Source organism: Ailuropoda melanoleuca, chromosome 1 (genome assembly GCF_002007445.2).
Source record: "Ailuropoda melanoleuca isolate Jingjing chromosome 1, ASM200744v2, whole genome shotgun sequence".
Classification (NCBI taxonomy): Eukaryota; Metazoa; Chordata; class Mammalia; order Carnivora; family Ursidae; genus Ailuropoda; species Ailuropoda melanoleuca.
In genome coordinates this window covers 96347562-96491740 of record NC_048218.1, presented here as the reverse complement: position 1 = coordinate 96491740, position 144179 = coordinate 96347562, and the positions used below count along the sequence as shown (strand labels likewise).

The 144179-nt window shown below is 33.4% G+C and overlaps 1 protein-coding gene across 1 annotated transcript; it reads right to left on the bottom strand.

The window, feature by feature from the left end:
• Nucleotides 1-34718: 34718 nt before the first annotated feature.
• SI (sucrase-isomaltase) lies at nt 34719-126785 on the bottom strand. Its single transcript, XM_011224093.3, has 48 exons — nt 126669-126785; nt 123600-123717; nt 122289-122425; nt 118433-118550; nt 118036-118145; nt 116751-116902; nt 115543-115714; nt 113786-113885; nt 112535-112647; nt 109832-109957; nt 108320-108451; nt 108113-108232; nt 106307-106420; nt 101744-101828; nt 100543-100660; nt 98993-99164; nt 95534-95650; nt 93446-93600; nt 92520-92604; nt 91693-91749; nt 90472-90596; nt 88795-88883; nt 86110-86159; nt 85207-85377; nt 82989-83144; nt 81352-81558; nt 78564-78718; nt 76922-77090; nt 75524-75620; nt 75315-75427; nt 75105-75230; nt 73483-73611; nt 72413-72523; nt 70722-70784; nt 66893-67009; nt 59218-59305; nt 58157-58295; nt 52943-53076; nt 51791-51825; nt 51589-51705; nt 48304-48452; nt 45784-45868; nt 45647-45703; nt 44910-45034; nt 42093-42181; nt 38416-38465; nt 37999-38166; nt 34719-35089 (listed from the first exon to the last, which is right to left on the bottom strand). Exons 2-48 carry the CDS (start codon nt 123715-123717, stop codon nt 35021-35023), a joined length of 5484 nt encoding a protein of 1827 aa, XP_011222395.1. The 5' UTR covers nt 126669-126785; the 3' UTR covers nt 34719-35020.
• Between the last annotated feature and the right edge of the window lie 17394 nt (nt 126786-144179).

Sequence of the window (144179 nt, the reverse complement as noted above, 5' to 3'; positions counted from 1 at the left end):
TAATGCATGTAAGTGTTGGCATGGTACATGGAATGTAATAAATAATTAACGAATTCAATATCATAATACATCACATATACAACAGGAAATTGGAAGCTTTCTGCAACTTACTATAAATTCTGAACTAAGGTGGCTATATCTATTATCCTTAGTTATATAGGTAAATAATAATCAATTAAACTGCTAGTAATTAATCTCTGCAAAGCACATTTTTTTAGGGGAAATACATTCAGAGCCAGATTCTTATGTGTATACAACCTGGGATATGTTCATGCATTTACAGACCATAATGTAATGAGCAGTAAGACCCTTATCAAGGTAATGACCTTTATCAAATACAGCAAAATGATTTTACAGGAAAGGAATTTATATAAATATGCACTGGTATGACATCCAAGTTGAAATGAGGATAAATCACAAAGTTAAAAAAATTATTTTTAGCACTTTGAACGTCTTCTATAAAGAGGAATAAAATATATCAGGCTTGAGTGGTTATCATTTTAAACATCTGGTGTTTCCTTTACAGTCTTCTTATATTCTATGTTTCATTTGAAATTCATTAGCTGTGTGTTGGGGGGGGTATGGTAGGGAAATATGTGCATAAGTATATCAAATTTTGGTGTTCTGTCCCTTACTACACTCTTTGTTTTCAAAACAGTTAAAAACAATGGACATGTTATATTGAATTATTTCAAACTAAGTAATGAGAAATAACGCTTGACCTCTTACAATAATAGCAGTGATTGTGTAATTTCATTAGAGACACACATCTTGACGTCTGCATGGCTGAACTTCTGCCTCTAGTAACTTGCCTGGCAAAATATGCTCCATAACTCATTTCTGAGGGTTTGTTTTTTTTTATTGTTGCTGTTGTTGTTCCTTTAAGTGTATTTGACCACACAGACTGTTTTGAATTAGCTTATGTCGTGGACATTTTCTATAAATCAAATAAGCTAAACTTTAGCTCTCCAGTTTTCATGAAAACTTACTTGAATCATGTATGCTTAAAAGGAAATATAAAACGAAGACTGGACTTGAAAATTCCATGAGCAGAAAAGAAACATTCAAGGCACGTAAGCCAAACTAAAGGAGCACATTTCATGAACATAAGCAAAACTTAATTTATATTAGCTATTGTAAATGTCTGATAATCATAAGAGAACTCTAATTTAACCTTTCTAAAAATGGTATGAGATAATAACTTTTAATCAATATTCTGCTGTCTGGAAACCCCCTGTGATAACCAGTTATTGCAAAAGTTAAGTAATTTCTCCCTTCCGGTTTATAAACCATCCTGTAATGTCATGCCCCTGAGCTTCATATAAGTCTTTGAATTTGAAAGCTCCCATTTCATGATATCTTATCCCTCTTGACACTCCTACTAAATACTATTTATTGATTTAGTGGTTATAATTTTGCAATTTCTGGATTTTTGACATGTGATAAGATGAATCATGAAAAATAATGTTTTTGGGAGATTCATTGAAACTAGTAATCTTTTTATTTTTTTCAACCCTATCTGAGAATATTATATTAAGTCAAAGTGAAAGTGCCATTTGCTAAACCTTGGTTAAGGGTTCTGACTACTTTGTTAGCCTGAATAACTCTGATGAATGAGTAACAAGTCCTTTTCAAAGTCAGATGTTTCTGATTATTTGCAGTTCAGGGAGAAAAAAAAAGAAAGAAAAAAGAAAAGAGGAAATAACTGTTTCTGGTTAATATACTTTTTAAAGAATTCTTCTGCTGGTACACAATTATGTGCTTAAATTTGTTCAGACAAGTTTAAAGAACTGAGTGACCTATCTTGTGCCAAACCCTTGTGGTTACTTTATTTGTGTGAACAAGGGTTATCAATTTGAACAATACTCAAAAGAGAAAAAAGAGTGGACTTGATAGTGAATTCCATCTCATTGATAGTGAATTCCACCTCATTATATCAGTAATTTATGTTCACTCACAGATACAAGAATGGGGAAAGAAAATTTTGATGCTGAAACTCACGATATTTTGATCAACAAAGAACTTCCAGGCATAAAAATAGATTAAATTCTCATGGCAAAGGTGGGGGGGATATAGGGTATAAATACAAGTTTAGAAGAAAATGGAGTAGAATTTCCAACCTGTTCATGTGATTGTGGTTTTTTTTTTTTTTTTTTTTTGGATGGATGATGTAGTATGACGAATCATTATGGAAAAAATATTTTTATAGATATATTTTATTTTGTAGGTATAATATCATTTTCATTATGTGGAAACTATTAAATCTACAACTATTCAAATTTTGATACAAATTTTTCATTTTAACTTAAAAGAGTTGGAAAAAATAAATACACAGTTTTTCACGTTCTTTATTAGAGGAAGCTTGGAAGACAGCTCTTGTCTATTCAGTAACTCCATTTCAATGGAAGGGCTTCATCAGGTTTTTTGAAGAACAATTATTTTCATTTGTTTGGTAGGAAATGTGATGGAGAAATTAAATTTTGTTTGTTCTCCCAAAGTTTTCTTTTCCTTTTTTTTTTTTTTAAGATTTTATTTATTTATTTGACAGAGAGAGAGGACAGCCAGCGAGAGAGGGAACACAAGCAGGGGGAGAGGGAGAGGAAGAAGCAGGCTCCTAGCGGAGGAGCCTGATGTGTTTGGTTTGGTTGAATAAATAATACTTTCAAAAAAATCTCTCTCAGAGCTAGACAGAGAACATGGATACTTTGATAATCACAGTTCAATCACTGGCAATGCCTGTGTTCTTTTAGCTTTTCACATTTATTACGTGGTCCCAATCCCCACATTTTCTGTTCACAATATTGATTCAGAAGTGTGATTAGATCCTAAAGGGTCTTTTGCATTAAGTAATTAATCAATTGACTCACTTAACACGAAAAGTGTCTTCACCATGAGCCCAGCACTGAATGGTGACAGAGGATTTCTGGTCTTAAGATACATTTATTACTTAATATTAGGAAATTTCCTTTGTTTTTCAAAAACCAATGCAAAATCTCGCATTTATACAGGGCCTATTTTCTAAAACACAATTTTGACTGTTTGAGTCAAACATATTTAAGAGCTCTCTGTAATTTCTTGGACCAAGCACAAAGTTCATAGTTCAATGCACAAGACCATTAATGCTCTAACTGTGTGGTTTCGCCTTCAGCTGCTCCCCTACATGCCCTCTTCACTCCAGTGTTTGGCCTATCTGGCTCCTATTGGATACTACCTATAACTTCATTTCACTTAACAATTTCCACAGAAATTTCTTATGAATGAGAGAAAGTCAGAGGGATTCTTTTCAGGAAATGAGGAGATTTTAATGCCTATGTTTATTAGTACCACTTATTACTGGATTATTTCTTTTCTTTATGCCTCTGTCATTGTCCACCAATTCACTCATGTGCTTTTTTTTTTTTTCTCTTTCTTTCTGTTTCTATTTTTTATTTAGAATGTATCTTCCTTTCCCAGCAAGAACAATGAGGATGTACAAGAGTAAAGAAGCTTATAAAATCAGGTATGGAACACTGGAGCACTCTAGGGAGTACACGTTCCTCCTGAATTCAGCATGGAATTGGGGCAAAATTATCTTCAGATGAGAGTCCAGGTTGAAATCATGAGAATCCACAAGGGTCTATGTCATCAATTCTCTGGGTTTAGTTGTCAGACTGCTCAAAGGGGGTTAGATCCTACAAAGATAACTCAAGAATATGTCACAGGTCAATCTTCACTTTTGAATTAGCTCTGGGAGTTCTACCACTGATGTATTGTCCTTGACATGGTCAGGCTATGTCCTGGCCTGCTAGTGGCTCTTTGTTCTTAACTCTTTTCACAAGATGGCTGGCTGCCTAAAGTGACTTTTCTTATACCAAGAAAGCTATGTCTGTCTTTCTCTTTCGGGGGACCCCTAACTCTTTCTGCTTACATCACCTTTAATGGGTCGTGTTTTAGTTCCATTTATGTTCATTCCAGTCATGAGCTTTCCTTATGACAGATTTCTTTTTTTTAACTTCCACCCTAGATTCCATCACAAAATAATCTCCATATGTGGCTTCTAAAATACCCTTATGATTCCATCTTCCCAGCTTCCTTTCTCAGCTTTAAAGTAATATGTGAAATTATTTGACACAAGTCATGCAGTGAGTTAGTGGAAGGGGCCTAAATCCATGACTCAGATTCCTGATTCATTTTATCTAACCTTTTAAGCAACACTTAAGTACTTAAAGGTTTTTTTTTGTTGTTGTTGTTCCACCTTTTCTCAGAGCATTATACTGGGTATCCTCCCCAGACATTGTCTGTTCCCTATCATTAAACGCAGTAGATAATGACTACTATCCCGAAAAGCTATGTTTTACTGTTTTTAAAGAGAATTCCTTTGTGGTTTTGTTTGATTTTGACTTCTGTGACCTTCTTCTTTTTATCACAAATGTGTTAGCTGTCATAGGTCATTTTATACCCCTTTTCACCAAATGTATTGCTGTCTTTCTAATTTCTTTCTAAGGTCAAGGACATTTCTGAATGCCCTCAACAGTAATGAACAGACTGTATAAATTACTGAAATAAAACTGCATATAAATAAATCCTTTCAACCCCAGAATTTGGCAGTATTAAAAAGACATAGAAGCTGATTTTAAGCTATGTGTATTATATGTCTCAATATTTTTCATATTATGTTTATAATGAGTAAAGTGTGTGGCCGCTTCCTAATTTTTCAATGTATAAATACCAAAATGTACAGACATAAGCAGATATTCCACAATCAATATGAAGTGGAGGGTCAAGGAACTTAGGATCATTTGAATTTATCCTGCATCCTTTGGCCTCAATTCATAGGCAAACTTAGAGCAACATGAGTCATGCAAAATATAGTTTAATGGCTACTTTTTGGTATAGAAAGAAAAAAATTATGAAAATTTTGTGCAGTTTATGAAGTATTTTATTATTTCTGATGTTAGCATTTTCTTTTATTAATCTAAAACTGCTTGAATTTAAAGTTTACCCTCATTCTTTTCCATCTTCTTGAAACAATACCCTTCCACGATCATGATATGTGCTCTCCGCTCTATCAAAGTCAGTTTCTAGACACCCCCTAACAGTACACTATAGTGAATTTATGGTACTTTTCCATTAAGCATCTTTTCCATTTGAGAACTTCTTTTTTCTCTTTGAGCTATCAATCTCGTAAGCCTACTGTTCCCAAGAACTGGGCTGTCCACTTGGCAACGAGCAGCTAATCAGCAATTTCTGTGCACCTGATCATACTGATTGGTTCAGGAAGTCAACTCACTGGAGTAAATCAATCAATCCTGTGCTCGTGCCATTAACAAAACAAAACAAAACAACCACCACCACAACAAAAACAACTGCTGGTGCCTTAAAAAAAAATGTGTACTCTCTTTTTCCTGAGATTATTAACCATAAGGATAATAAATACCTTGGAGATATTGGTGACTTCTAAACTGTCATGCATAGAAAGCTTGACTGAAATAAAGTTAAGAAAAAAAGGAAACTCCTGTGTTCTCAAGAGGTACTGGGAGAAGTATTCAGTATTGCTGCCCTATCGGCTACTTTGTGTAATAGCCAGTTATGTTCTGACCCATGTTATGGCACGAAAAATGCATAAAATCCCAGATGTCTTTGGGAAATTATAGGGTGGGGGTATATGAAATATGTCCTGGAAAACAGAGTCTCACAGATCAGCTGCAGAAAGTATAAAGAGTTAGTCTGAGTACTCTTCAACTGTTTATAATCTGCAGTGATTTATTTTTATGTTACAAGATATTTCTTTAAAAAAAAGTAACAATGGTTCAAAATGCATCTTCACTGAAAAATCCTATTCCATGCTTTTGCAGAATCTAACTTTGTGAAACATTCAGTGGAATCATGAAAAAACCAAAACTTATTTGAAAAGCTTAGTCTTATAAAAAATATTTACTGAAGAAAACCACTCTGAGTGGGGGCAAAAAGTAGTCTGTATGGAAATATTTGAGCTAAAATATTTATACATTTCAATACAAAATAATAGAATTAGGTGTATGCGCCACTCAGCAGAATTGGACCTGAGTTTACAAGTTTCTGGGAACCTGTAGGAGAGTATTTTAATTAAAAATGCTATTTTCTACAGAAAAGAGTCAATGAAAAGTATGAACAATTTCAAGTTCAGAAAATAAAATGTAACATTAAAAAAGATATGGTCAAGGGGCACCTGGGTGACTCAGCTGGTTAAAGTGTCCAACTCTTCATTTTGCCTGAGGTCATAATCTCAGGGTCCTAGGATGGAGCCCCGCGTAGGGGCTCTGAGCTCAGCGGGGAGTCTGCTTGAGATTCTCTCTCCCTCTCCCTCAGCCCCCCCCCCAATAAATAAATAAATCTTTAAAGAAAGGAAAAGATTGTAGGAAATGTTATGAAAAATTAGAATGAGGCTTTGATGGTTAGATTTATGTGTGAACTTGGCTAGGCTATGGTGTCCAGTTGTTTGGTCAAATACTTCAAGTGGCATCTAGTGTGGATGTCACTGTGAAGGTATATTATAGCTGTGACTAACATTTTTAATTAGTTGATGCTATGGAAGGGAGATCACCCTTGATAATGCAGATGGAACTCATCCAATAATTCAAATACTGGATTGAGACTTGAGAGTTAAAATAGGTTTACTGGAGAAGACATTCTTTCTGCCTCCAGACTGTAATATAGAAATCCTATCCTAATTTCCAGTCTGGTGGCCTGCCCTATAGATTATCAAGAAAACTTCAAGAAGTGGTTGCATTTACAATTTGGCCTAAGAGAACCTTATAGACATTTCCTATTGCTCAGTATAAATTGAAAGGAACAGAAAAATTCCCATATCCTCAAGCATAGAAAGCTATAGCAGAAACTGGCCAGAGCTCAATAGGTCAAAGGAGAGGAATAATGGATACTGAAGAAAAGATTGTCCTCAGTGAAGACCAAGGGAAAGTAAATGGCCAGGCTGATGGCTCAAAGGATAGATGGCATCTATTATCAGACTGAGCTACCTTCATACTATGAAAGACCCCAAAACTTAGATGTAACATTGGAAAGCTTAGAAACTGAACTTGCTTAGATAATTGTTCTCAACTGATAGCCAAAGTTATTACTTAAAACAAATTAAACTGATTTAGAGATAAAACATTTTTATGTTTACATGCATTTGTAGAAACAATTGGTATAAAAACTATAGGTTGTATTCAACATCCACTCATGATAAAAATTCTCCGAAAACTAGTTATTGGGGGTGGAACATCTTCATCTTCATAAAAAACACTTGAAAGAAAGAAAGAAAAAAAACCCTGAAAGGAATGTCATATCTAATGGTGAGAAAATAGATACTTTCTTACTAAGATCAGGAAGAAGGTATAGAGATGTCTTCTCTCACCACTACTTAATATCATATTGTAAGTCCCAGCTAACGCAATACGGGAAAAAAAAGGAAAACAAAGTATATAGACTGGGAAGGAAGAAATAAAATTTTCTTTGTTAGTAGATGACATAATGCCTATGTAGAAAATCCCAAAGAATCAACAAAAAGTCTACTGGAATTAGTAAGTTCCGCTAACCATTTAGACTTTAAATGAAGGCAATTAATGATCTGCTAAATACTTTTAAGTAAAGGATTATAGTATCCAAATGCTATGCTTAAGACCTATATTATGAAATTATACGTAAGTACCCCTGTATATTTCTCACTAATGCTTCATATGTAAATTGGAGCTGAATCATCTTAGTCTTATGACACAATTATATTTTTTAGCTCTTGGATGATACTTAAGAAAATCTTCCACTTGTTCTTTCACTTTTTACCTAATAAAGAGGGGGGAAAAGCCCAAGGAAAATAAAAGAAGAACTATGGAAAGAAACAAGTTTTGTTATTCTGACTGTACCATCATGCCTCAGTTCTCTTCCTTTTAGTACTAACATCCTAATTTCTGTTCTTCAACTGTCCACTGCCACCCAGATTCCTGCAGCCAAAGGTACATGATCCTGTTTCTGCTTTTCACTGGCATAACAAATGTTATACAAAAAAAGTGGTGTGCAAAACTATGGGAAACTATCTTATATATTATGAAATACATAAATGTGATATGATTCATAAAATGCATATTTCTGATCTTCTTTCCAGAAACTTAAAATGCATTAATTCTTGCCTACCAGGAAATTAAAAAAAAAAAAAAAAGTGGAATGAATGGATGCAGATTACGCCACTGAGATGAATTTCTGGTACATTCTAAGTAGTTATTGGGGATAATGTGAGATTCCTTGAGTGGAAAGTGAGACTCTTGTCACTGGTACAGCTAGGCGTTTGCATAATATAAACATTCAGATACTGTGCTTTGCGCCATCACTTCTACGAAAAGAAGGAATATTTCACCATTCCAAGCTTTAGTACAATGCTGAACATAGTAGGCTCTTAAAACATTTTTTGATAACTGGGCGAGGAGCCTACTTAAAATTAATTTTTTTTTTTTTATATTAAAAAGGGACGGCCCCGGAAGAATGGCACACATAGTATTTCTTCCGGGTAATGAGTCTTGGCTGCCTCACCCAGCCAGGTATCGAGGGAGAGCTGTCCCCCAAAATTATAGAATTAACTTTTTCACTGGGGAGAAGAAAACTACTTGAATCCTCCCCTCCAATTTATATATTTAAAGTCCTGTGACATATATGTTCTTCTTCAATTTTCACTCTTTATGAAAATTATTCACATACATCAAGCTCAATCACCATTTCCCCCCAAATTTGGTAATTCTTTACAAAGAAAATAATCTCAAATTACCATTTTTTGATCCTCTTTGAGTTTTAATATCTGCCTTTCTATACGTGCTAGCCCTTTAGCCACTTGCTTCCCCAACCATGGTGTCATAACATCTGTTCAGCCGCGAATCCGCGTTCGTGCTATTATTACTGGCTACTCTTTTTGAATTAAAATTTTGAATTTTATAGATATATCACCTAATAACTTCCTTAATATGGCTAAATATTCTTCATATTCCTTTACAATGCTGTTTATTAGATAGCTACATATTTTTACCACAAAAATAAGGGAAAAAATGTGTCACGATCTACCTCTAAACTCTTAGATACCCTTTTCCAGGTATTTTAAGCAGATAATACACTTATTTATACTCACCTTACTTTTCTTTGTGTTAATTTACACGGGCATTTCTACTGCTTTATCATTCTAATTAAAATAAGAGGATTTAGGAAAGGGGCTCAGGGAGTGCAAGAGAAGGAGGGCGGCACCCACTGCAGGGCAACAGTGCTTGGTGCAGAGTGGATGCTCAGTTGACTGGCCATGGCCGCCAGAGAGAGAGAGAGAGAGGGAGAGAGAGAGAGACAGAGAGAGAGGGTGGGGGGAGAGGGAGACAGAGAGAGAGAGAGGGCAGGGGGGAGAGGGAGAAAGAAAGAAAGAAAAGAAAAGAAAAGAAAGAAAGGAAAGAAAGAAAGAAAGAAAGAAAGAAAGAAAGAAAGAAAGAAAGAAAGAAAAATAAATTTTATAGGCTACTCAGATATTATCTAATTGCTAAGAAACATTCTCAATTCAATGACGAATTTTTTAAACAGGTATAAAAATTAGGGTTTTTTTTTTTTTGCTGTTGAGTTGAATTTGTAGACAATACTGATAAAAGAGGAATTATTAGGTAAAAAAGCCTCACCAATTTGTTTGCTTCTTTTAAGGAAAAAGCATATTTCCTTTCCACATCTGTACATGACTTATTTTTATAATTTTTAAATAAGTGATTCTGCTTTAACTCTCATTTTTAAAAAATTTAACATTTTGTATATTTTCTAAGGAATAATCAGATATTGTGTTACTAACTATTAATCAGATTATTCCCTACCCTGTTAACCATTATTTTTTTCTTTTCAAATTTTTATTTAAATTCTTAGTTAACATATATGGTAAAATTGGTTTCAGGTGTAGAATTTAACAATTCATCACTTACATATAACACCCATGCTCATCACAAGTGCCCTCCTTAATCCCCATCACCCATCCCTCCCCCACTCTTCCCCTCCAGCAACCCTCAGGTGTTCTCTATAGTTAAAGAGTGTCTTATGGTTTGCTTCCCTCTCTCTTTTTTTCCTTCCCATATATTCATCTGTTTTGTTTCTTAAATTCTGCATATGAGTGAGATCATATGGTATTTGTCTTTCTCTGACTTATTTCACTTAGCATAATACACTCTAGCTCCATCCAAGTAGTTGCAAGTGGTAAGAGTTCATTCTTTTTGATGGCTGAGTATAGTTTGTACATACTATATAGTTTATAGGTCTTTCCATAGTTTGGCTGTTGTAGATAATGCTGCTATGAACATCGGGGTACAGGCACCCCTTCAAGTCTGTATTTTTGTATTCTTTGTCCTGTTAACTATTATGGTTGGACACATACACTCTTGTTACTGCAACCCAAAGCACCTGAAATGGCCTATGCCTACCTTTTCCACATCTTTCTTATTCTCTGCTCCTCACTCATAGCTCACCAGACACTCTGGTCTTTCTCCTTCTTAAACACCACACGCTGGTTCTTTCCTCAGGGCTTCCACATGCTGTTCCAGGTTGCCCTCAGGTTGTTGCATGTTGTCCCTATCATTTATTTCTCAGTACAAATGTCACATTCTTCTGGTGCTTCCTCCTATAAGTCAGATCTACGTTCTGAAGCAGAGATGGGAAATAGCACAGCATTTGCCATGTTCTGCATCTCTTCAGTGCTCATTTATTCTTTTTATTTATTTTTTATATTTTTTACTTTTTTTTAAAGTTTATTTGTTTATTTGAGAGAGAGAGAGAGATAGAGAAGAGAGCATGAGTGAGAGAGCACAAGCAGGGGAAGAAAAAGGAGAGGGAGAAGCAGGCTTCCCGCTGAGCAGGTAGCCCTGACGCAGGACTCAATCCCAGGACCCTGGGATCATGACCTGAGCTGAAGGCAGGTGCTTAACTGGCTGAGCCACCAAGGCGCCCCTCATCTATTCTTTTTAGACAAGGGTTAGAGAACAAAACATTTTTGTAGCAAGATTCCTAGGACCAGCAGCTTGACATTTCAGGAAAAAATAGGATGTTTTACAGCATGGAAAGGATCAAAACAATGGGCACAACTTAAATTTTGCTTAAGAGAGGAATGATTAAAAAATACACAGTCACTATCAAAATGTTAATGACAATGAAAATAATCATTATATTGTAAATTTTTAAAAAACAGAACACAATACGATGTTTCTAGTGACTGTGTGCAAGATGTAAAGAAAAAAAAGGATCACCTACCTAGAGTGTGATTAAAATAAAAGTAATATTAAGAGTTCTATGGTTATGTCTGTATGAAAGACATATGCCTTACTTTTTATTGCTCTTTGCTCAGTTTTTATTGTCATAAGTATGTGACACATTTAACCTAAAAATGTTTAGACCCTTAAAACATACTTAAGCTCAAATAGTTTATATATTTTTGTCAATCTATCTAAAAAATGTGCAGGTATATGTATGCTTACTTAAATTAAATATTTTATTTTCATTCCAGAATTTATTTGAATAAATGAGTTTTAATTGTACACATAATATTTGTGAGTTTTTCTCATCTAAGCTCTGAATATCTTTAGATATTACTATCTTTTTTTTTTTTTAAGATTTTATTTATTTATTTGACAGAGAGAAAGACAGCCAGCGAGAGAGGGTACGCAAGCAGGGGGAGTGGGAGAGGAAGAAGCAGGCTCATAGCGGAAGAGCCCGATGTGGGGCTCGATCCCAGAACGCCAGGATCACGCCCTAAGCCGAAGGCAGACGCTTAACGACTGCGCCACCCAGGCGCCCCCATTACTGTGTTTTTTAACATGGACATTACTTAAAATGTATTTGCTTCAGGGGCGCCTGGGTGGCGCAGTCGATTCAGCAGTGGACTTTCGGTTTCAGCTTAGGTCATGATCTCAGGGTCGTGAGATGGAGACCTGCGTCAGGCTCCATGCTCAGCGCAGACTTTGCTCCAGATTTCCTCCCTCCCTCTCTCTTTGCCCCTCCCCCTGCTCCCTTATGCCTGCTGTCTGTCTCTCTCTTTCTCTAATAAATAAATAAATAAATAAATAAATAAATAAAACATTTAAAAAATTTATTTGCTCCATATTCTCATGATGAATTTTTAGAAATGGTATTGTTAATTTAGCACTTGTAGGAGTTTTATGGCCCTTACAAACAGGTTCAGTTGGACATTTCTCTTTACCACATGGCTTTGCGCTCTTTCCAACTTCAGTTTCTACCCCGATTTGACTTGTCCTCATGATGATTGACGTCTTCGGCATCTTTTCGTTATCACAACACTGTATTGAGTGAGAACTCCCTCTTGCCTGGAAAATTCTAAAAGTGTCATTTTTTTATTTGAAATGTTGTATATGGTGCCCCTACATTATCCTTAATGTCCTTTTTAAAACATACTATAAATTATATTTTACCAACATGCATAGAGTTTTTTTGTAAAAATGTCTTCCTAGCTGGTATTTTAATGTCCTCAATTTTATTCCCCCATCTCAATTTTATGCTACCAAATTCATTTGTAAATTGACATTACAATGTATTAATTATTTTTATATTGCTCTCCAACGACTATCCTAAATCTCCTGTTTTTCTGCTTTAAATCTTTCTTTCTTTTCAAATAAATCAATAACTAAAATGGGAGCAGTCTATATTTAGTTCTTTCTTGTGTGCATTTTTATAATCTTTTTTCTTTTGCTAAAATTATGAGAATTTACCATCATATGTTAATTGATTCATTCATTTGGCGTTTATTGAGTCCCCATATGACATTTAATGTGAGTTCTGAACTCATTTTAGTCTGTGTTCGCTATTTGTTTGTACTTCAGTTTTTATACATTCTATTCTAAACCTCAAATTTTCTTTGAATTTTTTCTTCATTTTCTTCCAGAATACTCAGTTTTAGTGCTCCTCTTCAGCAAATAATTATCTGACTCTACGTCCATCTTCCTGTTTTCTTCTGTATTCAGTATACATAAACAATAATCAATATACCTAAGAGTATCGTATTTCTTGTTCTTTCACTCTATTTGTAAATATTTATAAGTATTGATATTTTAGGACCATCACCAACAAGATGGATATTTTTCTGGAAATAACTGTTTTAGATTTGTAGAAAGTGAAGAAGAATAGAATTTGAAAATGTTTATAGATGAATTTGTGAATTATCATCTCAAGTAAATTAAAAATCTGTCTCCTTGGTAAGTGTATGCAATGATACTGTTCCTTATTATCAGAATTTAGACTGCACTGTGTCTATTCAACATATTTCTTTCTCAGAGGGCTTTGGGCCATTAGCATTATATGATTTAGGTTTTGAGGAATTAGGGATATGAAGATGAATAAAGCCAAATCCTCAGTATTTATAACCATTTCTATACTCTTTGTTAGTTTAATCTTCTAGTTCCAATGTAGAAATAAAGCAGTCTTGTACACTTTCACAGACATTCCACATAGAGGTCTGCAAGGTAGACCTTCAACATAGTTCATCTCTAAGTAATTTCAGTAGCATCTAAGCTCACATACAAGTGTACACACACACACTTTCTGAATATAAAACAATACACAGGGGCCCCTGGGTGCCTCAGTCATTAAGCATCTGCCTTTGGCTCAGGGCGTGATCCCAGGGTCCTGGGATTGAGCCCCACATCGGGCTCCCTGCTCTGCTGGGAGCCTGCTTCTCCCTCTCCCACTCCCCCCTGCTTGTGTTCCTTCTCTTGCTGACTGTTTCTCTCTCTCTGTCAAATAAATAAATAAAATCTAAAAAAAAAAATACACAATTTTGCATGGCTGTGAAACAGAATAGTTGGAATTGATTGGTCCTAAAAAATGTTATTACATTACAGAAAATTAAATTAGACTAAATAGTTGAACTAAATTAAAACCCATGTATATTCTATTTTCAAGAACAATGCAGACATATTTGTCAACTCACATTTTCTCCCCAAAATCCAAAAGAATGTTTCAGCTTGCTATGAGTACCTAAATCTATATGATTCAATATTAAGAAATATTTTACCAAGTAGGGGCACCTGGGTGGCTCAGTCAGTTAAGAGTTTGCCTTTGGCTCAAGTCATGATCCCAGGGTCCTGGGATCAGGCCCAGAGTCAGGGCCTGCTTCTCCCTCTCCCTCTGCCCTTCGCTTTCTTAATGTGTTCTCTAAGAGGTAACTGCTTTGGAGATGTGCTCCTTACAAGTAAGATAGAGGGAGAGGGAGAGAGAAAAGAAATAACTTGGTTAAAACATCCTGGAATCAAACACATGCCATTGGTATAAGATAACATATTCATTCTTCTCTGAAATCCTAAAGTTTAAAAAGTGTTTAATTATATAAAATCCATTTTTTCTCTTGTTGTATAAAGAAGCAATACTGAGGAACATAACATCTGCCCACTGCATATGATTCTTCATAGATACCCAATTGTAATAGATTCCCATAACAATATTCAAAGAAACAGAATAAAATCACTGTTTTTATATCCCAGAGAATCATTTGAGTAACAGATGGAAAGCACCATCTAGTATTCGATGGCAGTGAAAAAAATAAACGTTAATTCAAAGTCTTCTAATAGTTTGCCGTGTTACTCTGGAATGAGAAGTCTTAGCTTTCTTTTTATAAAATTGGAAAATAGTAATATTTTTACTAAAATATGCTTATGATTAGATTAGAAAATGACACTCTGAATCATGATGTAATTGTATCTTATAGGAAATCATAATTGTAAGGCTGATCAAATTTGGCTATGAAAATAATTTGTGTAATCTAGGAAATAAAAATAGGAATTTCAGAAAATGGTTTACCTTGCCACCACAAAATTGATATGGTACAACCCAAATCTAGGGAGAAAAAGTAAATTTTAAGAAGGGGTCTATACTAATATTGTACTAATTATATTATTTGGAACAATAATTCCACTATATGTTAAAAGATATTATGGAAAATAGATTTGATGGGCATAAATTTGAAAATTGCTGTGAAAACTAATTTAAATAGGTTTTAACATTTCAGGATTTCATAGTAAATTTCATATGCTAATAAAAATTTTAATTTCCATAAAAAATTTATGCATAGAATCCTTCCATTTTTTTCCAGAATCATCTCCTAAAACAAGTATTGTCATTAATCATCATTTATCAATTCTATAGCTATATTAGGTTAGACAATTAATCCTGTATTTTAGAATCAAAAATTGAAAAACAATTGCATTTTACTACAGAATGAAAAATGAGAAAAAGACACATTAGGCCTTAACTATTTTAAGAAATAGACCTAATAATATATTTAATTTAACTCTGTATAAGATTTTATTGCACATGAGAAATAATATATGCAATGATTATAAGTTATTCTTTTGGTAAAACCTTATCGTAAACATGACAGATACTGAAATAACACCCCCCATGAGATAACCATTTTGATTTTCAATCATTTTTGAATATGAATGAGCAATCTAATTATTACTCAGTGTTTGCTAACTGGTGGTACTCAATACTATCGAAATTTTATAAGCCTATCTGACCTATATCTACTTCTAGCAAGCATTTGTTATGTTGCACAAAATCAAACCTCATGGGAGCAAATATTGCTAACATAATAACCAGTGGAAAGAAATAGTCTAAGCAAACAAACCAACAAGAAGAAAATGGAGTCTGTCTCTGGAAATTTCAGTTATTTTCCCTTTTTTTTTTTCATTAGAATTTCTTTAAATTTTCCTCTCTTTTTTTATTGGGTAAATGAGCACGACAGTGCAAATGGTATATTTATATTGAAATAAATTAACTACACAATGTAAAAGATGTTAACAATCTGGGATTGGCTATAAAATAGCTCTAGTTTGAGGTTAAGATAGTTACTCAAATTTTAGCAGTTCTCCTATTCCTTAACTAAATTAAATATAAAATTTCTACTTTCCCTAAAGAGATGTCTTGAATTCTTCCTGGCTTATTACAAATCTGATAAGGATGACCGGAGTGCTTTGGTCTATAAACTATTCATTTGGGGTTTGAAGATGCTGAGACTCAAAGAGGTACTGATGCTGCTAGGACTAGACTGCATTTTTAGTTCTCAATTCACTTTTATTTTTTTTCACACCGTACCATTTCATTATTGAAGTTGGATAAAATGTTTTGTTTTCTTGTTTCCTACACCTCTCTGACTACTTTTTCTCATTTCAACTTGAGATTGCTTACTCTCTTTGACTTCAGGAGATCACTGCCTCTGTTTTTTAATATCACTCAGACTAATCCTAAATGATCTTCAAAAGTTTCTTTTCCTTTTCCAAATATTAAATGTTCATCTTTTCCAGAGTTCTATCTTTATCCTATTGTTTTCCTTATGTTACAAGCCCTGCAATGCTTATTTCATTTACACACATGATTTTAACCAGGGTACTGGATAAGATACTGACTTTCGAGCCAGAAAAAGGTGAGTTTAATATTTAACTTGACTTCCTATAGCTGAAGGACTTTGGGCAAGATGCTTGATCACTTTCTACCTGATTCTCTCCTTCCTTTCACATCCAAAAAAAAAAAAAAATTGCTAATTTTAGCAAATGCCTGTTGACTTATCTGCCCAGCAACTCCTCCTCTATATTCTGGAATTTCTCCCTATTTTCTTAGTTCATCATCTCAATATTTCAGTTGATGGTACTACCATCTTCCCAGTTATCAAGCCACACAAGAAAATCACATAAGCATTTGCTGAGCCAGCTCTTCTCCACTGCTGCTGTTCCTTTTGATGCTCAGCTCCTGGCAATTGAACATCTGTGTGCTGCAATTCTTTACATCACTGAAATTCTCATTTCTGCAAAGTAAAATGTAGAGCAACTATGTCAAAATGGTTTATAAAAATTCAAAACATCCACATATTATTAATCTCAGAGCTAGCAGACTTTATTCTCAAGCACAATAATACATTTATCTGATGGTTCCTATTCCTAAAATTTAAATGCACATTTTTGAGATCTCTAGTAAGAAGAAAGTTGGCTACTTTGCTTAGGGTGATTCAGAGAAATCATTATGTGTAGCCACAACTGAATGCTGCCTTGAACTATCCAAGAGCCAGAACCTGCCCAGCGGTCTTGCAAACTCAGAAGAAAGATTTTGATCAAGTCACCAAGAGTGAATTTATTTTTCTCAAGCAGTCTGAAAAGTCAGAGTTATAGCTTCCTTTAAATAATTCAAAGCAATTTCTTGAAATCAAGCCAGAATTGCAAATATAAATATCCGTAATGAAATGCCATAAAAACTTTCATTTGCATTCTTGGTTCAGACAATTCATGAATGACTGGAAATTCTATGGCATGGTAATTTGCAACTTTGCAGTAGAACAAATTCAATCATACACATGCTGGAAATCTTATATGTGGAAAGGAAGCATTTATCTGGGAATTGAGCTTAGCTTACGACACAGCATCAAAAATTCAGTGCAGTTTCCCTCTTCCACACGTGTGTCTGCTCCCTCATTGATCTTAATGTGAGGCTGAAAGTTATTACCTAAAGATTTTATTGACAGCTTGTATGTATAAAATTTGGAAATTTGAATCCCGGGAATGGACCTACAAATGTTTGGTTCTTAATAAAGATAAGAATTTTAAAAACCCCTCTCTGAAATTACCACACACACACACACACACACACACACGCACGCACGTTGTGCTAGGAAAACTGTAATCTTATGGTCATTTCAAGGTAAAATCAAAGTTTATGAGAAAGAGTTTTTTTTCTTTTCATAGAATAAAAGAATACAATCTTAGCTTTTCTAATACCTTCCTAATGACAATCTAAACAGAATCGTTTAAAATGACAATTTCAAATAAAATTGTGGTGTGGTAACTCCTATAATTATAAGACTATACATTTTCCTAAGATAGTACAAATTATAAAATGTGTAAGAAGAACAGAAAGAAAGATATAAAAGCTATTGGAGTTTTTATATGTGACAACACTGAAAATTAAATATTCTATAAAAAACAGTTTTGGGGTCTCTCTGTACATATAAATGTTTTGATTTCTAAAATGGCAGTCATCAAATGTAAACAACAGTCATTTTGTGGTGGTGTGATTTGGATAAGAAAATTTTTCTCTCTAAATTTCTGCTTTGCTTATTTTTAAAAATGGCAATGCAGTGTATTTACTTAAATAACAGACAATTAAAATAACAAAAATCCTTTCTAATTTCTTTATATATTATAGAGGCATTCTAAAGATGATTTGCTTTATTGTATGTTGTTATCATGCACTAAATAAAAAAGCCCAGGTTTCAAGTCAGTTGAGTTCAATACACAATAGTTTTTTATTGAAATGGGGGTAGGGAGAAAAATGTTCTTCATTAATTATTTCTTTTAAAGTCCCTTCTCGAGATAAAGCTAGGCTTAAAATGTAATCACATGCCCTGTTTTACATATCATATATTTCTATTCAGCTTTCATTTACTGATGGACAAAACAAATTAATTTGTCTAATCAGAAGATATGTATTCAATTTAAATGTATTACTTGTGATAATAATTATTGATAACATTGGCTTCAATATATTGATCACTTAATACGCTAGCCATGTGTTATCTCGTAGGTGAATGGGTCTACATCTTTTAGCTGATGAAGAGAAAGGCTAGAGGATTAAATAAGTTAGCAAATGTCCAGAGCTAGTGATACAATAATCAGAATTTAAATCCACATCCACATCCACTCTATATTAATATTTTCTTCTGAAATTAAAACAAGAACGGCTAAGCTACATTTAGCTCTTTCTATGTATCAGATTTCCTTGAAATTATTTCTAAGGATCATTTTCTTTAATCTATGCTAATCCACAAAGTAGGGATTGTTATTATCCCCTCTCTACAGGTGAAAATAATTACATTATTTGCGCAGAGCCATACAGCTAATATTCCAAATAATGTCTATCGATATTCAATTCTGCGCCTGCCTTTGTAAACTCTCACCATAGAGGCATTAGGCCTGTAAACATTTCCCAGACTTTCTTACCAAAGAATTCCTGTTAGAAGAGCTTGTATTTGATACAGAATACAGGAGAGATGTCATTATTCCATGGTGACAGCTATGGGCTGATGCATGGACGTCTTCAGAAAGTACATGCAGATTCTGCCTGCAGAGATTAGACATCTTCCTGAGTCAAAGTTACAGACTTAACTCCATATATATACACTATTAGCATTTCTACTCTAAAATAATCTATATAGATTTGAAAGTTCTGTATATGAAAATAACAGTTCTGAGTGTCATTTGATGTTATACCTTAAATATCAGTGTATTCAGAACTACTCAGATAATCCAGTTTTTAACTGGATTACTATCTGATTTTTGTTATCTTATGTTTGGGCAAATATAGCAAGTTTTTACAAAAAGTAATGCATTTGCTGTGGTAGTTCTCATGACGGTAGCTGTCTGTGGCAGTGTTTTGTGGGGATTTCACTACTATAAATATAGAATGTAGCATGTAGTTTCCAAAGTTTTCGTTTCATAACATAATTCCTAGCAAGGAAAATTTTGTTCCTGTTAAAGAAAAGTCTATTTTAAAAGCTAACAATATTCGAAGAGATAAAACACATTTCTGAATCCCATTTTAAACCAATTTACACCTATTAGGATGTGTTGCAGGAAGCATCCATATTTTCACTGTGTCAAATGCAAATATTTCCTGTATTTTGATGTTTCAGGGATGAGAATGCGCCTCCGGTCAGCTAAATTTTACTTCATACATGACTAATTAAATGCAGAAACCCATCAGTGCCAAGGTAAATAATACTGTTTTCTGTTTCCTTATAAGATATATAATTTAAAACGATGGAAACAGGGAAATGGAGTGTGCCAGGAATGCCCATGTAAAATAACAACTCTATTAGAGGAAACAATTTATTTTCCTGATTCATGCAAGTACATATGAGGGCATCAAATCAGAATGTTTACTAGCCAAACAGCTGAGATTCTAATCCCTGTCCCATCGCTTTCTTGCTGCCTGACCTTATCAGTCAGCTTCCTCATTTTAAATAGAAGTAAAAGTATAAACTTTGAGTGTTGTCTGGGGAGTTAAATAAGATCAGCTGATTCCTCCAAAACCATTTATTGAGTGCCTACTCGCTGGCAGGCAACCTTCTAGGAGTGAGGGGTAAGGCAATGAGCAAGCAAGAAAGCCCTGCTCTCTAAGAGCTCTCATTCTGGGGTGAAGGAGGCCAGGTAATACATGGATACATAAATAAGATGTAGAGTGTGTCTTATGGCAATAAGTGCTGAAGCTGAACTGTGGAAGAGGGATCCAGATCCAGAGTTCAGGGTGTGGTACAAACGCACTGAGAGGCTGGTGCTTGGCAAAGACCTGAAGGATATGAGGAAGCCAGGTGTACTATTACCTGGAGAACAAGAAATGTCCAAAGAGAAGAATATGTTCAAATGTCTCAAGTGGAAAGAAGCATGGAATTTCTAGGAACACAAAGAAGGTGAGTATAATTGGAGCAGGGAGAGTGAAGGAGAGCTTGACACAAGGTAAGTATGGAGAACTAAATGATACCAAATCAGAAAGACTCCTGGGCTCATGTTAAGGTTTTATTACTACCCTAAGAGTAAAGGGAAGGTAATGATAGGTAAGCATGGTGGAAATATAACTGAATTTGTGTTTTTATTAAAAATCACTTTGACTTCTGCCAAGAGAATAGAGGAATTGAGGAAACCGAAGAAGGTGGCGTGGTTAGCGGTTGGAGTGTTCCAGGTGAGCATGGACAATGGCTTGTACTGTGATGGTAGCAAGAGAGATGAAGAGCAGGAGACATAGTCAAGAATGATTTATGGGGCGCCTGGATGGCTCAGATGGTTAAGCATCTGCCTTTGGCTTGTGGTCTCAGGGTCCTGGGATCGAGCCCCACATCGGGTTCCCTGCTCTCCCTCTACTGTTCCCCCTGCTTGTGCTCGCTCACCCTCTCTGTCAAATAAATAAATAAAATCTTAGAAAAAAAAAAAGAATGATTTAGGACCTAGAATTAGGATTTGGCGACACATTAGAACTGAGATATAAAGGAGAAGCCCTGTCAAAGATGGCCCCCAAATTTGGCATGAGTGACTGGCTGAGTGCTGGGGTCATATTCTGAAAGGAAGAGTTCATGAAGAGCTAGTTCGACAGGATGGAGTTGGGGAAGTGTGCAAGATTATGCGTTTAGTTTTGAAAAGTTTGCATTTGATATGTAGGAGGTGTCCAAGGAGTTGCTGAAGAGGAAAGGGTTGAACACATAGGTGTGAAGCCACTGGTGGGATCTGGCCTGGAGTTGAAGGTTGATAACGTTTGAGATAATAAACGCCCAGAGAAGTGGTATCATCAGGGATCAACCAGGGTTCAACTGGGGACAACAAAATGTGATGAGGGAATATTGAAGAGAAGTTGGAGATCTGGGCATCTGATGACTGTGAAGTTGGAATGTGTTAAGACTCAGAGAAGGGTTTGGAGGTGAAGCAAAGATCTGTGACAGGGAAAAGAATACAGTGAGGCTGTATGTGGATGTGGAATGTTTCTAAGGTTAATTTACAATTTTCGCTATGTGATATCACATGTTGATTTTAGAGACAATTTTACTCTCATATTCTCAGGATTTGCCTTACTATAACTTTATATACTGATAATAAGTTTCACATTTTTAACTGAATACATCAGAGGGAATTTAAGGATAAAAATAGGTAAATGCTATTTAATCTTTTTACATTTCTAGAAAATTATTTTTCCAAATAACTATCATCTATTATGATTGTGACTTTTTGCATATTATATCATATTTAAGCATTTCTAGTATGACTATCACCCAGGCACATATTTTTTTTCAAACTTACTAATAGGGAATTAAATACCTGTTGATAGTAATCAAAAAGATCACAGTGATAATGGGACTAAAGTAGTTATATGTGTGTTCTTTTTCAGTTAACTGATTTTATCGCAGTCTCATTTCTAAAGTAAAGTGTTAGTCACTAATACTGTTAATATTCATATCAAGAGTAAACCGATATGCATTCCCATAATAAACAGAAAGCTACATCAAAGACCCTTAGAATATTTACTAAAATGACGTTAAAGAACATGAATAACATATGTCATAGGAGGAAAAGCTTAACCAGGCATTTGGCAGGAACATAAATCAGGAATAAAATGTGGAAGCCTGAGTGACTAAGGGAATAATTACTTGATTGAAAGGTAGATAATTTCAGGTCCTACATGATATGTCAAGTGTAAAAAGGAACAAACCTATATCCAGCTATTTAGAGAATTTTCAGAATTATTGAAATACCTAAGAATATGAGAAGGAGCTATAAAACAAACACGAGGCAGAAGGAAAATCACTTTATTCAAGAACACATTTCAAATAATTTTTCAAAGTTTAATTAAGGACTTGGAGTAGAAAGTACAATTTCATTAAAAAAAATAAAAGGAGGGGCGCCTGGGTGGCACAGCGGTTAAGCGTCTGCCTTCAGCTCAGGGCGTGATCCCGGCGTTATGGGATCGAGCCCCACATCAGGCTCCTCTGCTGTGAGCCTGCTTCTTCCTCTCCCACTCCCCCTGCTTGTGTTCCCTCTCTCTCTGGCTGTCTCTATCTCTGTCAAATAAATAAATAAAATCTTTAAAAAAAAATAATAAAAAATAAAAGGAGAAAAATATTTAAATTTTGAGAGAAAACTAAAGATGTATTTTGGAGGATATATAAATTAAGGGAAAATGTATCAATAAGTAACTACAAACCATAGTATTCAGTGACCATAAGATACTACATGTGCTCTCAAGGGATTACAAAAGGATTTATTTATTGATTAGCTCATCACATCATTCAATCTCTGAAACCTAAGAGTTGTATATTGAAACACAGTCAAATAAGATAATCTATTATAATTATTATAAGAATTAGTAACACTAATTTTAAAACATGCATCCATAAAAGACTGAAATGACCCGAATACAAAAGCACCCACCTCAATCCCCTCTGCAATTTGTCACCTGCTCAAAAGGTGACTGAACACTTCCTACCTAGCTGAACCAAAAGGACTCCAAGGCCCAGTCTTCAGTGCAGTATGCGTCTGCTCTCACATGTTTGATGTAAGTAAACACGTTAACTTCACATAGACTAAGTTAAACATATTTTGTCCCACAGACAGTATGATACCGATTCGTTGGTCCCTCCCTTATTCTTGGATTTCTTCTCACCTAGCATAACTTTCTGAAATCTATGCCAACAAACAAATAAACAAAAACCATTGTCTCTTTTTTTACTTATTAAAAATCCCACCTATTTTTTCCTGATCTACCAACCACTATTTCTACTTATGTCACATGGAAACTAGCCATTTGAGTGACCTATTAATCTGAGGAAAATACATTAGATATGACTTAATTTCCTATTGTGTATGAAGGAGGAAACAGAAATGGGCACGATATTTACGTAGCGCAGACTTAATTGCACATCATTTCCTCTTCTACTTTGTGTGTCATTCTCATGTTTTTAACCTCAAATTACTTAGGGAGATTACTGACAATTAGAATACAAATTAATTTACTAATAGTGGAATCTTGCCTAATATATATATATAACGCTTTATATAATTTCTCCTAAATATAAATCCCAGGAAAATTAATGCTAAGAAGGCAATGAAGATTTTCAGTGCCAGCAGTGAGGCAAACAACAGGAAGGAGAAGCTGGAAGAACGAATATAAAACTCACAGTTCTGGTAGCTTACCAATTTGCCACTACTCCATGGAAAGAGTGTATTCCTTCACCTCCTTAAATCTGGTCTGTGACTGTTTTTACTAATTGTATCCTTCCTGCCTTTTGGAGATCTGAACTTCCACATAAGAAATCCAAGCAATTCAATTTTAAATCATCCTTGAGAATGACCAATGAGGCACCACATGTAAGTGAAGGTGTCATCTTGGATTTCTGGGCAATTCGAGCCTTCAAATAACTCATGTTCCAATCTCTATCTGGTGCGCCACATGACACACCCAGTGCAGCCTCATAAAACCATGAAATATACCAGAATTGGTTTCTTTTCAATCACAAGATGTTGGAGTGATTTTTCACATAGCAACAGATGAACAAACCAACGGAGAACACCATTTTTTTCTTTGGGACTGAAATCAAGAAATGTAGAGAGAAGTTGGAACATAGAAGTCATGAGAAAGCAGAGGAAAATGAGAATTGATAAGCTTAACCAAGGCTATCCAATGTACTGGTGTAGAGTGTATCTAAAGTCAGGTGAACTTTATCTCCAGTAGTTACTAGATATATGACCTTGGGCAAGTTATTTAACTTTCTGTTCCTTACTTTCCTCGTTTATAAAATGAGGATGATGATATTATGTACCTATTAAATATTAATGGAGAAAAATTAAGATTTATAAAGTATCTCATACAAAGTAAATGTTTTAACTATGAATATAACCTATGATGATACCTCTAGTATTATTGATAATATCAATGCTAAAACAGGAATTCTGACTTCATAGCAACCGTCCTTAATTTACTATGCCAAGTTTGTCCTTGGATTGCAGAAAATCTTCCAGAATAGGCTAACAATATTGACTTTAATTGTATTGGTTAAAAAATATGGAAAAACTTTCAAGCATGCTGAGAAGGAAACAGGAATTATGAAAGTGAAGTTTGGGAGCGATTTTTCTGAGGTGGTGTTCAGGGTAGATTATAGGATGGAGAGACTGAAGGCAGACAGGCAACAAAAGAAGCATTTTAATGATAACAAGTTTGAGGTGATGAGGATCTTCATTGGGTGATAGCTCTTGCAAAAAGAGAGGGGACAAGATTGTCAAATACTGTGGTGCAAAAGGTGAGGTGGAAGCGATTGTAGAAAAAAATGGCATTAAGGTTTTCAAATATCTGAGTACAGATCTGTGACCCATTCAGTGAAAGAAAGTTAAGAAGGGGACTTTTGAGGGGAAATGTGGGGATGTATGTGCTCTATGTTCTGTAAACATCTTTCTGATACTCATTTTATGTTATGTGTTCAAATTTTAATTGCATGAGTTTGCGAAGAGCAAAGTACCTACCAGTCTGACCACTTGTGTAACTTAAAAGGTGGTGGAGGTGGGAAAAGGGTATATAAACGAATGTGCTTCTATATATATAAAATATCCACAATGGTTTATTAAAAAGCTAATACATTGCTTGGAGGGGAAATGAGTAGTTAGTGCCGGTTATTTGAGAGAGTAGTTTCACAAGTTATGTGCTTTTTTGATTTTCAAGCCATATTACTATATAAAAATGCATTAAAAATATGCCCCAAAGGCAGATTGAAATTTGAGTTTGGGACTGAGCCAAAAAATGTGTGGGAGATACAGACATGATTGTTGATCTCATTGGGAGGATACTAAACCCAAAAGAACGAATAAAATCATCAAGAGAGAGAATCTTGAAAAAGTCCAGCAGAAGACTATTAACTGAAAACACCAACCTATTTGGAGTAATTAATTTATAAAAAGAAGCTCTGTCAGGATTTTGCTGCATGTTTTATTTTATGTATATCCGTATTCCATGGTTATGGCTATAAAATAATCCTTGTCCTAGGTATAATAGTTCTGATTACGTAGAATTATGGATCAAGCCTTTTTCACATAAGACAGAGATTTCTCTAAGAAATGAAATGGGGGGGGGTCGCCTGGGTGGCTCAGTCAGTTGGGTGTCTGACTTGATTTCGGCTGAGGTCATGATCTTGGGGTTGTGAGATGGAGACCCCTGTGGGACTTCATGCTCAGCATGCAGTCTGCTGGAGAGTCTCCCTTTCACTTTGGCTATCCCACAGCTCACACTCTCTCTCTAAATTAAGTAACTAATTAATTAGCTCTTTTAAAAAAGAAAATATAGGAACTAAATCAAAACCATCAAACATGTTTCTAATTATCTCATCTGTGAAGTCTTTCCATTTGCGAAGTGAACTATTGACATGTGTATATAAAAATACAAATAAAAAGCTAAGTGTAGAACTAAAATAATTTCCACAAAATTAAGTCACCCTTGGAACTAAAACCTGACCAAGCAAAAGAACATTACCAGCACCCAGAAACCACATTTATGCCCCTTGGGTCACAAGTCCCACAAAGGTTACGACCACCATGGCTTCACCTACTACCAGTTGATTGGTTTTGCCTGCTTTTTGATCTTTATATTTAGATTCGTATTGTATATTTACTTTTGTATATGGATTCTTTAAATTTTACAGTAAAATTTACCCTTTTAATACACAGTTTGCAACTTCTCAGTAATACATACCTCAGTGTAACTGTCACCAAAACACGGGTGTAGAACAATTTCACTCCCCCAAAGTAAGTCTCTGTGTCTCTTGATAGTAAACGCCTTCCCCCACCTCATGTCCTTGAAAACTCTGGTCTGTCCTTTGTCTCTATTTTGCTTTAGCAGAATTTCAAATAAATGAATTTTAAATAATATGAATTATTTGAGTCCCTATACTTAGTATAATGCATTAGAGTTTCTTCCATGATTTTACATGTCTTAGCTGTTTATTTCTTTTTGCTGGTATGCATAATTTATTTATGCATCCTATAGTTGAGGTATATTTGGGTGTTTTCCAGACTCGCCATTATGAATAAAGTCACTGTAACATTTCCATATAGGCTTTTTTTTTTTTTTTGTGGACAAAAGTCTTAATTTAACTTGGATAAATATATGAGTCAGATTGCTGGGTCACATGATAGGTGAATACTTAACTTTTAAAGAACTCCAAGCTGCTTTCCAAAGCATCTATACCATTTTGCTTTCTCAAACAGCAATGTTTAGGAGTTGTGGGTACTCTTCATTCTTGTCTGCATTTGATGTCGTCAACTTTAAATTTTGTCTCTCTAATAAGTGTGTCATGGTATTTCATTGCAGCTTTAATTGCATTTCCTTAATGACTAATGATGTTGAGCATCTTTACAAGTGCTTATCTGCCACCCATATATATCCTTTGTTGAAACATTGCGGAAGTCTTTTACCCATTCTTTCTTTTCTTTTATTTATTTATTTACTTATTTTTGAGAAAGAGAGTGAGTGGTGGGGGGAAGGAGAGTTGCCGAGGGAGAGGGAGAGAGAGAATCTCAAGCAGTCTCCAAGCCCAGTGTGGAGCTAGACGTGGGGCTCAGTCTCATGACCCTGAGATCATGACCTGAGCCAAAATCAAGAGTTGGACGCTTAACTGACTGAGCCACCCCGGCACCCGACTTTTGTCCATTGTTTAATCAGCATGTTTATTTTTATCGTGTCTTATGTGTCCTTTATATATATTTGGATAAAAGTCTATATCAGAAACATAATTTCTAAATGTTTTCTCTCGGTCAGTAGTTTGTTGTTGCATTCTCTGTACAGTATCTTTAGCAGGCCAGAAGCTTTTATATCTTCATAAAAACAAATTTGTCAATTTTTTTCTGTGATATATTGTGCTTTTGATATCATATCAACAAATATTAGGCTAATGAAAGGTGATAAAGTTTTCTCCTGTGTTTTCTTATAGACAATTAATAGGTTTTAGTTTTTATACATCGGTCTATAAACTACTCTGAGTTAATTTTTAAATATGATCCAAAGCATACATTTTTCGTATGGTTGGCAATTGTTCCCAAACCATTTGTTAAGAAGATTGTCATTTTTTAATGAACTGTACTTTTACCTAAATAAAAAATCAATTGCCTCTCTTATTAGTGGGACTATTTATTTGCACTCCCCTGTATTAAAACTTTATACACTTTCATGCATATGTGTGGATATACCCACCTAAGTCACTTAGACTTTCTCCAAAGATGTACAAATGGTCAATAAGCACATGAAAAGATGCTCAGCACCCTTTATCATTTTGGATACAAAACCACCGTAAGGTACTACTGCACAACCCCCAAGATGCTGTAATCAAAAAGACCGTATCAAGCGTTGGTGAGGATAGGAAGAAATTGAAACCCTCATACACCGCTGGTAGGAGTTTAAAGTGGTGCAACCACTTCGGAAAAGTTTTGAAGTTTCTCACTGCTAAACCTGGAGGTACCATATGACTTAGCAACTGTATTCCTAGGTGTATATCTAAGAGTATGAAAACATATGTCTTGCACACAAATCTGTATGTCTTATTACAGTAGCATTACTCATGATAGCCAACAAGTGGAACTAATTCAAATGTCTGTCAATTGAAGGATGGATAAACAAATGTAGTATATACAAAAAATGGGATATTATTCATTAATACAAAGAGGTAAATTGCTGATATATGTTACAACATAAATGAACCTTGACAACATTATACTAAGTGAAACAATCTAGTCACAAAAGATTATGTACTGTATGATTCTATTTATATAAAAGGTTCAGAATGAACTAATCTATATACAGCAAGTAGATTAGTGGTTGACAGGGTCAGGAAGGGTAGAATGAGTGTGGATGCTAATGTCTATGGAGAATTTGGGGGGATGATGAAAACAACCTAAAATTAGATGCTGATGATGGTTGCCCGATTCTGTGAATATATAGTAAAAACTACTGACTTGTACATTTTTAATAATGAATTTTATGGTTTATGAATGATATCTCAATAAAGCTGTTATAAAATGTATTAACATTTGCAGATGATACACACGGAAGATCAATAGATTTCAAATTAACTTACTATTAATATTCTTTCAATCTCCAATGTTTATCCTGTAAGAAATATGCAAATTTAATCTGAGAAAATAAGAGATTCATTATGGATTGTTCTTTATTCTCTCCACTAGGCATAAGCAAATAGTGGTTATTCAAGGGCAGAATAGCTTGCTTGCTGGTATATATATATTTTTCCATCTGTTTCAGGTCCTAGAAGTCCCTCAGCTTTTGCTGATAGATGAGTCTCCTTTGTGTCTTTGCCTCCTTACCAATATGGTTCCTTCCATTGGCTCTGGTACTGATGATGTCTCTGCCTAGAAGTCTGGGGTCGAGTCTCCTTTCAGTTGTGCCACTGGGCAACATGGGACAGTTTTACTTCCCAGGAACTTAAAGAATCTCGGGAGTGCAAACCGGATATTTGCTTTGCAAGTTGGGCCATGCTTCCTCCCCAATTTCCCAATGGGTAGGTTGTCAGGAATCCGTCATTCTTTTTTCCTTACTTCACGGTATAAAATATCCTTTTCTTCACTCTAGGTTTTTATGATACTGTAGTTGGAAAAAGAGCACAAGATTGCTCTTTTTTGTTTTTGTTTTTTAAACCTTTGTCTTTTCTATGGGCAATTTTCTGGATCTAGAAAAAAGTAAGACATCATATACAATCTTCTGTATCTTATCCTCTTCTTTTCTGATTCTGGCCATAGGAAAAAGCCTTAATAGATGATTTATCTTCTCTACCATTCAATTATTAAGAGCTTAATAAAATTTGTTTCTTTTTGTTTGTTTGTTTTTTTGCTCTTGTTCAACACATTTATTGACACCCACTACTGTGTGCTGAATTAGACAGTGGAAGATGGGAGGCAATCCCTGTTCTTTGGCCTCAAAAGCCCATAATCTTTTTTTTTTAAGACTTTATTTATTTATTTGACAGAGATAGAGACAGCCAGCGAGAGAGGAAACACAGGCAGGGGGAGTGGGAGAGGAAGAAGCAGGCTCCCAGCGGAGGAGCCTGATGTGGGACTCGATCCCAGAACGCCGGGATCACGCCCTGAGCCGAAGGCAGACGCTTAACCGCTGTGCCACCCAGGCGCCCCTCAAAAGCCCATAATCTATTTGGAAGATATAAATAGCCAATTTCAATGTCAAATTAATGTAATACAGGAAGTGCTATGGGAACATGGAGGAAGAGAGAACTAATTTTGCTTCAAGGAGTTAGAAAATCATGCCCATTAATTTGACAGTGAAGCTTAACTCTACTGTAACAGGAATTTGTTAAGACAATAAGGCAGAAAGAAGCAGCACTCTAGGTAGTGAGGGAGAGAGAAACATGACGAGTGTGAGAGATTAAATTAAAATTAAACCTCTTTATCAAAAATAAGGTATTTCTTTCTGAAATATTGTCATGTACTTTAGTAGAACTTTATATTTTTTTTAAACTTTCAGTTGGAACCTTGCACATAACAGTAAGAGTTTGGATTTTTATTTCAGGGGAGTCACTGAAGGAGGGTGATCAAGAAAATAAAATGATATTTGTAGTTTAGATTTTTACTGTATTGTGGGTAATTGGGAAAAATTGAAGAGAGATAAGTAGAAGCAAGAAGATATATTTAGGGAACTCTAAAACAAATGTTTCCAGATTAGAAACAATGGGGACCTGAACAAGAATAAAGGGGAGATAATAGACTGGAGAGGGATTTGAAATATAAAATATAAGGCTTTTTAACATATTGGTCATTTTATTTCAGATTACTACAAAGTAAGTCTCCTTCATGTAATCACTGAATTAATCTTCTTTGCCCCTTTAATCAAATTTGCAACATTGATTTTTGTGAATCACTAGGGAAGATAGTTAATGTCATATATTTTCTACTTTATAACTCGTATGTTTTGAAACACAGCCATTAGTCACTACTTATGAACAATGAAGACAGCCAAGGTTATGCAGCAGATACTACCCACTACATGTCACACCATTAAATGTTGGAAGCCTAATTTAAACTCATTTGTTTAAAAATAAAAAATAAAAAACTCATCTGTTTGACTCTCAATTTTATGTTCATTGGGTAGCCAAATACATAAATCACATAAACTGTAGCTAATCTGGATGAAATGAGGATGGGGTAGAAGGTTCAGCCTGCTAAAATCTTTCTCTGTTTACCTGGAGAAGGCTTTACAGAAATGTTAGGGCTCTGTTGGGGGCTGCATTTCTAAATCATTAGTTGATACTTCTCTGTATTTTGTATGTTATCTCACGGGCAAGAACATAAAGCAAGTAAAGTTATTTTAAGTAGATAAAGAATCATAATTTGAACGTATTATACATTCAGAATACTGAATTTTAATTTTTAATTGCAGAATACTCATTTTGAACATTTTCTTTCAGTGTTGATAATATATTCTGGCTTTCTAAGGAATGAGGAACTGATTGTCAGTATATGTTAAGTTTCTATCTCCACCTGAAACTTGGTTTGAAATGCCAACATGATGTCTTATACAACTTTAAGTGTAATTAGTGCTGAGTAAATCCTTGTTAATTGATTACTGTAGTGCTTATATAAGCTTTTTGGGTACGGACATACTTGCCTTTTGTGTGGTTTTTAAATCCTTAGTGGATTCTTATTTCTATCAGTTTGATAGTGTTCTGTTTGGCACATGGCTAAGTTTAGGAGTGTAGCAGGCAGCATTTCAGATGACTCCTATATGCATCACCTTCTGGAATTCACACCTTTCTGTAATGTCCTACCCTTGAGTGTGGACAGGGCATGTCAATTATTCTAATCAATGGACTATGGCAAGTTGATGAAACATAATTTCCGTGGTTATGGTATGTCACACAAGACTCCACCTTACTAGCACACTTGCTCCAGAGATTCTCCTTGTTGCACTAAGTTAAGTGGCAATGTAAAGGGAGCATGCATGCTAAGGAACTGTGAGTGGCCATTGGGAAGGGAGGGTAATATCTACGGGCTGAGGGCAGTCTGTAGCTGGCCACCACCAAGAAAGCAGGTTCTCAGTCCTACTCATGCAAGAAAATGAATTTTGCCAACAACCTAAGTGAGCTTGGAAGTAAATTCTTTCTCAGCCTAGTTTCAGGATGAGAACACAACCCAGCCAACCTCTTGATTTCAGCCTTGTGAGACCTGAGCAGAGAAACCAACTAAGCCAGTACCCACCTCCTGACTCTTGGAAACTATGAAGTTATAAAATTGAATTCTTTTAAACTGCTAGATTTGTGATAATTTGTTACAAAGCAATAGAAAACTAATGTGGGAAAAGTTGTTTTGATATCCTGAAGTTCCTCAGAGTAAATCCGTTCTTCCTTGCCCAGACAAGAGGAAGTTAGTGTCTGTGGAGGGTATCATAAGGTGAAACAGCAGTGGTCCAGAACAGAGGCATAGATGGCCTCAGGTTGTTTAGGAGAGACAAGAATAGGCATCTCATTTTTATGTGAACAGCTATAAGTAACTTATCATTCCCTCTTAAAATGTATACCGGGAAGCCTTCACACTCTCATATATGAAATAGGACATTGAGAACTAAATACAATTGCTGGAGTATTAGTTACATTACACAAGTTAGCTTTGTATTTATAGCTAACATATTTTGGCTGGTTTCATCATGGGACCAAAATTTCTTCTTACAAAGTGACTTAGGATCCTTAAAGAATATTGTCACTAAGAACTCCACTAGGACAGACATTATCTCCACTTCTTTGCTATCACAGTCAAAAGTGATGCCTTTTATATCACTGTATTTGTTTTCTCTAGGAGGTGGAAGGTATGGAATAGGACTACAACTGCAATTGATCAAAAAAAAAAAAAAAGCAAATCACTCATATTAGTCCAGAGAAACAGATGTTGCGTATTTTTGTGATTTTTAGAGTGTTTTTATTGTTTCCTGTCCTCAGAAATGATTATGGAGTAGTCTTGTTTTTGTCTTGTTCCACTGTGGCTGCGTGTCTGTGAAAATGTTTGTTTTCAGTAGGAAAACATCATGGCTTAATTCTTAGAGCCAAACCAACTCCAAGCTGACAGTAGTCAATGATTAATTTCTTTTTCCTTTTCAACAACAAGCAGCAAATATGCTTGTACGCACCCTTGCACACCTCTGAGAACGTATCTCAAGGTTTGAACTCTGAGTCGAAGGGGATACCCAAACTTAATTTTATTGAATACTACATGATTGCCGTTCAAAAATGGCTATGCTCATTTATAATCCCATCTTTGGTGACTGGTTTCCTTGCCAGCACCTGACTTTATAATTTATAATCTGTTTGTAAATTCTCCTCAATTTCTATAATATTTCTTAGCAGTAAACTTCATTGACTCTTATTGTTGTTATTATTATTGCCATTATCATTATTATTGTTTTCCCTGGTCCTTGTATGAATTGTCTTAAATATTCCATAATAACAGTATTCTAACATTTTTCTTTTTTTTTTTTTAACCTTTAGACCCTCCTCTCCCATTTCTCTTATTTCCCCAGTTCTCCCCCACCCCTGGCAACCATCAATCTGCTCACTATGTCCATGAACTTTTTTGTGTGTTTGTTTTTAAGGTCCACATATAAGAAATTATATGGTATTTGTCTTTCTCTGTATGATTTATTTTATTTAGCATAATGTCCTCAAGGTCCAACCATGTTGCCACAAATGGCAATAAGATTTCATTCTTTTTTATGGTTGAATAATATTCTGTTTATGTGTATATATCACAATTTCTTTATCCATTCATCCATCAATTTACACTTAAATTGTTTCCATATCCTGGCTATAGTGGATAGTGCTGCAATAAACATGGAGTGTATATATATTTTTGAGTTAATATTTTTGTTTTCTTCAGATAAATACCCATAGAACTGCTGTATCTTATAATAGCTTTATTTTTATTTTTTTGAAGAATCTCGATACTCTTTTCCATAGTGACTACATCAATTTACAACCCCACCAGTAGAGCACACGTGTTCTCTTTTCTCCGCATCCTCAACATTGTTATTTCTTGTCTTTTTTTTTATAATGACCATCATTATCTTTACTATTGTTTCACCAGCCCTTGTATTCTAAGTTATGAGTTCTTTTAAGGATTCCATTATAACAATATTTTAATTTTTAATTAGAAAAAAATTATATCGAGTTACAGGTATTACTTAAGTAAATTCAAAGAAAACTAAGTGTTAAAAATACCAATGAATACTATTTTAGACCATGATTTAGAGTCTTCCAACCTACGTCAATGTGCTAGAATGTTTTATTTAACCAAGTAAATAGAATAAACTTTAATATTTTTTCCCTGTATAGAAAGTAAAGCTAGGGGCGCCTGGGTGGCACAGCGGTTAAGCATCTGCCTTCGGCTCAGGGCATGATCCCGGCGTTATGGGATCGAGCCACATCAGGCTCCTCTGCTATGAGCCTGCTTCTTCCTCTCCCACTCCCCCTGCTTGTGTTCCCTCTCTTGCTGGCTGTCTCTATCTCTGTCAAATAAATAAATAAAAATCTTTAAAAAAAAAAAAAAAAGAAAGTAAAGCTAAAAAAGAAATTTGGATTTCTGCTGTGGACTGAATGCTTGAGTCCCTCCAAAATTCTTTGGCTGGACCCCTAATCTCCAGTATGATAACTTGGGAGGTAATTAGGTAATGAGAGTGAACTCCCACGAACCAGGATTAGTGCCTGTAAGAAGAGACAACAGGGAGCTTGTCTTCTCTTTCTGCCCTTCACCATGTGATGATAGAAGGAGAAGGTGGCCATCTGCAGAACCAAGAAGAGGGTCCTTACGAGACACCAAATCTGCTGGCACCTTGTTCAGACTTCCAAGCCTCCAGAACAATGAGACATAAATGTTTATTGCCTAAGCCACTCAGTCTATGACAATTTGTTACAGCAACCTAAACTAGGACAATTTCTTTTTGGAAAATAAAGAGAAATGTGTACTTTCTATACTTATATACATTATATTTTCTGTTTTTTAATTAAATGTACATACTAAGAATTAATTAAATCTGATGACAACTATTTTTACATGACTTAAATTTACTAAACATGGAAGAAAATATGTATACAATTGCACAAAAAATCATTTAAAAAATCTCCTGTTTTTATTATGTCTTAGTTATACACATATATACTTAGTAACTAGTTTACAGTTTTGGCTGATACTTAGCAAGGTAACTAGAACTATTTAAATCCTGATAAATATTTTTAAAAATTAGATCCAGAACACATTAATATAATAAAATTAGTATTAGTATTATTGTACACTGTGGAATAACTTTAGATAGATGTTATGAAATTAATATTTTATACAATATAAGAAACCAAGAAAAAGGGAAAACTATGAGTACAGTGAAACTTAAATCCAGGTGTTAATTTCCCTTTGACAACTGGAATTGATGGTGATCTTCATGACCAGCTGATTTGTATTGGTTCATCGAGAGTAACATTATTCACTGTCAGATCAATATTTAATATCTAAAAAGAAAGTAAAATGGTAATTATGGTTTAATCAGAACAGTATTGTTTTTTGTTTTTTTAACAAAGCCTATTTCCATACAAAGCCTATTTTCTCTATGTAACAGAATAGCTTTTTTCCCTCTTTTTTTGAAGAATTTTTATTCTAGAGCGTTCACAACTAGTTCAGTAATAATCTCACCCAACCTACTCATTATGCAGGTAAAAATAAATCCCAGAGGTGGAATGGTTGTTAAAAGACTGTGAAAAACTAAAACTATTAACCAATTATCTTGATTTCTATTATTTTATTCTTTTTCCATATTCCTAAACATGGAATTATTTATAATTGCATTACATAAATCTCTATGCTTCCTGCCCTTAAGTATTAGGGCATATTTACACACAAAAATTAGACTGGAAATATGTTTTCTTTTGTATCAATCCCAAAATGCTTTAGGATGCTGAATTTATTGCTAAAAATTTCAATTTTGTTGTGTTACTTTCTTTCACTGGACAGAATGTCAATCAGACCAGGTAGGGACTAGCTGTGGAGGTGACTGAACAGCTCTAACCAATCATCTGCATATGTCTATGACATGGTGATTTCATCAGACCTCACCACTGCTTGTTCTCCAACACACGCACATGACTTTCTGGGCCTTGGCTCAGAAAATTGAGATTCAATTATCAAATATGCAAGAGAAGAGGAAGAGAATCAACATTCCTTTACTGCTTACTGAAAACCAGGCACTCTCTGAGGGGCCTTATAAAATATATTCCTCACTAAAGCACAACATTCTAGGATTTATTTCCCACACTGTACAGTAGAACAGTTTAAAAGGTAAAAGCGAAATAATATTTAAAAATATATATTAGCCGGATTTGAAACCGACCCACCTTACACCAAAACCTAACCTAGTTACTTTATATCAAAAGTGAAAAGGAACAAGCACATCAGATAGCTTTTAATACCTGTACAAGAGGCAACAAAACATAACTGTTGCTAGGAAAATGTTTTTAAAATTGTACTGATAGAGGGGTGCCTGGGTGGCTCAGTCAGTTAAGCATCTGGCCTGAGCTCAGGTCATGATCTTGGGGTCCTGGGATTGAGCCCCGCACTGGGCTCCCTGCTCAGTGGGGAGTCTTCTTGTCCCTCTCCCTCTGCCCCTCCCCCTGTTCATGCTCTCTCTCTCTCTCTCAAATAAGTAAATACAATCTTAAAAAAAATTAAATTGTATTAATAGAGTAATTAAATTATGCTTTGCATATAATTCCCACACTGATGGAGAAGGGCAAGAAAATAAAGGAAGAAATTGACCACTCTACTTTTGGCATACATCTGCAAAGGCTGGAAACTCTAGGAGCTCATAAATACTTGTTTTACTAAATGAATTTAGAGGGAACTGCTCAATGGTTAGCAGTTAAATATAATATCTTCTTTTGGAATCAACGAGGTAATAAAATACTATAAAAATTTCTTCTTAATACTTGATATTCTTTGTGGATGTGTTTGGAAGCAGTGGAATGAACTTTCGTTATAAATGATGTGTTTTCATACCAAGTATCTGGTCAAGATGAGCTTAAAGTACTACTTGATATTTAAAATATCTTATTTGACGCTGTTCATCTGGCTGTATTTAGTTTATTTTTATAGTAAAAATTAGGAACTTTATTTTTACCAATGTAGTACTAAATAAAAAGCAAGAAAATATATATGGCAAATTATCCTTTTTAATATGATTGAACACTGGGCAGTTCAAAAACACTGATTGCTCATTGTGATCAATAACTATTGACTATCTATTCCTGGAGAATTAATTTTCCCTTTGAAGGACTCAGTTTCTTGGTCTGCCATATGAGACCACTGGCCTAAATCAGTGATTCCCTTACCTTGTAATTTTATAAACCAGTGAAATTTAAAAAAAAAAAAAGAAAAGTGGGGGTGAGGCACTGAGTTATCAACTTTTATTTTACCAAGGAAGGACATTAAGTATGCAAAACTCTAACTTCCCAACCTTGATATAACTTAAAGAAATAAAAGAATTTTGGTGTCATAATAGTAATTAAGACATAGTTCTATATTAAAGGGGAAATAACACTTGCCTACAAAACAGCAGTAACAATAGGACAGTATTAAGTTTCAGGTGGATGGAATGACCTTTCAGGAGCTGTTCACCTCTCACATTCAGCTATAAACACTAATAGGTACATACACACACAATTTTAGCAGTAGAGACATAGCCTTGTACTTGGATCGTTTATAATAGTTAGCTGTTGACTAGAATATACGTTCTTTGAAATCCAACTTTTCAGAACATGGATTCCAGGATTTAGAATTGGAAGGAGCTGAAGAGATGGTTCACTTGCATAGTCTTATTGAATTTGACAGAAAAAGAAGACTTAAAATTATTTGTTCAAAATAAAAAACTAATTACTGGTAGCAATGGAACTTTAACATAAAAATCCCAATACCTTGTTTAATGTATGAATCATGTCCTTATACATTCGTATGTCATATTATTCATCAGTGCCAATAGACAATTCTGTTAATTTTGAGAGGATTTCCAAATAGATTTTATCCAAGATGTATTAAATATATAAATGTAGACATTTTATATTTGAAAAAAATTAAAATTTGAGGGACTTTACCATATAGGGATAACGATGACTTAGAGGCTTCACATACATTTAATCTTGCTTTGATTATGTCAAGAAAAGTGTAACACAGATGCCACTAGGTTGATTTGTATAACAGGTTACTAAGGATGATAATATGGAGATCAATTCGGAAGTTTAAGGAAAATGAATAAACCACAGAGGTCATAGGCGACCTATAATTACGTTTCGTTAGGGTTAGGAAATAGAAGACATCCATATAGGTGTTCTGAAAAGCTCGGTTAAATTTCCTTTCTTCCTATGTTACTTACCTCCTTGTCCGGTTCTTCAGTAAACTGAACTACCTCTGTATTTCCATTATATATGAGAGTAACCCGATTAACAGAATTCTTTCCTTTCCCCCATATGTTGATGCTTCCAAGCCTCATTTCATTTTTGTTTGTGTAATCACTTCTCAGTATAGTGCTTGTCAAGGTATTCTGTAAAGACAAAGAAAAAGAAGTAACTTAAACCCTTCACTTTCAAAAACAATTAAATCTTTTAAAGCATACATCTGCTAACCAAAATGGATTTCATAGTATAGCAAATTATTTATCATATATTTGAAACGAGGTATGTTATACAATAAATGTAAAATATGAAAATATAAAATAAATATAAAATATGGAACAAAACTTCAAATATTATTTAACACAATTGCAAACAAATGATCTGACATGAATACATACGTTGTTTAAGTTAAATTGTGCCAAGAAATATAAGCCTTTTTCATAGGTGTCTGTAGAGAGAAAAAAAGGTAATATATTTATATTTCCAAAGAAGAAAAATAGTAAAAACTAGGATATTTTGCTTCTCTTTCCTACTATAAAGGGTATCAAAGACCATCAATGCATATCTAATTTTTTTCTAAGTTTATTTAACTTGTTCAAACACAGTCGAAGGAGCACTGTAATATGAAGGATGAGTCACCAGAGAGGGCCCTAGAAGCGCAGGGCAGGTTGGTGTGTGCGTATTTACATGTAGGAGGGTAACGGTGAAGAGTGACAGGTCTAAAACTATCTTAACACAGCTCTGGCAGGGTGAAAGAAATATAAGAATAAACAGAATTGGGTGGTGATAGCGGTGGACACTTACTGGCCATTTCAATGACTGACAATGTAATAATATTTATAAAGCAAAATGAACATGATGGAAAATTATTCTAGTGTCCCTTGAGAAGAATACTCATTCAAATAATCTAGGGATTATTATAGGTCTATTGAAATCAAACTGATAAAACACAGGGTTTATATCCATTTCTTTAATTATAATCTTACCATATTTAAAACCAATTTTTAAAATAATTTTTTTCAATTTTTAAAATAATTTGACAGCTAAAATTGAAGTGCTTACTATCTGTCAACTTTTAAGTACTTTATCACACTGCCCTAAGAGGTATGTTCTTTTATTGTTCTGATGGTTGAAGAGGAATGTGCACTTCAGAGAAGTTAAATAAATGCCTGAAAGTGAATCAACAAATTGTTAACAATATCTGGAATCAAGTCTAGCTTTCCCTGACCTCTAAGACTGTGTTTATATGTAAAACCAAACAAGCATGGGTAAGGCAAAAAGGCAAAAGTAGTTTAAACGCATGATTGAAATAAGTGTTAAAGTAACACGGAAAAAGCAACAAATTTTAATTTCCTTTACGAACTTGTACATGCCAGCATTTTATTAAATAATTCTTTGAAAAACTGCTTAATCTGCAACTAATTTTACCTATATGAAAATTAAATTACATTCTGCCTAAAACTTTTTTTCTCTACGTACTAATGTGTGCATGGCTTATCTGATATGTGTTTATAAGGCAAAAATTTTAGTCTAATTTTTCAATATACAATTATAGCTTCGGTTTTTAAGAGCAATTTTTTAAAGTATGGAACTATGAGATAAAAGAACACAAAAGTGATAGCTATTAGGAGGATATGGGCAGTTTTGTGGTTTTAATAAATAAGCAAAAATAACACGTATGATCTCAGTTAAAGGTACACATATATCTATTGCATTAAGATAACACAAAATAAGATTTTACTAATCTACAAGTTTATTTGCTAGAATGGTCAAACTTTACTTAATATAGACAAATTTTGAGATAAGTTTACGACAGTCTCCCTTTATTTGGGAGGGGATACACTCTAAAATCCCCTACTGGATACTGAAACTACAGACAGTACCAAGCCCTGTATATACTAAGCTTTTTCCTATAATACTTACCTCTGATATAGTTTAATTTATAGATTAGGCACAGTAAGAGATTCACAGTAACTAATAATAAAATAACACAATTATAACAATATACTGTAGTAACAGTTATGTGAATGTGGTCCCTCGTTCTCAAAATATGTTATTGTGCTATATTCATTCTTGTTGTGATGATGAGAGATGATAAAATGCCTATGTGATGAGATGAAGGGAGGTGAATGACTTGGGCACTGTGACGTAGTGTCAGACTACCACTGACCTCCTGACACTATCAGAAGGAGGATAATCTGTTATCTGGGAGTAACAGATAATAGCCTTCCACAGGTAACTGAAACTGCAGAAAGCAAAACCATGGATAAGGGGGAACTGCTGTATTTTATCTGTGATCTTCTTTGAGAGAAAATAATATGTCAGCAAATAATATTTTATAAAATGTGAATGTACTTAAAGGAGGAAATAATTCTGTGCCTATCAACTAGGTTGATGGGCTTGCTGAGAGAGAAGACTTTTTTGGAGATTCTGACCAGCTGAACCAGACTGTCCATAAGCATTTGTTGTATACTGTTGTTATTGTTCACTCAAGACATTTCAAGAAATTATCTGAAATCTTCATACTTAATTACAACAAATATACTGAGTTTGTGAAATATAATCACAAACCCCAAATATAATTGGCCAGAATAATTTTGTATACTTACATGGAGAGATCATAAATAAATATGTGAAGTGTGTTGTTACTTTCCAGTGATTAAAAAATAAAATCTGCCATGAAACTTTAATAGGATAAAGGTCATACCAAGTTCTTTTATCTGTATCTTAGTTTGACAGGGAGAACTGGAGAAAAATTTCTAAGAGAAGTGTTGTCTCCCCTTGCTGTTCAAATGAATTAACTCAATTTATTGGATAGGTAATTCAAAGGTTCCAAGACAAGGATGCAAATTATGCATAACTCAACTTTACAACCCTGGGAAACTAGGCCATTCAAAGTGCAGCCTGCCAGGCCCAGGTGAGAAAGGCTGCAAATTTTGTGTAACCCTAGTTAATATGTTAACGAAGGTCAGGACTCTAAAAACAGGATTTTAACTGATAGTGGTTGATTCTTTACTTTAAATCACAAAATACTAGGAAAAGGTTTTTTGTTTTTAAGAGTCTTGCTTTTTACTATATGATTCTTGTATCAACCTTCTGATCTACTTTATTTACTAATAAACAGATTCCCATTTCTTAGAGTTGTAACATATTAACTATGATTTACCTAAAAAGATGAAAAATACATGTCTTGGCTAGTAATGAAAGATCTCTCTTCTGCAGATAATTTATTTAAATTGCACTGAACTGCCCCATGAGAACATCAGCTCCACCCAGATGTTAATTTTTATGACTAATGCTTGTGTTAAGAGAAGTTCAGAGCGCCCATCTAGTAGAGTGGCATCGTTAATGACAGTCAGTAAACATAATCCACAGCTAGTGTTTACTCAACAGCATAATAATCACCTGAAGGTGATACCTCGGCTTCTCCCCAAATTAGTGGAAATTAAGTGGTCCTCAGAATCTGCATCCTTAATAAACTACCACAAGTGATTCTGATGGCAACGGTCAGCAAAGCACATACTGCTGGGAGCCTAGCAGTTCTGTCTGGTTTTAAGAAATAGTCATAGAGTAAACATAGATCTAAGTTTAAATCCTTAGACTTTTCATGTAAAAAAATATTGAATTTAAAAAACAAATAGGCCAAAGTTGAGTTTTGTCTCTAGGCTATCTCATGTTTTAGATGCACCCTTTATGCATCGTCAGTCATGTGCATAGGGAACGTGGCATTTCAGCTCAGCTGACCTCACACTCACTGAATGTCTCTCATGTGAATGGCACGGGCTACTTCCTGGGAGTAGCAGATGATCAATATATATTCTCTGTCTACACACATCTCTTAGTTATTCAGACATATACCATAGGGACTAACTACATTTGGGGTAAGAGGAAAGTCTTTGATGTTCAGAACACTATGTTTTTAAGTTGATTTAGCTAATTATTACGCTTCTTTGGCTTTGGATAGTGTTACTAGCCTTTCATTCAGCTTCCAAGGTACAAACGTAGATCACATAAAAGCAATGTGAGGTAATACGCATGCCATCAATCACATTTACCTGCTAAATGGAACACTCACCTATGCTCTCTCCATCGTCCCAAAACAGAGATCCCTGTGCCATCTGATTAGTATCTGCAGCAACAATGAGCTTCATGTAATTTTTTCGACTAAAAAAAAAGAAATATAATTTTACCTACGTTTATAGAATAGCATATGTTTAGTTATGATACAGCACCCATATAAATATCCAAAGGGAAAAAAATGAGAATATCAAGTAAGGAGAATACAAAATGTTTTAGACAAAGAAAATTAAAGGCCTTCCCTTAATAATGAGTTATTGGGAATGATATAAACCATAAAATCCTTCATATTTAATAGAAAATATCATGCATGTCTTTGATCTCAAGAGATCACCTATTTAACAGATCAAAAGGGGGCTTATTTTTAATGGTTAAAACCATATTAAGTTTATTGACATGTTTATTATTCTCTCTGCTAATCCTGTCACTGACCATTAAACATAAAACTATATTAATAGCATTTTTTATCTATTATAATTTAAGCCTTTCTCACCTTTCCCTACATAAATCACTGAGTCATCACTGGAAATTATTAATAAGAATGTGAAGAGTACCCTGCAAGTTGTAATTTCTATTCTTGAAATGGGCAATACCTCCCAAGCTTGTGCCTACCTAGACCCATCTGTGAACTAAATATCTGCGTCCTTGCTCACTGTAGAAGTGATTTGGTTTGACAGCCTCATATTGCTAAGGAAGGATTTCTCAGACAAATTATGCTTAGATATAATTGCCTTTTCCAATCACAAATGTTGAAAATCGTACTGCCATGGAAGTTCCCTAAAATATCCAGAACATCTAGAGTTCAAATCTCTACAGCAACTTGGTATTTTCCATGTAAAGATGTTATCATGTCTCAGCATGAATACATACATATATTTATATGTATGTATGTACTGCAGTTCATAGTTACTAGGGTAAAAGATAAATATTACCAACATTAAAAATCTGGTTTAAATCACAATTTTATTAAAAATTACCAACATTAAAAATCTGGTTTAACTCACAATTTTCCAACATATTTAAAACTTAAGATTAAAAAGTGTTTCACCGTTTACATTCTACCCTATCTATATATCTAACCCTGATATCCTATTTACTTTAGCCCTCTACACACACACACACACACACACACACACACACACACACACACAGAGAACGGCCTCTCTGTCTCTTACAGAAAAAGGATTTTTCAAGGTCCAATTTATAAATGTTCTCCTCCACGAAGCCCTCACTTCTCAGACATAATTGTTTTTTTTCCTCTTTAATTGATATCAGGGTAGAATATTGAAAGAAATGGATCTGGATCGTTCCAGGAGTTAGAAAAAGTTCATTCATGCCAAATGGGTCTGTCAGCACGTAGATCACCAAATGAGTGGAGACAGCATAAGAAGAGAAGAGGAACAGAGACTGAGTCCTCTAGAATCTGAATATCTAAGCCAGGAATTTAAGCAATGAAAATAGACACTCTGGTAAAAGGATTTACTCTTACATCAGTCAGAAAAGACAGAGTGAACCCATGATCCCTAGTAGGTTGGACATATTGCTGAGAGAGGGAGAGAATACAAGGTAGGGGTCTTAGGGTAAAGAAGAAAAGGTCTTAGCCAGATCATCAGTTATGAATAGTAATGTGTAGAAAATATGAATTAATATGAATTATCTTTCATCTTTATATGGGACAAGGCTGCTAAAAAACAGGTCTGGTTCTTCTGTGGACAGCAGTGGACTTGTAGTTTGAAGAAGCAATGATATTGTCAATGGATATCTACATTTTCATAGACTACAGTGAGTTGGGAAATATTTCACAGGACAGAGAGAGGGAGGTAGAAAGGGGGAAGAGAAAAGGTGGAAGGAAAGAGAAGTCCTCTGAGAAATATTTGCTTTAAGTTTATAGAAAGGTTCATTTAAGAAATCATGTTTCAGTGAAGTAAATAATATTTCTTTCCGCATGTCAGAGGCATCAAAAATGATGAGTACTTAGGTAAGGCAGCCACTCAAAATACAAGACATTCATTTGTCAATATCTTCGCATATTTATACAGAAGACATGAACTTTTAGTTCGTATCTTGATCTGGGAAACTTTCTTACTATTCGAAGGAATATCATGTTGGAAGACAATTTTTCATGAGTCTCAAATATCTGCATATCTTGCATACAGGTGGGGAGGGACAATGGGAGAGGGAGAAAGAGAATCCCAAGTAGACTCTGGGCTGAGCACAGAGCCCTATGTGGGGCTTGATCCCATGACCCTGAGATCATGACCCCAGCGGAAATCAAGAGTTGGATGCCCAACTGACTGAGCCACCCAGGTGGCTTATATTTTATAATTCACTCAGATGAATTATATTTTAACGGATGTTTTTAAAGCAAACAGTATCGAAGATAAGGCAGTGTTTGTGTTTAAATTAATTTAAAAAATGTTTACTGGTCAGTATAATTAAGATAAAGTCCCCTTGAAAGCAAAGAATGAACAGGTTTGCTTACAGCCCATTATAAAGAACTGAGTGCCTAAGCTTGGAGTTCCTTAGCTGTGACACAAACCTCCTGCACGTGCGGCATCTGCCTCGTCCTCTCCGTGTCATCCCCACGGGACTTCAGTGACAAGGAAAACTGAAGCAAACATGAAATTTAAGTCTCCTGTTATGCCAAGAGTAAGAAAGACCTTTGACTCTTACCCAACATCCATGACACTGTGGCAGACTAAATTGTTCACTTGGAAATAGGGTAAAATCTCAGAACCTTCCCAGTTCTTGACAATTCTAGCATGACGTATCTTAAAATTTAATCTGAGCTCTTGTAAGCTCACATTTCGCTTACCTGTGAAATGTGTTTTTAGCAGGCTCTTGACATGGTAGGATGTGACCGCCACGGACATGTAGGTTTATTGTATATAAAGGAGCATTAAATACATAATGTTGTCCTCTGACACCAATATCTTGGCCCTGGAAATGACAAGCTTGGTAGTAAGAACATAAAAGGCAAGAAACTGCATCATCAGCAATATTGGTGTTTGATGTATCAAACAAAAATATTGGTGTAAGTGTATCAATTGATACACTTAATATAAAAATTAATAAAAACTCAAGCACGTATTCAGGAAATCATGCTACTTAAAGTATGTACTTAGTTCTTAGTTATTAATAGCTTTGAAAGTCACTCACCACTCTTTGTTTTTGTGATGCTCTCATGAAGAAAATGTGTGGGTTTTGAAAGGTCACAAAAGTGACTCCTGACTTGTCATATACATTATTCTTGGAAGGACTATATTACCTTTAATGACAATTTTGCATATTTGATACAGAACAATGACCTTCTTGTGTACAATGTGTGCTATGTTTATTCAGTAAAATAAATCAATGACTCCATAACAAACTATGGCAGAATAAATTAACTCTCTTTCACTGTGTGTTAATTTGATCCAGCTGTGATTAGCAAGCAATATCTTACTCTTTTTAAGTGTAAAGTAAGCCAAATATGTCACCAATGAAAAGGCTGGGATCAAATTGTTACTCGTATCCTCTTAGTCAATTCCCCAGAATTCCCTAACCACTTACTGTATGATAATCAAACCACCGAGCATCAGGGACGTAGCCTTGTACAGTGTCAGCATACTGAAATTTAAAGATACAATCATTAAGAAATTATAGGCCAAGGAAAATAATATTTTGTGAAAATATGTGATAGGACTTACAGGTTCCAACACAGGGGTAACCATAAATGCTGGTCCCCACAAGAACTGCTTGAATATATCCCAGGTTATCTTGTCATTAAAGAACCTTGACAAAATATTTACAAATAATTAAATCAAAGAACTTCATTTCTCCTGAATACCATAAGATAATTATTCAAATCACATTTTGCAGTATAGACTTTTGTGGACTGAAGTGAAAACCAAACTATAAACAAATCAAAAACAATTCTATCACTTGGATTTTAATGTTCAATAAGTAATACAGTACTTTATAAGTTAATGTAGACTATAACTAAACTTCCTGACAAAATACAGAGAATTTGTATAAGGCCAATTGAATGAGAAATCTTCGAAGAGAATTCACAGAGGAATTGTGAGGCAAATGTGCTATAAGAATCTTGATTCGGTAATTCAAAAAGATTTTGCTTCCCAGAGTCCATAAGAAGAAGAAAGAAGGAAAGAAAGAAAGAAAGAAAGAAAGAAAGAAAGAAAGAGAAAGAAAGAGAAAGAAAGAAAGAAAGAAAGAAAGAAAGAAAGAAAGAAAGAAAGAAAGAAAGAAAGAAAAAAAGAAAGAAAGAAAGAAGAAAGAAAGAAAGGAAAGAAAGAAAGAAAGAAAGAAAGAAAGAAAGAAAGAAAGAAAGAAAAAGAAAGAAAGAAAGGAAGGAAGGAAGGAAGAGGGAGGGAGGAAGGAAGGATGAAAGGAGGGACGGAGGAAAGAAAGAAATAAGCAGGGGCGCCTGGGTGGCACAGTGGTTAAGCATCTGCCTTCGGCTCAGGGCGTGATCCCGGCGTTATAGGATCAAGCCCCACATCAGGCTCCTGTGCTATGAGCCTGCTTCTTCCTCTCCCACTCCCCCTGCCTTGTGTTCCCTCTCTCGCTGGCTGTCTCTATCTCTGTCGAATAAATAAATAAAATCTTTAAAAAAAAAAAAGAAAGAAAGAAATGATCGAGAAATAGCAAAAGATTTTGCTTATCTTACTTAAATTAGAGCTCCCTGAATAGCGCATTTGTTGTATTTCTGAATTTCAAATACAAATGGTTGGAAACACCAAAATCTATTCTTCACGGTCACTATTAAATATCCATATTTTTTCTCTAACTGAAACAGAACTGCACATTTTTGTTTGTTTGTTCTTTTGTTTGTTTTTGTTTCACTTTTCTACAAACTGAGATTCACGCCAAGGTGGATGGCTGAATTTACTGCTTCATGGACTTGCCATGGGGAAAAAAAGCCCAGATGTTCTCAACTGGACAAGAGTCTGTGGAGTTAATAATAATGTTTCTGGTTGGGGATTCAGTCCAGAGCTGACTCTTCTGAGTAGTAACTAGGGAGAAGACAAAGGGGCAAACTCTGGAAATAAGAGAGGCAAGATAATAATAAAATTTTACCAGAAATAAAGAATGGATTATGGTAGATAAATTAATAAAGTAACTGGAGGATAATGGGAATTTAGGAAGACCCATTATTTTTTAAGACCTTATCATCAGAACAGATGGCATATTGATCAACCTATTATTTTTGTCATTTTGCCTTGCATTCTATTGTTTAATTTAGTAAATACATGTTATGTATTTTACTGATTTATCAAATATGCAATCTAACAAATCACCTCACTCAATTGCTCTGGTAATATAGGGTACACAGATGTTAAGTTTGATTATTTCAAAGGTTTTGGTATTTTTCTTTGAATCTGTGTTGGGTTTTTTTGTGTGTGTGACATCAATAGTAAGAATTAGCTTGTATTTGCCTTAAAAATAGAATAGGCTAAAATTTTTGTAATTATGCTCTATGGAATAGAGTTTTAAAATTTGATCATATATCAGTTTGAGCTTTAAGGAGTGAATCCAAAACAATTTTCTAAGAAAAATGTTAGAACTGTTCTAGGGTACTCTATAACAGACCTCCAAGAAGAGGTGAGGTGGTTTTCTTCAGTCAGGCATATAAATATATATATATATATACAGTAGATTTACTTAACTGCTATAAACCTCAATTAATCAAATCATTATGCAGAGATAATAGTACTTGCTTCTAGTTTTCAAATATTCAATATAATAAGGTATGTAAATCTAGACCTTGGGTATATAGTTATTTCTAAGAATTATTACTTTTTTTTTAAAGATTTTATTTATTTATTTGACAGCGAAAGACAACGAGAGAGGGAACACAAGCAGGGGGAGTGGGAGAGGGAGAAGCAGGCTTCCCACTGAGCAGGGAACCCAATGCGGGGCTCCATGCCGGGACCCTGGGATCATGACCTGAGCTGAAGACAGACGCTTAATGACTGAACCACCCAGGCGTCCAAAGAATTATTACTTTTCAATAACTGATTAATGTTTCATTTTTAATATCATCCTGTTTATTAATATTTATTTATGTAAACGTTCATTAACCCAAAATGTATACTAAAATAGCAATAAAAACGTTTCTAACTTCAAATATTCTACACTATATGAGATTACTGAGTAAATTAAATGAAATCTATCTCTTTTTGGCAGAAAAAAGAATTTCTACTTACTCATGCAAAAGGGGTCGAATAACAGTGCCACCATGAGCATGAATTTCATGCATCTGTGTATAGAAATAGGGCAATAGAGTGTATCTAATATTTAGAATATTCTTTGACATTTCAGAAAAAGTTGCATTCCAGGAAGCAGGATCTTGTCTCTGAAACAAAGCAGAATGAAATAGTCATAAGCTCTTGTCCTTGTTTACACCATAATTTTCAAATACATGTTTGGAGAATAAAAAGTAGAAAATAATATTCATTCACTGCCATGTGCTGCATACTTTCTTTGCAAAAATCACAAAAATCTTATACAATAATATTTCTATCTCATATGATGGAGAGAGAAAACATAATATTTTAATAAGAAAAATGCAAATTACACTCGTAGCTTGATTTAGTTTAGATGAACATATGTAAAGAGCAGTTCACATCTGAATAGGTGGCAACTACATTGTCAATCATGGTGATAATCAGCGTAGGGACGAAAAGACTGGAAAAGAAATGAAATGCCGTACAAAAGTAGATTGAAATAAACAGAGACGCGTAGAGCCCATCATGGTGACCACTGCATGGTGTGTTTTCAGGAGAAATGGATAAATTATGATATTAAAGGATTAATAGGATAGGAGAAAGAGAGGACCTAATTAATGCTGGATAAGAAAGAAAGACATGCCCGTCTGCTCTGGAATATACACTTGAGGTAAAAATGAACATTGGCACTGGAAAGATTAAAACCTGTTAAAAAATGTTGCGTGGGACCTGGGTGGCTTAGTTGGTTAAGCATCCAACTCTTTTGTTTAAGATTTTATTTTTTTATTTCACAGAGAGAGAGCACAAGTAGAGGGAGGGCAGGTGGAGAGGGAGAAACAGGCTCTTTGCTGGAGCTCGATCCCAGGACCCCAGGATCAGGACCTGAGTCAAAGGCAGATGCATAACCAACCGAGCCACCCAGGGGTCCCAAGCATCCAACTCTTGATTTCAGCTCAGGTCATGACCTCAAGGTCAAGAAATGGAGCCCCACATCAGGCTCTGTGCTTAAGATTCTCTCTCCTTCTCCCTTTGCCCCTCCCCCCACTTGCACAGCTCTTTCTCTCAAAAAAAAAAAAATGTTGCGCCTACTGGTTAAAAAATAATAGGGAAGGTAATTAGTATTTTATATTTTAATTGTACTAGGGAACAAGCAGGCTGCCACATAACTCCAGGGGGCAATACATTTGATGTTTTTTGCTGATATCAATGGGAATGATGATATTAAGAACTGTGCCCTATCTATGCAGATGCCAACTTTTTCAGATTTCAGTAGTAATAAAGCTTGAATGATGACTGTTATCACTGGTATACGTAATAATGCTAGAATAGGCAAAATCTTGAAAGTAAAATGGTTCAAAATTAGTAAGCTGCAACTGATACTATTGTTACTACTTCCAACGTCCAATAAGGATAAGAGGTGAAAATCATATCTGTTGCTTACTGACTTCGCTGACAGTATTTCAAGTTTTAACGCTACGGAAGAGCTTAACTGTAAACTATACACCCCCAAATTCAATTATGCTACCTCATAATCACACTTACGTTGAGGCTTCTGTTCCATAGATTTTTATTTAGAAATACTTCCTCAGTTTTTCTTTCCTCCATATCATCTTCTCCAAAACTCCGCCCCTTTCCCATCTTGGAGTCTTTCACTTAGCGCTTCCACCTGACTTCTCTCCCACATCCTTACATCGGCTTTGTTTGCTGTACCTCACTCATGTCTCACTCTAACGCTCAAGTCATTTCATCCACGAGGACCTCCCTAAGTACTCCTTCTAAAACTGAGTCCCCATAAATCTCTATCACTTTGGCTTACATCATTTTCCCTCGTATGCATTTATTTATACCTGACCATACCTATATACATATACACATACACACACATAATTGCCTGTTATCTCTATCCTGCCTACATTATATGAATCACGGGGCAGGGACTTTATAAATATTAAATAATAGACTGTTAATAAATACTTGTTGAATAAATCCCTGTGCAGGCTTTTATTGATTCATTCCACTCTTCCAATATTATAGCTTCCTAAATTGCATTACTGACAGCAAGTTTTCCTGTTAAAATATTCCTATTCCATCAAGTTATGTTATTGCCCAACTACCAAATTCTTCCAAAATGTAGTCCCATACTGCTTTCTATCCTTATACAGATTTTCATTTTCTAAAATAAATCCTTCCCTTTATCCTAACTAAAATTTCCCAGGAGCGACACAAAGATCTCACAGCACCTGACGAGCTCCACCACTCAGTCACTACTGCTAGAACCCACCCTTCAAAGACCAGCTCTTCTATAACTCTTCCATGAGGTGCATTTTGATAATTCATCTTTCCTCTGTACTTCACTAAAAGTCAGTGTCACAAAATTTAGCATTTAGTTAGATATTGCCTCTAATTATACATAGGTTTCCATAATTTTTAAAACTGTAACCTCTCTTTCTCAAAAATTTCTTTCAGACAATTTAGTAACATGGAAAGCTGTGCCACCACACAAGAATTAGCTCTCCTAACTTTTCCTTTTTTTCCCCTCAATTTCTCAACTCATTGTCTCAACATTTGCCTTTTAAATTTGCTCAATTTCAAACACATCATGATACTAGTATTTCAAATGACTTTTCACTTCTAATTAGTTTGAAGCTGATTTTTTATTGTTCTGTCTCAGTTGGAAGAAGTTAAGGAAGCAGTTTTTTGTGTTTTTCCCCCCTCTGGCTATTTCAAAATTATATAGAACAGCAGTAAGTATGTCAGGTAACCAAGCTCTAAACACCAAAGTATAAAGTAACCCAAATCAGAAAATTCTCAAAGCAATGGGCTCAGATGTCCTCAGTAAATGTAAAGAGGTTCATTCAAGGCATGCATTGAAAATCAGCCTGGTAGGGTGAATTCTTTTTTTTTTTTTTATTTAGGATGATTTTTTATTTATTATCATTATGTTCAATTAGCCAACATGTAGTACAGCATTAGGCTTTGATGTAGTGTTCAACAATTCATTAGTTGTGTGTAACACCCAGTGCTCATCACGGCACGTGCCCTCCTTCATACCCATCAGCCGGTTACCCCATCCTCCCACCCCTCCCTTCTGTAACCCTCAGTTTGTTTCCCGGAGTCCAGAGTCTCTCATGGTCTGTCTCCCTCTCTGATTTCTTCCCATTCAGTTTTCCCTCCCTTCCCCTGTAGCTCAGAGGGTGAATTTTATTTAAAAACTTCTAAGGTTAGTGGGGAGAAGGAATGACAGTAGATGAGGTAACTACGTACCCTAGTAAATGCAATGTTGTGATTTCTGGAATACGGATAAAACGCTCCAAGTTGCATCCAGCGGGCACAGAGCTCGTATTCTGAGTTGTTGAAGAAACCACAGATATCTGCTCCAGTCTAAAATATATTGTGATGTTTAATTTTAATGGTTTGTTTCCTAATCTCTATAAGTTATGAAGATAAAAGGAATAGAACTACTTACATATGAGATTCCAAAGAGACTAAATTCCATCATACCTGAAAAAAAAATCAGGAAAAAACTTAGAAAGCTACTGTTTCATATATTCTGATATTTCATTTTTTCTATTTATGAAGATGTCCTATTTCTAACAACCTAATCCAATGAAACATTTTTCAGATTATTAATATACCTTTCTATCATTTCCTCTTTTTTTTTTTTTAAAGATTTTATTTATTTATGTGACAGAGAGACAGCCAGCGAGAGAGGGAACACAGCAAGGGGAGTGGGAGAGGGAAGCAGGCTCCCAGCGGAGGAGCCCGATGTGGGGCTCGATCCTATAACGCCGGGATCACGCCCTGAGCCGGAAGGCGGCCGCTTAACGACTGCGCTACCCAGGCGCCCCTCTATCATTTCCTCTTAACAGGATTCAAGTTTTTCATGTTATAGTGTTAATGACATTTATAGAAATAAGACGCTATGCTTCTTTGTCACTTTCAAGATGGTATATTCAGAGTACAAAATGGTTATAAATACATTATAGTATGAGAAAAAAGTGGTATTTGGTTTAATTTTTTTTAAATAAAAGGTTATCTATGTAATTATTTAACCTTTTAAATAATATTATTTAACCTTTTAAAGTAATATTTCTAAAACACTGATTGTTTTCCTTGAATCCTAATATAAACAGTAAAGAATTTTTAAAACTAGATCTGCAATAGAAAAGTATCCATTTCCCCTTTAAAATAATAATGCCTTATTTACTCTTTACCCAGTGATTGTCAAAAGACTCTTTAAAAATTTGGCTTGAAATGTTTCATTCTTCAGCATCTATCAGTATTCTTATTCCCTAGAATCTAGAATTTCTACCCATTTCTATTATTAGCTCTAGATGTTATCTTTCCCAGTTCCTGCCCTTTCCCAGGAAACTGAGACCAAAAAGGATGACATTATTTTCTCAAAATAAACTAGTTAGATATCATTAGTTTCTTATATAAAGAATCCCAGATCCTACTTTCTAGCCCACTGTCTTTTCATTACGCTATTTGTCAAAAAATATGATGCAAAAAGTATGTTTCTGAAAAGGACTTATAAGGTATATGAACTAGTACCAACAAAGGTGAATACCTAAAAGGAAACTCGAGAGAGTAATGATATAGATGGTGACTCACATACCAATGATTGATTTGTCCAAATTGTCCCATTGTGCGTAGTTGTCTCCAAGCCAATGTCCTCCCCATCGTCCACCAGTAGGATATGTCGAACGAGAAATAACAATTCCTCTTTTGCCAGTTGTCTTCTGCAAAGCACTAAGATAGAGGGGGAGTTTTTACATGAGGTCTTTTCAGACATTTCTACTTATGAGCACCTCATTTAAAAAAAGGTGTGTGTGTGTGTTTATGGTGTTTTTGTTGTCTCTTACTACAACTAGCTCTTTATAAGTGAGTCTTCTCTCATTATACTTACAGGCATAAGGACATTATTCTTCCCTTCCAACATTTACCAGACTGACATGACTAAGTGGCCTTTGTTTATTTGTTCAATGAATTCAAGTTAAGCCAACTACTGAAGTTATCAAAGCAACTAACTAATCATATCTTGAGTTTCTTGAATGAACTCATTTTATTCTACTTAACTGTATTCTCTTGAATAAAGGTCTAGGCTCTAACTATTGATTGTTCCAATCCTTCTCAATTATAACTTGTCAACACTTAATCTCTGTTTCACTCTACAGAGAATCTTTGCTGTAATACTGTTTTAGACGGTAGATTAAAGGGAGCGAGGTTTTTTGGGTGTTAAAAATAAAACTAGTTGTTCTATCTCAAGCACGGAATCTATCCAAAGCCAGATGTCAAAAGAATGAATTTTACAAGTTACATCATTTTTTTTTTCTTTTTTCCCCTCCTCAGTCTTTGAAGAGACTTTAGTGACTTTCTATTCATTTTAAAACATATTCTAGTGCTAAAAATAATATAATAATGCATTATTTTATATTATCTGCATCTCTCGCTCTGTGATATTATAAGAGCATCTAAAGTAGAAAAATATCCCACTATTAATTGGAAGTAAAGTGTTTATTTTTATATTATTTAAAATAAATTGCATATGAATAAGGACTACAGAACTGTTCAGGAAAAAATACTTCAAATACCTAATTAGGCAGATTTTAAATCATTTTGGACCACGGTGCTTGTACTGATTTCTTTATATATAAAGTTTCTTCAGTGAGACCTTGAGAGTCTTGAAGTTAATATGATGTCTTAATCTTCTTTGTATTTTTTGTACCTAGTACATTGCTTGGCATATACTAGTAGCTCAAGAAATTTTTGAATTAATGAATATCTCAAATCAAAATTACAGGAAACTAAAAGTGTTTTCAATGGACATAGATGATAAATTGAACCACCTGTTAATAATAAAGACCATATTGTACTTGCTAACTTAAAATTTCCTACTTGAACGTACGCCCATCTTTAAAAAAGATCATACAAGAGAGCTATTTTCATTGCTTCATTTTCTACAATAAATATAAAGGATATAGTCTATTTAAGAGCATTAATATATTTAACATACATCACATATATTTGCTGACATTTAACAAGAAATGAATGATTATTTATATAGAGAATAAAAAACTGATGATCAATCTAAAACTATATGTATATTCTAAGTTTAGTTTCTTTGCAAACAAAATTAATTGTATTTAATTAATGCAAAAACTATTTATAGAGTTGTTTCAAATTCTTAATGTGTTCACATTCAATAAATATATACTTTGTTGTTTTTTTTTTTTCTTTGAAGATTTTACTTATTTATTTGACAGTGAGAGAAAGAGTACTAGCAGGGAGAGTGGCAGAGAGAGGGAGAAGCAGGCTTCTGCTGAGCAGAGGGCCCAACACAGACCCTGGGATCGTGACCTGAGCAGAAGGCAGATGCTTAACCAACTGAGAAATCCAGGTGCCTCCAAGAAATACGTATTCTTAAAGAATTTCTTTTTTTTCCTGCCGTATGCAAATTTTTTTTACTATATATAATGAGAAAATAAGGCTTTAAATCAATAACCGAACATATGCCTTGTTAGATTTCTGACTGGGAAGAATTCTGTGTTAAGTATTTTCATGATAATTTTCTCTTACGGACCTCTTGCACTAGAAGAATCTCCTCGGTAACCCTTCACAGAGTATTTAGAGAACAAAAGTTTTGAGAAATCACTTGCTGCCACTAAAGATATAACTTAAAAATCCCATCACTATAAATATTCTCCAAATATTTTTGACACGTTCCAACTTAACAAATGGTTTAGTTATAATGAATATAGCTTAATTTTAAGAAACACTTTTCACCTGTAGGACAGCTTGTCCTGTCTTACCAGTTGATTTTGGAAAATCCAACTTATAGAAACGATTGTAATGTTGTGTTAAGGAAGTATTTTTATTGTGTGTTTTATAGTTGCCTTCATTAACATTTTTTTAAAAGAATTTAAAAACTCTTAAACAATATCATAAATTACTGGGGGAAAAGTCTATAGGAATATCTAAGAAAATAACTTGTATCTACTGATTTTTTTATTCCATTTTAAATTATGATTACAAAAATCTGGGGCGTTTACTTAAAACTTACATATTTAAGACCAAAGGTAGAATTTCCAAAGGGAGACAAAGATTTTTATTTTTCTACATCTTCTTTCATGAAAAAAATATATAATAATCTCTAAAGTCACTCAAGGTATTGTTGAAGTTGAAAATATGGAATATATAGTTATCTAATCCTTGAATAATTGTCTGAGATTTGAACACACAATGTGAGGTAGTTTTTAAAGTCTATTTATTCCGACATTTGAAGCATAGGCTTTGTTTCAGTTCAACATTGAATTTTAAATAAGAGAAAGAGATCTACTGAAGACTGAAAGTTTTTGTATGGGATTTACATATGCAATTTCATTTGCACTGGTATCCAAGGTCCTTGCTCTAAAACTACAGTTTCTCAAGTTGATTATTTATCTCCTGTTTCTGAGCCCACTCATTGTATTCTTTATTTGGTTTTTCTTGTTTATGACATGTTTAGTGAAGAGGACAGTAACAAGAACTAGTTGCATGTCAAATATGAACCAGTTTTGAAAGACACAAGCTGTGTCAAAAAAAAAAAAGGAACAATAAAATGCTACAGTCTGGATAGATAACTTGAAGTAAAAAAATTTCATTTTTAATCCTTTGCTTTTCCCCAATGATAAATAAAAAGTCTTTACTATCCATCCTTTGCTTAAATGTATATGTAATTTATTTATAGTGTCTTTTTATATTTGTCAAAGTTTTTAAAAATATAGACTATATTTAATTTCTAAAATTTCTGAACGTTCAACTTTTCTAATATAACTGAATCAAATATCAAGAAAATGCCTAAAACATGAAAAGTCTAGGGCTATGAGTAAATTGAGCTATTTAATGCAACATTTAAAATTTTTTAATCTGTTTAATTTAAATAACAGTTGTGGTTGAAACTTTTACTGAACAGTTTATGAATAGGAGCAAAATTAACACTATTAAAGAAATGTATTATTACTTTAAATTAAAAAATGTTCTTTGGAAGATTGTACTGATATCTTCCTCATAATGTTTGTTATTTAAGAGTAAAATATATTTTAAATATCCCTAAATTTCCCTAACTATCTTTGTATATCAACTATTTAGAAATTGACCTACATTTCCTTAAATTTACTAAGCATCTCACAGTGTACTAGGAACCATGAAGTGTGTTCCAGAAGTTCAATTTACTACCTCAATGAAGACATTTTTTTCAATTTCCCTTAAACTACATAGTTTCATCTCAAAATGTGTAAGTTTTGCCAACAAGATTACCAGTCAATTCTCAGTATTTTTGTGTTTTAATATCTATATTTTTACGATAAAATGAGGTTAGCTGAGGATAAAAAGTGAGGATAATTGTGCTTCAAAATTATGTTCCAGTAGGGTAAATTTAAAGAAATATTTGTCCCAATAAAAAAAAAATTGTTGAAGATCAATTTGTCCACTCTTAAAAATGACATTTCCTAGTCTTTCTACATGGTTTTAGTGTCCCTACATTAGAATTTGGTGAACAAATCTGTGGTCATTCATTCATGTAATAAAATTTTAAATAATTCACCTCTTCTAGGTTGAAAAACTTTGGTGCTAAGATAAGCATGTTTCACTAATTGAGGAAATATTACCCATACCCTTTATTCCAAAATGCTTTTCATTCTTTTACCAACTTCAGTCATATTCTAGAGCTCTGGTTTTCAATCCTACATGCTCGTTGGAACACCTGGGAAATTTTTTGAAATTCAGATCTTAGGTATAGTACAGACCAATTAAATCAATACATTTAAAAAAAAAAATCTCCAGGTGATTATACTGTGTTGTTAAGAGCCAGTGACCTAGAGCTGCACTGTGTGATATGGTGCACACTAGTCACATGGGACTATTTAATTTAAATGTAAATTTGTTACAATTAAGTAAAATTTAAAATTCTGTTTCTGGGGACACCTGGGTGACTCAGTTAAGCGTCCAGCTCTTGACTTCAGCTCAGGTCATAATCTCAGGGTCGTGTGATCAAGCCCCACGTCAGGCTCCTCACTCAGGAGGAAGTCTGCTTGAGATTCTCTCTCTCTCCCTCTCCTTCTTCCCCTCCCTCCACTTGCACTCTCACTCTCTCTCTATTATATAAATAAATAAAATCTTAAAAAAAAATAAAATAAAATTCCATTTTAGAGTCACACTAGCCATATTGTTCAACAGCCTTATATGGATACTAGATACCATATTGGACAACCCAGAATAATAAAACATTTCTATCATTACAAAAAGTTTTATTGGACAGTGCTAATAAAGACTTGATATTCAAAGAATGGTTTGTGCTCCATCATCACTGGACTCACATTAAAGTTTGTTTATTGTGGACATTAAATCAAGTTCACTTACGTGTATTCTAACTTGGTTATAATGTATTTAAACAACAGATTTAACCAAACTTTAATGCCTTAATTAATGACATCAATGATATATTATTTACTCATTCACAACTATTTATTGAACACCTATTATTTATTAATCACTGTGCTACTATGAGCTAGTGAGGGACAAAATAACATTGTTCATAATTGCTTTTGGAATGGGATGAAAATTTAAAACAATGATAAATGATACACATGAAGAGAAAGGAAGAGAAAGAGAGAGAGAGAAACACAATAATTCTAAGTGCCACAAAGGACCAAGTAAGTTACAGACAACATTGGGATGGAAAGGGCTACCAGATGAGGTCAGCAGGGAAGAACCCTGGAAGTAGGAAAAACATTAAATCTAATATCTAAAAGATAATAAAGAGTCAAAAGGGATAATTGTAAACATCGCTTACTCGTAACTAGGCTTCATTTGTGACCATCCATATAGATTATGAACATCGTAATGCAAAACAGATGATCCATCACTAAGAATCTGCTCAGTTTCCATACACATAGTTCTGAAATGTAATCCATTAGTTCTTTTTGTGAGTTCTGGGGAGAATCAAAGGAAAAATATTAACATATTATAAAATACCCTGTATTCAATGTGCAAATCATAACTATAAATTCTTTTGGCAAAAACATTAATCATTGTTTTAAATTAATATTGATTTTTGACCATTTGTACACTTTGTCTCTACCATTTAAAAATGAAAAAAATGTGCGATTGTAACTTACTGTAGTTACAATTGAGACTGAAAAACATGAAAAATTTTACTGTACTTGGCAACAAAAATGTTACCAATAACATGAATTAATAAAACCTGAAAAAAGGGTACTCCTAAATGCCTACTATATTTTGTATACTCAGATGAGACATACTGTTTAAATAGACTTTTATTAAAAATCCATTTAGCGACATAAAGCCCGGGGGATAAGAACTGTGCAAATGCTATAACACTATTTTTTGATCCACTTTTTCTCAGCTAAATATGTATTTTTTTCAGAGCTTTGCCATCACTTTAGATGTCCACAGTTTATGAACATGAGAGTATGAGGATGAATGCTGTGTGACTGGACCCCTTTTTCCTGGGTCAGAGACAACCAAAGTGCTATCAGTATTCTTTCATTTTTTCCTCATTAAGAAAAATTTTAAAAGAAAGCTTCATAAAAGTTTTTTTTTTTAATCTTAAGAATTATTGAGAGTTTTCAAATCTGGGAAGATTCTCAAGAAAGTCAAAGTAACAATTTTAAGCATGCTTAGTTAGGAATGTATTCATATAAATACAACATATTTCTTGATTTTTCTTCTCAAAATAATGTTAAATAGTATTGGTAATGGGTTGAGTAATGGTTCAATGTGTAGATGGGTAGTGGGAATTAGGAATGTGAAACCTATTCCTACATCATAAGGTTAATATAAACCTGATTAATAAATACCAATAACATCGAAGGCATAGCAACAATATTGTACCTGGGAAATAAGGTGGATAATTCAACTCTGTATTTCTGCATTGATTACTAACTGTTCCATGTACAAAACTTGATGGTTCATTCATGTCCTTAAAAAAAGAGAGAAAAGTGAACAAGAATAATTTAGAACATACATTCTCAAAGGAACTAATTCAGAGCGCCAATAAATTAAAGCAGCATATTTGAGCACATTTACTATTCAAAGGAGCAAAAATACAGGGCATCTCAATACTGAAGATTTACTTAATCTGTTTCTTTTTTACATTTCATGACTCCTTTTGAAAAACATAAAATGTCCTATATTTTCTATAGATATAAATAAAAAAGTGAATTTTCTATGTTTTCTAGACATAAAATTAAATTATAAATGTTGTATATTCCCCCATGTCCTTCTCTCCACTCCTGCCACAGAGCCTTCAATTAATTGCTTTTTTAAAAAAGCAATTGTATGTGGTTTTCTAAAACCACAAAATACAGTTTACACATACAAAAAACGTATTATTTCTTTTTTATTTTTATTTTCTTAAGTGTAGAATTTAGTGATTCATAACTTACATACAGCATTCATCACAAGTGCCCTCCTTAATACCCACCACTTATTTAAACCATCCCTCTGCCCATCTCCCCTCTAGCAACCCTGTTTGTTCTCTATAGTTAAGAGTCTTAAGGTTAGTCTCTCTTTTTCCCATATGCTCATCTGTTACATTTCTTAAATTTCACATATGAGTGAAATCAAAATGGTATTTGTCTTTCTCCAAATGTTTATTTCACTTAGCATAATAGTCTCTAGTCTCTGTTGTTGCCAATGGCAAGATTTCATTCTTGTTTGTGGCTAATATTCCATTGTGCGTGGATATATATACACACATACACATACATGTGTATATACATACACATACCACCTCTTTATCCATTCATCAATCGATGCACAATTGGGCTCTTTCCATAATTTGGCTATTGTTGATAATGTTACTATAAACATTTGGGTGCACGTATCCCTTTGAATCAGTATTTTTGTATCCTTTGGGTAAATACTTAGTAGTGCAGTTGCTGGATCATAGGATAGGTCTATTTTTAACTTTTTGAGAACTCTCAAACTGTTTTCCAGAGTGGCTACACCAGTCTGCATTCCCACCAATAGCGTAAGAGGGTTCTCTTTTTTCCACATTATCACCAATACCTGTTGTTTCCTGTGTTAATTTTAGACATTCTGACAGGTGTGAGGTGATATCTCATTGTAGCTTTGACTTGTATTTCCCTGATGACGAGTGATGTTGAGCATCCTTTCATGCGTCTGTTAGCCAGTTGTCTGTCTTCTTTGGGAAAATGTCTGTTTGTGTCTTCTGCCCATTTCTCAACAAGGTTATTTGTTTTTTTTGGTGTTGAGTTTGGTAAATTCTTTATATATTTTGGATACAAGCACTTTATCTGATGAGACATTTGCAAATATCTTCTCCCATTCCATAGGCTGCCTTTTAGTTTTGTTGATTGTTTACTTTGTTGTTCGGATGATTTTTATCTTGATGAAGTCCCGATAGCCCATTTTTGCTTTTGTTTCCCTTGCCTCCAGAGACATACCTAGAAAGAAGTTGCTGTGTCAAACAAGTTGCTGCCTGCATTCTCCTCTAAGATTTTTTTTTTTTTTAAGATTTTATTTATTCATTCGACAGAGATAGAGACAGCCAGCGAGAGAGGTTACACAAGCAGGGGAGTGGGAGAGGAAGAAGCAGGCTCATATCAGAGGAGCCTGATGTGGGGCTCGATCCCGTAACGCCAGGATCACGCCCTGAGCCGAAGGCAGACGCTTAACCGCTATGCCACCCAGGCGCCCCCTCCTCTAAGATTTTGACAGTTTCCTGTCTCACATTTAGGTCCTTCATTTTGAATTTATTCTTGTACATGGTGTAAGAATGTGGTCCAGTTTCATTCTTCTGCTTTTTGCTGTCCAGTTTTCACAATATTATTTGTTGAAGACAGTGTGTTTTTTCCATTGGATATTCTTTCCTGCTTTGTTGAAGATTAGTTGATAATACAGTTGTGGGTCCATTTCTGGGATTTCTTCTGTTTTACTGATCTATGTGTCTGTTTTTGTGCCAGTACCATACTATCTTGATGACTACAGCTTTGTAATATAGCTCGAAGTCCAGAATTGTGATGCCACCAGCTTTGGCTCTCTTTTTCAACATTCTTCTGGCTATTTGAAGTCTTCTCTGGTTCCATACAAATTTTAGGATTGTTTGTTCTAGCTCTGTGAAAAATGTTGGTGATATTTTGATAGGGATTGCATTAAAAGTGTAGATTGCTTTGGGAAGTATAGACATTTTAACAACATCTGTTCTTCCAATCCACGAACATGGAATGTTTTTTCCATTTCTCTGTGTCCCCTTCAGTTTCTTTCATAAGTTTTCTATAGTTTTCAGAGTACAAATCTTTTATCTCTTTGGTTAGCTTTATTCCTAGGTATCTTATGGTTTTTGCTGCAACTGTAAATGGGATCTATTCCTTGATTTCTCTTTCTGCTGCTTCATTATTGGTGCACAGAAATGCAACAGATTTCTGTACATTGATTTTGTATCCTGTGACTTTACGGAATTCATGTATGAGTTTTAATAATTTTTTGATGCAGTCTTTCAGGTTTTCTACATAGAGTATCATGTCATCTGCAAAAGGTAAAAGTTTGACTTTCTCCTTGCCAATCTGAATGCCATTTACTTCTTTTTTGTTATCTTACTACTGAGGCTAAGACTTCCAGTACTATGTTAAATAACAGTGGTGAAAGTGGACATTGTTGTCTTGTTCCTGACTTTAGAGGAAAAGCTCTCAATTTTTGTCCATTGAGGATGTTATTGGCTATACTACTATGGAACAGCTTCATTATATATGATCTTGAGGCACATTCCCTCTATCCCTACTTTGTTGAGGGTTTTTATCAAGAATGGATGTTATACTTTGTCAATGCTTTTTCTGCATTTCTTGGGAGGATCATATGGTTCTTATCCTTTCTTTTATTAATGTGGTGTATCACATTGATTGACTTGTGAATATTGAACCACCCTTGCAATCCAGGAATAAATCCCATGTGATCATGGTGAATGATTATTTTAATGCACTACTGGATTCAATTTGCTAATATTTTGTTGAGAATTTTTGTATCCATGTTCATCAGGGATATTGGCCTGTAATTTTCCTTTTTAGTGGGGTGTTTGTCTGGTTTTGCAATCAAGGTAATCCTCACCTCATAGAATGAGTTTGGGTGTCTTTCTTCCATTTCTATTTTTTTTTTAATAGCTTCAGAAGAGTAGGTATTCTTCTTTAAATATTTGGTAAAATTCTGGGAAGCCATCTAACCCTGGACACTTGGTTGTTGGGAGATTTTTTATTACTGATTCATTTTCTTTGCTGGTTATCAGTCTGTTCAAGGTTTCTATTTTTTGCCATTTCAGTTTTGGTAGTTTATATGTTCCTAGGAATTTATCCATTCCTTCCAAATTGTCCAATTTGTTGATATATAATTACCCATACTCTTCTCTTATAATTGCTTGTATTTCTGTGGTGTTATTCTGTTGGTGGTTGTTTCTTCTTTCTCATTTGTGATTTTATTTATTTGGGTCCTTTGTCTTTTCTTTTTAGTAAGTCTGGTTTACCAATTTTATTATTTTTTTCAAAGAATCAGCTCCTGGTTTTATTTATCTGTTCTTTTGTGGGTTTGTTGTTGTTGTTGTTGTTTGTATATTATTTATTTCTGCTCTAATATTTATTATTTCCCTTCTGTTGGCTTTAGGCTTCATTTGTTGTTCTTTTTCTAGCTCCTGTAGGTGCAAGATTAGGTTATATATTTGAGACTTTTCTTACTTCTTGAGGTAGGCCTGTATTGCTATATACTTCCCTTTAATGACCACTTTCACTGCATTCCAGAGGTTTTGGACAATCGTCTTTTCATTTTCATTTGTTTCTATGTATTTTTTAATTTTTTCTTAATTTCCTGGTTGACCCATTAATTATTTAGCAAAATGTTCTTTATCCTCCCTGTATCTGCGGTCTTCCCAATTTTTTTTCTTGTGGTTGACTTCAAGTTTCATAGTGTTGTGGAATCAAAATATGCATGATATGATCTCCATATTTTTGTACTTGTTGAGGCCTCCTTTATAACCTAATATGTGATTTATTCTGGAGAATATCCCATGTGCACTTGAAAAGAATGTGTGTTCTGCTGCTTTAGGATAAAATGTTCTGAATATATCTGTTACATCCATCTGGTCCAGTGTGTCATTCAAAGCCCTTGTTTCATTGCTGATCTTCTGCTTAGATGATCTGTCCATTGCTGTAAGTGTGGTGTTAAAGTCCCTTACTATTATTGTATCATTATCAATTAGTTCCTTTATGTTTGTTATTGTTTTATATCTGGGTGCTCCCAAGTTGGGGGTGCAAGTATTTATAGTTGTTAGATCACCTTGTTGGATAGAACCCTTTATTATGGTACAATGCGCTTCTTCATCTCTTCTTACAGACTTTGATTTCAAATCTATTTTGTCTGATATAAGTATGGCTACTCTGGCTTTACTTTGATGTCAATTTTCATGGTAAATATTTCTCCACCCCCTCACTTTCAATCTGCTGGTGTCTTTAGTTCTAAAATGAGTCTCTTGCAGCTAGCATATAGATGAGTTTTATTTTTTATTCATTTTGACACCCTATGTTTTTTGATTGGAGCATTTAGTCCATTTAGAGTCAGAGTAATTATTGATAGATATGAATTTAGTGCAATTTTATTCCTTGTTTTGTCATTGTTTCTGGAGATTTTCTGAGGACCTTTCTAGTCTTTGTTGCTTTGGGTCTTTCCCATTCAGAATTCCCTTTAATATTTCTTGCAGAGCTGGTTTAGTGGTCACAAACTCCTTTAATTTTTGTTTGGGAAACTCTTCATCTCTCCTTCTATTCTGAATGACAGCCTTGCTGGTTAGAGTATTTTTAGCTATAGATTTTCCCCATTCAGCACCCTGACTATATCATGCCACTCTTTTCTGGCCTGCCTAATTTCTGTGGATAGATTTGTTGCAAACCTTATTTGTCTTTCCTTGAAGGTTAAGGACTTTTTTCCTTTGCTGCTTTCAAGATTCTTTACTTAGCTGTGTATTTTGCAAATTTTACTATGATATGTCTTGGTGTTGGCCAGGTTTTGTTGATTTTGATGGGAGTTCTCTGTGCCTCCTGGATTTGGAAGTCTGTTTTCTTCATAGATTAGAGAAGTTTTCAGCTATAATTTCCTCAAATAAACCTGCCCCCTTTTTTCTTCTTCTTCTAGGACTCCTATGATACAAATGTTTTTATATATCATGGAGTCACTGAGTTAGCTAAGTCTACTTTCATGATCCAATAGTTTTCTTTCCCTCTTCTTTTCAGCTTCATTATTTTCCATAATTTTATATTCTGTATCACTTATTCATTCCTCTGCTTTTTCCATCTTGTGGTCATTATATCCAGTTAGGTTTCAATCTCAGTTATTGCATTTTTCATTTCAGCCTAATTGGTTTTAAGCTCTTTTATCTCATAGGTATAGGTGTCTTTGACGTCTTCTACTCTTTTCTCAAGCCCAGCTAGTATCCTTATGATTATTGTTTTAAATTCTGAATCAGGCATATTACTTATATCTCTTTTGATTAGATCCCTGGCCATGACCCTTTGTTGTTCTTTCTTTTCGGGATGAATTTCTCCATCTCGTCATTTCGTGTAGGTTTCTGTCTTTTTCTGGGTTTTACGATAGCCTGTTATGTTTCCTGCTCCTGAAAGCAATGGGTTTATGAAAAAGAAGTCACTCGTTTATGAAAACACCAGTCCAGGGCCTGGTGTTCAGGAAGTGTCTCTGGTGTGTGCTGTGTGCACTTTGCTGCTGTGTTATGGCTGCTCTATCCCTCAAGTCAGTCCTCTGTCGAGTTTTTCTTGCCTGCAGTGGGAATGTTTAGACCTTGGCTGGAGTGTGGTGAGGTTTAACTGGGTGTGCTTTGATTTGCTTGTTAAAAGAGACCTGATGTTATTTCCATTAAAGCTGAAGGTTTACAGAATGCTATGGTCAACAGACATAGTGCATACAGAGGTTTGTGGTGGTCTTCTGGGGGAGGGGCCCACTGCATTGGTTCTTGGGCACACTTGCCCAAGAAAAGCAGACCATTAGAGTGCAGGGGAGTAGGACTTGGTGTAAGCACTTTAAGCAGCCATAATCACATTGTGCTGTTTACTGAGGTTAGTTTATGCTGAGGGGCAGATAGGGAATTAGTGCTAGCCAACTCCTTTGTCCCTAGAGAGGGGAGTTCGTGCTTGCTGCTGTCGGGGAGACCCTTTTGGAAGAGTGAATAATTTCTCCTTGTGTGTTCTAAGCATTTTTTCGATTGTTGTTTTCATACTCTCTGTGTCTGGGTTGCTTGCCTGGAGAAGCATGTGCACTTTTGGGCTCTACTGCAGCCTGGATGGCTGAGTTTTAAAACTCCAAACTTTAAGGACCTGGTGTGGTGGGAACCTGCACTAGTCTGGGGTTGATGCAGGTTTAAGCCAGAAGGGAGTCACACCAGAGAGCAGGATCATAGGATTTGGAGCAAAGCATGCTAAACAGCCAGTGTCTGGGCTAGCCACCCTCAGCAGGTGTCCCTGTGCTATGTTGAGGGGCAGGGGAGGGAAATGGTGCCACCCAGCTCTTTTGTCCCCAGAGAGGCAATGCCACCTCTCTCAGATGGGCTCCAATAAGAGGGAACAGCCTCTTCCAGTGCGTCTTAGGCAATCCTCAGATTGCTTCCTCTGTCTCAGGGTTGTCTGCCTGCCTTTTCTACGGTAGTAGGTCAGCGCCCTTAGGGCTCTATCCCAGGCACACTATGGACCTCTAAAACTCCAGTCTTTGAGCCCTGCTGGTTGCAAAAACTCACAAAAATCAGCTTTTCTCATTTTCCCAGACAATGGCTTTGGGGAAGTGTTCTCCTTGTGTGATCCCATCTACTCCTCTCTCTTTTGTCTCTCTCGGAAACCAGGACTCCCTCCCCTCAGCAGTACCTGTGATTGTTTCTCCTCCAAACCATATCTCTGCACCTCCTACCTTCCACGATGTGGCCTCTTCTCTCCCTCTAGTTGTAAAATTCATTCTGTCAGTCCTCAGATCAATTTCTTGGGTATTCAAAATGATTTGATAGCTACCTAGTTGTGTTTGAAGGATGAGGCAAGCCTAGCATCCTCTCAATACTCCACCATTTTAGCTCCTGCCCCTCTTACTACCAACATTTTAAAGCTACATCTAAAATTAGGAGACTGCTTGGAAGATAATTTGTTACATTTGTCAGAGATTATGATTTCTTATACCAACGACTGACAGTTATTTGAGATTTATCCTCCATTGAATAAAATAAAATAAATGTTTATAAGCATTTATAAATAGTTATAAAGAGGTTTTTTTGGTTCCTTGGTGAAGTTGAAAATATTCAGGAAATGGCATCTGTATACATAAAGTGAATTGCTAGCTCTGTATTTTACAGTTCTATGCATATGGAAAGACCTTTCCTTTCTATAGAAAAATAAGTGGGCTATTTTCACAAAAAGTACTTTTTTGGAATTAGAATCCAGTAAGAATTCTGCATAATAACTACATAAGAAATAAAACAATAACAACTTAAAATATAAATTGCTCAACATTTACTTACAATCCATAAGCCATCAAACTTCATCTGGTTATTGTAGAAATCTATAATTTCCCTCGCCCACCACTCTGCTGTGGCATTCCTGAAAAAATCTGGAAAAGCTACATGAGCTCTGGAAGCCTGTAAAAACATGTACAAAGTCAGAAGAGAGACCATGCATGTCTAAGTTAGACATTTATCTGTCAGATTCACAAGCTGTGCACAGGTGATTAGTAAAGGCAACCTGATCCCAACTTCAATCGCATGCATGCATATTAATTTCTCTAACCAAAAACAATGAAGAGTGAAAAAGGAGAGATATACATTGAGACAGGAGAGAGCAGCCTTGAGGTCCTCATAGTTTGTCAAAAAAAAAAAAAAAAGTTCACAGCACAGAAATATATTTTCAGTGCTTCTTAGAGTTTTAGGGAATTTTTTTCTTTGTATCCTTAGAGTCCTATAATGCAGATTTACTTTTGTGGAGCATGATAGTAAAGGAAAAGGCCTTGGTTTAGCCTGTTTAATCTGATAAAAAAAATTGCTTACCCAGCTTTCTGCCCTTTTAGGACCAATAAATTGCTTTACCACCCCAACCATTTGTCTTTCTCTCTCACATCTAACCCTTCCCACCCCAGCAGAGAAGAAGCGATTTACCCCTTTCCTTACTAAGAAAACTCCCTACTTGTCAGCCAACCCATATATATTCTGAGGTCAAAGTCTGTGTGCTAGCAGAGGATTGACCTCCTGTAAGTAAATCAATTGCCTGAAAAACATGGCATCACTTGCATGCTTTCCTATCACACTTTAAGTTTAATGTAGTAACTGCCATAAAAGTATTCTCCATGAATAGGACAGGGGAAGACATTGTTCATAGAGAAAATGCAAAAGGTAGGGGATATAGGGATTTACAAAACACATATGGTACTTGTACAAAAAGACACACAGATCAATGGAACGGAATAGAGAACCCAGAAATGGATCCTCAACTCTGTGGTCAACTAATCTTCACCAAAGCAGGAAAGAATATGCAATGGGGGAAAAAACAGTCTTTTCAACAAATGATGTTGGGAAAATTGGACAGCCACACGCAGAAGAATGAAACTGGGCCACTTTCTTACACCATACACAAAAATAAACTCAAAATGGATGAAAGACCTGAATGTGAGACTGAATCCATCAAAAATCCTAGAGGAGAACACAAGCGCAGCAACTTCTTGCTAGACACATCTCCACAGGCAAAAGAAACCAAAGCAAAAATAAACTATTGAGACTTAATCAAGATAAAAAGCTATTGCATAGCAAAGGAAACCGTCAACAAAACTAAAAGGCAACCTATGGAATGGGAGAAGATATTTGCAAATGTCTCATCAGATAAAGGGCTAGTAACAAAAATATATAAAGAACTTACCCAACTCAACACCCCCAAAACAAAAAATCCAGTTAATAAATGGGCAGAAGAAATGAGCAGATATTTCTCCAAAGAAGACATACAAGTGGTCAACAGACACATGAGAAGATGCTCAGCATTACTTAGCATCGGGGAAATACAAATCAAAACCATAATGAGATACCACCCCACACCAGTCAGAATGGCAAAAATTAATAACTCAAAAAATGACAGATGTTGGCAAGGATGCAGAGAAAAGGGAACCCTCTTACACTGTTGGTGGGAATGCAAACTGGTGCAGCCTCTCTGGAAAACAGTACAGATGTTCCTCAAAAAGCTAAAAATAGAGCTACCTACTATGACCCAGCAACTGCACTATAAGGTATTTATCCAAATGATACAAACACAGTGATTCAAAGGGGCACATATACCCCAACATTTATAACAGCAATGTCCACAATAACTAAAATATGGAAAGAGCCCAGATGTCCATTGACAGATGAATGGATAAAGAAGAGGTGGTATACATATATAATGGAATATTCGTCAGCTATCAAAAAGAAGGAAATCTTGCCATTTCCAACAACATGAATGGAACTTGAATCTTAAAAACTCTCAACAAACTAGGAATGGAAAGAAAAAATACCTCAACATAATAAAGATGATGTATTAAAGACCCCCAGCTAATATCATGCTCATTCAAAAAAAATAACAAAACTGTTTTTCTCTCTTTCTCTCATACACATGTACACACACACACACACACACACACACACACACACTGTTAGAATTAACAAATTAAATGAAGCTGTAGAATGTAAAATCAACATGCAAAAATCAGTTGCATTTTTATATGCTAACAATGAACTATCAGAAAAGTAAATTAGGAAAATAATCCAATTTACAACAGCAACCCAGATAATAAAGTACTCAGGAATTAAAGTAAGAAGGTGGAAGACTTGTACACTGAAAACTACAAAATGTTGCTGAAAGATATTGAAGAAGACACAGATAAATAGAAAGATATCCTATGTTCACAGATTGGAAGAATTAATATTGCGAAAATGTCTGTACTATCCAAAGCAATCTGTAGATTTAATGCAATCTCTATAAAAAACCCAGTGGCATCTTTGACAGAAATATAAAAGCAATTCTACAATTCATTTGGAACTACAAAGACCCTAAATAGCCAAAAATAACCTTGAGAAAGTAGGTATCACATGTCCTGATTTCAAGATATACTCCAAAGTCACAGTTACGAAAACAGTATGATACCAGCATAAAAACAGACACATTGACTAATGGCACCAAATAGAGAACATATAAATCAATCCATACATATATAGTCAACTGATCATTGACAAGGGTGCCAAAAATACACAATGGTGAAAGGATAGTCTCTTCAGCAAATGGTACTGGGAAAACTGGATATACATATGCAAAAGAATGAAATTGGACCCTTATCTTACATCACACAAAAATCAACTCAAAATGGAGTAAAGACTTAAATGTAACACATGAAACTGAAAAACTTCCCAGAGAAAACAAAAGGAAAAACCTTCATGATGTTGGTCTTGGCAAAGATTTTATGGATATGACACCAAAAACACAGGAAACAAAACAGGTGACTGCATGAAACAAAAAATTTCTTCACAACAAAGGAAACAAGCAACAAAGTGAAAGGCAACCTACAGAATAAGAAAAAATATTTAAACACTATATACAGATAAAGTGTGACTCTCCAAAGTATATAAAAAAGTCCTAACACTCAACAGGAAAAAAAAGAAAGAGAGAAAAGAACCCTAATAACTTGCGTAAAATATGGGCAAAGTTTTTTTTTCTTTTTTAAGATTTTATTTTTTTATTTGACAGAGAGAGAGACAGGCAGCGAGAGAGGGAACACAAGCAGGGTGAGACAGAGAGGAGGAAGCAGGCTCCCAGTGGAGGAGCCTGATGCAGGGCTCGATCCCAGGACTCTGGGATCACGCCCTGAGCTGAAGGCAGCCGCTTAACGGCTGAGCCACCCAGGCGCCCCATGGGCAAAGTCTTGAATAGAGATTTCTCTAACGAATGCATGCAAATAGTCAACAAGTAGATGAAAAGATGCCCATATTCACTTATCATCAGGGAAATGCAAAAACCACAATGAGATAGCACCTCACACCTGTTAGGATGGCTATTATCCAAAAATCAAAGACAAGTTTTGGAAAGGATATGGAGAAACTGGAATCCTTGTGCATTGTTGGTGAGAACGCAAAGTGGTGCAAGCACTTAGGAAAACAACATAGATATTCCTCAAAAATTAAAAACAAAAGTACCATATGATTTAAATATTGTCTGTTATAGAAAATTTAAAAATAAGCTTTCTACTTTTTTGAAGAAAATATTCAAATTGAATTATTGGTCAAAGTGATCAATCCAAGTGCTGAATTTCTTCGTTATATAGTCAATCAATGTAAAACTTACATTAACAGCTTCATCTTCAGTTAGACTTTCATCTATTGTTACATTGGGCAAATCCGGCCAAACCTACAGAGAAAGAAGAAATGGGCAAATAGTTGAAAATAAATTCAGTATAGTGTGACTTTGCTGTAAATAAAGTATAATAGGGTTTTGGAGGCTTATTATTGTATCTTGAGATCCCCAGACCAGTAATTACTTCAATTGTTTTTTTTTTTTTAGTTTCTGTTTTGGTAAATGTAACATTTGTAAGCTAGTCCCGTCTTTCATATTAATTTCCTCTTTAATATAGCAAATAGGAAAAAGAATGCCAACCTTTGTAGTAGGTAGTGGTTTTGAAACCAATGCATGTAACCAAAAGTTCTAGTCAAGAAATAAAATGAAGTCACATACTAAATTTAATTTAATGTGGTATATTAAAACTGTTTCTATAATTGTTCCAGCATTAAAATCTAAAAACAATAAATATATTTTTATTTAAAAGGAATTGAAGATCTGAGTTGGATGATGCCATGATAAGGCAAACATCTTAGTTTTCACAATTAGTACTAAATATTCCTCTCTCCCTCTATATCCTTATCCCTGTCCCTGCCTCCCCACCTACCAATGTTTTCCTCTACCCCAAAAACAAGCACACAATTTGAGCCCAAATTCAATCATGCTGAAAGCTCTGATAATTTGAATCTATGTTGTAAAAGTTAGTTCCATATGAAAAAAATGTAGATAATTCCCAAGGGATAATTACCTACAAGGGATTAGTTGCTGATGGGGAGTAGTTCTCTGAAGGAATGCAAGAGAAGATAGAACTTGCATGTCTCTTAAAATGTTATGAGTTCTCAATAAGTTTATCATAGGATTTTTCCTATTTTATTTTTATGTTTTGAAATATTTTGACTTACAGAAAAGCTACAAACATTATACCTAGAGTTCTTCTATACACTTTACTTTGTTTCCCTAATGTTAACACATTTATAAACTCTCTACAATTATCAAAACCAAGAAATTGGCAGATACAATATTATTAAGTAATCTACAGGCCATGTTTGAATTTTAGTACTTTTATCACTAACATGCTATTTTTGGTCAAAGATGAAAAAAAGGATTCTACATTATATTTCATCATGTCTCCCATTATGGAATTTTGTTTTTGTTTTTCATTTTGGTTAGGACTAATGGATTTTTTGTTTACTCTTTTATATGTAAGCCAAATCAGGATTTTTCTATAATATATTAATATATCCAGGTCTGAATATTATTGCTTAAATGAAATACAATAAATTATATTGCTTGTTCAAGTCAGGAATATAAGTATAGCTCTTAAAAACTGTCTCTTTTATTAATGAAAGAAGTACAAACATTTAAATGACTTGCAGTGTAAAATAATGAATAACCATCTTATTAATGTTGATTTTATAGTACACACAAGACATTCTAAGACATGCAATAAAAAAACAACTTAAAGATGAAACAAATAGTAAATGACATATGGACTATATAAATTCTTTCTCTGTTTCTAATAATTTGGGTTAAAATCAGAGAATATATTATTTTGACTATTAGCTATTAAACCATTACATTTCTGTACTCTATATCTCTCCCTCTGAATATGTCTTTAACAGTTTTTTTTTTTACTCAATAGAAGCTTTCAATGATATAACATTTTATAGTTATTTTATTTCAAAACATCAATTCAGTACCTTTGCCCAACAAATATCATTGGTGTTAGGCCATTTGACAAAAACATCTTTCTCCTGTCCTCTTTCAAACGCAGGGTAAGGCTTTGTTTCATTTCCTGAAATTGCTGGATCCTAAAATTAAAATGAAATACACACCAGGTAACTCTGGAATAAAAGTATAGCCACTTGGGTCGCTGTTATGAAACAAAATTTTCCAAGATTACATTATCATTTTACTGTGCTCTCACATAGACTGGCAAATAGACTGACAGTATAAACTGTTCTAGCTAGATTGTCCTCTAAATTCCTTGGAAGGAAATTTTAAGAACTTCTGAAACTGTTTTGGCAATGATTTCGAGAAAGATTACTAACATTTTTTGTTTTGTTTTTATTTCTCCCAGTGGGATTACTAGCTGCCTAGCTTGCCTCCTACAAGATCCTGATAAAATATTCTCCCCACTGAATCACTAACTTGAAGTCAAATTTTTAAACATGACAAGCATAAGAAGTAATCCCATAGAATGATTTGAGAATTGTATAGAAATGGAAAATCCATCATAACTTTGTGATAGCTTCTATAAATTGAGGCTAGTTTGTAGCTTCAATGATTATTAGAAGACAGCTTGCCTTTGACTTCCAGATTCAGTCTTAGATCTCTAAGGATATACCAAAATGTAAAGGAAGCAGCCCATGTAAATAGAAGTCTTTTTTTTTTTTTTAAAGATTTTATTTATTTATTCGACAGAGATAGAGACAGCCAGCGGAGAGGGAACACAAGCAGGGGGAGTGGGAGAGGAAGAAGCCGGGGGAGTGGGAGAGGAAGAAGCAGGCTCACAGTGGAGGAGCCTGATGTGGGGCTCGATCCCATAACACCAGGATCACGCCGAGCCGAAGGCAGACGCTTAACCGCCGTGCCACCCAGGCGCCCCTGTAAATAGAAGTCTTAAAGGAAGAAAGTTTTAGATTTGGGAAGAATTTAAAATAATAGTCTCCCTATTTTGAAACACCTTCCCCCACCTCATTCTAAGAGAGAAATTTTAATGAAATCAAGATAATAAGACAAGATTAAAATATAAAATATAAATACTGACCAGGATAATAATGTATCTCATTCCTTCCTGTCTTATTCTGTCAACAAACGCAGGAAGGTCACGGAAGTTTTCATCAATTGTAAAGTCTAGCTGTCTTTCCATGTAATCAATGTCTGTATATTGAACATCCTAGAAGATACAAAGATTGGGACAACGGGGTAAGAATCACAGGAGTCACTGCATCTCATTCTGTCATCATATAAAAGTAATAGCAATACAAAAGTTTAAATGTCTCTTCACTTGATCCGAAAGAGAATTAATCAAGTAACACAACGTTCAACAAATAAAACTAGTGTATAAAGATGCAAATCAGTCCATAAACAAGTTCATATGAATGTTTTGTTTGCTAACAGTCCACTTAACAATTTTGATTACTAAAAATTCTTTCAAATCAGTATCTTTTGTTATGTAATTGTTATGTAAGGAAATAGGAAGACACAGGAGTAAAGGATTTATGAGGTATGAAATTATGTTAAAAGGCAATTTGGAATGTTGTACAATATACACAAAAGTAGATGTTGTTCTATTTCTGGAAACATAAAGTCAATATGGGATAATTTCAAATACTTGTAATATTGCCAAAGGGGAAGAAAGAATTATTAGTAAATCCATCAATTATAAGATTATTTTATTACCTACCAAAGCCTTTTTAACATTATAGTCCAATCTTAAATAACCAAAATACTGCTTACAAATAGGTATTTACAAATATGTTTAAACTTATAAATGTTTGAGTTCTGTCATGACATCCTTTAGACCTAAATAACAAATTTTTAAATTATTTTCTAACAGACATTGACTCAATTTCTTCTTCTAGGTGTTATAAAAAGTACGGCTAATAAAATGGACTTAATAATGTAAAAAACCTCCCTTTTTATAAAAAAAATTCACTTGTATATTTCTATATTATCTACTTCCACAATTAATTTCCTCATAATAATGTATTCAGGAATCATATACTTGATTCTACCACATGTACCAATGTCTTATAATGAGGGCCTTCTCATTCTTAGAATGAGTTCTTATATACCAAGCATTCTGGATTTCACTGTTTAAGTGCTCCCAAAAGGACCCCTGGGGTTCCTGAATCTTGTTAAAAAATAGAATCAAGGGATGATTGTTTCTAGATACTCAGTAATATTTAGCTTCGTTGACGGAAGAGGATATTTTGCAAGTGCTCTAATTCTGTGTTCTAACATTACAAAGATCACCTATTTCAGGGCAAAAAGCACTTAGTTTCATCTCCAATTTTTTCTCTGTAATTTGTCACATCAGTTGATGAAGTAGGTTTCTCTGGACTCTTATTCTCATATAAAAAAATATGGGCAATACATCTGACTACTTAAGCAACCCAAAGTTTATGAGAGAAAAACAAGGGCACAGTGACTTGTTTAGTACAACTCAGGGTCATGGAACTACAGAGAAAGAAGGAAAAGGAATGGCATTATCCCTTTTCCTTCACCTAATAAAGACACTTAAAAAAAGCTCTTAACCAAATCATTAGGTGCCTACTAAAAAACTAAGAATAATTGCCAAATGATTAATTTTAAAGTACACATACTTATTTCATTTTTGCTTTAACAGATGACACATTTAACACTTTTAAAAACTGATATACATACATAGGGGATCTGAGCAGCCACCATATCATTATATACTTGTTCAACTTCTGAAGTATTTCTGTACCCATAACGACATAATTGGAATCCCAAAGCCCAGTAAGGTGGCATGACTGGTCGGCCAATTACCTTTGGGAAAAAAAAGAAGTTATTTGTGAACTAAGAAAGTTACTTTGTATTACAAAGAAAACTTAAAAAAATGTATAATCATACTTCATGGTATTGCTGTGTTGCAACTTCTGGAGTTGGGCCCAAAAACATATAAAAGTCCAAGATTCCTCCAATTACACGGTAAGTTAGAGCAGGAGTTGGCTGAAATGTAACATCTGGAAACCCAAAATATGATTACATTTTTATCTCTAAATATTAGCTTACTAAAGATTCATATAAAATACAAGAAACTCAACAAATGATTGTTTTACCCATTGCATTGCTGTTAAGTAAGAGAACTCCATGAGCACAGCCTTCATCTTCCAGAGCCATGTGATAGGGATGAAATCCATAGGAATTAAATTTATACTAAATTAAAAAAAAACATAATATATAATATTTAATAATAACATAATATTTAAATAATAATAGCATATAAATTTTGTCAAGGTAATATTTAAATTCATTTAAGACTGAGCCTATATAAATTTAAAGGTTCCTTCTTTGTACACAAAGCTATGCTTAAATTTAAATAAATATATCTCCTTTAGAAAAAAAATTTCTTTATTATTTGAACCATTACTCCTTTAGAACATACAAATGAATGTACAAATATGTTACACCAACAAATACTGTCACATTAACTGATGCAAAAAACCAATGCTATTGGTGTAGTTGGGTTTCTTTCTATAGGTATGTCTTAATTTATTTATAAATTGGCACTTCTTTTTCAATAAAATGTGCTAGAAATGATTAAAATGATGAAAGTATTCAAACTTCTTAAGAACTTATATGGTAATATCTAAGTTTATATAATATTTTATGATAATATTTTAAATGATAATATCTTGTTTATACAAATAGTTTATAAAGTATTTAATTTCATTTTCAGCTAGATCTTTTCATTTTTCAGAATAAAAAATCTATACTCAGGGTCATGAAATGACGTCAAAGTCACAAACTTTTTAAGTTGATAATCCCTAATGAAACTCACAACTTTAGGGGCACCTGGGTGGCTCAGTCTGTTAATCCTCCGACTATTGATTTTGGCTCAGATCAATCTCAGTGACTTGAGATGGAGCCCCATGTCCAGCTCTGCCCTGAGCATGGAGCCTGCTTGGGATTCTCTCTCTACCTTTCCCTGTCCTCCCTCTCCTCCCTCCTCCCCACTCTTGGTTGTTTTCTCTCTAAAAAACAAAAAGCAAAACACACACACACAAACTGACCTCTTTGACTCACTGTACTCTAGTATTTGATTAGCATTTGAAAGAAGATTCATATTTTGAGAGTCAAGATTATATTAACCTAAATTTGCATAGTTTTAAAGAAATACATTTTGTAAAAAATGTGAGTTATTTCTAAAAGCTGTGAGTAAAAGTAGATTTGGCAGGGTATTCTGAATCTGAGTATTTGTTCCATGCAGTTGAAAGGATAAGGAATGGGGTTGCAACCTCATTTTTCACTGTAACCAAGGATGTTATCCATCCAATCCTTTGCTTTCACCTGTAATTTATGGTGGCTTTTTTGTTTGCTTTTTAGAAAATCACTATAGCAGGTCTGGGGCCCCCTTGTCATTACTTCAGGACTGAAGTCCAGGCCTATAGAGAAGCGGCTGAGATCCAAATCATCGTCTTAGTTGCCTCATTGAAAAGGCCAACACAGATACCTACACCAGGGGGCTGGTCTCTTGTGAACATTCCCCACGTATGCCAGTTCAGGTCTCTCTTAAACGCTGTATGTTCCACTTCCCCAAAACCATATACATATTCTGACGGCAGGCGAGTAGATATTTGAATAAACTGGTTATTAAAAGTAAATCCAGGCAGGTGAGAATCCCAACTGAAAAGTAAAGAAAACAATTCTAATCCTGTAAATATATACAAAGTAGTACCACAAATACCAACGGTAATTCTTTCTTAGGTGATCTGAAAACTGGTAATATTTTTCTCTATGTACCTGTTGTACTCAAATACCAAATGAAAATTTAATTATCCCAATACATTTTTCTTTTGACTAAGTTAAAGAATATCTAAAATATGCTTCATTTATTCAGCATTATTAATAAAATAAATTATATGATGAATATGATTATGTTTATCTTTAGATATATATTGCTTTTTAAAATAAAATTAATATGAAGTTATAAATAATATTGGCCTAGAAGTAATATATGTCCCAGAAATTGAAAGTCCTCTGTTTTCCTGTTCCCTTGAGATAATCACAGTAAACTTTTCTACATATAGAATAAAAAAAATCAATATCAAAATAAACTATAAGGCATGATGGATATTTTAATTCCAAGCCCTCCCTAATTACTACTCCCAATCATTTTCTTCTTTTATTTTGTATTTATAAAAATGGGTGTTTTAAAATAAATCCAGAAGAAATGTGTTACAGAGAATGTATTGTTTTTCTAGTCATTTGCAAGAACGTAAAAGAGGAAGAAAAGATATTAAAGTTGGAAGGAAAAACAAACATAAGAGTTACAAAGAATTTGGAATGTATTCAAATTTTTATATTAAGGATTTTGGAGAAGTATTTACTAAAAATAATGCTTTCCAGATAAAAATAAATAATGCCATTGCACCAGAAATTTTTCACAAAATGACTTCCTTTCTTATCCTCTGAAACAAAAATATTATCATAACGCAATTTTTAAAACAATACAAACATAATTTTTTACATTATTTGTATCCATCCTGACGATACCTGAGAAAGTCCTGACAACATCTTCTATAAAGTAGCACAGCAAGCTTGAATGACATAAAAGTATCTTTTAGTATGCTATAGTTTGTCTGCAAAGCTCTACTTTTTACCAAAATAAAAATAATTTTTTACGTAAGTTAATTTGTTGTAACATAAAAATATAGAGAGATGTATGTGTATAAAATTTCCTTTGATCGTTACCTGGCAGAGATAGTATTAACTCCATCAGATTTCAGAACTAATAAATTTCAATTTCAATTAATTTCTAATTAAATAATTACATAACACATTTCTAACTACTTTTTTTGCTAACACACTTTTCAAGAGGAGTCTTGGTTTTGGTTCTCAACTGATTAGAAGAATGAGTGTGATAATAGTGAAATCAATCACATCCAAAATGTGGATGAGATTTTACTAATCCTTAATGACAGTCCCGTAAGTGTGATAATTCTGTAGATTAAAAATGTTAAAACAGGCCAAGTTACTTAATAAAATTCAAACATTTTTGGTGTAATGACTGATACTCTAGCAGAGTGAAAATAATCTTACTTCCCCTTCTCACCTAAAATCAAAATATTCCTCATACCAAATAATTCGATCACTTACATAACTCTTCCTGTACGTCTCCTTCGAACCTGGATGCCAAAAGGATTTTCTTTGATTTCAACATCATAAAGTCTGTTTTCATAAGTACTTGTTGGCATGGCTGGAATGTTTAAAGGTACAGGAACTTCATATCTCTTATTTTGGGGATCATAAATCTATTGCAGAGAAATAATGAAAATAAATACGTTTCTCTCTTATTGCTGAAACATCATGTAAATAATCATTAAATAATTTAAGTAATTGCTCAAACAAGAATATTAGAATTCTTGTTTATATAATTCTCAATTCTGTATCCATGGCTCATATATCTATACAGAAATCCACACGCACACACAATGAGTTCAAATTATGAATTGCATTTTATCATGTTTTAATGTTTTATAATTCATTTTTCCAAACAATGAGAAAACTTCAAAAAATTTTAGAGGTAAATATTCTCTTATATAGATACACAAAATTATTTACCACTTCATCGTTAGACTCAAAAGTTGTTTCAATATTTTTGGTCACATGTATGATTCTACAATGAACGTTAATGGTTACTTATGTTTATTCATTTCTTTATTTCTTCAGTGCATTTCTTAGAAGTGATAGTGTTAGGTCAGACAGAATGTACTAAAATTCATAGGGTTCTTGATACCTATTTTCCAGAAATAGTTTACTAATTAATGTTCTTACCAAAATGTATACCCTAATACTATTTTATGTTGAACTAAAAAACATTTATTTTTTTAATTGTCTTGTATTTCCTTGCTCATAAGGATGAATCTTTTTCTATATGATATTCAACATTTAGGTTCCCATTTTCTAAATTTTCCTTTTGTTCCTTTTATTTTCAACTAATATTTTTATCTCTAATTTTTATTTCTTCTGTTAAATGTCTGCTTATGAGGTCTTACTATTTTTCTTGACTGTGTAAAGTGAAATTTCTTGCTTTTTGTCATGTATGTGGCAAATGCTTATCCGTTTTTTGTTTGCCTTCTACTTGTTTATAGTGTTTGTTGATGTTGAAATATGTTTAATTTTCATGTAAGAAAATATATAGATTTTTATCTGTAGGATTTATACCTTTGTATCTATGGTTTGAAAGATTTTTACTAGGCAGATACAAGATAAAAATGCAGCTAAATTTTTTTCTGGGCTTATGTTTGATTGATTTTGTATATATATATTTTATGTCATCTTTTATCAATAAACTGTCAGGTATTTCTGGCTGCAGTTCCATACTGTTTCAATTCTGCAAATTCTATCAACTTTTCTTTTTCTGAGTTTTAACTATTGCCATTGTCATATGTTTATTTCTCCAGATGAACTTAAAGAAAACAAATTAACTTAAAAAAAAACAGGCTTATTTAAGATTTTTAAAATTTGCTTATTTTTTAATGTACTTATTTAAAATCTATCAACACCTTTTTGGGAGGCTCCTGGGTGGCACAATCGGTTGGGTGTCTGACTCTTGGTTTTGGCTCAGGTCAGGGGTGATCTCAGGGTCATGAGATCAGCCCCTCATTTGGCTCCCTGCTCAGCAGGGAGTCTGTTTGAGACTTTCTTTCCCTCTGCCCCCTCCCCACCTCACCCAACAGGCTCTCCCTCAGATCAATAAATAAACTAAAAAAAAAAAATGTATCAACATTTTTTAAGTCTTTTCTTATTAACAGTCAATTTACTCCTATGATTTTTGATATTTTTATTTTTTATTTGATTGTTTTTCTCATTCGATTTTGTTAATGGGACTTGCCTCCATTTCAATTTCTAAATGGTGAATGATAGCATACAGCAAAACATTTTTTGGGTATTATTTTACATCCAGTCATTTTGCTGATCTTCTTATAATTTTTAATAGTTTTCTTAATGGATTCCCTTGTAGCTCTTAAGTAAAAGATAATGAAAACAAACTATTGCTAGAGGGGAGGGGTGGAGGCATGGGCAAAGTGGCTGAAGGGGCATGGGAGATACAAGCTTCCACTTATGGAATGAATACATTAGGGGGATGAAAGGTGCAGCTTAGGTAATGTACTCAATAGTATTATAATAACGTTATAGGGTGACAGATGGTAGCTACACTTGTGGTGAGCATAGCATAAAGTATAGACTTGCTAAATCACTACCTTGTACACCTCAAACCCATGTAACGTTGTATGTCAACTATACTCAATTAAAAAAATGCTAAGTGTACTGTTGAAATATTTTTTATTTATTATTATTTTTTATATCTACTGCACTGGTCAGAAAATTCAGGTCACTATTTAAAAATAATGGAAATAGTATCCTGTTTTATTTTTTTCTGTTTTGTTTATTTTTTTAAGATGATTTATTTATTTGAGAGAGAGAGAGAGCACAAGCAGAGGGCAGAGGGAGAGGGAGAAGCAGACTGCTGAGCAGGGAGCCTGACCTGGAGCTCAATGACAGCACCCTGAGATCATGACCTGAGCCAAAGGCTGATGCCTAACCATCTGAGCCAACAGCCATCTCTGTTTTGTTTATTTTAATGGGACTATGAACATAGTCTGATTCTAAGTAACTTATGTATTTAGCAAGAATTTGAATTTTTTTTAATTACCACTACATGTTTAATTATTCACAAAGTTGCAAAAGTAAGAAGCTTTATTTATTGTGCATCTAGTTATGAGCTGTGTAGGAAAAAAACCCATTATTTTTATAAAATCAAAATGTCTACAGTTCAATTAATAATCCTTAATATCACATTAAAATTGAAGTATTTAAACTATTCAGAATCCTTTGTCTTGAGAGATGAGTCATGCATTGGTATCGTTTATATTAAACTTACCTTAAACTGCAGCATATCATTTCTGTGATATTTCACCTCCACACGAAGAGTTGAGATGGGCTCCGAAGGCAGACTTATTTGAGCTCTTGTAGGATTCAGTTGGAGGTCTGCTGTTATGCCCATTGATGAATACTGAGTTGAACTGACCAAATAAGGGTTATACTGTCTAGGAAAGTAACAGTCAGGTGCTCGGGAGCTAAGAGGAGCCTAAAAACAGAATACATGTTCATTGCCAGGATTGTAAACATTGTAATACTGAACTCTTCAAAAAAGGTAGACATGTTTAATCACATGTTATAAAATTTATGAATTTTATTATTTAATACTAAAATAAAATTATAATCACAACACAAAGTATCTATTATGCAACCTAAAACACCATATACCAAAATGTTATATATAATATTTATATTTTGACTCTAAAGATAGAGCAGTAGAGGAAAAGAATCAAATGTCATAGCTTTTCAACAAAAAATAGAATGATTCTATGATGCTTGCAAAAATTAAGTATATTACTCATAAATTTTGATTCCATGCTTATTCTTATTCTTCATACTGACTCTTGCCTTTTGTGTGTAAAATGGCTCTACAACAACCCTCAGAAGGGTCTGTACTTAAAGTTCTTTTCTTTTACTTATTATGAAACTATATCATTCCTTATCTCATGACTGATCCTTACACTGGTAAATTACATCCTGACCAGTATTTAAATAGGGACAGCGGCCAAAGATCAAAACTAATTAGTTTATATAAAAGTGGAAGCTAGGACCTAAGAAAAAGAATGGTAAATGGTGGCACTGGGGGATGGTTGCCTTACAACAGTTCATTCTCCCATCTTTCTTATTCATTAAATTATTATATTGCTGGGAGAAGTGACATCCCCATCTACATGTCCCAGTCTCTTTTGAGGAAGTTATATATGACCTTCAAAACCTCCTTAAAATAAAAGGGTATAAACTGATTAAAATAGGATGCCCTTGGGCCTGGAATGAATACATAATTCAGAAGACATAAAACAAACTTGAGGATAAAAAAGAAATGGTAAATATAAGACACTGATGACAGGGGGAAGGCCAGTATAGCAGGCATGGGACTCTTTTTTTTGTAAGAGAAAAATAAATTGTGTCTTGTTTAACCAAATCATCATTCTGTTGAATGGATGGATGACCAAAATAACTGGCTAGAAATTATCCTTAGTGGAACTGATACAGCCCACCAATTTCAGAAGCTTTAATAACTTGAGACAATGTTTTTGAAAGACTGGCTCCTACTGGCATAATACCTTAGTAAATTAAGCGAGTCAGCCATAATCAACATCTAATAAGAGTTCAACAAATAGAGGACTATTTTATTAAGTAAAATGGGCACACTTTATTAAGTAAAGTAAGGCACACTATGCAAAGTGCCTAGAAAGCAACCTATACATCCACTTAGTTTGGCATTTACTAAACTTTGTCTTTGGAGAATTAATTAAGATAAAAATAAATTGTCTATCAAAGTCCTATTTTCAAATTCCAAATGCTTCTCTAGATGAATTTAGTTTGTAAGCTGTAGAATTAAAATTATAATACATAATGTTTACATTGAGATGTTTATGTAAAAGCCATGCTACGAAACATAATTAAAATTTTTAGTACCGTCTCCCATAAACAGCCACGGGCTTCACACTTTTCTTTAGTTGCAGTGTCTGCATCTGGATAACAAGTAAACCTTTGATTTTCTGAGAAATTTTGATTCCATTGAACGGTAAAGTTTTTTCCAAGGTTAAAGTTGAGACTGTAAATTAGGAGACTCTGAAGACAAAGAAACATTAAAGAATATTTGTGAGCACTGGATGACTTGAAAATCCTTAACATTTATGAAATGCAGCAACCAGAGTAATTCTTCAAATCAAATCACTGGTACTTTTAATAGGATACTTAAAGAACAGATATGAAAGGAGAAAATATGTCATACCACTGAAATGGCTAGAGCCTCAAGACAGGAAAAGCATGAGAAATCCTAGAATACTGATGAAAAGCATTATTGCTAAATCCAGACATGAGTTCTGTTCTCAGTTCTGCCGTTTAATGCTTATGCTTCTTTGGGACAATTGCCCCTCCTTTATTATCTTCAATTTCTTTCCCCTGTAAAATGGGGATGATGGCCCCTACTAACGGAGTGCTACACAGGATGAAGGATAAATGAAATTTAAAGCACTAACACAATGCCTAGGGCAGATTAGTTGTGAAAGAAATATTTGTCCCCTCAAGCGTGGGAAAAGTTAACGACTCGGGTTGATGTGGAGGCCCCCAGAGTTAGAGGAGGGAAATATTTATTTCTTCAATTCGGTCTCTAATTTGAGACACTGCTTACAATATTTGAGGGATAAGTTAGAAGATAGCATGGCATGATGTAAAAAAAGAAAAAATCAGAGGATAGTTATATACATATATTCTAATACATAATGATTTTTATTATTAAGATACTGCCAAGTTATATTTGTTGTCTATATACCTTGAGAATAATATGGGCAAAATTTATCCCAGGCTTCTACCGTCATAGCTTACTGTTTGATATCAACTTACTTCCATACCTCTACATGCAGAACTGAAAATTCATATAAAGATCAGTCAAAGCACAGCAGAATTAGGAAGGTGTGTCTATTAGGGTCTGTGTAAATCTTACATAAGCATAAATACAGACACAGATATAAATTGAAATTGCAAAAACCAGATAAAACGATTTTTGTATTATACTCTCTTGATAATCTTTGTTAGAGTCATAAAGTTCTCACTAGGCCTGTATTATTTAATTTATAGTAATTATTAGAGTCCTAGGAATATACAAAATTATAGTATATTTACTAAATAAAAATAATTAACCAATACATATTTTTATGAAAATTGCGAAGTGAAAAACTCTGGGCCAGAGGGCTTAGGAATTGGAAAAAAAAAATACCCTAAGAGAATATTCTCTCTCTCAAGTAATTTAGAATTTATGCTGATATTACCAATAATTTAGGTTGTATTTGAATTGTGGAAAAAAGTCAATAAAAATCATTTCAATGGTTTAAATTATTATGATCTACATTTTAAGTATAGTAATTTATTACTCCAAGCAACATTATGATTTAAATATTATATTTTACAGATAAGGAAGCTGAGATAATAAATTAATTTGATATGTTTAAATGCACAGATTGCAAGGCTGGAATTCAAGCCCTATCCCATGACTCCTTTCCCTCCCTACTATACATCTTGAGATTTTACTTTTAAGTAATCTCTACACCCAAAATGGGGCTCAAATTCACAACCCTGAGACCAAGAGTCCTCCATGCCCTCCTGACTGAGCCAGCCAGGTGCCTCTCTAGAACACATCTTAAAAGAGACAAAAATTACAATTGCCCTAGTAGGGAAGAGTGTAAAGAAAAATTCAAAGAAAAAAAATACAAGATATATCAAGGTTAGTGAGAGTTCTTGAAAGGAGAAGCACTGGGAATGACTGAAGAAAGGGATTAAATCAATATCTTAAAGAGTATTAACTGAGAAGCAAAAACATTTAGAACCTTTACTGTATGCAACAGGTGAGTAAGTTAAAGTTCAGGGTAGGAAAATGGTATGAAAAACATTAAGAAGATGTATATAAGTGATATCTAAGATAAAATGAAATAAAGAGAAATAGCAAGGAGTCCTTTTAATGTCGATATCTGAAATCGGAGTGACCTAAAATGGAATATTGATACCAAAAGGGAAAAAAAAGAAAGAAGTAACGTCATGAAGAAAAAAAAGTCACAAAACCAAGAGACTGAATGGTTACATAATGTTAAATGTGAGAATATATGACAGCTAAAATATTTTTAAAAATTTAATTTACCTGGTTGGAAGCAGTATAAGTAAAATTGCCGTGAGCTTTCACTGGCTGATTATCTTCCACCACTGTAACTTGTGTAACAGGATCTATCAACCCAAGGATTTTTATAGTCTCAAATGCTAAAGTGGTTCCTTCCTGGTATGATGAATGTGTGCATATAATATCTAATTTGTTCTGAAAAGAAGTATATAACAGTATATGTTAAGTAGAAGGCCACTGGATACAAACCTGAAATAATATAGATATGAAACAGAAAAAGAACCAATCATTTATGCCTCCATTCCTACCAACTCTCCACATCCAAGTAGCATATATAAATATACTCAATAATAACTCTTTTGACTTTCTGTTTACATGCCGTAACATTTATTTTCAGAGATAACCTGAATTACCTATGATGCAACTCATATATCTTTCTTCTTATTCTAGCCTTAATGTTGATGAATAACAGCTTTGGCAACTAAGAATATATGAAGAAATCCAACATCTACAAAAACTATTGCTATTAATTATTTAAATTTAGCCTTGTGTGTAGATTTTTCATCCTTACTCAAAATCCATAACAATTATTGCTGTGACTGACATATTAAAGCATTTTTGAATATGCTGACATTATTTTCCTAGGTCATGTTGCTTAAACCAGACATAGCACTTTAAGATGTTTGAAGATTTTTGTGCATCAATTTCATCATCACAAACTTATCTGTTACATTTAAATATAAAATTTAAGGTAATATATTTATAATTTAACAACTTAAATTTAAAAATTTAACAACTTATTTCATTTCTTTCTGTTGAAATCTGAAAGTAAATGTAAACATTGTTCCAAAAGAATTTCATGATAAAGGCATAACTCAGACATTAGCAAGATATATGTTCAGCTGTGTGTCCAAGGAGAATACTTACATTAGAAACTGAAAAAGTATATAAAATGTAGTTGCCATTTTGTATGGTATCTGAAATGTGGGGAAAAAAAAAACAACAGAGTTATCAGGTCAAAATGTAATTCTTTATTAGTTAAATCCTCTATTTTTATGGTTATGTAACACTTAAGAAATTTAAAATAGAAGGTACTGTTTATGGGCGCCTGCATGGCTCAGTCAGTTGAGCGTCCCACTCTTGGCTTCAACTCAGGCCATGGTCTCAGAGTCCTGAGATTGAACCCCAAGTCAGGCTCTGCCCTCAGTCTCCACTTCTGTCCTCCCTCTCCTTCTGCCCCTCCCCCTGTTTGCACATACTTGCACGTGCTCTCTCTCTCTCAAATAAATAAATCTTTAAAAAAATTATTTAAAAAGATACTGTTTATTAATGAAGCAAATTAAAAAGCTTATATTTTCAAATTACAGTCGTTAACACCTATATACAAAATAATCTCGGTAGTTTATTATCCCAGTAAGTAAAGGTAATGATTGCATAATGTGCCTCATTTAATTTTTCAAAGATGGCTAAAATATTTCTGAAATAAGAGAAAAAAACTTATGTAAAATGTACATAACTGTAAATTCATTATTGAATGATATTTTATCTTTTTCTAGTAAACCAGTAACATCCAGTTTATCTTTGGAAGATATGGCACATCACAATTGTATTTTGCATCTTTTTTTTTTCAGTGTTTGAGGAAATATGGCAAATCTGGAGATAATTTATAGACTGAAATAAACTTTAATGAGGAAAATGGAAGAAGACAACGATTTTCCATGTGCATGCAAGAGAACTTTTTATTAACATGTTTCTTTAATACAGAAACTGAAGATTATAGCTAAAATAATTTGAAAGAAAGTAAAAAAGTAAAAGGAATCTGAGAATTTATATATATTTTCAACAATATTAATTTACCTAAAATTTTAATCCTAGTTAATGAAATAAAAATCATAACCTGACTTGAAGGTCATTTTATTGTTTATTTGTTTAGTTACAAATTGATTATTAGATTATTTTAACTTTTCAAAGCACATAACTATAGAGATACCATATTTGATAACTGATTAAATTATATATCCTTCATATTTTTAACCATCTTCCTAGATTAAAGTAAATTATCAATATCTATTTTTATATAAAAAGGCATATATTTGGGCATATTTATATAATTTGAGATATAAGAATAACCTTAAAATCACACCCCACAAACTACCAATGCAGGTATGATCTCAACAGCATTCTTTAACTGATGATCACAAATAATTTAATTCAGCAGGAATTCAATCTTAAGGAATTTCTATGTGGTAAATGTCTGGAACCTATTCTCATGGGAGAGCTCACCCTAGCGTGCTTAGGCTCTATGGTATCTGAGACAGAGAAAAGGCTGGTGTGCCGGAGTAGGATGAGAGAAGGAGAGCAGTAGTGGATAAGCATGTGTGTGCACATATGAGCAAAAATACATATCATGGTGAGTGGTCTAGGTCTAGGTAAAGAGTATGGCTTCTGACTGAATAAAATGGAGAATAATTAGAGGGTTTTGAGCGAGGTGTGATGATCTGAATCACCGTTTAAAAGGATTACTCCACCTGCTGGATTGTAAATAGAATGTAAATGGGTTCAACAAGAACTATAGACAGACCAGTTAGGGAGCTATTATAGGAATTAAAATGAAAGATAGCAATGATAGTGATGGAACTGATGAGAGAACCCAGGTCAAGGTAGAACCAAGAGAAATTCCTAGGCTGTGAGAGAAAATGGTCAACTTAAGTTTTTGACATCTTGGAGAGATAAAATCACCATCAATTGACAAGGGTTAAGTCTTAAAAAAACATGAATTTTTTCATAGATTGCATATTTTCAAATTATAAGAGAGCACACCAATGTATAGACTATTTCTTTAAGTCAAGTTAGAGATGTTCGGATGTTTCATACCCATATAAAGTCATATGGGATATTCTTTAATACATCTGAGAAGTAATGAGCTAAAAATAGAACTAAACTATAGCTTTTTGTACACACTAATACAAAACACATACCTAAGAGTCTTCTATTAAAAGAAACAGGATTAAAAAAAGCTTAACAAATTTATGATGATAATTGTAATTGACTAAATCTAAACAGATAAATGGCATAATTATATATTAGCAAAAAAAAATGGCTCATTTTTTATTCACCTGGGTACTGAATGCTCAAATTTGGGGCTTATGAAATAAAGTTAAATACATTTATTAATTAAAGTAAATTGTGAAATATTTATATGATACCATTCTTACCTCAAATAATTTAACATTAATTAAACAATTTTTTATAGTAATAAAATAATTTTAGTTTTTAACCACTACAGTCACTTAAGAGAGTTGAAAATATGACAAAATTTGTATTTTTGTGAATTTATTATTCTAATTAAAAGAAATAATCTGATAAAAAAGATATCTATACTTGTCAAAAACTTTCACAATGAACTAACACAGAAAAATATTGTAATTCAGTATTTATAATTTAAAGAAGATGTTAAATTTCATAAAGTAACCTAACCCTAAGATAGATAGAAACAGGAATTAAAAAATGAAAGTTATGACATTTTTAAAATAGATATAATGTTATATCAATAAAGGCAAACTGTCCCATCATCAGAATGAACATTTAAAAGTATATAATATTGAGACTTACTTTTAGTTTCTCCATCATCCCAGAAAAAGTCTCCTTTTGCTGTGTTATCTTCCTCTAATGCAACTATAAGTCCTAGAGGGTTCTTTCGGCTGTTAAGTAAGTTTAGGTATATAAGTGATTCAAAATAAATTTATAATAGTGAAATATCCTATAAATAAGTCCATTTCAACTAACAGATCTGTAGGCATTCTGTATTCATGTGAGAACATTGATATCAATAAAATTCGTGTCTATATTTATTAACTTTTCCATGAGAGAAATAATTTATACACTTATAAAATAAATTAAAGAAATAAATATAATAAATATAATATGGAATTTCTTGGAGGCAAGATACCAACAAAATTGCAACAGTATAATGATACTTCAATTCAAACAGGAAAAATTAAATATACTTCATGAATGCAGAATATATTTAACATGTATTTGCACATCTCAATTAACTCTACCTTGCAATTTATCAAGACTACGTCTTATATACATAATAGAGAAAAGTACAATATAAACACACTTTAATGCTTAGGAGACTATCTATTAACCTTATAGATGAGGCTAATTCTATCATGAGAAATGAGACATGATGAACACGATTTTCTTTTCAATTACTGTAGGTTTTTAAACCTGAATATAGTACCCCTGAGGCTAGTCCAGGCAGTGCTCTATGTAGAACACTTTCCATCCTGCATGCTCACCAACGTGTATGCTTCTCTTGTTCAATGCCGCTCTAGAGTATAACTAATTTTGGGGGGAACACAATCATGGAACAGTTACCATCTGAAAATAATCAATTCTAGAATGCCAAAATAATTAAGTTACTAGCCCACATTCATTCACTCATATATTTGTTTCTTCAATAAATATTTAGCAAAAATAGCATATTATGGGCTGGACATTTATTATTGGTTTGGGGACTAAAGCAGGGAAAAGTCAAGTTCCTGCCTTAATGGAGTTTATAGTCAAAGGGAGTGGACACCCTACATACAAGATAAAGTAAATAATATAAGTCCAGATAATCTTAATGTTATGAAGAAAACACAGCAGGATAAGAAATAAGAAGGGACTACCCCTTGGGGTGTTACAGAATATGGGGAAATATGTGCATTCAATATAACCGCCTCTGTGCTCTTTACCCAGAATGAACACTGCAAGATGGAACACAAGAATTTTCATGTTCTTCTTTTTTTCTAAATATTTCTGGAATTTACTCTCACTGAACAACTTAGTTTCTATCTCGTTCTTTCCCTAAACAGAATTATCCACTTCATTTATCATTTAAAGTAAAACATGTTAGCAGAAAGAAAAACATTGTGACATTTATGTATCGAAAATCTAAATATGTAACTGACACTTTCAACATTATATAAACTTACTTTAATTATTCATATTTTTATGAAGAATAAGCAATTAACTTTATACATATTCTACAGAGAATGTCAGCACATTTTTGGTATACAAAAAAAATTATGATCTACTTACGTTCATTTTTTAAATAAAAAAATTTGTAATAATGTTACATAATTTGTATCTTTTTATAAATGATTACATTTAAGAATTCCCTCCATGTGTCAAATATCTTCTGGTGAAAAAACTAAACACTAATCTTTGATTCTTAATAAAATATTAAATATTAAAACTTGAATTATATTTCAGATTTCAGTTAATGATTTTTCATTTTACCTTGCAGTTGTAGTTACAGCAGGTTGTTGAATGGGGATAATATAACCTCCTCTAAGATGTAATCCTATTTTGTCTCCTGGAAGATACATATTAACACGTTGCTTTTTCCACGGCCTTTTTGCACCCTAATATTTGGAAGTTAAAAAGATTTTTTATTATTAGTGAAGACTTTAATCCCGTTTCACAAGAATTCAATATTATACATAGAAATAATTTTTACCTTGAGCAATTCATGTCATCTAAATGAATATTAATATGCTGTTTTCTAACTTTGAAAAAAACCATTTTTTTCAGCTTACTGAACAAAACAGGAGAAAAATAAGTTCACTTTCTCAAAAAAATTAAAAAATCAATTCAGAGAAATCCATTTCCCCTCTACAATAATTAATATTCTTAATTACTCCTATTTTTATTCTTTGTTTTGGTTTAAAATTAGGCATGTCTTTAAAAAGCTTTTAAAAATCACTGTTTCAGGGTGCCTGGGTTGCTCAGACGGTTAAGCTCAGGTCACGATCTCAGGGTCCTGGGATGAAGCCCTGCATCAGCCTCCCTGCTCAGCCAGGAATCTGCTTCTCTCTCTCCCTCTGCCTCTCTCCCCACTCCTGCTCTCTCTCTCTCTCTCACTCTCTCTCGGAAATAAATAAAATATTTTTTAAAAAATAAAATGAAATAAAAATCATTGTTTCTATAAAAATAAAGGGTCTGCTTAGCAAATATAAGTGATATGCAAAATAATACCTCTTAAATACTTCTCAAAAAGTCTTAGTCAATTAAAAAAATAGGTTGTATATGAATGCTACAATGTTGCCTTTTCAAGGTTGAAATGAAAATCTTTCCCAAACTCTTGAGTATGCCACAAATGCTTACCATTAGCTCAATAATTTATTTCTGCCAATAAGATAAATATATAAAGTAGGAAAAGCATCAAAATAAGTCACCACTCCTTCCTGAAATTACTCCTGACTTTTATTTCCACAATTTAAAAATGAATACTATAATTCTTTATACTAAAGAATGTAAGTTTATATTAATCATATGCAACAAAACATGTATACCTGCACAAATTTTACACACTATTCAAATTTGAAATTATTCTTTTTTTTAATAATAATAACACAAATGCTGAAAACAGATATGCTATGTGTTGGGAAGTAAGTTTCCACATACAGATGTTTGACAGTATAATACTTTTGAGTCTATTATTATATTAAGGTTACTTACAGTTTCATAATCATACCAAGTAGCATTAGGGATGTATGCACTCACTGTATCTGCTCCCTAAAATAAAGCAAGATAATTTATACACTTTTTATTTGTTTACTTTAATACTTCTCAGAAGAGTATCATATCAAATATTAAGTTGGGTTTTAATAGTCAAGAAAAAAAATTCCTTTGCTTGCTACACTCCAATTTTTTCTATAAATAATAATCAAAAAGCTATTTCACTAGTTTTATATAATAATATAAACCACACCAAAAGCAAAGTTGAAATTAATTTAAGTAGCAACTAAAAAAATGCATTTGTATTGTTATAATCTACATGGTAATTGCAAATGCATACACATTCATTTCTGTATATTTCCATGGGCATACGGACTTCTAAATAATGGGTAAAAACCAAAAAACTCACTCCACTATATTGTCAATAGTTTCATATGATCCGCTACTTTCAAGTTCCCTTTTATTTACAATTTAGCAAAACCTCAATGTCTATTGACATATGTCTATATCTAGTTAAATGAGAGTTCATTATTATTACTATGAGTTTGATTTTGATGCCATAAGTAAAGCTTTCTTTTTTAGAAGCATATTAATTTTATATAATTTTCTTCTCCCAAGTTACATATTATATATTTGAAAAGCATAAATCTACTTAACATTTTTATAATTTTTCAGAATTTCTTCTACATTTTAGAATTCAACATTTATCAGGTTGAAACAGTCAAGTTAAGTAACATTTATTACCACGTCTTTTTTATAATTTTGTGTGGATTTGGTTATAAAGTGTCCTTTAAAAGCAATAAATTTATTAAAATCGTAAGACCTACCTCTTTCAAGACAGGAGTAATAAGTAATGCGGGGCCCCATAGGAACTGAGTGTCCTCACTCCAGGTATTCGTATCCTCATAAAACCTAAGAATGACAATTCGCTTCAGAATGACAATGTTTACAATATAAAGATAAAAAATAAGTTTATCCAAATCTTTGTTTGGTTTATCACTTCAGGTTTTTTCCTAGCAATAATTATTAGCTTTAATTTTACTTGTTTGATATGTCATTTTGAATCTATGGTTCTTATACCCTATGGTTCATCTGACAAGAAAGAAGGAAGGAAGGAAGGGAGAGAGGGAAAAAAGGAAGGAAGGAGGGAGGAAATTAGTTCATCTGGGCTCAAAAAAATCTAACAGATATGATAAGGTTACTTATTATTTGTAATAAATAACTATTCTGTTTAATTCATTTTCTCCTCTAAGATAAGTTTGTAAGGTACCAGAAATCTTTCAAATTCTACTTTCTCCTATTTAAATTTCTCATTATAAATTCCTGTTTTAACCTGGATTTGAAAGGGTCTTTAGTTATTTCTTGAGGAAAGTTCTTGCTTTGCTCAAGATATACAAAGACACAATTTCTCTGCAACTATACTAAACTGTTTATCTATAGTTAGATGATTTTGACAATATATATGGAATATGTCTTCAATACTGCATATTTAATCTTACTAATATAATCTCCCTAATATATCCTATATATTGTTTTCCTTTTAAGTTCTATTCAATTCCTGCATTTCTAGCTTAATCTTGTCCAATCATTAATTATATTTATTTACTACTATTATTCCATAGTTCATCGGATGATTTATATGGATGCAATACAAGAGAAATCTATTTGACATCTTGATTACTCTCCATTAATTTTTCAATATATGTCTGAATATAATTTGAAAGATATTAAAATTCTTGAACACGGTACTCACTCATGAAGAACTGGCCTTGCTACTGTTTCTCCAAACATATGGGCTTTGTAAAACAGAGTATAGAGGAAAGGTAGTAAGGTATAGCGAATATTCAAATAGTGCCTTGATGAATTAACCAAAAGAGAATTCTGCCCAAAAAATGCTGGATCCTGATGCTATGGAATAAAAAGAGACATTGAAATAAAAAAGCTAAAATAATGAATGAAAATTAAAAAAGATACACTTAATCTATTTTTAAAAAGCAAATTATATATATTTTAGCTTGTTTATAAAAATTTGAAATTGTTCCTCTTTCATCATCAAAGTATATAAGTATTTTTATTTTTTATGTTTCATTTGGATATGTGTTTGAATTGAATTTATTTTAAACGGGACATTTTTCATGTAAATCTAGATAAAGACGAAATTATATTTTAAGAAAGAATTTTTCACCTATATTATTTGGGGAAGATTGAATTATTGGCTCTAATTTTCATGTTCCCTTGTACACACAACCTTCACTGTGTAATTCTGCAGTTCCTACCACTAAAGGTGGAGTGCACTCCCCCATCTCCTGACTTTGTGCTCAGCTAATGACATATTCTGGCCAATGGAGTCTTAGTACATGTGACACATTGATGTAAAGGCTTGAAATGTGCTTGCCTGAGGACTTAACTGCCTTGTGCCTTGTTGTTGCCATTCGAAGAAAAAGCCCAGCTAGTCTACTGGCCGGGAGATACAGGGAACAGACTGCCTACCCAGCACATAGGCTTGTAACTTGAAGGACAGCCTTCCTGCTGTGCCCAGGCTGGATCAAGGGACTCTCTTAGTGCAGCTGCAGCAACGTGAGCAAACCTGCTTAGACCTCCTGCTGTGGGTAGCACAATTAACTGAGGGTACCATCTACTGCCTCTCTGGATTCACCATCCTTTTACCCTGAAGATATTTCCCTTTGGCTGCTCGCAGCTATTCAGTGAGCATGTGAAGGTACTATTCAGGCTCATTCCATTTTCCAATGGTCACCTGGAAACTTCCTTAGAATTGGGCTGCAGTATGTGACTCTCCCTAAAATCCCTCATTCCTTGCCTTCATCTTCACCAGATTCAGATTCCCATTTTTGATATGAAGGCTCTCTTCATTTTTCCCTGCTCCCTTCCCTTTACCCTTCACAAGTATTTCACCAATAAATCTCTAACCCCTCTGTCTTGGCATCTGCTTTTGGAAGATAGAAATGAACACATGGTGTGATGTAATTCATATCAGCATCTCCCATGAGCACACATTTCTTCAAAGCACCATTCAGGTGGATAAGGAAATGACTAATCCCCAATTGATACCTTTTACTTCTATTCTGTCATGCCTCCTTCCAGGCAGAGCTCTGAGTAATTGTCCCTCTTCTCAAACAGGATTAATGGTTCCATATTTAACCAGTGGGTGAACAGTGAATAATTTCTCAACTAACATGCACTTAATTGATTTAATGGTTTCACTTAATTTCCCCATTTCCTCTGAGAAATATGTCTCTGAGAGCCCAGAGCGCGCTGCATTCATAGGGGTGGTAGAAGTGCCCAGTATGTCCTTGTAGTTCTGCTCCCATCAGTTCAGATGCATGTGTGAGTTTTATTTTTCACAACCTATCTCTCCAGTTTTACTTATTATACAAACACTCTGGACTCAAACTACTTTTCAAGTCTCTTGAATTTCTTGTGTTTCTTTAATAGAACAAAAGCTGGAAATCCTTATTACTACATTATATTTTTTGTGAAAGTTACGTGGAGCTTACATTGTTAGAACACAGATTCAGAAAGCTTTGGCTTTAATTTTAAATATTAAATTATTTTAAATTAAAGTGATGGAACACATTTGTATATGCTTTAGGCTTAAATAAAATATTTATGTTGTGACACCATTGCATTTCATGATTTCCTTATTTGACCATTTTTTTAATATATAAAATATTTATAGGCCTTGAGGTGAGGACTTCTAACTCTTCTTTACAAATTATGCTGCAAACTTTCAGACTATATCTTCTATAGATATAAATTTAAGTACATTGCTAAAACCAGAATTCGGTTTTATTTAAAAACATGGAGAACAAGAGGCATTTACCTCATATACATCACCATTATGGTTCCTGGAAAATGGATAAAATGCCCCAAGTTGCATCCACCTTCTGCACAGCTCTTCTGTGGTATCAGCCACAAATCCACAGATGTCCGCTCCAACCTAAACAACAAATACATCTATTATTCATAGTGTAACGAGTCTCAAATTTGCCCATAGCATCACATTTTATGCCTCAATCAATTAATATACATTACTTAACGATCTTTTTGTTTTACCGTCTTTATATATTCTTCCTTAACATAGTGTTATATTTTCCATTTTTGCTACATACTTGCCTCTAATTGCATTATTTTACTTTTTTTCATCGCCTCTTTATACATTGTTTAGTTTCATGTATTTACTTTCTGCCTTGATCTAATCATTGTTAATTCAATATACAACGTGAAATTTTATTATTAAAATGTGTTGTTTCTTAATACAAAACTCACCTCCTATGAGTTTATTTTTTTTCACTTATAGTAATTACTGTAATAAGAAAATAATAAAAAATGTTGCCTAACATGTAGCCATATAAAATTTCATTCCTCTTCAAGGACCCTCCAGAAAAAACTACTATTCTTAACTTAGTATGTTTACATTTATGTAAATGTTTACAAGCATTTCTTTATTTTTCTAAATAGTATGTAAGCACCCATAAACAATATATAGTATTGTTTTGCATTTTTATTAACTTTATATAAATGGCATATTGTATGGATGACACAGCATTTCATTTTTTTCTCAAAGCATTATTTTTGTGAGATTCACTTGTGTTAAATGTGAACATTTAGTTCTAGTTTTCTATAATATGGGACCTCATAACTATGAAAAGTGCTCCTGTAAGTTTTACATACAGGTTTCTTTGTTAATATTTAAAAAAACTTACTCCTCTTCTATGGTATTATATATATAAATAGTTTCAAGATCATTTTCCTGGCTTATTGGAAATACACATTGTTTAATCAAAACTGGTTGTAACCATTTGTAAACATAATGACAGTACATGAAAATTTCCATTATACTGTTTCTTGCCAATTCCTGTTATTTTCAGACTTTTAATTTTTGCCATATATATATATATATACAAAATGTATACTTCACCAAAGTTTTTAGTTGCATTTCTCTGATTACTAGGGAAGTTGAGAAATTTTTCATATTTTTACTGAGTCCATATGGGTTTCTCTTTCTACAGAATTATCTATTTACATCTTTCCCTAATTTTTCTACTATTTTTGCCTTCTACAGATTTATAGTAGGTACTTTAAATTGAGTATTATTTATTGGCTATATTAATTGAAAATGTCATTTCCTGGTATGTGGGCAACTTTTTATTTTTAACTTTTAAAATAGTCTTTTAATGAACAAGTTTTTTTTTCACTTTGTTGTAGCCAAATTTATGTTTCTTTATTATTTGTGCCTTCTGTGATCTGTTTAAGAAATTATTCCCCTAACCTAACATCACAGAATTATTCATATTTTCTTCTAATATGTCCAAGGTTTACTTTTCACACATAGATCTTTACTCCATCTGAGATTGATTTTTGTGTATGGTGTGAGGCATGGACCGATATTTTTTAAATGGATAATCTACTGTGCATATGAATATTTGATACTTTCTTCACTGAGCTATAATGGTAGTGCTATCAGTTTACATATTTCATTAATGCATGGGCCTATATCTTATTTTGCTGTATTAATCTATTCAAATATACAGAGACAAATATCATTGTGTTTATTACTGTTTTATCACATGGGGTAAATCCTGAAGCTCTTTTCTACTTCTTTAAATTGCATTGTTCTCCACATGAAGTTTAAATAATCCTTGATGTTCCCCAAATTCACCTTATAGTTTAAATTGGAATAACACGAACATGGATAATAGTTTGGGAAGAATGTGTATTTCTAATACACTAAGCCTTATTATCTATGAAGATGACATATACTTAATTTTTTTAGTTATTTAAAATTTTCTCAAAAAAGTCCACATTTAGCTTTAATATTTACTCCTGCCTGTTGTATGTTAATTACTTGCTATTATAAATAACACATTATCTTAAAATAAATTATAAGATTGCTTATTTTTTTCCTTCTTTTTCAGACAAAACTGCTGAAAATGCTGTATTTTATTCAAATTTTCAAAATAACCTTTGTAATTTCACTTTGCTAATTTTTCTCTAGAAATTTTGCTTTCATTGTCTTAATGTCTTCTCTTATTTTCATTGCCTACTCCTTTCTTTAGTTTTATTGTTTTTTCCCCATTATCTTAATCAATTCACTTTACTCACTAATATTCAGCATTTCTTTGCTTTTGATCTTAGCATTTAGGTCTACGAGTTTTCCTCTAAAATAAATTTAGCTGATATCTCACAGTTTTGATACGAAGCATAATTGTGAGTGTTCAATTATAAGGACTTTCTCCCTCCTCCATTTCCATTCAGTTTATTTTTTGACTCACAAATCATTTGATGATGTGTTTTTTAATTTCCAAAGTCAAGACTCTGTCTGTGTGTGAGTGAAGTTTTTGTTGTGGTTTTTGTTTGGCTGGTTTTTGGTTTTCCTTTTGTTTTGTGTATATGAAAGAAAGAATAAGTAATCTCTGTAATTTCTTAACACATTTTACATTATTTCTTTTTATGTAGTGGCCTTCTTTGGTGTTGAATATCAACACTGTGTACTTTTTTTGCTTGATATAGAGACATGAGATTTTTTATGTTTAGAATTGCCTAAATTTTCTCCACTCAACATTTTGAGACTTTCTCTGTCTTTATTTTTTTTACTTTTCTTTTATTTTCTTATCTTTTAAATAGAGGAAATAGCTTTATTGTTTTTGTTTTTGTTTTTTTTTTTTGGTTGGTTTGTTTGTTTTGTTTTTTTAAAATATTTTATTTATTTATTTGACAGAGAGAGAGACAGCCAGCAAGAGAGGGAACACAAACAGGGGGAGTGGGAGGGGAAGAAGCAGGATCCCAGCGGAGGAGCCCGATATGGGACTCGATCCCAGAACGCCGGGATCACGCCCTGAGCCGAAGTCAGACGCTTAACCGCTGTGCCACCCAGGCGCCCCAGCTTTATTGTTTTTTAACCTAAACTGACAATCTAGTATTTTAAATATGTTTAGATTTTTGACATTTACCTTTATTACCAATATATTTGGGTTTTTCCCTACCATCTTATCTGGTACTTTATATATATCATGTAAGCTTTTTCTATTGGTAACAAATTGGTATTCGTTTTGGTATTTTGATTTGCTTGATTTTATTTATTCTATTTTCTCATTCTAATAGATTGAATGTTATAGACATCATCCATATTCTTATTTTTCTCATAAATTCCCTAAGAATAAGGAATAAATTTCTCTGCAACATACCTTTAGTCATTTTATTGAAAATCTTTAAGATGATAATATTACAAAAGTAACTAATTCACATTTTTTTATAAATAACACTGTATGAAATTGCTTACCAGTGGCATTCCAAACAAACTGAACTCCAGCATCCCTGCAATAGACCATTCCATTTGCTCCCACGAAGCAGTATTGTCTCCTAGCCAATGTGCAGCATAGTGTCCAGACCCAGCAAAAGTTGACCGGGTGAGAATAAAGCTTCTCTTACTAGGAAAAACTTTTTCTACAGCTCTAAAAATAAAAGTAAATTAATAAATAAGATTTATTTTTATAGAAATATAAATATTTTATCATTCTTTCATACCTATTTGGTATTTATTATCAATATTTACTTATTTAAATACATTCCAATCAAACAGAGAAAGGAAATCCATTAGAAGTGGTTCAGACTTTGGTTTTCTTTACTAAATTAAATAAACATGTTTTTTGTATCCACTCATCATTTGTTTTTAACATATATAGTCTAAACTCATTGAAATTCCTTTATAATATAAAATTTCATAAACTGAACTTGAACTCTGTACACATTTTTGTGGCACAATGATGCTATTGATATATTAATATCTGTATTTTCAAATATTAGCATGTGATGTTGGGATAAAAGTTACATATTTGAGGGGCATTTTAGTTTGTTTGTTTCTAGAAGTTTACTATCCACAACTACTAGTATTATTCATCTCACCTCTACTGGTATTTGAGTATTAATGATAATTTTTTTCCATTAATGCGAACTATTCAAGAAAAGATCCAAAAGTTTGATTTAGTATATAAGATTATCCAGACTACCTTAGTAAAAACATGTTATTCTCAGGTGGCTATTCTAAATTATTATCTTTATAATATTGAACTATAGTATTGGCTTTTTTCTGGAATTTGTGTATTTATACACTTCAATATATACTGCTCTACTGAGTTTAAAAAGTGAAATAAACACTATGAAGATCATGTATAAAAGCTGTAATATCATGGTATGTCTTGGGTCTTGACAAATGTGGGTTTGCATTAAATTTGATTGTGGTTACTTAATTATGAGAAAATTAAAAATGTATTGAGATCAGGATCTGGGTTTTATTGACAGTTGCATTATATGTCCTTATATAATGCTTGGAAAATAGTAGGCAATCAAGATATGATTGTCCCCTTCCTTTATTTTTTAACTTGTTTCTTTTTTATATACAAGTGACACACTGCCTTAGAAAATTACTTTGGGAGATACTACGTAGAAAATTACATTTTAATTGAAACCCTTGATTTTGAAAAATAAAGACTTATTTAGAAACACCACTCTCCCAGACCAATTGTGAAGTTCACACTTAGAACGCCATTATATTCAGAGATAGCAAACTGAATCAAAACGTTGAGGCAAAATTTAAATCTGTGAATTTTAAAAAAAATCACAGTTTAATACATACACCACATAATTCTTGGTTAACTAAGATCCAAATACATGAAGATTAGTAAGAGTACTGGTGTTTTTAATGCCCTAATTTTTTACCACGAAAATGCTTTGTTTTCTTATTCTTGCTATTTTCCAACTATATTCTGAAATTATAACATACATCTCTACACAATAAATGTGAAAAAGGTTTCTGAATGAAATTGCACTTACTTCTCTGTGGCTATAGCCATGCTATACCCATAGAGGCTGTGAACATCATACTGCTTCCCCCAGTACTGCACAGCATCCATGCAAATTGTTTTGGAATACAGGAGTTTGTCAAGAATATCTTAGAAAAAATACATAAGAAATAATTTTTAAGAGATATTTTGCCATTCTAAACTTCATAATGTGCTATGTGAGATCATATTTGGTTTAAAAAAATGAAAGACAACTGAAACTAAGTTCTAAACCCTATTCCTATTGACTGTACGGTTTGCACTTATACTAATAAATATTCTGATTCCAAATTTCAGTACTGAATAAACCCATAGAAAAAACACCCTTTAAAAATATACAAAGATAAATATACCCATTTTTATTATGCATCATATAAATATACACCCATTTCAAAGCTTTAGAGCTTTGTTTATTTAAATATAATTTATTTTTTATTATGTTCAGTTAGCCAACATAGAGTACATTAGTTTGTGATGTAATGTTCAACAATTCATTAGCTGTGTATAACACCCAGTGCTCATCACAGCACATGCCCTCCTTAATACCCATCACCCAGTTACCCCAACCCCCCACTCTCCTCTCTGCTGAAACCCTCATACATGTAAATCTGTTACACAGTTACAAACCATTCAAACCTCTGCTTTTCAGAAAAGTTTTTTATTGTTCTTTCATTTGCAGGCTTTTGTGGTATTTCCATAATTACTGTCATTTTTCTTCAGATGTACTTATTGCTATCTATTCCCCCAAGAGGAAATCCTTTTCTTTGGTAAATTTTTTACCCATTTTTAATGGTGAAAAACGTGTTTCTTAGAATATATGAGATGTAACTATTCACATTAGGTTCATTCTAAAAACTGTACAGACTTACAGTATAGTGCTCATGGAAAGAATCTGATCATTTAAATTATAATTTCAAACAAATTTTGTTTCTTTTCATTAATTACTTAACATGGGCAATTTATCAGTGATCAAGAAAGTCAATATGCTATACAAAAATTTAAAATCATTCTCCTTTTCTTAAGCATAAAAATTTAGGCCCAAAAGTAAAACAAAAACCAGCAAAAAAAATCATTGATTACAGGGTCTCAAAATTGCATCAAAGTTTGTGATTTAGAAATACATGCTAAATTTACCAGTCAACAGGGAAAATTATTCTCAGTTAATGGTCAGTAAAGAACCAAATAAAATTTACCAGGAGTAAAAGGCGGATAATTTAGTTTGTTGTTTTCGCATCCTTTCTTTGAACCTTGAATAAAGCTGGAAACTTCATTCATGTCCTGAATGGATATAATGTGAAGAAGAGCAGATTTTAAATAACAACAGAAGCATCTTAGATGGGATTCAGGGGCTGTATATAACCCGAATGTTTTTATTTGCCTAATTTTAATTATACACATAAAACATTAATTACATTACAAGTATTAAGCAACTGTCTTCTCTAAATAGTTGTATCATTCTTCTCACTAAGTCCACCACTGTACCCATTTCTAGCACATTCATTTATTCAACGTAGTTCACTCATTTCCGCTGACATTTATCTAGTTTCTATGATGAGCGTTGCTGGCAGCTAGGCACAGCACTTTTTGCATAGCCCTCAATTCCTACACTCTCATAAGAGAATGAAAATGAAAAAAGGTAAATATCATTTTGGTATTCTAATGAAAATAGTTACTACCTTACTGAATCCCTGAGAGCCTCAGGGAACCCGAGGGCAACTGGACCACAGTATAAAAACCAGTGACCTAAACATCTCTTGGAAGCAGAGTTGCGTTTATAGATTTTTTTGCCATGCAAACCTGGGCCCCAATATTGTCTTGCCACATACTAGTTCTGTGACCATAAATTTAAATAAAGGCTTTGAATGAAAAAGATAATGTATATAAAATCATACATCACACTACACGTGCTCAAGAAATAATGAATTTCTTCTCCCGCTCTCTTAATTGCATTGAAGGACTTCCGCACATTTTTGAACTTTATTTTCCATGTCTCTGTGATATGCAGTCTCTGCTCTCACAGAGGCTTCACAGTCAAGTCCCTTGTTAATTTTGTTTTCCTCAGAAGAAATATATTTTCTTTATTACTCTTCCCTTCTTCCATCCACATCACGCTTAGATGGAATTAATGTGAAAAATTAATGTTGCTCAAGGGAGGAACAAAATAAATTTCTCATTTTGATAACAGATATGAAAAGGTAAATGTTTCCATTTCCCAAATATTTTCCTTATAGTCATAAAGAAGAAAAATTATATAGTTATTTTAAAGTATTGGGATTATTTTATTGAAATTACCTGATTCAATTTTGTTTTCCTATGTCCAATAAAATTAATACAAAGAGACACTACAGCTACACAGTCAATAATTTTAGGTGAACTTAAGTATTTTTTCTTCACAAATCCACCAGTTAAATTTAAAAACAACTTCAACTGCTGAAATTCATAATTGGGAATTGAGTTGCATTATTTTAAACTTTGAGACTCTTTCTAAAGTAACATCTTTTGTATATAATTATTCTTGAGAAAATAAAAGGCAAAACATTTAACTATGAAATTTATGTTATTCTATTTGAATTATGTATTTGCAAATTTGCAATAAAATTCACAAGATCTTCCAACATTCAATCCAAATAGACAATATTTATGTATTAAGAATAAACAATTTTTAAAGCAAAATTAATATATTTCACATGAAAATGGATCAAGAGATTTGTTTAATCATCAATATTACACTGTATGTTCACTAACTAGAATTTAAATAAAACTTTTAAAAAATAAAAATCTTTGTTTTATCATACAACCATGTAAACAAGATTAAATCAAATATATTATTTCACCAGTTTACCACATAAGGGAAAAGTCTTGTGTACTCAAAAAAAACCATATTTTACAACAAATACAGTATTTGCTATTTGATTATTTTTTAATATCCTGTCTACTTGGCAAGATTGGATTATGAATATATTAAACATACTACACATAATGCAATAGAATTTATTTGTATCGCTTTTAATGCATTTTGTATATTTGCACTTTTGAAAAGTCTGAAAACATTTTTCTCTAACTTAGACACATTATTTAAGTGATGTTTTATGTATGTAATGTCATGTTAAAACAAACTCAATTAGTATTTTTAATATTACAATGAGCAGATTCAAAGCGGTGGAAGGCGTGAGGAAAAGGCCTCAGGAATTGATAGTAATATTCAGGTATCATTCAAATTATCCCAAATCGAGTAATGAGCATTCCTAGGAATTGTCAACACCATTTCTAGGGTTGTTTCTGAAGGTTCTTTTCTTTAAAGTCCATTGAAAATTGTGTATAAAAGTCTGGTGCCTAATAAAAATTTTTTAAAAACCTGTTGGCATTTCATAGCTCCACATTTAAGTTCAATCTAAATAGAAATAGCCCAATTTTTCAAATAATTTTAAAAATAACTCAATTATTATAAGAATCCTATAAAATGTAGAGAGAATATAACCAAATAAGTCCCTAGTTATTTGAATATATGAATTGTTTGAATATATCTTCTCATTGAATTTTATGTTTCCTAGTACTATATATTAAATTATTGAGCTTCTTTATGGAAGAATTCTCCTTATTAGATTTTTAAGAATGAAATCATAACAACATGATCACAACAATATGGATATTTATTCAGAAAAAGTGGAAGTGATCTTTGAATTTTAAAAACATTGATTAATGCTTTTATTTTGACATCACAGCTTCAGTCCTAATTATACCAAATGCATTGGGCTCTTATTTCTCAAGTATTAGAAGATTATCTCAAGAATAATGTGAAAAAAGATAATTCAAGCATATGTTTATATGCAAAAATGTATTTTTCAATGACCATTAAGCTCACATCATTTTCCAAAGTGGTTTTAATACTTAAAGTTAAAATTCAAAACATTAGCATGGAATTTAAATTAGAAATCTAGTAAATTATAACACTATTTTTAAATTTGACATAAAAATAAAACTTCAGCAGTTAAATAACAATATTTCTTTTTACTGTCTGTTCATTCTATCAGAACAAATAATCTGAAGAAAATGAAAGAATTCAGGAAACAATTTAGCAGTAGGATTTGGCAGTTATTCAAATAAGAGTTTGATGCAGTATAACCGCTGCTTATGCATCATATAAATTAATTCAGTGGTGTTTAGTGAGCTTTGAAATCATGCTGATTATCACGTGTTTTGTTTTTTAAGCTTAGTCAAATGCTTATGTATTAGTATGAGAACAACTCTGCCTTTCTCAGATGCTCTTCCTTGTCCCATCCCCTCCCTTTCTTTGGAGATGAATCACGTATTTGTCTCCGGTGGATATAGGAAATGAAGTATTCTCTATGTACAGCACAGTCAGACTCTCTTTTACTATTCCTAAAGTGTCATTTATAGTCCTACTCTCCTCTAATGGACTCAAACCCTTTCCTAAGCAAAAACAAAAACTATAACAAAATAAAACAAACATACAAAAAAAAAACCCTAAAAATCTAGAAACATTTAACTTATATAATACATTGAAATTGGGACTGTAATTAAAAACAAAACTGAACAACAACAAGAGAAAACAAAAACAAAAACCTCAAGATTGGAATGCAAATTTTTGTTATTTCTATCAGCAGCTAGGTGTTATTGTGATCTCACTAATTTTATGTCAAATAACTAAAGCCTCTCCATCTTCATTCTATTCATCACAGATAATCCTGAAGGTTATGCTAACCTCTAATCCAATTCCATGTTCAGCTAAAAACATAATTTTCCTCTTTGTATTCTCCACAACATACCTGATATATAAATGGTGGAAAGTAAACAATTGTTAACTAAGTAACTGATTGAAGAAATAATCACTGAATGAAAAATGAGCAATTCATGAAAGTAGAGATATTGTGTAACCAAGTAGACAAAGAAAAGTATAGCTATCCCTAGGACATCCATTATCTCCTTCCAAAACTCTGTGCAGTTGTAATATCTCTGAACAAAATCCCTGATGGTCTCTCTGTATTCTGGTTTATTAGACTTTTTTTTTTTTTTCTGAAACACAGAATAGGGATCACCAAGCAGTTTCATTCCCCAAATGTGATTGCGGTTGCCATAACATAAGCCACTAAACCACTGACTATCATCCAGTATCACTCTATACAATAAACCCAGAAGCAAGCAACCAATAGTTACAGGTATAAAACTTAATTCAAAGAAACTTTTAAACATTAGCATTTTTCTTTCATAACTTCACTAGCAACCTAGGATTTTGGTTGTTGCTGTTGTTGATTATTTTGAGATAAAACACTTAGCCTATTACAATTTTGCTTTGTTCTATCCCATAAATTACTAAAAAGAAAGTCTAAAGGTTGAGAGCTTATTATTATTACTGTCCACATCGCTGCGATAATTGAATACTGTAGACCATAATAAATATTTTTAGAATTGTACTCTTTATCTCCAAATCTTGTTACCTATTTTCAAACATAAATTATGAGTCATAAAAATATAGCACCTTAGTGACAAAACTGAAATTTATTCTATAAAGTGTATTACTGAAGAAGAAAACTATCAATTTACAGTTTTTAGTTTTTACTCTTTTCTAACTCAGGAACATGACAGGTATGAATTTATACATTCTAGAAAAATATTGTTAGAGTTTTTAATTTCATGTTCAATACATTACAAACTATACCTTGTCAACTTAATAATGATTTTATAAAAAAAATTCTATGTTAACTGTCCAAAATTATGGGTTTAAAATAGCTACTTACAATCCAAAGTCCATCATATTTCACTTGTTGATAGAAAATGTTGCATTCGTCTGCCCACCAATCTATGCAGTTTGGATTAGTAAAATCAGGGTACACTGTTAATCCTGGCCATACCTAAAAAGCAGATCATTCACAAATACACATATAAAAAAAGAAAATAAGTAATAATACAAAGTTCGTGGAGAAAAGTAAAAACAAATATTAAAGTTATAATATTGTACTTCTTTAGGTATATGTGATTCATGTGCCATCTATGCTTATAATCATCTTGGGCCCACTTTAAAATGCATTTAAGTGACAGTAGAGAGAAAGACCATAAGGCATTTAGGAAGGCAAAAATATGAGCATGGAATGAGGCTGCTCTTTTGACTGCAGCTAAGTTTATTTCTTAGCATCCTAATAGGTTAGGTTAAAAAAAAATAAAAATTATATAATACATTCATTGTCTGATAAAAGAAATACACAATTTAATTTCCAAAGGCATTTGCTTCCAAGAAATTAAAGTTAAAAAAAAAGTCTTTGTGTATGTATTTTTATTTAATAAATGAGAATATGACACTTGTTATGTTCTAGGTAATGTTCCAAGCATTTTTATAATTATTAGCTCATTTAATCTTCACTAGAACTGTAGGAGATAGGTATTATATTTTAATCACCACTTAACAGATGAGTTATTTATTATAATTAAACCCAATTCACAGATGAGAGAAGTGATAAACAGAGAAGTTAAATACATTTTTTAAGACTGCACCACTAATATGTGTCACAGAAGGAATTCAAACACAGCAATCACATATCTGAGTCTATGCTATAAAACACCATACATACTATGCTGTGTCTTTACGATTATGCTTCTTCAAATTATCTACTTCTTACTTAAAATAATGACAGGCAAAAGAAATTCAATTGCAGATGAACTGAAATAAATCATATTGTTTTATATACAAATTATGCATATCGGCTATCTGATTCGTCCATACCAAATGGAGCAGGCCTTAACAAAGTATATTCTGTAAGATATTAACAGGCATTATGAAGAAAAAATTCGGCTTTTATTTACTGATGGAGCTCATAATTATTTGAACAAGACTTTCACCAGAAATTCTGACTTCGATGAATGTAAGAAAATGTGATGGTTAGGGTAGTCTTCATTATTGTAAATAATTCTACAATAAACATTTTTTTTTAATCAATTGACATTATCTCTTATTTTATTTCCTTTGATTAAATTACAGAAGTGGAATTACCAAGTCAATATATTTAGACCTTACAGTTTTTGATATGTCTTATAAAGTTGTCTCCAAAAGAATGTTTGTTCTGGTTAAAATTATGCATTTGGGATGTAATCTGTTTCCTAATTCTGCTTTTATTCGCTCTGTGACATCAGGAACGTTACTCTACCTTTCTTAAATTCACTTTTTTCACCTATATAGTAAGAATTCTAACTATAGCTATCTCGTTATCTTACTGTGAGGATTAAATGTAAATCATAAAATTTAATACCCAGCATAAAATTATTCAATTTATATAAGTAATTATTTTACATCAAATTATTAGAATTTTGTCATCTAAACTATATTTTGTCAGTTTTGTTTTGTGTATAGCACTGAAAATTACCTGCCTTCTTACAAAAGCTGTTTTAAAGATCATTGAAATATTTCCTCTGTCTAAAATTTCTTTACCCAATTAAAATACCAAGTACAGATTTGAAAGCAAATACACACACACACACACACTCTCTTATAAAAACCTTGTGATTGCACAATAGAAAATCTCAACACAACTTTAGCGAATATCGTAATTTACCTCTCCAACAATTGCTGTAGTCCCATCTGATTCATTTACCCACACATTTTTTGCGTTTCCCCTATCGTAGGTCTCATATGCCGCTCCATTGGTAAGCTTATCTATGGAAATTGCAGGGTCCTAATAATAGAAAGAAGAAACTATAGAAAATCTACTAAGTTATAAATGTGTGAATACTAAAAACATATTAATATATAATGTCATTACCAAGATGATGACATATTTCTGTCCATGGTCATGTAAATCTTGAACAAATTCAGGGAGCCCCTGAAATGCAACTTTATCATAAGTGAAGTCTTTCTTGGCTTCCATATAGTCAATATCAGTGACCTGTGTATCCTGAAAATTAGTAGAGTATATTTCAATAAATAGTACTGAAAGAACTCTAATCACTTCAACCTTTAAGTCCAATGAATTTGTATTATAAATATAATGATTAAAATGTAAATGTACTTAGATCTCTTCTATTTCACTAAAACCACAGTTGTAATTTTTTATAAAAGTAACTTTTTTAATTCTAAAGTACAAAAGCATTAAATGATTATTCACACTTGTTTCAGTGATGATCGCTGGATAAGTATTATGTTTTATATATGGGAATCATCATATGGAAAACAAAACATAGAAGCGCGTAGGTGGCTCAGTCAATTCAGCATCTGCCTGCTGCTCAGTCATGATCCCAGTGTTGCGGAAAAACTAAAATCAGACCAGTGAGAGACCAAGTGACACTCGGAGAAGTGGGAGAACTCATATTTATTTTATGCCAGTGGACCCAGATGAGCTCGTGCTCGAAATTCTGAGTCCCAGGCAACGGGGTTATAGGGCTTTTACAGGGGACTGCAGGCAGTCAGGCTCCAAGGGCTGCGCTCGCTGCTGGTAGGCGGGTTTAAACTGGGGGGTGGGGACTGTTTCGGGCGGGAACAGTAGTGCAGGGAGCCTGTGGCGGGAAGCCTGTGTATAGAAGCAGAAACAGCTGGTTATCTCTTGCTCCCAGTAGGGCTTCTGGTTATCTCTAGCTTGTTGTTAATAACTTTCCATCTTCTGGGGCCTCCTGGCCTGGGTCTGCTCTAGGTAATTTTCCTCCTCACCAGAGTCTCAGGATGGGGCCCCGAATTGTCAGGGCTCCTGCTAAGCAGACAGTCTGCTTCTCCCTCTGACCCTCCTCCCTCTCATCTCTCTCTCTCTCACTGTCTCTCAAACAAATAAAATTAAAAAAAAAATACATATTACATAAAATACTTCAAATATTCTTTTAAAGATCTTGTTTGTTTATTTGAGAGAGAGAGAGAATCTGAAGCGGACTCCACACTGAGCACAGAACCCCATCCCACAACTGTGAGATCCCACAACCGCGAGATCAGGATCTGATCTGAAACCAAGAGTCAGACGCTTAACCGACTGAGTCACCCAGATGCCCCTAAATATTTTTCACATTAAAAAGTATATCGGCTATAAAAACAGTCTATATTAAAAACTGAATGTGATGTTCACAGTTAAATTTGTATTCCCTTATAGTATAACTCATAATCAGTTCTTAAAATTTCAAGAAGACCAGGCCTTATGTATGGATTTTAGAAAGACTTGATCCTTAAGATGCAGATTAATAATCCATATTTATATCATCATATCATATTATGTATAATGCTAATTTCTTACATTTATTATTATGTGATAATATCTAACTTGTGTGTATTCCCACAAGCCCTTCATTCCACTTACAAATGGTATGCCAGCATCCCGATTTCTTTGTACCACTTCTTTCACTACATCAAGCGACTTATAATTCCAGCGACTGAGCTGGAATCCAAGACTCCAATATGCTGGCATTGCTGGTAGGCCAATGAACTTGAAGTAAACGGATATTTGATTAATTTCAACAAAGAGGATTAAAATTATTATTAATATGCTTCTTACTCTGTTTTCTCTAGTATTTATTTAAGTTAAATTATATATTTGGAACAAAGATTTAGTGTTACCTGAATTCTGTGTCCTGGATAGTCTGTTAGAACTTTATTACAAAACACTTTATGTTTTGTCACTCATCTTTGTTTATTTTGTGTTAAAAAGTTAGAAAGTTAGCTCTTAAGAAAGTTGCATTTGCAAAGGTGTATTTTGCCCAGCATGGAAAGTTAAAAAAGAATATAAAAATAGCATCAAAGAGAAAAAGAAAATTGTCCCACCACACTCTCACCTCCTGTAGCAACAGAATGAATTAATGAGGGAATGAATGGTCCCCACATAACAAAAAAATGTTTAAAACTATACAATTTCTAACCCCTTATATTTTGAAACTTAATTTTCTCCTTTTTGAAATATCAATATTTTCAAAATATTAATAAAATATATGTTCTGTAAGGCTCCGACCCAATTATTTTATCAAGGACTTATTTCATTCACAGGTGGGGCTTCTCCCCTGTGGGCCAAATAGAGTCTCTTCTCTCACTCTCTGTGGCCCAAACAAGCTCGGCGCACACCAGCAACAGCATACCAGTGCGTCATCATAAGAGAGGAGACAATTTGGCACGTGGAAATATGAGTGCAACTAATAGTAATTATTTTCACTAAAACTGAGTATTAGGTTATATGAAGACACTATAATATAAGACTTTATTGGCATGATGGTTTTTAAAATTAGGCGCATATGTCTAAAAAGCTACAATGTAACATTTTTAAAAAATTACTTGTATTGGGTTATTGTATTCTACTCATTAAACATTAAATTTATTTTAAAAATAAATTAGTATCAAAACTCTCAAAAATTAGCATTTTTAAACCCATTTCATAAGCACCTTATGTTTCATGGAATTTCACTGAAGATTTGAACATGTAATTGAAATGTCTTTGTGTATTATACACATATATGACATGTTTTGATTAAAAGTATACAAAATATTATCTATCATATTAATTCATATATTATTTATCTTATACTTATAAACATTTTTAAAACTATTTGGTCAGTCAGATGAATTAAATTTTGCTTTTTAAATTTTTTTATTATTATGTTCAATTAGCCATCACATATTAAGACCTCTAGTGGGTTAGCTTATACAGAAAAAAGTCTGTTTTTTCTTCAAACAAGAAATAAAGTTTCTTTTGCCTACTCTTTACATAACCTAAACCTCACTTAAATGCCTCCGTGATTGATTGTGCTGTATTCTACACCACTATTGTAACTTATTGCTCAAAATCAAGCCTCTGCAAGGCTACCCATAAGATGATGGAAACAAGTGTGCTACTATGTATGCTGCATTCAAACACCATTCATAACGCAAACTCAACTACTGCCGACCACAGACTTTATTCAGCATGTAACAGACAACAATCCCAGCTAATATCTCACAAAGTTAGTGTCAAATTCTTTCAAAACTGTGCTATCCACTGTGTTGATGGCGTAGTAACCACACCCAAAGTCTGTATAAAGCTCAACCTAACACTGTAATTATGATTCAGTATTATAGACTGTAAATTTTGTGTGCTTTTCTGAAACTCATACTTATTAATAGCAATTTGGGAATTGTTAGACTATAAATTATTTACTCGTGTAAAACCCTACCTACTCTCATTTCACGTTTTTGGATCCTAATTAAAGAAAGTTTTGACAGTAATTACTTCTCCTTTAACATCGCTTTAGCAAATGGGAATTGTATGTCAAAGACATATCAATAAAATAAGATTTTAAAAATAGAAATAATCCTTTAGTCTTATGCCAATAAAAAGAATTTATTTTTCCATACCCACAGTCACAGGAGAACAATTGTATAAAATAATTATATAAGAGGAATACAGAGTTATATTTTAGAAGCCAGCTCAAGGTAGGCCCTGGATTGCTTGCCTCCCTAAGACCCATCTAGGACTTAGGCACATGAAAACATTATTTAATAGGAAAGCAAGAGTTGCTTAGAGAGAAGATATGAGACTTGAGACTATGTTTCAAAATTCGCCCTTCTACGCCTAAGCATCAGAGCCAATTTACCTAGCGTTTACCCACTGTGTATTAACAACAAATTTCTCCAGCCTTCCTTTTAACTCACTTGCCTCTAGGATTTTTATCAAATGGGTGAATGACCTATAAATCCGTTGCCTATACTCAGCCCTAAAGGTCAGATACTTCCTTTTGCTTTATCCCATAAAAGGAGATCACAAATAAGTAAAGATTTAATATGCAACATTTCAAAGAAATCCAACTCCTGAACTCAGCTACCTAGAAGCAAGAAACAATTTGATATCAGAAATAAAGACATTTAATACATACATAGGCTTCACGGTATTGGAAAAAAAAAAAAAAAAAACCACCTACTCATACCTGAAAAATGGTAAGATTTAAAAATATATTTAGCTAAGAGGCCCCAGATATCTTAAATAAAATTAGACATGTGAGATGAAAGAGAAGTATTTTTATAAAATAGATGTAAAACAAACCTCTTGATACTGTTGAACTACTTGTTCTGGTGTATCTCCTAGAAAGATGTAAAAGTCCAGAATTCCACCAATAACTCTGTAAGTTACTATTGGAGTAGGCTGGATGAAAATTTCTACAAATAAAATTGGAGAAGTATATATAAATACTAAAAATATACATAGTGATGAAGTACAATGCTTCATATTAACCACATATTTTTACACTGTTTTTTTAAAATAATTAAGGTAAAATAAGATACTGAAAATAGGAAGAATATAAGAGAAAAATAGAATGCCACCATATATGAGATTTATGATAGGATATCCCAGATGTTTCTTTTTACGATGTTGGCAAAATCTTCCCCTGAAAACTACATAGCAAGGGATCAGTCCTTTACAACAAAAATACTTTTTTCTAAAATTGCATTTCAATTAGTTATTTTAATTAAAGGTTCTCTAACAGATCATATTATCACATGTTAATATCTAAGAAAAAAAACTATAAAAGTTTTTATTTTTTTCTTAATATAGACAATAATTGCCTGGATAACCAAAGAATACATTGTTCTTGCTGGGACATTGTTCAACTTCGTAGCTTTTTATTATCACTGATTCATCTGTTAAACATTGGTATTGCACTCACAACATTTAAAAAAGATTCTACATTACTTGAATTGTGATAAACTAAAAAATTAATCTTCCTTCTTTCTCTCCCTATATGGACCTTTCTCTTTTGGGCTGTAGTGGCATATTAACCTGTCTTAACAGGTGAGGTGGTAAAAATAGGAACAATCTTTTTCGTGGCTGTGTTTCAATGTTGCTCTGAAGGGAAAAGAAAGTGCCTGAATGTCACAACATAGTACACTCTTCCCAAAACAGAAGCACTGATATACAAAATTCCATTGTCATACTAACTACGAAAGCTGCTTGTAATAATCTCACATACTAAATCATTAACAATAGAGCTTACTCTGACATACAATACCTATGACTGGAATAAGAGAGCAGTTCTAACATTTCAAGTTAAACCTCATTTATTTATTTATTTATTCACTCATTCATTTTGAAGATTTTATTTATTTATTTGACAGAGAGAGACAGCCAGCGAGAGAGGGAACACAAGCAGGGGGAGTGGGGGAGGAAGAAGCAGGCTCCTAGTGGAGAAGCCTGATGTGGGGCTCGATCCCAGAATGCCGGGATCACGCCCTGAGCTGAACGAAGGCAGATGCTTAACAACTCATTTAAATATATTATCAGATAAATTACTCTTACCCATTGCATTGCTGTTCATTAAGAAAACACCAAATGACTTTCCAGAATAATCTTCAATGGACATGAAGAATGTTTGATGGCCATATAAATTATTATTATTCTGTAAGGCAAAAATTTGAAAATTAATTTTTAAAATACATTTAAAATTTTAAAAATTATATATTTAAAATTGTCTTTATCTAGTCCAATTTGTTTCTGTAATTTACTCCTCATATCTCTATACTAATTAACTAAATATAACATATGAGACACTGTAGCATAAAAATTAACTTATTTTGATTATTAATATGTTAATACATAAAATATATAACATAGTATATACATTAAACTATGAATAGATTACTTAACTTTTTTTATGTTTTATTATGATTAAGTGAGCTTTAATTAGCTATTAATGTTAAGAAAATGGCATATTTGTTCATTATGCCCCATGTGTGCCCAAGGCACTTGAGGGAATTACAAGATGATGTTCTGCTCATAGCACTTCTGCAGTATGTTTGCTAAAAGCTAATGAGTACATGAAATGGTTGAGGCCAACTGCAAATACACTTGAAAAGTAAAAGAAAAAAAGAGTTCCTGGCTGGATATGGAAGTTCAAAGGAACAATATATGGAAATATACTACAAGAAAATAGCTATGAAACTTCTCAGCCTAGTGTCTATTAAGTGTTCATCACAGATAGTGATGCTATAAAAAAAGATTGGTAGAATCACTATTAGTAGTTTACTAGTAGTAGTTCTCTACCAAATTGTCGCTTTCAAACAACAATGCACTTATTCAATTTTGGGAATGAAACAGTTAGTATTGGCATTTTAAAAATCACTAAGCATTGACCCAAAGCAATCATGAATCGATAAAAAAATAATTTTCTTAATGATAGGGTCTTTGTCCTGAAGAATCTCATATTTTAGAAGTATAGACAAATATGTATACAAATACTAACTGTGGTGATTGTCATACTAAATATAAATAAAGGTAGAAAGTAAAGACTAATTCTGCATGGGGGAATTTGGGAGAAGTTCTTAGGAGGTCAAACTTCAAATCAGTGCTCAGTGACTTATTGTACAAATGATAAAGAAACTCAAGTTTCAGTACTTACAAAGGGAACTGATCCCTGTGCAAATATTTAAACCTATGGAAGATTATCGTCTGTTATGGAAGAGGAAGAAACAGACATAGATGTACAATATGATGTCCAATAGATAGGCAGACACCATATCATAAAAAGTGATATAGAACACAGTTTATTTAGAATGATTCTAGTGCATTGACTAGCTGTGGATAGATTTTTTTGTTTGTTTTCGCTTTTGTCTCTTAAGTAAGCTCCATGACCAGCATAGAAACCAACATGGGGCTTGAACTCACAACTGTGAGATCAAGACCTGAGCACAGATCAAGAGTCAGACGCTCAACCACTCAACCAACTGGACCATCCAGGTGCCCTGTCACAGATAAGTTTAAGCATGAGAATGACTGAAAAGGGAATGACAAAATATAAAAATCAAAATCAAAAGAAAACACTCATAAACTAAATAAACCTATTTAAGCAGTTGATTATCTTTTGAGTTCATTTAGGACTTTACTATAAATTCTTATAGGAATTTACTATAAATTCTTACCCCTAAAGTAAATAAACTTCTCGAATAGCTATCACTGACATCAATAAATGATGGTTTCAAATAGGCTAAAATTATTATCTACTCCAATATGTTCTATTTATTAAAATTTTATTTATTTAAAAAAAAACAGTTCCTTACATCACCAGGAAGTTGATCACGGGTAAAAATTGGCCATGTTTTCCAGTTTAAATCATGACGAAATCTCTTATGAATATGTTCCCCAATACCATAGATATATTCACTGGGAAGTTTGGTTGAGATCTGTAAATATTGGTCAGAGTATACCAGGGGACCAATGCTGGTGTCAAACCTGTACAACAAAATAAATAAATAAATAAATAAATAAATAATTGATCTAGACATACAAATGTCCTACCAACGAAGGGTCTATGTTATCATCCAGAATATTTCATTTAAAATATGTCAATATTGGGCTGTGATCATTTCTTGGGATTTTATGAATTACATCATAAATAGCATTTGTTAATTCCATCGACACAATTTGCTTCATCACCACCAATATGATTCTTTGTACACATTCTTTCTTGAACCTTCATAACAATCTTAAAGCATAACTACCATTATCAGTTCCATTTTCTAAATAATATAAATAGGGAAAATTAATTCATGTTTTCTAAGGTGACAAGCTGGTAAGAAGTGGAGCCAGATTTCAAACCCAGTTCTGCCTTGCTCCAGAGACACAGTTTTAAAATATAGTATCATATTGGCTTTCACACCTCTTGAACATGTTTTAAGTTCAAAATGATTTTTCCAAAATGAAAAAGACTGTATGTTTGATGCATATCAAATACATACTACAAGAAATGTTAAATGGTATTTAATACTTTCATGATTTAACATAATATCTATTGCAAATTATTAAACTATATTTAAGAAAAGTAATTGCTAAGATTTGATCTTGACAACTGCTTAATTAACCTTCTTAGAGACATGAGAGCATTTACTCTGAAATTATTAAATCCCTTGTCACAAATATCCCCCCAAATACGTTCATAATGCAGGCATTCAGGCAATATTTAATTTAATATATATTTTTCATATTATATATACATACACAGATATATATATGCATCATATACGCATATATGAAGTCCTCTAATATTACTATAGGAATTAGCCCCTTTCTGAATAGTAACTATCTGATCCTACAAACTGGCAACACAATACAATAAACAATGTATATTGTGATGTATACTCACCTTCTTTGGGGAGGAAAATTATTTTTTCTGAAAATGCCTTAAAATTAAGGCTTTCCTAATTCTATAATAACAGAATAAAATTGACCAGTTATTTAACCTTGTAGAAATGTAAAATAAGATACTTACAAAGTTTTCATAGTGCTTTTTCTAATAACCTTGATGCTAAATGGATTCTCTGTAACCTGCACATCATACAACGTATCTGAAGCCCCGGTTCCAGTAAATTCTCCTACAAACTGATGAGGAACTTCATATCTTCTATTATTCGGATCAGTAATCTGCAAAGATTTAAACAAATCAGCATTATTTGATTCAAAATCATTATTTCAGTTTCCAATTCTGAATTAAGTATCAAATTCAAGTTTTGAATAAAAATACTAAATTTAATAATTTAATAGAGGAGCTATTAATCTAGGCATAAACTTAATTTTAACATTGTTGAATGGTTATGCACTGAATTGTAAAAATTGTCAAGGAATATAGAATTGGTTATAAAAGTAATATATGCAATATAAAGAATTTTATTGACTGAAAAATATAGAAAAATTAATGATATTACTAAATATTTATTCTTGAATACTGTATTTTTGTGAATTTAATTATTCTTATTGCTTTTCAGTGGTCATCCCCTTAGAAATCCCATGAAGATTTTAAATTTTGCTAAAAAAACCTCTTAATTCCTGCAAAATTGCTTTAAAAAAGTACTATACAAAGGATATGGTGTTGCTTTCATTTCCAAATCCAAAAGACCATAGAAGTATATTACTTGCTTAAAAAACAGCAGGAGGGGCGCCTGGGTGGCACAGCGGTTAAGCGTCTGCCTTCAGCTCAGGGCATGATCCCGGCGTTATGGGATCGAGCCCCACATCAGGCTCCTCCGCTATGAGCCTGCTTCTTCCTCTCCCACTCCCCCTGCTTGTGTTCCCTCTCTTGCTGGCTGTCTCTATCTCTGTCAAATAAATAAATAAAATCTTTAAAAAAAAACAGCAGGAATTAGTTTCTTTAAAATCATGAATAAAAGTGATACCAGTAAAAAGAACTAAGTAAGTAAAAGTCCCATTTATACAGCACAATTAGTATGTTTCTCAAATTTTAAACTAATTCTTCATCATAGTGTGTGGTTGAAAGAATAAAAATTTAAATTAAAATTTATCGAGTGTTTATTCTTCTCAAGACACCTTATCCAATATTTTACATTGACTATATTATGAAATTCTTCAAAAACAACTGCTGGACAAACTGTTCTTATGTTACATTTCAGCAAACAGGCTCAAGAAAGTGGAGTAACTAGTCCAATCAGTCCTTTGCTTTGGAATAAATATTTCTTAAAAGGGAAAATGTCTTGGTAAGATGAAAGGTGTGCTGATCACTGCCTTTCATGCTTAACTCCTCTTTATAAATAAAAACCAACCTTAAACCGGAAACGATTGGGTGTCTGATTTTGAGTTGTGAGGAGAACACTAGAAATGTCATTTCCAAACAGAGTAGGTGAAGGTATCCTGTTCAATGTGGCTTCAAGTCCTTAAAGGAAGAAAAAAGTTGGCATGAGTGATGACTTTATTTATAAAGATTAATAATATTAATTAGTTTTATAATTATATTCCCTTTATCACAAATAATGACTTCTTTTATTAAGATACAATTATGCAAAAAATAAATCCTTGATATAAGCAATTTAAACACTCTTGTGTACAAACTTCCCATTTGATTCTATTTAAGATATATTTCCAAAGAAAAATTTTAAATATATTTTTTGTTTTCCACTTAAAATATATTACATTGGATCGCCATGACAGAACATTTCTCACCAGTACTTGTTGTTGTCACTTTGTCAACATTATAGCCATGGTTATCTACGAAGAAGCACCAAGGAATAAGAGAGTCATTCCATGGCTTCCAGCAGCAACCTCGCATGGCACAAGTTGCCTGATGAGACATTTATAAAAGGAATCACAGGATTAGTATTGTGATCATGTGTCAGTCTCTATTTTTTAAATATTCATTCATTCCAATAAATGTGTGAATTAAATGTTTGAAAAACAAGCTTTTTTCTTCAAAAATATGTTAAAATATCACCTATTCTCTTGTTCCTTTCACTTGGCAGAAATATCAGTTGAATTAGCTACACCCTACCAAAGACTGACGCTCTGAGTGGTGATTTATAAAATTAACATGTCAATATACGTTACTGTAAACCTATGGTTTTTCTTCGCTTGCTTTTAATTTTTTAAAGATATTATTTATTTTATTTATTTGACACACAGAGAGTACACAAGCAGGAGGAGCAGCAGGCAGAAGGAGAAGGAGAAGGAGAAGCAGGTTCCAGGGAGCCTGAGGTGGGACTCCATCCCAGGACCCCGGGATCATGACCTGAGCCAAAGGCAGATGCTTCACTGACTGAGCCACCCAGGTACCTCAACTTTTAATTTTTTAATTTGAGTATAATACTCAAAGCATCTACAGTTTCAATATAATCCATATGAAAATACAAACATTTTTCACAGAACCAGAACAAATAATACTACAATTTGTATGGAACCACAAAAGACCCCGAATAGCCAAAGTAATCTTGAGAAACAAGAACAAAGCTGAAGGTATCACAATCCCAGATTTCAAAATATAATACTAAGCCCATATTTTCTTAAAATTTCCTACCCTGGGTGCCTGGGTGGCTCAGCTGGTTAAGCATGGGACTCTTATTTCGGCTCAGGTCATGATCTCTGGGTTGTGGGATGAGGCTCCCCGCTGAGCGTGCAGAATCCGCTTGTCCCTCTCCCTCTCCTCTCCTCTCTCTCCAGAGAGATAAAAATCTTAAAAAAAGGTAAAAGTTCCTGCCCTATGAGTAATTATAATCTATTCTGTTGTCATGTAGTCAATTTAGAAGAATTGAAATATTTTTTGTGTATCAATTATGTATCAAGCTGCAAGTGAGGTTATAAAGATGAATACATGCCCTGAATTCAAGGCTACATAAAATGCTTAATGCAGTTATTTCCAGCTACTTATTAGTTCAGTATTTAAGTAAACTAGTTAAACTAATTTATGTGCCTGGTGTTGCAACTATTTGCAGACATTACATTCAATGACTAACACAAAACACTGAACTCTTGAGTAGTTTTATGATCTGTATGGAAAGACTGTGTGAAGTGGAAAAAATTATGTATGCTCATATAAAAAGTGGAGCCACATGTCAATGCTGTGCGTTAACATTGGTATAATTAAAAATCTACTTAATATTTGAATTTAATAGTGTGACACACTTTCATAATTTGAGCATCTGTGGGATTTTTTTTCCCTTGGTTATTTCCTTGAAAAGAAGTTTAAAGCCTACATTTGTAGCAGCTGACATGTTAACTTCTCTCCTACTTTAACATCAAATTAAAATGGCTTCAGATACACATACACATGCACACACATGTAAACACATGCATACATGTATGTTACAAATGGAAGTACAATTGGATCTGATATTTTAGAGGGTCATTATCTATCAGAATATAAAGTACATGTGACTTTTATCAGGCAATTAACCCTCTCGTTATAGAGCTTATAGAAATACTCCCAGCAATACAATGAGACAATTATATAAAAATTGTTATTTACGGTAGCCTCTTTTATTTTTTAAAGATTTTATTTATTTATTTATTACAGAGAGAGAGAGAGAGAGATAGCACAAGCTGGAAGAGTGGCAGACAGAGGGAGAAGCAGGCTTCCCACTGAGCAGAGAGCCTGTTTTGGGACTCGATCCCAGGACCTTATGGGATCACGACCAGAGCCAAAAGCAGACACTTAACCGACTAAGCCATCCAGGCACCCTACAGTAGTTTTTCTAAAAGACTTTTAAAAATATTGGTACAAAACAAAGAGGCAGAAATAGATGTAGATATACTGATTTGGGAAGGTATAAAGGTGCTAAGAAAAAGAAATAAGTAAATTACAATCATATTTTGATAAAATAAAAAATATAGAGTAAAATGGAGTTACATGAAGTTCTGCCAAACACACTGTATTGGGTTCCTAGGTCTGTCATAACAACCATAAGTAGCGTTGTCTGAATCAACAGAAATTTATTCTTCCACAGTTCTGGAGTATAGAAGTCCTACTTCAAGGTGATAGCAGAACCATGCTACCGCTAAGGCTCTAAGGAAGACTGCTTGGTTTTGTGTTCCTAGCTTCTGATAGCTCCTGGTAAACCAGGATTTCTTGATTTGAAGATACCTTACCCCAGTCTCTACTTCCATCTTTACACTGCTTTCTTCCTTGTAGTTCTCTGTGTGTCATCCCCTTCTCTTATAAGGACACCAGCCATTGGATTTAGGGCCCACCCTAATCCAGCATAACCTCATTTAGCATTTAATTACATCTGCAAAGATCCTTATAATTACATCTGCAAAGATCCTATTTCCAAATAAAATCATATTCTAAGGCTCCAAGTAGACATGAATTTTTTGGAAGATATCACTCATACCACTACATAAACACACACCAAAATATAGGTTTAAAATGTGTATCTTCATTGTTGCTTTTAAAATATGAATAATTTTGATTTATTTTGTATAGATTTTGATACTTGTTATTTATGTTTAGTCATGCTGCCTATTTTTCAAGATTTCAGGTATTTCCCCCTATTATTTTAATTCCTAATCTATTTTTTAAGTTTTTATTTAAATTCCAGTTAGTTAAGATACAGTGTAATATTAGTTTCAGGTGTACAATATAGTAATTCAACACTTCCATACATATAGAAATTTTATAGTTCATTTAGTTATATTTTTTGTGATGGAGAGAGTGAGAGAGGTGAGATTCAGATATGTCTATTATAGATTTAATATATATTAGATATGTATATTACATGCATATAACACATAATATACTATAAATATGCATATTACATTATAATATATATAGTGTATAGTATTTGATATGCCCTGATTAATATATATATTAATATATATTATATTTATAGATATCATAATATATTATAGATTGCATAGAATATATAGATATTACAAATGTGTATATTTGTACACCCATGCTCTCCTCGACCTTTATTTCCACGTAGGTTATGAAAACCAAGGAAGAGTCAACTTAGGGTTACATGAACCTATTAAGTTACCCTTAATTTTCTCTATTTGAGCCTCTTCTCCCAAACAACCAAATAATTAAAAAATAAATAATAATAATTTTCCAAAATATCAGTTTGACTTTATTTTCCAGACACTTCTTAATGCCATCATTACAAACACTTTTATGGAGCATTCATATTATCTCTCAAATGTTCTATACTGTCAAAGGTTATATTTTTTAAGAAGTAGATTTGCAAGGACAGAATTTCATAAAGATTTTTAAAATTAACAGTAGCTTGTTAAGCATGGAAGAATATTAACTTGGTAATTTATTAAATAGAAGTACAGAAAAGCCAGCTCATCAATTTCAATTATCTCTCATCTCTTTATATGGAGTTATAATAAAAAGATAAATGCAGCCTAACTGATGGCTAGATTTTAAAAATATGGAACTGATCCAAGACTAAGCAATTATCTTAATTTAATTACTACTATATATATACGTATATATAGTATGTATATACATACAACTATATATACGTATATATATGAATATCTATATCTATTCATAAAAATATTAAAGTCTTTTGTGGCAGACCTGTGTTGGGAATTGCTCTGGAATGCAGTTCATTCTCTCATTGATACGATCATCTTGGTCGCTTGGACATTTTCCTGAACCAGGATACACGGTGGTTGTACGAGTGGTAGATGGAGTTGCAGTAGAATTACTAATTGCTAGGGAAGAAAGAGGTTAATAAAATAAAACATGGTGTTAATAAATACCTTACATTGAAAGAACAAATGAACTTATATATATAATAAAAATAAAAATAAATGTTACGCTAATAAAGGACCCACAAATTCAAGTCCTAGTCACCAAAGGAAAATATCCAAATGATATTTAAAAATTGACTGTGCAGAGCCCTATTGACTGTTTCAGCAGAAAAACAAAATATTTTCACAGAAAGTCTTGAAGTAGATTCAAAAGGAAGCAAAATGTTTACTCCACCATATTTATGAAAAATATGTTTTATAGATGAAGAAAGAAGATGGAGATATATGTATGGGAAAAGGATATAGAGAAGGAGACAAGAATTAGAGCGGAAAAGAGAAAAACAGGAGGAAAACAATATTTTGAAGTGAACAGAAGAGAAAGGAAGGAACTGGAAAGAAAAATAAATTCCAATTCTATATAATAGGAACTTTGCAGCAATCAGATATGGGTAAGATAAAATAATCATGTCACAATGTAGTCAGCTTTAAGTTTACCAGGAGCAGGTAAAACATGACTAATAGCAGTGGAAAACTAACTATGGTTAGACTAGAAGGTAATCTGTAACAGCCTTTCTAATTCTGCTTTTGTCAAAAAAGAATGATGAAAAAAGAGAAGGTGAGGTGAATCAGAGTAGTATGCATTACTCTAAATTAGGACAGAAATAGAAAAAAAGGATAAACACTTCAAGCTTTGTTTCACCTTCCCTCTACCTGTTTTTGTTATACATCCTCTCTCTCACTTAAAAAAAAAAGAATTGAGACTAAAATAAAGAGGGTATTCCCCCAGATTTTCCACTCTGCGCCCCATACTTTTGCAAGTATCTGAAGGCCAGAGCAAAAACCAGGACCTTCCATTAACACCTTGATCCCATTGCCTCTTCACAATTTCTCAAGCAACACAAGGTGGGGAAGATCACTAATGTCAAACCATATGGATTGCTTAATTACAACAGCTGTTCACTGAAATAACTGTAATATAATGGATAGGAAAAACTTGGAATAATTATGTAACTTACTTGAGATCATTCTCCACATTTTTCATCTCATGTAGATTACTTTTAAAAATCCATAACTATTATGGGATAAATTTTATTTAACTTCACTCTAACGTGCAAGTGTTTTTAACATTACTTACTTTCAACAGCGGATGTCTTAGTTGCTAAAACAGCAATTAGGGCAATAGCTATTATAGCAACTATAGCAAAAAGGACAATAAGAGTGATTTCTAATCCAGTAAATTTCTTCTTTGCCATCTAAAGAAAGAAAAGAAATACATATATATAATGTAAAATATGTAACTACACTAAGCCACCATCATTGTCATAAGAGTATATACATTTCTCTTTTTTTAACTAAGTACAACACAAGCAGAGCCGCAGACAGTTGTTTATAATCTAAAATAATAAACTGGCAAATGTAAACAGCACATGCAATTTTTAATAAATAGAGTGAATTTTTTTTTAAAGATTTTATTTATTTATTCGACAGAGAGAGAGGCAGCCAGCTAGAGAGGGTACACAAGCAGGGGTAGAGGGAGAGGAAGAAGCAGGCTCATAGCGGAGGAGCCTGATGTGGGGCTCGATCCCATAACGCCGGGGTCACGCCTTGAGGCGAAGGCAGACGCTTAACCGCTGTGCCACCCAGGCGCCCCGATAGAGTGAATTTGTGATACACATTATTGGTAACTACGATGAAACGTAGAGGGAAGAAAAGATCTCCAAGCAGATGTGCCTTGCTCTCTCATGTTAGAGCCCTTCTCAAGTAAAAGAAATCTGACACCTGCAGTGCATCCCCTAATTCTCACTATTTTTTGAAGGAGATGATGTTATCCACCTTTTGCTCATTAGAAACTTCAACTTCAGAGAAAATAAGCTATTTTCTTAGAGTCAAAATTCTAGTTCTTCCTTGAATTCTAACACTCTCTCGAATTTCAACACTGCTTTCTTAGAACAATATTGTGGAAAAGAATATAAATATATATGAATACAAATATAAAATATTATGAAAAATGATATAGGTATATAGTATTTATTTGGGATTTGTCGCTTCAGAAAAAGGTTTCAATTAAATCATCTCCAAGTTCCTCCTTCAAGATATAAGTATGATATACAAAACTCTCATATCAAACATATGTATTTATTTTCTGATAGCATTATGTATTTGAGTTAGCATACAAAGGATACCTAAATGTAGATTGGGAAGAGCTTTCTTCCAGTAATTACCTTAAAATTTATTAATTTAGTTTTGACCACACATCTCTCATCTCTTGTACTTTTCAAGTTTCCCTGACTTTTCTGTATTCTATTATTTTTATATAAATCTTAATTCAGTGGCATATACCCAGATAGGAATTTAGAATTTCCATGGTAAATGCTTTAATAAATTGTTCATTTTATTTTTTTGAATTTTTATTTAAATTCTAGTTAGTTAGCATACAGTGTAATATTAGTTTCAGGTGTGCAATATAGTGATTATAAATTGCTGATTTTAAAATATTTTTTTGGCCTTTCACATTAGCTCCTTCTCCCATAATTATCTAGGTTAGTTCATATATACAGCTATCCCAACCTAAAAACTTATTTTCGCTCTTTCATATCTTTCCATAACATTCAATCATTCAAAAGTCCTGTTGGTTCTATCTCCAAACTATTTTCAGAAGTATACCTTCATCCTATCTCCACCACTGCAACATATTTCTTGGAGAACATGTCTTCTTAAGGACATGCTATTTAATCCTTCTTTAATCCTCCCACATTTGTTCTTCTAGGTTAGTCTCAATTTATGCATGGTTCAAATGCCATGTTCTTGGTGAGTACTTTCCTACTACTCCTAGAGGCAGAGATAATCTACCTTTTTTCTACTTTACCACATCACATATCTATTGCCCTTATTAATACATACGTTAATTTCTTTAATTGGATTTTTATATTTTTTTAAAAAGATTTATTTATTTATTTGAGAGAGAGAGAAAGTGGGAGGGAGGGGCAGAGGGAGAGGGAGAGAGAGTCTTAAGCACTCTACTCTGAGTGCAGAGCCCCACATGGAGCTCGATTTCACAACCCTGAGATCACAACCTGAGCCAAAACCAAGAGTCTGACACTTAAGGGACTGTGGCACCCAGATACCCCAGGATTTTTATATTCTTAGTCACAATAATGATGGAAGTAGTTCAGAGCCTGACATCAAGTAAGCACAAGCTCACTCTTTAAAATATACTTTATGAATGAGTGTTTAAAGACTAGCATTCAATTTTAGCCTATGATTTCCTATTATACATATATAAGCTGTTTATTGCATCTGTAATCTTCAAGGAACCCTTTAAACTAGACTTAATCAAAGTGACGGGATATATGAAGCTGTTAGGAAAATGAAACTGAATTGCTCAATGCTATGTGAGAAAGAACACAGTTGCATTTAATGTTTAACTTTAAATAAGCTTGTCTGACTCAAAGTACTATCTTACTTTGGTATAATGAGGTCAATAAGGATTGTGCCTTTCTATTTTTAAGGAAAGTCTAAAAGTGAAAATGCATATTGCTATAAAGCAAACCTTTTATCTTTAAGAATTAGAACAAAATTAATGTATTAAAATTAAATTACTCATGTGAGTACTCATAAACAGTACTAAAATTGTTCATATGCTGTAAGTGGTAATTTCAGTGATCACATTTTAGATCACAGTGATTTCAAGCAAAACATTTTTGGGGAAATTACATATTGATGTACTTTCTGTGTATATTTATTTTCAAAATGAGTAATACTTTATTAGAAGGTAACTTGATGACTGATCTTTAAGAGATTTGCTAGAAAAGATTAAATGTTTTATAAGTGTTGTATTCTATTCCACCTATATTTTCTCAAATAAAATAGATTAAATCACACTTAGAGTATTTGTACATATTTCAAAATATTTTTGAACTTTTTTCTTTATGAAGTAATTAAATAAACATGCCTGATTCAACTTAGTCTGACAAAAATTATAATGAAGAGCTGGGCAAAGAAAATATTCTCATATCTTAAAAAAATTTAAAAAATGTTTTCTTCTGTTTTAGTACAAGAGATAAATATTTAAAAAGGCAAATGAAAAATGCTATCTTTTCTATTTTAAACAAGTGCCAATAGACAGGAATATTGCTAACATGAATTAAAGGAATAAATATTTGGAAACATGAAAGAAACAAAGAAATATGATCTGTAAACTTACCTTATTTCATAGCCTGTTCTGTTTACTATGTTGTAGCAGAGCTGGGTGAGGCTGCCAAAGTAGGGATCACGGAAACTGCCCAGCTATATACTGAGCTACTCATAAAGTTTTATTGCATCTTCACCACCCTGTCAGTATTGAATAAACTTCTGTTCAACACGCAGTGGAAAAAGACTTAGTCCTGAACATAGTTGCATAAATATTTCTGTTTAGCAATCTAAGTTAATTAATAATTGTGCCCTCAGATAGTCTTTGATTTCTGCAAGCTACGAACTAGTCCAAGAACATAAAAGTATTTATTTATGTTGGTTTTTTCTCAAAATTTTATTTCTTTCATTGTTTAGATGTTGTTTGAAAATTGTTTTACCCAATTACATGAAACTTAAACCACCACTAAAAAGTAGAAACATAGGTAAGCTAGGATCTGAAAAACATTTGCAGGAATTAACAATTAGGAGATAATATTTAATAGAAGATATATAAAGTAGATATAAAATAGAAGATAATATAAAAAGTAATGATTAACTTAAAGTTATCTCCTGTGTCTCATTACTAACTTTAAGGTTGAAGGACTGAGCAAATCCATTAGAACAAAATGTAAGAGTAGAGATATATAAATAAGTAATCCAGAAATAAAGTCAGCATTTTATGTATATTTTTTATTTAGAGCACAAATTTAATTACAAAAAATTATACTAAACACTATTTCAAACAGTAAAAATTAGAGTATCAATTACGTTACTGGTTTAAGCCAGTATGTGTTTAAGATCAAATAATTTGATACAAGAGGCCTAGGAACAAATGCCTGCTGCACTACATGTTCCTAAGAAATTGGGGCAAATTTGTTAATGTTTTTAAGCCTAAGTCTCTTTACAGAGAAGAAATAAAAATACCTACAGATAGAGTCATTGTGAGATCAACCCTAAAACTGAGGTTAGTTGTTTTCCCTGCAATTTAAGTTTTCTGTTTGGTTCAAAATAAAGTAACTAATTAGCAATTTGTCCACCCCTTTTTTTCTCTTTTTAGAGTGAGATCAAACACTCCAGTTTCTCACCTCTTTGAACTAAAACTGTAAGTCTGTCAAGTTTTAATTAGTAATCTTTTAGATTTTCTTTTATGTGTAGAAATATTTTAAGTAATACTGTTTGTCTTCTCTATTTAAAAAGCTTTACGTGATTTGAAATTTTCATGCCTTCTATTTCATATTCAGGTTTCCATGTCTGGTGCCGTGAGCTTGCCTTTGCTTTGAACAGTTTCTTTTGCTCCCTTTGGTCCATACTCTTCCCACCCTAAGTCTGGTTCCACTCATAACTTTAAGATCAGGGAAGTAATGTGCTCATGAATTGCTTAGAGGTAAATTCAGACAAAACTACAATATAAAGGTATTCAATTATAGACATAACAAAGTTATATATAGTAATGAAAAAACGTGTTTTAACTTAAAACATACTGTTTTTACCAGATGTAATCATGAGTTTTAAAATTTCTTACTTATTAATATAAAAACGGTACAAAAATTTAAAATGGCATGAGGTAAATTAACAAAAATTGAGTTAGGTAGGCAATAGGCAAAAAAAGTCATAAATACCAGCAGTGACATTGAACTATACTTAGTGACTGACACTTTTACTAAACAGAACAGATTACTGTTCAACTACTCTCTTTATGGACTTTGCTCTCCTTAGACTTTGTAATGTGCATTTTAGAATTTCGAACAAACGATAGTTAAATACACTTTGGGTTAAAAGTTATATGATTTGCAATCCAATTTACAATTGCACCAAAAGCAATAAGATACCTAGTAATAAATCTAACCAAAGAGGTGAAAGGCCTGTACTCTGAAAGCTATAAAACACTGATCAAAGAAATTGAAGATGACACAAAGAAATGGAAAAACATTCCATGCTCATGGATTAGAAGAGTTAATATTGTTAAAATGTCCACACTACCCAGAGCAATCTTCACAATTAATTCAATCCCTATCAAAATACCAACAGCATTTTTCACAGAACTAGAACAAATAATTCTAAAATTTGTATGGAACAAAAAAAGCCCCTGAATAGCCAAAACAATTTTGAAAAAAGAAAAGCAAGGCTTAGGCATGACAATTCTGGACTTCAAGCTATGTTACAAAGCTGTAGTCATCAAGACAGTATGGTACTGGCATAAAAACAAACACATAGATCAATAAAGCAGAAGAGAAAACCCAGAAATAAGCCCACAATTATATGGTCAATTAATCTTCAACAAAGCAGGAAAGAATATCTGATGGGAAAAAGTCTCTACAACAAATGGTGTTGGGAACACTGGGACTTCATCAAGTTGAGAAGCTTCTGAACAGCAAAGGAAATGATTAACGAAACTAAAAAGCAATCAATGGGATGGGAGAAGATATTTTCAAATGACCTATCTGATTAAGGGTTAGTGTCAGGTTTGGCCTTCAAACCCTGATATGGCAAATGGAAAGATTACTCCGGACACCTTAGTAGTAGAAAAGAGAGGGTCTGGGGACCACCCTAGTGGCAAAAGGTCCTAAGAAAGACTGCCTCCACTTTTATTGTGACTGTTATCAATACGACAAGGGAATAAGAAATACGAGAAGGAATATGAAGCTGTAATAATCAAGACAGTGGCATGGGGAGTATCGTGTGCCCAGAACAAGCTGTGCTCGTGACAGGAGTACAGACAGGGAGTGCATGACTTCCAAGGATAAATGTTTCTCCTAAGTCAAGCATTTACTCCTTGGATGAGTGCATTGAGCTGCAGCGAGAAGCTGGCTGTTTTCAGCCCAGGAACTGTAAAGGGCGCAGTTTTCTGGACACTCCTTTTTCAACTAGTCTCATCCAGGGAGGCATGTGTTTACTAAATCTTCTCTAGCTAGGCACTATGAATTCCCACAGGTTAGTATCCAAAATCTATAAAGAACATCAAACTCAACACCTAAAAAGCAAATAATCCAGTTAAGAAATGGGTGGAAGACATAAATATACATTTTTCCAAAGAAGATATACAGATGGTTAACAGACACATGAAAAGATGTTCAACATCACTGATCATCAGGGAGATACAAATCAAAACTACAATGAGATATCACCTCACTCTTGCCTGTAAGGCTAAAATTAACAACGCAGGAAACAACAGATGTTGGCGAGGATGTGGAGAAAGGGGAACCCTCTGACACTGTCAGTGGGAATCAAACTGCTGCAGCCACTCTGGAAAACAGCATGGAGTTTCCTCAAAGCGTTATAAATAGAGCTACCCTATAACTCAGCAATTGTACTACTGGGTATTTACCCAAAGGATGCAAAAATACTGATTTGAAGGGACACATGCAACCTGATGTTTATAGCAACATTATCACTAATTGCCAAATTATGGAAAGAACCCAAATGCCCAGTGACTGATGAATGAATAAAAAAGATATACATATTTCCCATATATATATATATATTTTTCCATATATATAATAGAATACTACTCAGCCATAAGAAAGAATGAAATCTTGCCATTTGCAATGGCATGGAGCTAGCGTGTATTATACTAAACAAAATAATTCAGTCATAGAGATAAATACAATAGGATTTCACTCAATGTGGAATACAAGAAACAAAGCAGATAAACATAGGGGGAAAAAGAGAGAGGGAGGCAGACCTTAAGAGACTTTTAACTATAGAGAACAGAGGGTTGAAGGGAGGGAGGTGTGTGGAGAGATGGGCTACGTGGGTGATAGGTTTTAAGGAGAGCGTTTGCTGTGAGGAGCACTGCATGTTATGTGTCAGTGATATATCACTAAATTCTACTCCTGAGACTAACATTACACTATATTTTAACTAGAATTTAAATAAATAGTTGAAACAAATGAGAAAAGAACTACCAATCCTCCCTAGACCAGTAACCGTCCTCTGAACTATGAAATACGAGAGGGAGGAGGAATCAAGTTGGTGGAGTAGTAGGGGGACTCTGGGCAGCCGGGTCTCTCAAACACAGCTAGATCAACATCAAGTTATTTTGAACAACTAGGAAATGGATCTGAGGATTAAAAGAACAATCTGCACAATTTAGAGGAAGAGAACGTAGCAGCTACAAGGTTTAGAGACATGAACTGAGGGAGAGAAAGGCCACGGTGCTGTGGAGGGAAGGGAGCCCTTTTTGCAGAAAGAAGATGGGAAGAAAGGGAGAAAGGGAAGAGAGAGCAGTGCATGGGGATTGCACAAGAAAAACACTCTCCTAAGACCACTGAACTGAGAGGAACTCACTATGGCAATTTTTTGGCAAACAATGGGGCTCAAATTCTGAGGTTTGAGAAGGCCGCACCATTTGCCAGAGTAAAGCCACCTACAGTGATGCTCCGGGGCGGGGGGCAGAGTCCTAGGAGTGGACAGCGTGGTGTGGGGATCCCCTGGGTTTTCCTGGGAGAGAACACCGACCTTCCTGTTGTACATGTGGAAGAGGGTATATTGCCTCTCCAAGGGACCCTGTGGCACCACTGAGTAGCCACTCAAAAGCAGGAGACAGAGGTGCACAGAGGGCAGATAAGCAGGTAGGAGCTTTTCACTGTGCTTCCCCACAGCCTCCAGGCTCTCGTGTGGCCATGCAACTGCTTTTCTAGGTCAGAATGACACCAGGTGCAGAGCTGCAAGGCTCTCCTCCAGGGGAAGGGATTGTGTCCACACCTTGCCAGATCCCTTAAGATTTGGAGTTTTGAATCCCAGACACATGCCAGAGATAAAACATAGGAGCATTGTGGTGCTGAATGTGCCAACACACCAGGCACAGACAGTCTGAGGGCAACAGTCTGACGGAAGCCTGGGATAAAGGAGGAGAGGTTGTTTGGTTTTCCGTTAGTGTTTCTTGAACACCAGTGGGCGCAAGTTCCCCTCCACTGGCACGAGAGGCCAGGGTGATGCCATTTTCCACCGCCACCCACCAGCACAGTAGAACTTCTGCAAGCAACACAGCACCCCCAGTAGAGGCTGGAACCGCTTAGGCCAAACCCCACCCCTCTGCACCCTGCAAAGGCATCTTTACTAGGGCAGGTCTGAATGTGAGCCAATACATTGGGCCTCTCCCGCAGAGGGCCAACACAGGTGCCCTGCATGTACCAAGTCTACTGACCACAGGATGCTCCAAAACTTCAGCTCCAGTTCTAGCAGAAATAGCACCAGGCCTTCTTCCTCTTCTTTTCTTTTTTCTTTGCAATCAGGCTTATAGTTATTTGTTCATTTGTTCACTTGTTTGTTTCCTTTTCTCATTTTTTAGATCAGGCTTGCTCTTTCTTTCTTTCTTTCTCTCTTTTTTCTTTCTTTCTTTCTTTCTTTCTTTCTTTCTTTCTTTCTTTTTCTTTCTTTCTTTCTTTCTTTTTTCTTTCTTTCTTTCTCTTTCTTTCTTTCTCTTTCTTTCTTTCTCTTTCTTTCTTTCTTTCTTTTTCTTTCTTTCTTTCTCTTTCTTTCTTTCTCTTTCTTTCTTTCTTTCTTTCTTTCTTTCTTTCTTTCTTTCTCTTTCTTTCTCCTTGGAATCAGGCTTACAGTTTTTTTGTTTATGTTTGTTTGCTGTTTTTGTTCCTTTTTCTTTTCCCTTTTTCTGGATAAGGTCTTAAATTTTTTAAAAATCAGGCTTATTTTAACAAACATATTAAAACACACCTAGTTAAAGGTCCAACACTCGCCACTGCAAGCAAGGAGGAACTCTGTAGATGACTAACTTGTGGGAAAGAGCAGCCAAAACACAAGAGCAGAATGGACACAGCATATGCCAAAAACACTTCCTGAAGCACCAGACCATGGAGAGTGTATGACCTCTTCTTAATACAGCATTACTCTAAGGAGCAGGAAACATAACAAGCTTTCATAACATGCAAAATACAGAAACCTAGACAAAATGACAAGATGGATGAATTCTCCCCAAAAGAAAGATCAAGAAGAAATCACAGCCAGGTATTTGCTCAAAGTAGATATAAGCAATACATCTGAACAAGAATTTAGAACAACAGTCATAAGAATACTAGCTGATCTTGAAAAAAAGCATAGACAACATTAAAGAAACCCTTGCTGCAGAGATAAAAGACCTAAAAATTAGGCTGACATAAAAAATGCTGTAACAGATGCAAAACCGACTGGATGAAACCAAAATGAGGGTGGAGGAAGAGGAATAAATAGGTGATATACAAGATAAAATTATGAAAAATAATGAAGCTGAAAAGGGAAAGAAAACTATTAGATCATGAATACAGACTAAGGGAACTCAGCGATTCCATAAAGCACAACAATACCCGTGTCATAGGAGTCCCAGAAGAACAGTGGGAAAAAGGGGCAGAAGGCTTATTTGAACAAATTATAGCTGAAAACTTCCCTAGTCTGGGGAAGGAAATAAGCATTCAAGTCCAAGAGACATGGAGAACTCCCCTCGAAATCAACAAAATCAACACCAAAACATATCATAGTGTAACTTGCAACATAAAAGATAAAGAGCGAATTCTGAAAGCAGCTAGGGACAAAAGATCCTTAACCTACAAGGGCAGACACATAATGTTAGCAGCAGACCTGTCCACAGTAACTTGGCAGGCCAGAAGAAGATGGGAGGATATATTCAACATTCTAAATGGGAAAAATATGCAGCCAAGAATACTTTATCTAAAAGGCTGTCATTCAGAATAGAAGGAGAAATAAAGAGTTTCCAAGACAAGCAAAACCTAAAGGAGTTGGAGAACACTAAACCAGTCCTGCAAGAGATATTTTCCTTTGAGTGGGAAAGAGAGACCAAATGCAACAAAGGCTAGAAAGGAAGTGAGATAATCTACAGGAACAGCTACTTTACAGGTAATATAACGGCACGAAATTCATATCTATCAATAATTACTCCTAATGTAAATGGACTAAAGGCTCCAATCAAAAGACATAAGGTATTAGAATGAATAAAAATACAAAACAAAACAAAAGCAAGACCCACTGGATGCTGCTTATAAGAGACTCATTTTAGACCCAAAGTCACCTCCGGATTGAAAATGAGGCGGGTGGAGAACTATCATGCTAATGGACATCAAAAGAAAGCTGGAGTAGTCATACTTCTAACAGACAAACTAGATTTAAACCAAAGACTATAATAAGAGATGAAGAAGGACACTATATCATAATAAAGGAGTCTATCAAACAAGAGGATCTAACAATTGTAAATATTTATGCACCCAACATGGGAGCAGCCAAATATATAAATGAATTAAAAACAAACATAAAGAAACTCATTGATAATAATACAGTAATAGTAAGGGACTTTAACACCCTACTTACAGTAATGGACAGATCATCTGAGCAGATCCAGGAAACAATGGCTTTGAATGACACACTGGACCAGATGGACTTAAGAGACATATTCAGAACATTTCATCCTAAACCAGCAGAATACACATTTTTTAAGTGCACATGGAACATCCTCCAGAACAGAACACATACTGGGTCACAAATCAGGCCTCGACCTTTCAAAAAGATTGAGATCATACCATGTATATTTTCAGAAGAACAGACATTTTTCAAAGAAGACATACAAATGGCTAACAGACATATGAAAAAATGCTCAACATCACTGACCATTGGGGAAATACAAATTAAAACCACAATGAGATATCACCTCACACTTGTCAGAATGGCTAAAATTAACAGCTCAGGAAAGAACAGGTGTTGGTGAGGATACAAAGAAAGGGGAACCCTTTTGCACTGTTGGTGGGAATGCAAACTGGTGTAGCCATTCTGGAAAACAGTATGGAGATTCTGCAAAACATTAAAAATAGAACTACCTTATGACCCAGCAATTGAACTACTAGGTATTTATACAAAAGACAAAAAAAAATGCTGATTTGAAGGGGCACATGCACCCCAATATTTATAGCAGCACTGTCAACAACAGCCAAATTATGGAAAGTCCCCTAATGTCCATCAGCTGATAAATGGATAAAGAGGTGGTATAAATAGACAATGGAACATTACTTATCCATCAAAAAGAATGAGATCTTGCCATTTGCAACAATGTGGATGGAACTAGAGCATATTATTTTGAGCAAAATAATTCGGTTAGAGAAAGACAAACACCATATGATTTCACTCATATGTGGAATTTAAGAAACAAAACAGATGAAAACATAGGGGAAGGGAAAGAAAAATAAAACAAGATAAAATAGAGAGGGAGGCAAACCAGAAGAGACTCTTAACTACAGAGAACAATTTGAGGGTTGCTGGAAGGGAGTTGGGTAGGGGGATGGACTAAATGGGTGATGGGCATTAAGGAAGGCATTTGTTGGGATAAGTACTGGGTGTTCTATGTAAGTGATGATTCACTAAATTCTATTCCTGAAACCAATACTATACTATATATTAACTAACTTGAATTAAATTAAAAAAAAGAAAAAGTTTTTTTATTTTTCCTTCACCTATTCCTTTTCCAATATTTATGTAGATCTGAGTTTTTGACTTTTATTATTTTCTTTCTTTCTAAAGAATTTCTTTTAACATTTCTTGCAAGGTGTGTCTATTTCAACATATTCTTTCTTTCTTTTTTTAAAAAGATTTTATTTATCTGCCAGAAAGAGAGAGTGAGCACAAGCAGGGGGAGTGACAGGCAGAAGCAGGCAGAGGGAGAAGTAGGCTCCCTGGTGAGCAAGGAACCTGATGTGGGGCCCGATCCCAGGACCGTGGGATCATGACCTGAGGTGAAGGCAGACGCTTAACCGACTGAGCCACCCAGGCACCCCTTCAACATATTCTTTCAACTTGTGTTTGTCTGAGAAAGGGTTTCTCCTTCACTCTTGAAAGACAATTTTTGCTAGAACAAAATTCTAGGGTGGCAATTTCTTCTCTTTCAACACTTAAAATATTTCACTCTACTCTCTATTTGCTTACATTGTTTCTGAGAAGTTGGGTGTAATTCCTATCTTTGCTTCTATATAAGTAATTTGTTTTTAAACTATGGCTTCTTCTAGCATGTGTATGTGTGTATATATATATTTTTCTCTTAGTTTTCTGTAGTTGGAAAATGATATTCATGGATGTGATTTTTTTTTTTTGATGATTTATTCTACTCAAAGTTTTACGACCATCCTGGACCTATGGTTTAGTATCTGACATTAATTTGGGGAAACTCAGCCATAATTTTTTCAAATATTACTTGTATTCTTTTCTTTCTTTTTTCTCCTCCTGGAATACCCATTTTGAGTATGTTACTTCTCTGTAGTTTTCCTACGGTCCTTGAAGATCCTGTTCTTTCTTTTTTTTTTTTTTTTTTTTTTTTTTTTTTTTTTTCATACTCTTTTTGTTTTTCAGTTTGAGTAGTTTCTATTAGGATACCCTCAAGCTAAGAGATTCTTGCCTGGGCCATTTACCATCTACCAACAAACCTATCAAAGCCATTCTTCATTCTGTTATAGTGTTTTTCATCTCTAGAAATTATTTTTGGTTTTTCCTTAGGCTACCCATCTTTTTTCTAAAATTATCTATACGTTTTTCATGCTTTCTGCTTTATCCATTGGAGACATAGCTTTCTGATATTTTTGTTATATTCCAGGTCTGATAGTTCCAACATTCCTGCCATATCTGATTCAGGTTCTGATGCTCTATTTCTTCAAACTGTTTTTTGGGGTTTTGTTTTGTTTTGTTTATTTTTTGGCTTTTAGTAATTCTTGTAATTTTTTCTTGACAGCTGGATATAATGTACTCAGTATAAAGAAAGCACTACTGTAAACAGCCCTTTATTAACCTTCTGGAAATGTATAGGGAGAAGGGAAGAATTCTACAGTGCTATGAGAAGGTCTCAGTCTTTTAGTGCTTCTAGACTTTTAACTTCATGTATGTTTTTAGCTTTTTAGTTTCTCCACCTTAGGTGGGACAGAAGAGGCAAAGGCCAAGTTTCTGGAGGTAAAACTCAAAACAGTAAAACTCAAAACTCAACGACTGGCCTGAGTTTTCATCTCTCAGACTTGTCCACATTGAGCTCCCATCAATTCATCAGTTATAGTTGAAGTTTCCATACCTTGGCACTGGTTCCCATAGAGCTTTGTGTTTAATTAGCAACTTTCAGATTCTTACATGGCTGACTAAATCTACATTTTCTTTCTAAATATCAATTTTCATCAACCTCGATATTACTATAATAATAAAATAGAGAGTATATCAAAGGTTGAGGGTGATAGGAAAAAATGTATTGAGATCATTCTGTAAGGCAATACTGTGCTATATTCTTAGAGAAATGATATTCCCCTCATTAATGCAAAGTTTTTAATACCTCTGGGAAGCGTGATGAAATTGTCATGGGTATGACATTTACTTTGAATATCTTTATTGAAACTTTCAAAGTAAGGTAAAATCATGTATACTTGAAGCTGCTTAAATGAATGATCAATTTTTACTTATCCTTGTTCTAAAAAAAAAAAAGTACAGAGAATATCTGTAACTTGATTTAACTTTTCTTTTACCATTTAGAACAAGAATCAAGTTCCACAACTACAACATAACCAAAGTATCCCTTTTTAAATATAAACATGTTTTAAAATAAGAAATATACAGAGTGACTGTCTGTATCTTTTGTCTTCTTTTCTTCCAAAGGACTAAAGAAATAATTTTGTTCGTGTCATTTTAATTCACTAAAAATTTATTTTTCTCACTTAAGTGGCTAAGATTATATGATCCAGGCACTTGCAGCAGATTCTGACACACTATTTGTAAAAAAAACAAAAATAAATTTTAAAAAATCCTCAAAACAAAAACCAATCATAATTTAAGAAAGTAATCCAGATAAAAACCTATGACAATGTAATTTAAGAAGTAAAGTGCTAGGAAAATAAAATAGGATGGGATCTGATTATCATTGGCCATCACAATGCTGTAGATTTTAAGGATGAATCTTCATTTTGCAGATGGTTTTGTTTGCTTGCTTTTTGTTTTCTTGTTTTAATATTTTCTCCTCTTAATTTCTGGTGTCTGAGGTTCTATATTTAAAAAATATAAGAAATCGACTGACTTCCTATTTTTTATTTATTTTGTAATTTTAACTACAATGGAATGGCACTGAGGTGTTTTGTGTTTGGAGTTTTAGCCAATTAAATGTTTTGTCTATTAATTTGTGTTTGATTTGTTTAAATGATTTTAATTAAAATGTTTAAGACAAAGAACATTAAATAGTATGTAACTTACCATTTGGTTATTTTTTTTTTAATTTATATTTGCATCCTTCACATTGGAGAGCCCCATGTCTATCACATAGAAAGAAATCAATAAATTTTAAAGTTAATTAATAAACTCTACAAAACCCCAAAGAAGAAAATAATACATTCTCTCTAATATTAGAAAGGTTATCCTGCCAAAGACTGTAAGAAGAAATTAATTTCTCTCATTTAGTTTATTAAACTCGGACAGACCGCTATATGTAAGAAATGTAAGTTAACATTTTTAGAAATAAACTCACTTCACCTTATTTACAAGAATTTTATTCCATATAACACTGTCCTGATATTTAAATCCTACTACTTCTTAGAGCTCAAGTCTGATGTTCTATTATGAAGACTTTTTTTCAACTTTTCCATGCCTCTTTTCTTACCCTATTAGCAATTTCTATTATTTCTGAAACTCCATATGGTACCTTATGCTCTTCTCTCACGTCTTTATTTTCTAATTTGTTTTATAAATATTTGCATATAGTTGCCAATAGTCTTACTAAGAATCCTTCAATGTTCCAAACCACTTAGAATATGGCCTCACACTAATTAGCTTGTGGCCCAATAGTAAATACTCAGCAAATACCACTGAATATATTAGCAAGTAGCCCTATTTATGTGTTTATGTACAACTCTCTCAGTGATAACAAAAGAACCTAAGAGAGCTTATATAAATCTATAAAACATCATAGAATATAATATTTATAACTAGTGAATGGCAACAAGACAATAAATGTAATTAGAAGAAATCAGGATTGATGATAATGACACAATTCCCTGAATATTTAAGATCAATGACCATAAAATTTGCTCTATGCTCTCTCATAGCCTATGCCAAATGAAAGTCAGAATCATTTATGTTATATCCAGTGTTCATTAGCTAAAATAAAGCCATCTGTTCAGGAAGTTTACACCAATTTCTTTACTGTATATATATTTATTTCAGGTGCATTTTTGTGTAGGACTTAGGTAATCAAAACTCACATCTATTGTTTGGATTTTCTAAGGCAATGAGCTTCATTGGTTTGTTTTTTCTACTGCTCCTCGGTATAACCCTAATGAAAAAATGAAAAGTAAGTTTAATACAATTAATCTTAATCCATAAATTATTTAAAAACAGCATGGAATTTCAAGACTAAATTTTTGCTTATCTGGCTTAATCCAAGTATATATTTTAGAATGCCTAACTTTCCTGTTTTCAATTTTTGATCCAACTACACCTTTTTATATGTACTGACATCCCAAACCACCTGTGTGTTACAATCTACACCTTTGGACATCACTAGATGAAAAAATATTCTGAGCAATCATAAACTGAGATACCAAATGTTACTGGATGATAACTTTCAATTTAGTTTGAGCAGTGTTGTTGTTTTTGTTGGTAAAGCCATGTTTGTGCAACTACTACTATTTCTAAAAATAAATTTCTAAAAATGTTAACTTACACTTCTTACAGAAATTTTACCTGTACTTTTAAATAAAAATAGTGGAAATGGGGAAAAAAAGAGCAAGTTCTCTTATTAGTGACAACAAAGTATAAGCTTCCTCTAATTAGGACATCCTTAGGTGTGATTAAAGTTGCAAAGATATACCTCAATATGATGCTCAATGAATTTAAGTAAAACAATTGTGTTTTCAAATGTGAATATGTACAAAATCCCAGTAATAAATGGTATTGAATCTAAAAAGCATAATGTAATTGGGGTCATTTAAAATGTTTTAGCTGTCTGGAAATAGAAACCATTAATACCAGAAAATTGATGTTAGTACAGATAATCAGGACTACATTTTTAGTATTAAACTAGGATACTCTCTACATTTACTAAAATGAAAAAACTGTATACATTCTCAGAGTATCAATGCCTCACTAAATTGACCACCTGATAAGAATTAATTGGCAATGACATTGGCTACACTCTCCAAGAAGCACCCCCAGTATTGTTCTCTGTTGCATGTACTTGAATGGTCAGCTGAAAGATGGTACTTTGATACCTTCCTGCAAGAGTAAAGGCGTTGACAAGAACATACCTGAATTCCATTCTCTTGTGCATATCTTGCTTTTTCATCTCAGAAGTGAAGGGTAGATAGAGTTGAGTGGCAATAATTCAACCCTATATAGCCCAAGAAATTTCATGTGTGTGTATGTGTGTGTGTGTGTTAAAAAAAAATATGCAAGTACTCAGGCTCTAAATCTAAACTTTTCTTCTTACATAGCAATTTTTTTCTTCTCTTTTAAAGCAGAAATTTTGGGAGAATATGAGGAAAAGATGCTAGAAAACAAATTCATTAGAATATATATTCAATTTATTATAAGATAGGGAAGATGCCTAAAATATTACATTAAATCAAGTATCTTCATTATGAGAAAGAGTAATATTGAGAATTTGTGTTAAACTAGAAAATAGTCAAAGCTATTAATAGACATGAAAAATAAATATATATGTATATATTAGTTCCCTTATCTTAAAATTATTTCTGCAACCTAAAAATAATTAATCATGAATGAAATGTGATTATATCAATCTTCACAATATCCACATTTCAAGGACACAACTTGTTTTATGAACAAGCACTGAATATAAATATGTTGTTTAATCATAATTAACTGCTAAATAAGAATCTAAAAGAAGATGGAATCATCAGGGAGTCTGGGTGGCTCAGTCCTTTAAGCAGGCTGCCTTCAGCTCAGGTCATGATCTTGGGGTCCTGGGATCAAGCCCCACGTCAGATTCCCCGATCAATGAGGAGCTTGCTTCTTCCCCTCCTTCTACCCCTCTCTCTGGCTTGTGCTCTCTCATGCTCTCTCTCTCTCTCAAATGAATAAATAAAACCTTTAAAAAAAAAAAGATGGAGCCATCTGCATTCAATATAGCTTTTTATCAGAAATTGGTATACAAACCAATAAATTTATTTTGTTATAATTTAGGGTCATGAAACCAATACATTCTCTGTAGTTTCAAGTTTGCCTTGGACTTTTTCAGAAAGTGGACATTACTAAAAAATAAACATCCTTTTCTGTTCCTCAAAGATTTCCTATACTAAAGAGATACAGTATTTCGGGGGAAAAATCATGTTAGAAAAAAAAATGTACCTATCTGATCTATAAATGAAGTATTTATTTGTATCAGTATATTAGTTAAAATAGGATTAGATTTACATCTTTGTTTTCCAAACAGAATTTTGAGGAGTCACAATATTCACTTTCTGAAAGTGGACTCTTCCTATTTTTCACGATTGTCAAGGCAATATTGAGCTAGATCTTAAAAGTTAGAACAGCAAAAAAATAACGTTTTATTGACTTTCAATATTACTTTGGAGCTCTGTTCTTTCTCAACATCCCATCCCTCACAGAACTCATCCTTCAATTGTCATCTCTATACTGAAAATTGCTAAATTTGTTTTTCTAGTTTATCTTCTCACCAAAACTACAGTGTGCCTTTCTACTGTATATTTTTTCTTTTTCCATCTTTTCACCTAACTGCAACATGCTTTACTTTCTACTGTACATTTTTACTTGAATGGACTTTCATCCTTCAAAGTCAAATTAAAATCAGAATTTTTCCTGTCAAATTTCTCCTAAAATGTTTCAAGATATTTTAGTGTTACCACTTCTATTGTAACCGTCCTCAAAATCTACCCGTCGTCTTTCATGCTTCAGTTCTTGCATGAAGTATTTTGATCATCTCAGTTCTAAAAGGTTTTTCTTTTATCAGAATTTCTATAAACTTCAAAAAAATACATTTAAGAGTAGATAGATTTTGTTTTGCTCCCCACTGCTTTCAGGTGTGTGGGACGTAGCTATCATAATATGTGCTGAGGGGCACCTGGGTGGGCTCAGATGGTTAAGCTTCTGCCCTCAGTTCAGGTCATGATCTCAGGGTTCTGGGATTGAGCCCTGAATTGGGTTCCCTGCTCAGTGGGGAGTCGGCTTCTCTCTTTCCCTCCGCATCTCCCCCTCACTTGCTCTCTCAAATAAATAAGATCTTAAAAAGAAATATGTGCTGAAAGACTTACCTAGGTTACCTTCAATCCTTACCAAACCCTGCTAATAGAATTTATAATTCCCGTTTTATAGATGGCTCATTGAGACTGAGAATAATGTTTATGCTAAAAATCATGAAGCAAGCTGTGGGTTTAATTCTACTCCAATTTATAATTTGAAGAATTTTATAGGTCATATGTTTTCTAATATATCAAAGAACATTTTATTTTTCTTTAAATGCTACTCCACTCTGAAAATTAAACAGATAAATTAACTGGGGGTTGACTGGTAAGTTAATGAACATGAGTCTTGCAAAACAAACTAGTCTATTCAATGACAAGTAAAGCAACACCAGATTGCAGGGATAATAAAATCATTGTGCATATATGAGTATAATGAGTTATTTATAGTCACAATTAAAACCTACTGAATTATAGATAATATGCACAGAGCAATAAAACCTAAAATCAAAAGATAGGTTTCCAAATGTCAACATGTGAAAAGTATATAAAACAAAATATTGGAGACGGTATTTGAAAAGGATGTCGTGATTAATTTTGCATTATGTATAATGCCTATTTTATTTTTTAATGTTATCATTTTAGCAGAGCATCAAGCTTGGGAAACACTTAAGGTCCTTTAATATAGTCTTTACCATAAACATATGTTGGCTAAAAAAAAAAATCATAGTATTAACATCTCAAAACCCTTCCTATTGAAGGGAAAAACCCCGACATGGAACATAAGGATTGTCCCTTCGGACAGAGTGAAACAGAGAGTCTCTTTCCCTGCTCTTAGCAGCTATTTGAGCTAACAGAGATGATTCACGGGGAAGCAGGAGAGTTGTGGGTCTAACAGTGCTGACAGCATCCTAAGCAGATAATTCTTAGGTTTTATTCATGGCTGTTTCCTAGCACTGCTTACCATCCTTTGATTTTCTCCCCTTTTCCTGAACTTTCTATTGATATTAAGAGTCAAAGTTTGCACTTGATTAAGGAGTTATACAAAAATCAGGCTAATAATCTTAGTAGGCATCCTTATATCCTGAATATAAAAAATTAAGAAAATAATCACTAGAATCTCCTCAAAATATTAGACAATGAAAAGTCATTTAATCCATATGATGACCAAAACGTACTCTAATTTCTCAAAGTTGTCTTCAGAAAAATTAATCAAAAAATGATACATGATTAGCACTTATTATGTATTAATTTATATTGATAATATTTTAAATTGGTAATTCATATAGGAAATCAATCCTGTACTCAACATTCAATTAAATAGGACAGTCTAATCTCAGGCCATTTCCAGTGACTGTTTCCAGTTGCCTCAGACAATTAAGCCATAATGGGGAAAAGAGACCTTGAATCGTTTGGCTTTTAACCTCCTAGGGCACCAGCAGCTTAGAGCAGCATCAGTCCATACAAATACCCCTTTGTTGAGGAGGAGGTTTACCAGTGATAAAAACTACATGTCAGTATCAAGGTTTCAGGAATTTGGAGGGATTACCAGATCCACATACAGCTCATTTCATACCACTGCCCCGTCCTTTCAGTTTGCTTCTCAATCCCCTGCATCCCTTCATTCTTTCCACATAAAAGTGCCATTCAAGATATACAGTTTTCTTTTTCTTAAGTCTTTAAAACAGAACTTTTGAAAGTTAGCTGCAGAATATAGACAGCTATTTACAAATTTGTCTCTCAAGCTAGATTACAACTGAATTTGAGAATGAGAACTACATACCAAGGTGGACTAATTACCTTTCTGTTTCTGAAGTGTTTTATACATTATGAGCACTCAAAGGAAGTGGATTGAAGTTACACATCTTTTAAACTAACTCTACTCATAAAAACTTTCAAGGCAGAGGACCATAGGAGAAGAGAGGAAAAAATGAAATAAGACGAGACCAGAGAGGGAGAAAAACCATAAGAGACTTTTAATCTTAGGAAACAAACTGAGGGCTGTTGGAGAGGAGGGAGATGGGGTAACAGGTTGATGGACATTGGGAAGGATATGTGTTGTAATGAGCACTGGGTATTATATAAGACTGATGAATCACAGACCTGTACCCTTGAGACAAATAATTCATTATGTTAATTTAAAAATAAAATAAAATAAAATAAATAATAAAAAAGATGGAAGGTTAAAAATGTATTTATTAAAATTAATTTTAAATTAAAGAAATACAATAACTAAAATGTCAAATGACTTTATCATAATACTTATGACACTTCAATATAACTACCAGTTTATTTGTTTGCAACCTCAGTAAGAACCTAATTGTTAATTTATCTAATTTCTGATCAATTAGAATCTCTATGTGACATCATATCTGCCT

What these genes read in the sequence shown, in the direction of transcription:
- SI (XM_011224093.3), bottom strand. Translation starts at nt 123,717, where the DNA reads ATGGCAAAGAAGAAATTTACTGGATTAGAAATCACTCTTATTGTCCTT. An exon ending in ATGATATGCTGCAGTTTAAG is followed by an intron (nt 78,719 to 81,351) that starts GTAAGTTTAATA and finishes TCTCTGCAATAG; the next exon opens with ATTTATGATCCCCAAAATAA. An exon ending in TGGCTGCTCAGATCCCCTAT is followed by an intron (nt 73,612 to 75,104) that starts GTATGTATATCA and finishes TGTATCTTCTAG; the next exon opens with GATGTTCAATATACAGACAT.